This window comes from Cryptomeria japonica, chromosome 9, assembly GCF_030272615.1.
Source record: "Cryptomeria japonica chromosome 9, Sugi_1.0, whole genome shotgun sequence".
NCBI classification, from domain to species: Eukaryota; Viridiplantae; Streptophyta; class Pinopsida; order Cupressales; family Cupressaceae; genus Cryptomeria; species Cryptomeria japonica.
The window spans coordinates 235,633,077-235,777,255 of NC_081413.1; the positions used below are offsets into that span (position 1 = coordinate 235,633,077).

The 144,179-nt window shown below is 37.8% G+C and overlaps 1 protein-coding gene across 1 annotated transcript; it reads right to left on the reverse strand.

The window, feature by feature from the left end:
• Positions 1-126,867: 126,867 nt before the first annotated feature.
• On the reverse strand, positions 126,868-130,556 carry LOC131076963 (alpha,alpha-trehalose-phosphate synthase [UDP-forming] 6). The gene is made up of 3 exons (XM_058014317.2): positions 127,870-130,556; positions 127,433-127,706; positions 126,868-127,284 (listed from the first exon to the last, which is right to left on the reverse strand). Exons 1-3 carry the CDS (start codon positions 129,804-129,806, stop codon positions 126,961-126,963), a joined length of 2,535 nt encoding a protein of 844 aa, XP_057870300.1. The 5' UTR covers positions 129,807-130,556; the 3' UTR covers positions 126,868-126,960.
• Positions 130,557-144,179: the final 13,623 nt, after the last annotated feature.

Below are 144,179 nucleotides of genomic sequence, written 5' to 3' on the forward strand. Positions count from 1 at the left end.
CAATCATAGTCTCTTTAAACCAGCTGAAAGAACCTCTAGTGTTCCTATTGATTATTTTTGGCCTAAACAATTCCAGTCCCTTCCTCCGCGAAGTGATCATCTTTTCAAATCTTATCAAAAGTGGAAAACAGATATGATCCTATCTCTAAGTGAACCTAGAACACCTAAGCTTGACATTCCTATCATTCTTGAGAAGGAATTTCTTCCTTTGAAAGATAAAACTAATGTCTTTTCTCAAGAAGATTCCCAACCCATCCCCATGGATGTGACTATGTCTATGCCTAATGAACCTTCTAAGAGTATACCTATACCTCCTCGTCATGATGGACTTGGTTTTCTTCCTAAACCAAAAATTCCTCCTTTATATGGAGCAGTCCCTCCTGCTTCTTTTTATAGAGAGAAGAGACCTTCCTCTTCTCCTATTATTCAGCCTAAGAGACCACAACCTAAACACCCAAGTGCTAAGGATGAGAACATTCCTCCTCCTCAGTCTTCTCCACTTCCTACTAAGACTAGAGGAAATCGTTCTGCACGTGAACGCCGGCGAAAGCGTCGTCTTAGAGCTCAAACTTTGCAATCTCCAAAAACACCTTCAACAAGCATTATTCCATTTTCTCCTCAGCTGGATATTGAGCCTAAATCTCCTAAACACAAGATACATGATGGTCTTGATCCTGTGCGAGTTAAAGATCCTATTTTTATAAATCTTGATGATGATATAGATGAAAATGTTATTCATGATGAAAATGTTACTCCTCTTGCTTCTGATAGTGAATATGAACTTGTTGATATTGACAACCATTTATCTAATGAATTTTCAAAAGCACTTATCCTAGCTCCTAGACAAGAACAACGTGGCTTGGAACGTGAACATAGCCCTTGTTTGGATCTTGTGATAGCTCCATCTGCTGTGTTGGATGTTCCTCCTCTAGCGTGTTCCCTGCCTTCCCGAAACATTGATCAGCAAGATCGGGGGGTAGATGACGTGCTAGACTAGTTACATTAGCATAGCAGATTCTCTCCTCCTCTCTTGTGTTACTTCTTCTATATGTTATTCTCATTCTTCTATTTGTTGTCCTTAGTGTTGTCTACTTGAGGACGATGCAAAGCATTGAGATCTCTCGGTCTCTCTCATGTTGACTCAAAAGACACATGTGTTCCCTTCTTCTAGGTGACCTTCCTTGATTGGGGAATGAAGAACAATTATGCATACATACATATGATATATATACATGAATTATCATACAGCATACTGACCCCGAGGAAAGCGAAGTCACCTCGTGCTTTGTGTTTTGTGTCTATTATCCTTGGGTTTATCTCACACTTGGGGGCTAAATCCTTGCGATAACGTGCTCCTTTCCTTTCTCATTTCCTATGTGTATCACTACGTTAAAACAATCACCCCAGTTGAGGCGTGTGCGATTGCTTTAACGTAGGGGGGCATACACCCTGTCTATCCCTTCATGATACTTGAAAATTTCTTGGCGAACTTCGCTTTGTCTTGAAAATTTTTGGTATTTCTTTTGCATGACTCATAGTGAGGGAACCTTACTACTGACAGTCATGGTTCTCCCTCGTGATCTTCCCTTTTACTTTGTCAATCGAAGTCGTAAGATCCTTAGTCCACTGGGGGCTTGGTGTGTCTTGCCTCCTTGACATGGTGAAAGTCTTTCAATGTTGTTTCCTTGTACTTTACCGGAAGTATGAGCATACATACTCCCGCTAAAGTGGGGGCTAAATGTAGCGTCCTAAAATTGCGACACTTGCAATTTCGACTGCATTTTGGTCTTCACGATGGCGACGCAACACGCAACCTGAACGGAGACCCCAAAACTTGCTCACGACACTGAAAACTGTATTTTTCAAGCACCCTGGCCTGAACCTCCTTGCACCCTGCTGTCCTGGGAGGTGGGACCAGAGCGCCCAGCGCCCTGGTCCCCAGGACCAGGGCGCCTAGTGCCCTGGTCCCTGGGTCCTATTTTGGGCCCGGTCTCCTAAGTGGTATCGGGTCTTTTTGTTTGCAATTTGGAAATAAACTTCCCTGGTCGGCCTAAGGTCGGGAAAATCAGTCTATCAGCCCTAAATGACAAGTATATAAACTACATTTTCCTCTTTCATTCGATATGATGGAAAAGGCGTGGAAACTATACTCAAGCATTCAAGCATTCAAGCATTCCTTCAAGCAATTGATCATTTGAAGTCTCCATTCAAGGCTAAGTGTTGCATTCAAGTCAAGGATTCAACCATTGAAGAGGAGATCACTTACTACATGCTATTACAACATACAACATACAACATACAACATCTAAACCTTCGCACATAAGGATACAAACATCCTTAGAACAAGGTATTAGTACTTGTTTTACATTACAGTCATTTACATTTACAGCACTTGCTCATTTCTTGGTTAATTCCAAAACCGGGGTTTGACCTAAAGGCAAACCCCTAATCCCTAACCCCCCAATCATCTTCGCTTTTCTGTGTGTAGGTTGCAAGTACGCGGCTGAGATTGAAGATCTGGAATCCTTATGCAGAGACGAACCGATCCCCCTTCGTTTGACGGATTTTTCGGAGGACCGTGGCGCCGGGCGCCATCGTCCCGACAACTTTTGCTCAAATTTGCAGGACAGTGCCGTATTGACATTCTACTGCTATTTCCAGGTCCGCAGCTTCATCCTATAACCCAAACTCAGTTTATAAGCGAATCTTTGTCACTTTCTATGCATTCCTAGCTTAATTTCCTTAACAACATTCTTTACAAAAGAGGGTAGCCTTGCTTTCCTAACCCTTGAAATTCATTTAGCATCCAATCTTACATTGTGTGGGATTGGATCTTCTGAGTTTCAACCCCTCTTTTGAATGTAAAGTCTCTCCCCTAAGTGAAAACCATCGAATCCTAGCGAACCTCCCTTCTCTCTCCTCGGAGTCGGAAGAGGGGAGAACAACTAGGGTTCGATCGCGATTTTCCACTTTACACAACTACATAGAAATCCAGACTATAATCCGGAAGAATGAATGAACTGCAAAGATAACATCTCTTATGCCTGAGTACAGTTCCGGTTAAGCTCAATACCAGAGGACTAAATCCTCTTACATAAACCCAATTTGATCTCCAATGATCGACCAAATCCTCTGGTTGAATGATATTACATTATTTGCACATTACATATCCATATCTCATTCCTATATCCTGATGATCTACAATGAGATCTTACATCATATATATAAAAACCCTCAACCATAAACAATCAGGTCGGCCACCGAATAATAAACCAATTACATAATTACAAAACATGTTGGCCTTAGAACAAAAAAATAATATCCAACACATGAGACATCCCAGAAACACATCTAGAGGTCCAATCCACATGTTACATTAAGCTGGTCCATAACCTAGATCAACCGGGACCTAATATAGGTCCACATGCTAAAACAATGATCTCCATCCACCAAGTCTCGAACAAGATTACCATCAAAATCTTGAATCCATACGAGAAGTTGCACCAACACCACTTATGCATATCATCAAAGATATTAATCAAATCTCTACTGATGAAACCCTCGCCGGAACCACAGTCCAAGCTTCCAAGCAAACAAGATAGCATCTAATCACCAGAACAAAACGAGTTGACTGAATATGAACATGAGTATCATGAATAAGCCAATTCCATAACCAAACCATTACGGAGCATACTAGATCATTCCAGATCCAATCCAACCAAAACCCACACATCCTACCGGGACCAAAAGGGTGCCAGTAAAGCATCCAAAGCAACTAGTGTTGTCATCAATGACAAAACATCAATGCAACACATAATCAATTCCTCCAAATGACCAACAAGTATTTCCTCTGGTATATTCCGGTGTGATTAGATCTTGAGCTGAGATTTTGGGAGATTATTTGGTATGGTCTTGTGTATCTTCATTTCAAATGGTTCATGATTTGATGCTTCACAAGTTATCTTTCTTTGTGAAATTTGTTGTTGTGTGAGTGTTCTTGAGGTTCAGATGTTGATCGATGAAGATTTGATGTGGTGTTGGTGCAACTGTTATTGTTGATTCTAACGTGCTTGCTGGTGTTTCCTAATTGTGTCCTATTTGTTTTGATGATCCACATTGATTGTTGTGCAATTTTTTGGCGATTTATCAGTCTAATGATGTTCTTCATGTTATGCGGTTTTCTTGGTGGTGTAGCATGTTGCGGTTGATCTTGGCATGATTACCGGTGTGATGAGCGTTTAGAAATTTTATTTAGGTCCATGTTCTGTCATGTATATCATTATATTGGTCCAGTGGTTGATCTTTGTATCATGTGATGTAATTTTGTAATTGTGAGTTGAGGATTTAGTCGACATTGTTGTCAAGGTTTGATGAATTGTATGAATAGGTGATATAGTCATTTAATTTAGGTGTCAAGTTTGGGTCTGCATTATCAGAAAGTGGTGTATGTGTGAACAAAAGGATTCATCTTTTGGTGTGATGTATTGAGCAGAGATTGGTGTTGTAGAGAAGACAATTGTGCTTAAACAAAACTATCATTGGGCATTAGCATATGCTATTATTGCAGTTCACTCTTTCTGGATTGTAGTCTCATCATGTTGTAAGTCAGTGAGACTTCTCTGAAGGTTGTAGCCTTTCGAATTATTGTATCTTGAGTAGTGAGCTCTAAGTAATGTGCTTGAATGCTATTGCATTCCCTATTGTAATTGATGCTCTGCAAAAAGGACAAGGTTAGATTAAAACCTGTGGTATTATAACACACCAAAAACAACAAGAAACATGATTAATGTTAGTGTTATTTAACCAAAGATTAACCTAAGAAGGCATATCAAAAGAGATACTAAGGTCATGCTAACATATTTTAAAAATGACACAAATATAAGAAGGCATCTCCAAATGCCTCTTAACATGTTCTTAGCTCCTTCTCCTTTGTTCCTCTCCTCTCCAAGTTCCAAAATAGTGTAGCTCTCAGCAACTTTTTGCACTATGGATGCTTATGGAGGTTCAAGATTGTAAATGATCTCAAGCTTATGCTATGCAAGTGTAAAACAAACTAATTAAACATATTATGAAAAAGAACTAAGATTTATTTTAGTCCAAGATGACAATATATGTGATTTATGTTAAATGCTCTCTAAAATTCTCTATAACTTAGATGCATACAAGTTTTCAGGATTATGATTATGAATGCTAAATGCTTGAGGATTTGAAAATGAGGAATGTGAGCTCTATTTATAGGTAAAATGGAGCAATGGATGGTTGAGATTGAGTAATCTCAACAAGGGTCAAGATTGAATGATTTGAGATCCATGTGAGGGCTTTCAACCCAATCCCTGGTTGACAAGTGTTAATGTGAGATAGGTTGAGAGGAGAGGAAATAAGCATTAAATGTTTGACATGACCTGAGAGTTAACTTGGGAGTTAAGGTCAAGGTTGGGTTGAGTTGAGTGAATAAATTCTTTATTCAAAGAATAAAACCTTTATCCAATGGATAAACTCTTGTGCAAAGGCAAAAGGGATAACCATGGTCAAAGCAATAAATGCTTGAGGAGACACATGAGTGCAAGTTGAAATAACCATAAATGGTTATGTAAGAGCCATTAATGGTCATGTAAGAGCCGCTAGTGGTTTTGGAAGACTTTAGAGGTTAAATTGTTGAACACACAAAACATTAAATGCTTTTCAAAGACTTTGAAGTCTTTGAGAAGTGACTCCAAGTTGCTTATGAATGTGACAATAATTAGGGGATGGAATAGGCTAATTAGGAAGGGGTTAGAAGAATCTAGAAGGGGTTTTAGGAATGCAAGTGGATTTGGTGGGTGAGGGAAAATGGGATTTTTATTTAAAATAAAATTTATTTATTTCAATAAATGTGTGCAAGTTGCATTTGTAGGAAAATGCAAGTGGGGGGAGATAAATGATTTAAATAAATGTTTTATTTAATTTATTTAAAAGAGGAATAGAGGATTAAATGAAATAAATATGATTTATTCATTTAATTGATTGTGAATTTGGTATAATGAATTAATTAAAATAAATTGAATAATTTATTTAATTAATAGGAGAATATTTGAAGATGAATTAATTAAATATTTAATTTAATTAACTGATGGCTAGTGGATTTTTAATCAAATAAATAACAAATATTCATTTAATTAGAGTGGACAGATTTATGTGATTACATTTGCCCCTCTTTGAGATGGTGCGGTTTATCACATCATTTCAAAGAAAGAAAAATAGGTGTGAAGAAATATGCCCCATAAATGTTAATTTAATGGGTGGTATGCCCCCTCGAGAGATGGGCCGAAAAAAATCAAAAAATTGGGCGATCTCTCAAAAAAGAATGAAAATTGGCAGGGTGATAGAAGAGAAGAAGTTAGCAATACGAGTGAAAAATAGAAGAAATCGGAGGTAAAATGGAGAAATGGGAGGCTCGGGAAGTTTACAGGGACCACGACGGTGAGCGAAGGAAAGTTACAGTGACGGCAAAGGGTTTATATGGAGAGAAAGGGGTGAAAACAAGGTCATTTGTAACCGCAATCAGTGTGAATTCAGAGCTTTGAGATTGAAATTTTGGAGGAGCGAGCAATAGTCAAGATGCTGGTACCCATTGCAGAGCACCGTTTCGAGTGAGTCCGTCGATTCCAGTGGCCAAACGACTATGGACTAGTGGTATGCAAATTTGAAATTTTGAATTTTACGCATTTTTGTCATGTTTTTTGCTGAGTCCAAGTTGAGTCAGAACAATAGCACTAAAACTATGTTTTGGCGCTTTTGTCCAATTAACTAGCGCTTTTGTGCCACAATGGCGCTATTGGGTTGTTGTTTGAGCGCTATTATATGCATGTCTAAGCGCTATTGTTTGTTTAGCGCTATTGAGGGGTCAATTGAATGCTTTTGTCTTTAAGCAATGCTATTGCATAGGTCTTGTAGCATTTTTGTGATTTTAGCGCTTTTGTTAGGGGTTTAGCGCTATTGTGAGGGGTTTAGCACTATTGTTTGCAAGATAGCGCTTTTGTTTAGGAAAATAGATGCCCTAATTTGTGTGAACAAAAATCTCCCAATGTCAATGATGGATGAATAGGGATGTGAAGTGAGAGTTGTTTTGAACCATAGCATCCCTAATAAAACTTAGGTCATTAAGATAAATGTCTGTTGAAGTCTAGGTGTGCCATGATTGCTTACCTGTTGAGACCCGAAGATACTTATCAAAGTATCTATTGATAGTCTAGGTTCAAACTTAAGAAAGTTTGAAAACAAAACAACTGATGATGATTGATTGATGCCCGTGTGCAGGAGGATCTATGCATGTTACAGTTGCGCGAGAGACATCCAGCGACACAAGGGTTACGCAATCGACTGACAGAGGCCGAGATTGATTGCATTGCAGCGAATGACCTATATGATGTGATGCATATGTCTATGATTCAGATGAATCACGGTTTGATTACAACCTTGGCAGAGTGCTGGCATAGTAAGACCTGCATGTTTCACCTAGCATAGGGGGAGATGACGGTGACATTGGAGGATGTGTGGCGCATCCTTCATATTCCCATTCGGGGTGAACTAGTTACATATGACAGATCATGGGGGACTCTAGCGGTACAGAGATTCTTCGATGAGGAAGTGTTCATTAATGATGACTCCATAGCTTGGGAGGAGATCGCGGCGTTGTAGGAGCCATTACCAGTAGTTTTGTCGGGGATCGTGGGAGGGCTACTGTGTCCTGATAGGCGATCGCATGGTCTGGCCATTGGGTGGGGACAGGTTATAGAGCAGTTGATGATAGAGGGCACCCAATTTTCCTGGGGATCATGCGTGTTAGCGCACATGTATCAGGAGCTGCATGAGGTAGTGTACCGTGGGAGAGGCTCCTTGGTAGTGGGAGTGACACTGCTGCACATTTAGGCATGGGAGCACTTACTGGTGACGTGACCAGTGAGTCTGAGATTTCGGGCAGTTGATCAACCTTATATGTTCATGTACATCAACATGATGAGTCAGCCCCACTTGGGGAAGTTAGAGTGGTGGTGACGGGTGCTAGATGATCTTGATGCAATGATCTGGAGACCCTATCTAGAATGTGAGCCTTGGGAGGATAATGCAGAGGCCTTGCCATATGTATTTATGACCCGATTCCTCATTGGGAGGACATCCTACGATGTAGAGAGACAAGTGTCAGGCAGAGTTATGAGGCAGTTTGGACGGCAGCAGGGATTACCTAGGGGATCATGAGAGTAAGTCAGAGTGGTCCAAGAGAGATATGCATGGGGGCCAGTACTTCCATATGATCAGGCATTGGCAGAGTTCTAGATGCTGCAGGTGAGGGCATGGGATATACGACCGAGGGTGGTAGATTCAGGGGTATTGGAGGAGTATACGTAGTATATGGCAACTCATCTGATTCCTCGAATATCAGATCTAGCAGAGCTGATTCTTGATTTTGAGGAGAGGGGAAGGAGACGAAGGAGGGGAGGAGGTTGAGGACCGATGATAGGGGGATGAGGGAGGAGGAGATGGTGGAGGAGGAGATGGTGGAGGTGGTGGAGGAGGTGGATTAGGTGGCTTAGGTGGTCGGGTCTAGCGGAGAGGGAGGGGTGGATTGCCACTAGGGATATCACAGGGATCGTTGGTGCTAGGAGGAGTCAGATTAGGTGGCTGAGGTATGGAGAGGGAGATATTGATGGACAGAGGGGAGGGAGCCACTGGAGAGGCATCGATAGAGATAGGGGAGGGAGCGACAGGGGGTGGTGATCCTCGGGAGCATATGCTAGCACATTTGCATGTTCGATTGACAATAGCCAAGACACGGTTGGAGGATCTAGAGGCAGAGGTGCAGCGAGAGATGTGCAGCTATTTACACGAGAGGTGAAGCTGACTGTAGTGCTACAGGAGAGGGATAATGTAGTGGAGAGCTCAGCAGAGCTACAAGAGAGAGTCCGGGTTGGAGTAGGAGCACAGGGTCCTACTCGGGAGGTGATGAGATAGTTTGGATAGGCATAGGCTGAGATAGAGTATTGGTGGGGATTATATGAGCAGGTGGTGCCAGCTAGTCAGCGAACATTGAGCTATACACAGATGCGATAGACCAAGTCAGAGCGGTTTCATCAGATGCAGGGGAGTGGGGGAGTGATGGGTCCACGATGGAGAGAGGTGTCAGGTGGTGCAGGAGCTAGTGGGGATTCGATGGGGCCTCCACAGAGAGATAGATCAGATGGTGCAGGGACTAGTGGGGGAGCAGGTGGTGATGGTGGTGCAACATCTGGTCAGAGTGGCATCTGAGAGAGCATTTTGCATATATGTATTTATATTGTTATTTTGGACTATGTCTTGGATGGCTCTTGGTAGCCGATTTTGTAGAATTCATTGTACTTTGATACATGAGATGATATATATGAGGAGATCCCATATTTTGATGATATGCATTTTGATATGTATGGATGTTATGCAAGATGGTGATTTTATGAGTTTATGTTTAGATGGATACGTGTATATGTATGCATTTATGAGATGATTCCTATATGCATGTGTTATGATGATTTATGATGTTGGATACTAACATATGAATGCAGGTTTATACATGTGTGCATGTTTTGTTTGATGTATTGCTTTATGTATGCAATGCTATGATGCTTATGTGTGCATAACAAAATGATGATTTATGATGGATAGATAGGATTTTGTGCTTCATGTTGATGCAATGATGTTAATGTAATGAATGAATGATTCTATTTATGTAATGCATCTAGATGGTTTTTAGATGAATGTAATATGGATAAACAGATGTAAAGTACAAATGTTTATATGATGATTTCTAAATGAATGCATATGGTTATAATGTAAGAACCAATGTTGGAAACAAATGATTTTATGATTTCAAATGCCTAAATATGATTAAGTAAAATGATAATGTGATGATAATGCAACATATGGTTAAATAACTGCACCTTAATGCAATTAAAAAGGGATAATAAGTGCAATTTTAAATGAATCCTAAAATGAGCATAATAAGACACTTAATAATGGATGAATGAATGCACTTTTTAAGTAATGAATAGATAAATGAATGTATGCAATGATAAATGATAAAGGACACTAAAGGATGATAAAATGATAATTGATAACTGACACCAAATGAATGCATAGTAAAAGGCTAATATAATCAAGGACAATGGGTTTATATGAATCTAAACATTATGCAATGATGAAATGATATAAGAAGACTAATGTTAATAAATGATAATGAACTATATGCCTTTTAACCAACTAAAATGATATGAAATGTTCTTAATGCAAAATGCAACTAAATGTATGATGATGATATGATCATGATGAATGCAAGGTGTTTTAGACTTTGCATGATGCATTGATGATTTATTAGAGTACTCGGTCGCGATTGTATCCAAGACCAACTCAATTGGCACAAAACTGCTCATTTTAACCTTGTTCACATTTGCATACAAATCATACATATGAATGAGTGAATGGATGGGCGATATGCAACATATAAATAGATGAGATGAAATGACGATCCATTGTGCTTTATTTTCATCATCGAGCTTTAAAATGTTGTAAGAAAATACAAGCATCTTGACATAATGATTCAAGATGACCAGAGTATTTCTTACAGGGATTTGATAGAGCAAGTTTAATACAAACAACTTGATATAATGGGTCAAGTTGACTAGAGTATTGCTTGCGAAACATGCAAGGATCATCTCCATTTACGCATGACTTGGATCGTCCTCCTTGATCTTGGGTTGATCATATCCTGAGACAAATTCACACCTTAATAAGAGACAAAAACCTTTATCCAAATTGGACGAGGTAGGAGGAACCAAAGAAAGAGCATTCGTACCTGCAAACAAATAACATATACATAAAGAATAAAGAATATGGATCCTTGGTAATGGTTCATGCTCATATGGTCGAGGTATACGCTGTAGTTAGCAAGCCGTAGTGATCTATGACTGCATTTTGCATAAGATCACGTAGCTTAGTGAACTTCCCACGTAGACACCATTAGGACATGCCCCAGAACTTCATCGGAATAATGCGTTGAAGATACACAAACAATGCTGTAAGATCCTGATATAGATAACCCACAAATCAACCAAGTATTTGATAGCTTAACACATAATTTTCTTGTCAAAGAAAACATCATTTTGCCTTTGGTTTGGTAAGGAAGGATGCATCCTTGTTGAAGAGAGTTTGATTGTTGATGTTGATTGTTTGGTCAATTTGGAGGAGTGATCATCGTGCGAGTATTTTCAATGCTTGTTTGGTATCTGCTTTTGAAAACGTATGTACAGGGGGGGGCATGTTTTTTATTGATGTTTGATGTTTTTTGATTTTTTTTTGATTTTGTGAGATACTTTTGAATGTTTTTGGTATTTTGAGGATTGTTTTGAATGTTTTTGGTATTTTGTGAGATAGTTTTGAATGTTTTTGGTATTTTGATGATTGTTTTGAATGTTTTTGGTATTTTGTGAGATAGTTTTGAATGTTTTTGGTATTTTGTGAGATAGTTTTGAATGTTTTTGGTATTTTGATGATTGTTTTGAATGTTTTTAGTATTTTGTGAGATAGTTTTGAATGTTTTTGGTATTTTGATGATTGTTTTGAATGTTTTTGGTATTTTGTGAGATAGTTATGAATGAAGAGCCCAACGAATCATAAGAATAATGTATAATCTACTTCCATCAAACTAGATTTAAGGGCATTGCCCCCAGTTTAAACATGACTATGAAAAAGCGGGATGCTAGATGCACAAAGCATTGCTTTTGATTGCAGATTAATAACAAGCCATGGTTTGGACGGATGGATGTGTGTATGTAGTGGATGTGATCGCAACAAGTCTGAAAGACAATGGAGCCATAGCCTTTACGAGTGGCACCTGTTTGCTAGGTTTTCACCATCGCCCTTACCCAAGGTGCCATCGGAGTGGTTGTTCACCATTTGGATACATGATTTTTCTTTACAATTTTGATGTTTTTTGTATTTTCTTCAGGTCATCTATCTGGATGTTTTTGGTATTTTTGCTAGTATATATGGGAGCCTCATGCTCTATGCAACTTATATATAAAACCATTTGAGGTGCATGTTGTTGATCAGATTTGCTAGCGGTTCTCCTTCTGAAGTAGCCAACTGATATGCCCCAGACCCAAATATAGTAGTGACAACATATGGACCCAGCCAATTTGATTCAAACTTTCCTTGATGTTCTCGGTTGGGTTGGTTACGAGGATTTTATCGAAGAACAAGATCACCTACCTCAAATGTATGAGGTCTAACTCGATGATTATAGCTTCTGCTCATGCGCTGTTGGTAGGCCTTGAGGTGATTGTATGCAACTTGTCATTTCTTATCAAGTAGCTCTAAGTCTTGGAGATGGGATACTCTGTATGCTTCATCATCAATGAGATTGTGCAAGGAAACCTGTAGTGATAGTATCTCAACCTCAATAGGTAAAATAGCTTCTGCACCATAGACCAATGAGTAGGGAGTTGCGCCTGTAGGGGTTCGAATACTAGTTCGATATGCCCATAGTGCTGGATTCAATTGAATGTGCCAATCATGACCAACATCATTGACTGTCTTCTTTAGGATTCTTAATATGTTCTTGTTTGATGCTTCGGCTTGACCATTGCCTTGTGGGTAATAGGGAGTGGAAAAGCGGTGTTGGATGTGAAATTTCTCACAGAGTTCACAGACATCCTGATTTTTGAAAGGAAGACCTTTATCTGTGATGATGGACATGGGTACACCATACCGACAGATGATGTAATTGAGGATGAATGAGGCGATCTGTTTGCTGGTAACTTGGGTAAGTGGAACAACTTTGATCCACTTTGTGAAATATTCGGTGGCGGTAATAACAAATTTATGGCCATTGGATGAAGATGGATGGATTTTACCCACAAGGTCAAGACCCCATTTACAAAAGGGCAATGGTGTTGTGATTGGCTGTAATTCCTATGCTGGTGCATGTATCAGATCTACATGAACTTGGCATTTCTTGCACTTTTTGACAAAGTAGTAGGAGTCTTTTTCCATGGATGGCCAATAATATCCAGTGCGTAGGAGTTTCTTGGCTAGTGACAGACCACTTGCATGAGTTCCACAAATTCCTTCATGTACCTCTTCCAAGGCCTTTGTTATCTCATCCTGTTCTAGACATCAAAGGAGAGTACCATCAAGAATACGTCGGTATAGGGTTTCAACAATAATGGTATATCGAGCAGTTTCGTGAATGAAGGTTTTACGTTGGTTATTCGATTGGTTAGGAGGAAGGGTGTGATCGCGGAGATAGGTGTAGAACTCACTGTACCATGGGGATTCAGAACTGATTAAGCGACATATCATCTCGGATTCAGGGATATCATAAGCAGGAATCCAAAGTTGTTGTACCAAGAACTCATTGCGTATTGAATTTTGTGGAAGATCTAGGAGAGATGCAATAGTAGCCATAGGGTCAGCAGCTTGATTCTGATCTCTGGGTATCTGCTCAAAGGTGATAGTAGTAAATGATGCCTTTAATTTGTCCACCATTTTCTTGTATGGCATGATTTTATCATACTTGGTCTGATATTCATCTGTTGCTTGTCGAATGACCAGTTGGGAGTCGCCATATGCTTGTAGTTTTTGTAATTTCCATTGTATGGCTAGCCTGAGTCCTGTGATCAAGGCCTCATACTCTGCTATGTTGTTGGTGCATGGAAATGTGAGTCTGTAAGATTTTGGGATGCTGTCACCTTGAGGTGCGATAAACAGAATGTCTGCCCCCGAGCCATGCCTAGTGTACGAACCATCAAAGTATAGTTTCCATGGTTGTGTTGTTGTGATCATGAATATCTCTTCATCTGGAAAAATTTGGAAATGAGAGGATGATCGCCTATGACTAGTGCATCGGCCAACTTATCTAACTTATCTGCAATAACTTGACCTTTGATAGCTTTACGGTCCACATACTCGATGTCAAATTCACTAAGAATCATCACCCATTTGGCCAAGCGGCCTGTCAATGTTGCTTTACTGAGTAAGTATTTTAGTGGATCAATCTTTGCAATGAGCTGTACTTTGTGTGTTAACAGATAGTGCCTCAGTTTAGTGGCTACCAAGATTACTGCTAGGCAAGCTTGCTCAATAGGGGTGTAATTGAGTTCATAGCCAACCAGTGTGCGAGAGATGTAGTAAACAACACTCTTTTCCTTCTGCATTATGTTGAGCCAGTAGCACTCCCAATGGTATACTTGTTGCTGAGATATAGAGTAATAATGGTCTACTTGAATCTGGTGGGATCATCAATGGTGTATTCATGAGATAGTCTTTAAGCATCTGGAATGCTTGCTGGCATCTGGCATCCCATTGAAAGCGAATGTTTTTGTGTAGCAGATGTGTAAAGGGGTGACAATTATCTGCCAGTTGTGCAATGAATCTTCAGATGGATTGTAGCCATCCTTGTAATGTTCTTAACTAACTGATGTTCTTTGGTGGTGGCATGTCCATGATTGCTTTGACCTTTGCTGGATCGACCTCAATGCCTTTGCTTGAGATAATGTACCCTAGAAGCTTCCCTGAGGTTACTCCAAAGACACATTTCTTTGGGTTGAGTCGAACATGATATTGTTCTAGTCTATCAAAGATTTTATCTAATATGTCGAGATGACCTTCTTTGGTGAGTGATTTTGCTAGTAAGTCATCAACATAATCTTCCATCATAGTATGCATCATGTCATGGAAGATGGTGGTCATTGCTCGTTGATAGGTCGCTCCTGCATTTTTGAGACCGAAAGGCATTACATTCCAGCAGTATGTGCCCCATGGACATGTGAAGGTTGTCTTATGTTGATCTTTTGGTGCGATCTTTATCTGATTGTATTCTGAAAAGCCATCCATGAGTGAAAGCATGGCATGTCCTGTTGTTAGGTCCACTATGATGTCAATGTTTGGTAGGGGGAAGTCATCCTTAGGACATTCCTTATTCAGATCTCTAAAGTCAGTACAAATACGGATGCCCCCATTTGGTTTGCCGACAGGCACAATATTGGATATACAATCTGCATAATCAATGGGTCTAATGAAACCAATATCTAGGAGTTTCTTGAGTTCTGCTTTGACTAGTATTGCAATCTGAGGATGCATCTTGCGAAGCTTTTGCTTGACAGGCTTGGCTCCTTCTGCTATGGTGAGGTGATGCATGACTAAATTAGGATCAAGACCAGGCATGTCTGCATATGACCATGAGAAGTTGATCTGACACATTTTGAAGAATTCAACAAACTTGGGTTGTTCCTCCAAAGTCAAAAGAGATTCCAAATGTATGTGGTGAGGAGTTTCAGGAGTCCCCACATTGTATTCTTTTGTTTCCTCAATCAGAATCATTGATCATTCCTGCTATGTACTAGCAGGGAGAATGTCAAACCTTTCATCCTCCGACGCTTCAAAGAGGTTTTCACCATTGGATACACTCTTTCTTTTTACTTTTGTTGAATCAAACAGTGCCATGGTGTGGTTTTCACTAGAAGATCTATGTTTTATTGTTATATTTTTGTAGCTGAAAGGTTTGGCATCCACCCCGAAGTACGCTGCACTATTAAGTTTAATGGCGAATCTAGCTTTGTGATCCCCGCTTGGTATGTTTTCCCGCAGTTCTAAAAAGTCAATGATCACCTCATCGTGACATGGGGGATTAGGTTGGTTCCATTCGATGAGTTTAGGATGGATAATGGGCATTAATTCATCGATTAGATTAAGTTAGTTAGATGTGTCAGTGAGGGTTAAGACGTTGTGGTGAAGGTCATTGATGGTACTCTCGCTATCAGAATCAGGCGTAGGATGTGACGTAGGGTCTGTGGAAGAAGTTTCCAGCTTAGGAACCCAAGAGGTCTTTATCTGTTCTTCTCCGTAAATAGGGATGTCTTTGCAAGGTGGAGGTAGTGATGTGTCTTCCTCATTTGAAGTATTAAGCTGGATGGAATCAAATTCCCATTCATGTGAGTCAGTCTTTAAATCACTTTCCAATATCCAATTACTATACCATACTGGGATGTCCTTTGTGTTAAACACTACAGGTGTGATCGGTTGATGTACCTTTGTAGATAAAATGATCGGTGCTACGGGAAGGATGATAGGGATCAATGAATCTGATACAGGGAGTATTGGTAGTGTTGACTCTACTGCTTCTGCTGGAATCGCTAGTGTCGTAGATACTGCTATGGGTTCTGATATAGTTGCTGCTACTAATGGTGCTATTGATGTTATTGTTGCTGCTGATGGGATCACTGGTTTGATTGGTGGGATGATTGGCATTGTAGATGGTTGTGTTGGGATTTTTAGCCTCAGTGGGCGAGTTGCGATGGTGTTTGATGCTGCTTTTATAATAAAAGGTGTCCTCTTTGCAATAGGCTGTTATAGTGGTTTGTTGGGTTTTCCTTTGAATCTAAGCTTAGGAAAGATCTCCTTTTGAAAGCCTAGGCCTGCATTATCTTTGGGCTTTAATTTTGGCAGCAGTGGTTCATGTCTTCCTTGTTTGCAAGGTCCCAAAGCACTCTGACCATCATAACCCATTCTTTGCATAATGAGAAGGCCTTTGCCATACTGATCTGTGGGAAGTGTAGCTTGCAATATATCGGTGGTGATGGGATCTTTATAGATCCATTCCGCTAAGTCCTCATCTCTGGTTTCTTCTTCTTGACACTTCCCAAGGATGAAAGGCGTCAAAGTACATGTTGGTGTGATCAGTGGTGTTTGAAGTAACCACTGAGGTTTTCCATGTGTTCTAGGAGAAGTTGGCATTTGTCCCACACAAAAGAGTTGACTCAAATTGTATTCTCCTAGGCCTTCCTCTGCTACTTTCATCTTGAGCTTTTCTTGCTTAGGTATAGTGGTGTTTGAACTGGCAAGAGAGGCTGGACTTATGTATGATGTGGAGGAGATGGCTTCTCTATTGTTGGGAACAGTAATCTCTGGTTGATGACTAATATTATGACAATATGCAAAGGGGTTTGCATCGCCCAGGATTGTGATCTCTACACCATTATGTGGGAACTTGATAAATTGATGGTAGGTGGATGGAACAACTTGCATGGCGTGTATCCAAGGTCTTCCTAACAATAAATTGTATGGCAGAGGAAGGTCCAGGACTTGACAGATAATGTGTTTCACCACCGGGCCCACTCAGATTGGTATTACCACAGCTCCTTTGGATGAACACTCTACATCGTCATAGGCTTTGATTGTGATCTTCTTACGAGGATCCACTGATTCTATTGCATATCCCAAAGCTATGACCAACTGCAGTGTACAAATATCTAGGCCTACTCCATTATCGATCAAAACTCGCTTGATCCTATGCTGGTTGATAAATCCTTCAATGTGTAGTGAGGCGTTATGAGGTTGCTGGAAGGAAGAGTTGTCACTTTTGGAAAAAGTGAGACAAGGTGATGACTTTAGACTTCCAACCATGGCTTGGAATTGATCTGTATTTAGGTTTGCAGGGACTAACGCCTCTTGGAGAGCTTGATCCAAGATTGTTTTATGGGATGGAGATAGGTGCAATAGCTCTAAGATAGATATTAGTGCGGGCATTTTGTCTAACTGTTCCACAAGGTTATACTACTTTGGGATAGATGGGGTGCCTTGTGGAGCTGCCTTTATAGTAATCTTGTTGCGATGTATAACAACATTGCAAGTGGAGCTGGGATTTTTGATGGTTATTGTTGCAATTTGTTCACTGGCATCCTACAGGTGATTTACAGTGTAATTATATGCAGCTTGCGTATAATCAGTGGTATCAGTGCCTCTCCTAGAAGTGGAAGGACCCCTTTGATCTGGTGATGGAAGTGGATTTTTGAACATCAAATGATCATTGTTTGTTGTCTTTGGGTCATATCCTTCGATTTTGATTTCACCTCGGTCAATAAGATCCTAAATAAGATCTTTTAATCTGTGACAATTGCTTTTCTTATGTCCTCTCCCTTGATGGAAATCACAATGTTCAGTATCCCTCCACCATGCAAGTTTGACTTGAGGTTCATAGTTTGATGTTTTGGGTAGGGTTACCAGATTTTGAGAAACCAGTTGTCGTAATACTGTTTCGATGGGTTCCCCTAAGGGAGTGTATGTTCACTTTTGTTTTTGTTGACGAGGTCTGGGTTCATCGTCAGATGTAATGCGGCCTTGATTTGGAGGAGCAACTGTGTTAGTCTGAGGTGGGGGATTCTGTCTTGCAAATTGAACTACAGGTTGTGCACTTTTGATAGTTCTTGCATCCACAACCCTATCATTGACCTTTTTAAGTTGTTACTATTATTTGAAAGAGATCAATCAAATTGTTCCTGTGGCCTTTGTGATCTCTCTTTTCGATATGCTCTGATGGTTATTTTCTGTGATTTTATTAGGATTCCAATAACTTTGGGGATATATATCTAAGATTATGTCGATTAAACTATGTTTTGCACTTGTTATCTGGTAGATGCATGATGGATATTTCTTTATGTTGCAAGGAAATTTGATTGTATCTTAGTTGTGTTTCTGATTCGGACTTGTAGATTGTTGAATGGGCTCAAAGACCATATGTATTTGGGTTTTAGTATACTCATGTCTTCTTAGAAAATGCTCTGGTGTATTGCCTTAGTAGCTTAGTTTTATTGTTTTTGAGTATTTTCTTCTTCTCCCTTTTCTCAAAAACATAAGGAAGAGCTCGATTCTCAATCCTAGAGGTCATTCAGTGAACCCTGTGCAGTTGGTCCCCCATCACTGAATTTCCCATAAGGATGTTTGTTTTCGAAGGTAAAATTTAGAGTCAACTATTCTTTTTCTGGCATGCTTGGTGGGACAACTTACTTCTCAATAAATTCAAAACCAGTATATGAGCCACAAACCCATTACTAGGAGCCAGACAACTTTGAATCCCAGTTCTCTCCTTCCATCCTTGGTTAGTGTTTATCAATATGTTGTCTCCTCTTCCCAGAACCCTCCTAGTTCTCCTGTTGTCATTCCTAGTGTAGTAATGGCTCAGGTTCCACCTAGAAATTTTGTGACATGGGATAATGGAAGTCCTCTCATTCTTCCAGTCTTGCCCATCATATAGGCCCAAATCCCCTCTAACAAAGTGGATAGGTCATCTTTGATGCATCAGTTGATTATGATAAAGAGAGCACCACAAGAAGCATTAACAGAGTTCAATTTATGTTTTTAGAGGACTTGGGAGCGGATAACTCTATCTGCTCATCCTCCCACTGACATGGCATTTGTTTTCTATCTAAAGGCTTTCAACGTCGACATATCGGTGATGATTCAATCTTTAGGTGGTAATACTCTCCCTCAAGCTTTTGACTTAGCCATCTCCGCAGAAAATAACCTGATTGATGTAGGGAAGCTATTCTCGTGATTGCTTATGCTTGTCTTTCCAGATCTATCCAATCAACCAAATGGCTTAAGTTTCCCAGAATTGACTGTTGTCAGTTCATCTGCTCCCCAATCTATGTACACCTACCTTAGACCTCAGTAAGCACATCCACCTCCTCCCTCATCTTTAGCTATAGAGGTCAGTGATATGAAAAATTTGCTAAGATGCTTTTCAAATGAAATAGTCAATCTGAAAAGATCTCAAATTTCACTAGCTAGACCCCCTTTCCAACAAAATTACCAATCTAATAGACCTACTTATCAACAAAACCAATATGCGAACAATCGAGTGGCTCTGAATCAATCAACTGGTCAGATAGTTCTCGTGCCCAATCTGTTGCAAGCGGTCTACCCTAACACTGGTAAAGAGTTGGCAGTGGGACAAAATAATTTGGCAGACGATACCAACTCTTGGTGTTTTCCATGTAACATTGCACACACCCCAAGAAATTGTCTGAGAGGTAACCTACAACAAAAGCTTCCAGAGTAGCGCTGCCAAGGTATGGCGACTGATGACTTGGCCTATGTGGCCCCCGTCATGGATAATGCATCTTTCATTGCACATATACAAGGCATGTCCATGGAGAAGGAGGTGAAAATAGCCCCAGATCATGCGCTTTTATCTTGGATGGAAGAAGAGGATGTTGTGATGACTAATGTTGCGACCCCATCAAGATTCGGGGCTCCTCAAATGCAATTAGATTATAATCTTATATCAAAGAGGCACTTCATGGGAGAAAATGTAAACATGCAAGGGAATTTCCCCGCCGACAAATTTCCTGAGCAGCCCATAGCTAATGTTACTTATCCACGGAAATATTTTATTCCCTATAAGCCCAAAGAAACAAAGGCATTGGTATCATCAGTGTTGGACATGGTGGAGCAGTTGAGGAAAGCCCCGACTAATGTATCTTTATGGGATCTTCTCTCTATCCCAGAGCAAAGGAGTCATTTGAAGGAAGCCTTGTCTGAGGAGGTTAAACCCCCTAGTAGAAAAGCTGCTACTTCTATGTTGGTCAGCAAACAAACTTCTCAGACTCCTACAGATAGATCATACTCACAAGAGGCATTGAAAAATGAAGCCATTTTGCCGAAATCTAAATCAGAAGGTAGGCCTAAGCCCAAGCCTTTCTATTTGACCCTCATAGTAGGGGATAAGCTGCTGTATAATTCTATGATAGACTCTGGCACCAACATTACCGTCATACCTAAGCAAATTGCTAAGGTGTTAAATATTAAGTATGAGCCATTAAATTGTGGTGTTATGTAGTTAGATGGAAAAAAGGTACAGACCATGGGCCTCATTAAAAATCTTCTACTAACATTGTTCGCATGTCCTAGCATCACAATGTCTCAAAAAATAGTGATTATCGACATTCCTCCTATTTTTGGCCTCTGCCTCTCTAGAGACTTCACTGCCAAGATAGGAGGTTACCTGTCTTTAGATTGGTCCCACCTTATCCTCTGTACTTAGCGGGGCGCCAAGCTCAAAATCCACTCAGAACCCCTCCATGATGAACATGTGGTGGATCAAGTTATGCTCAATTTTGAGCCCACTCACACTTCAATCTTTGGCAAAGAAAGAAAGATGATGGAATTCATTGAGGATGAAGAAATAACAGGAGATACCTCTCTAGGACAGGATGTGTTTCTCAAAGAATTCATTGACTCTGACCCATATTCAAATTATCATGCCACTGGTCTTGGTACTCAAAAAGATGGTGCAAAGATCCCAAAACTAGTTAAAGATCCCTTTACTCAAAAAGATTTATCTTCTGTACTTTGGACCCTGCATTTTGATGGTGCAAGGTGCAATGTAGGCTCAGGCGCTGGGATTTGTTTTACTTCATATTCGGGTGAATAGATTCTAAAGTCTTTTCACTTACAGTTTGCGCATTCCAACAATGAAGCTGAATATGAAGGACTGAGTCAGGGCCTGATGTTAGTAGAAAAGATGGGTATAAAGAAATTAAGGATTTTGGGCGACTCCAAACTTGTTGTTAATCAAACTTAGGGAATCTCCAGTGCAAAACATGTCTGTATGAGATCTTACCACCACAGAGCGTGGGATTTGATCAAAAGATTTGATGCTTTCAACATCTAAAGGATTTCCCGCAAGACAAACGCATCCACTGACCTTATGGCCACTATAGGATTGCATTTTGACCCCAATGTGGATTTGCTAGTCAACCCCCAAGCGATTGGCGTCATCGTTTGACCAGCTATCCCTGATAATGATACCCATTGGCAAGTTTTTGAGAGTGACGAGAAAATCATCTTGTTCATCCAGAACTCAGGGGTATTTGCAGATCAACTACAACCTAAGGTTAAAGAAGCTTACGGGGATCAAATCATACAATTAAAGTCAAATAAACTCCCTAATGGGTTAATCACCTTATAAAATCTTTTCGACCATGATGACGCCAAAAATTATAAGAGAAAGATTATGACTGACAAAGGAGACTATACCAAAATGTCGGTAGGTAGCGGGAGGATCCTCAAAGTCAGAAAGGATATTTCCCTCCAAGACCGAAAGAGGTTGGCCCGATGCTATAATGAGTACGTGGGTGTACTAGCATGGTCTTATGAGGATTTGAAAGGATACAATCTTGATGTCATTCAGCATACTATCAAACTCACAGATGGAGCCAAACAGGTCCGACAGAAGCAAAGAACTTTTAATGCGAAAAATGAGTTACTCATGGCCCAAGATTTAAGGAAGCTGATAGAATCAAGAACCATCTATCCCATCAAGCATAGTACGTGGGTATCCAATCTGTTGTCCATGGGGAAGAAGAATGGAGATATCCGGCTATGCGTGGATTTTAGGGACCTAAACCAAGCATCCCTAAAAGATCACTACCCGTTGCCATCAATGGAACAGTTGTTAAGCACAGTGGCAGGATCAAAAATATTCTCAATGCTGGATGGTTTTTCAGGTTACAATCAGGTTCTGGTAAAAGGGGAAGATCAACATAAGATGACCTTTATGACCAAATGGGGAACGTTCTCCTATCAAAAAATGTCATTCGGGTTGTCGAACATCGACGCAACTTTTCAAAGGGCCATGGACCTAGCCTTCAAGGAGCTTATTAACAAAATCATCCTTATATATATTTGGATGACCTAACTATGTTTTCAAAAAACAAGGAAGACCATTTTGGTCATCTAGAGCTGGTTTTCCAAAAGTGTTTAGAGTTTGGAATCTCTTTGAACCCAAAGAAGTGTATTTTTGATGTCCTGCAAGGCAAATTACTAGGGCATGTTGTATCCAAGGAAGGAGTCTCCATCGATCCTGATCAGGTCAAGGTGATAAAGTAGCTTCCCCTTCCTATCAATAAGAAGTTCAGTCTTTCCTGAGCACGGTTAACTTTGTTAGCCATTTTATTTTGGATTTTGTAGGAATGGTGAGGCCTATAACCCTGATGCTTAAAAATGAAATACTTTTCAAATGGACTTCTGATGGGAAGGATGCTTTCAAGAAAATCAAAGAAGCTATTTGGTCAACTCCTGTGATGTCCAATCCTGATATGACTAAAGACTTCATTATGTATGTTTTCTCTAGCCCCTATAGCATTGTTGTGGTCCTAACCCAGAGAGAGGTAGAGTTAGGGGCGAGCACCCTATAGCTTTCCACTCCAAGACTCTAAAAGAATATGAGGTGAGGTATAACTTTGTCAAAAAACAAGCTCTAGCTGTGGTTAACGGCCTTAAAATTTTTAGGCATTTCATCACCTGTAACAAGACTACAATGTATGCCATTCATTCTTCAGTCAAAGAGTATATCATGGAGGGTGACATCACTAAGAAGAGGGAAAATTAGATCACCAAGATCTTGGAGTACGACGTTGACATCAATCGTACCAAGATAGTCCATGACAAAGGTTTGTGTGAGTACTTAGCACAAGATTTTGAACCCCGAGACTCCGAGATAGCCACAAACGAATTTGTTATGGCCACTTCAGAACCAACGGAAGCATGTTGGTTGGAAGAGCAGAAACATTTTATGAAGATAGGAATTTTTCCTAAGGGTCGACCTTAGGAAAAAAGGAGGTTCTATAGGTTGTAGAATAGTGGCTTTCGATTGATAGCTGACGTTATTTTTAAAAAGAATTTCAACGGAGTTCTACTCCGCAGTGTGAAGCAAAGCCAAGCTAAAAGGATTTTACATGAATTTCATTATGACTCATCAGGAGGTCACTTCTTGGCACTGACTACCATCATCAAAATCACATGTGCCGGATATTTTTGGCCATCTATGTTCAAGGAGGCACACGCCATGGTAAGAATATGCAAGGAATGTCAGTATTATACTAGAAGATGCAGAAAAGTGGAAATGCCACTTCAACCCATAAAGGTGGAGGAACGCATTTATCAATGGGGACTCAACTTTACAGGCATGATCAACCCCCCAAGCTTGGCTGGACACAAGTGGATCTTAACTGCCACATATTATTTCACTCAGTGGTACGAGGTCGTCCCTTTAAAAAAATTGTCTGAGTTTTAAATCCTAGTTTTCCTAAAGGATCTAGTTTGCCGTTATGGTCCCCCAAAGACCATAATTTCAGACATTGTGTGTGCATTTGTAGGCTGATGACTCACCCAGTTTGCCCTCGGCAAAAGTATTTATCTAAAACCCTCCTCAAACTATTATCCACAAGGAAACGAACTCATTGAGTTCACCAACAAGAATCTCGTCAGACTCATCAAATGGTAAGGCTCAGAACACAAAAGGGAATGGCATCACCATTTGAGGAGTGCATTATGGACAGACCGGGTAACACCAAAGTAGGTTTTAAAGACCTCCCCATATAAACTAGTCTATGGGAGGGACAATTTATTTCCCATATCTCTGGAAATCCCAGCCTTGCAACTACTTAAGTCTTTCAAAGCAGCAGAGAATGGCCCCATGGACGTGAGGTTAGCTGAAATCATGGAACTAGAGGAAGCAAGAGTAGTAGCGTTCGAAGCTCTCCAGACCCTTCAGCAAACCATCAAAAGGTGGTGTAGCGTCCTAAAATTGTGACACTTGCAATTTCGACTGCATTTCGGTCTTCACGATGGCGACGCAACACGCAACCTGAATGGAGACCCCAAAACTTGCTCACGACACCAAAAACTGCATTTTTCAAGCACCCTGGCCTGAACCTCCTTGCACCTCACTGTCCCGAGAGGTGGGACCAGAGCGCCCAGCGCCCTGGTCCTTCAGGACCAGAGCGCCCAGCGCCCTGGTCCTTCAGGACCAGGGCGCCCAACGCCCTGGTCTCCAGGACCATGGCGCCTAGCGCCCTGGTCCCTGGGTCCTATTTTGGGCCCGGTCTCCTAAGGGGCTCGGGTCTTTTTGTTTGCAATTTGGAAATAAACTTCCCTGGTTGGCCTAAGGTCGGGAAAATCAGTTTATCAGCCCTAAATGACAAGTATATAAACTACATTTTCCTCTTTCATTCGATATGATGGAAAAGGCGTGGAAACTATACTCAAGCATTCAAGCATTCAAGCATTCCTTCAAGCAATTGATCATTTCAAGTCTCCATTCAAGGCTAAGTGTTGCATTCAAGTCAAGGATTCAACCATTGAAGAGGAGATCACTTACTACATGCTACTACAACATACAATATACAACATCTAAACCTTCGCACATAAGGATACCAACATCCTTAGAACAAGGTATTAGTACTTGCTTTACATTACAGTCATTTATAGCACTTGCTCATTTCTTGGTTAATTCCAAAACTGGGGTTTGACCTAAAGGCAAACCCCTAATCCCTAACCCCCCAATCATCTTCGCTTTTCTGTGTGTAGGTTGCAGGTACACGGCTGAGATTGAAGATCTGGAATCCTTGTGCAGAGACGAACAGATCCCCCTTCGTTTCGCGTATTTTTCGGAGGACCGTGGCGCCGGGTGCCATCGTCCCGACAACTTTTACTCAAATTTGCAAGACAGTGCCGTATCGACATTCTATTGCTAATTCCAGGTCCGCAGCTTCATCCTCTAACCCAAACTCAGTTTATAAGCGAATCTTTATGACTTTCTATGTATTCTTGGCTTAATTTCCTTAACAACATTCTTTACAAAAGAGGGTAGCCTTGCTTTCTTAACCCTTGAAATTCATTTAGCATCCAATCTTGCATTGCGTGGGATTGGATCTTATGAGTTTCAACCCCTCTTTTGAATGTAAAGTCTCTCCCCTAAGTGAAAACCATCAAATCCTAGCGAACCTCCCTTCTCTCTCCTCGGAGTCGGAAGAGGGGAGAACAACTAGGGTTCGATCGTGATTTTCCGCTTTACATTTTGGTGAACCCGGCGTGAACATCCTTTCTGATTTTTCATGCTTGCTTCAGATCTGCTTTTCTATTATAAATTATCAATTCATATCTGTACTTTAATTTTGGAAATTAAGTGGTTAAATGTTAAAACCCTAATTTTTGAAACCCTCTTAATTCAACCTTTGTCCGACAATTTGACCAATCAAAACATCTCCAAATCAGCTGTAACTTTGGATTCTGCAATAAAATCACAATATCTTTCATCCCTGAAAATTTGGAAAAAAGTTGCGAGGACTGTGTTGCACTCCGAGCGCCATCGTCCCTGACATTTTTTCCAAAATTTCGGGAGTGAGATCTTGCTGTATTTTCCTGCTAAAATCCAGAATTTTGGCTGATTTTGTCAATTATAACACTTTCAAAATTATAGTCAAAGTTGATCCTGTGATTGCTTGGTCTAGGGCTCCTAATCATTCAAAAATTGTTGAAATTAAAATTTTGTGTCAAAATTGTGTTCTTACTGTCCTAAATCTGAAAAGTGTGTCTACATTCATTCAAAATTTCAGTGCTTTATTCAAATCCTTGCAATTTGTGACTTTTGAAATTAAGTGCTTAATTACAACAACTTTGATTTCCGCTTTCAAAATTGAATTTTGCGTGAAATTGAGTCAATTTTTAAATTTCAAAACTTGCATTGCTTTTGACATTCCCTCTAAAATCATAAAATTCAAAATTTCAGTTTCCCTCTCTTTTTCAAAATTCAAAATTTTGCATTTTTTGACAATCTTGATAGGGTTCAATTTTGAGATTGCAACTTTTATTTGGCCTATCTACAGATCGTAAAATCACTCAATTTTTTCAGATTAGCTCTAAAATCATCATACCTTTTATCCCTGCAAATTTCGAAAAAAGTTGCAAGGACTGTGTTGCACTCCGAGCGCCACGGTCCCGAACATTTTTTCCGAAATTTTGGGAGACTGTTGTGATTGCATTTAACAGCTTAAATCTGGAAGATTGGTTGTTTTTACTGAAAATTGCTACCTCTAAATTCAAAATTTTCTCTTTCTCTCTAGTGCATGAGTTTTATAACAGTAAGCCCTACTTACACTATTCCCGTTCGAATTAAGTCCTTCCGAGGTTTAACTACCGAGGAGATGGAACCTAATTTGAATAGCCTTTTTAACGAGGATGTGGGTAATTCCTCTAATCCTCCAAATGATGAAGAAGCTCTCCATGAAATTTCCATTGAACAACTTTCGAAATTGGATAACCAATTTGACGATTTTCACCAATGGATGTCTCATGAGTATCCCGATAGTCAAGCTCTTCCTTTAATTGAGGGTCTAAAACGCATGCTTCAAAGTGATAAGAATGGAATTGATGTGTTACGTGGTATCGCACATATTGTGGATTCGAATGTGATGCCTATGAAGAGTTGTGCTGAATCTTTAGGTTATACACAACCTCCTACACAAGTCAATCATTCTATTCCTTTGACCACTCCTATTGCTAGTATACCTACCTTTACATCAAACATCATGGCTACCTCTATACAAGACATTCCTCCTGTGATTACCAGTCATGGGGGCAATCCTCCTTCTTCAATTAATCCTCTTCCTTCATTCAATCCAACTTCTTCGTACATTCCTTCAATGAGTGTTCCTATTACATCCTCACAAATTAACATGACGCAAGGGGGCAATTCATTTAACCATTCCATTCCTCCTTGTAGTGTTCCTCTTGTCCAATCATCCCCTATGATTGATTATCATAGAGTCCCACCACCTTATTCTCTACCTTCTTTCAATAACATAACACCTCCATCTCAATCTAACACACCTAATATGAATTCTTCGACTGAAGCGACCATTAACAATCTTGCACAAACTGTCTCTTCTTTACAGCAACAAATTACCTCTATGAATCAATCTAAGTTTAGTGTGCCCACATTTGATGTTTCGAGCCCACTTTCTCTTGATATTGTTCGAGCTATTCCTCCTAAACATGTTGAAATCCCGCATTTGGAGCTCTATAATGGTAAAGGAGATCCTCTAACACATGTTAAGACTTTTCAAACAATATGTACTGATTTTGCTTATGACCAAAGGTTGCTTGCAAAACTGCTCACTAGAACATTAAGAGACAAAGCCCTACAATGGTATTGCTCGTTGCCTTCTTATTCTATTACTTCTTTCGAACAACTTGCAAATGCTTTCATTCAACAATTTCAAAACAATATAAGTCCTAAAGTTACTTTGATTGATTTAATGCATTGTAAACAAGGTGTTAAAGAAAAAGTGACTGATTTCATTGGTAGATATAAGCATTTGTATGCTCAAATTTCTTTTCCAGTGCCTGATAATGATATTCAAAGAATCTTTATTTCTAATTTGCAAAAAGATATTCGAGACAAACTTCTGTTTTCTGAGTTTACTTCTTTCCAATAGTTGTGTGCCACTCTTCACAATTATCAACTGACTGTGAGTCAAATGGAACAATCACATCCTATGGCTCCGAGTGATAAGAGTTATAGCAGTCAACAACCATTTGGGAAGTTTAAACTGAACAGAGATTCCATCAAATTCAATGAAAACATTATCAACAACAATGTGAATGCAGCATCAGGTGTGCCTCCTATTTCTAAATTTTTCAAGAAAGAAAGAAAGTATACTCCTTTGAATGAATCATTGCATGGTATTATGAATAAGTTATTGGAACAAAATGTGCTTACTCTTCCTCCTATAAGACAAATTGATCCTGCAAAGATTACTTCACCTTATTTTGATCACAAAGCTTTTTGTCATTTTCATCGTCAGCCTGGTCATGATACTGAAAAATGTTTTTCTTTAAAGGGTAAAATTCAAGATTTGATTGATAATAATACTATTTCTGTTTCTGGAGTGAATGATAAAGGCAACACATCTGTAGCTCTTCCTAATCAAAATCTTCAGATTTTCACTGATCCATTGCCTTCTCATACCTCTAATGTGATTGAGGCTAATGATTCCTCTCTCTCATCTGATGGTCTCGTGTCTATGACTCCGAATGTGATTAACTTTGTAGAGCAGCAAGAAATCCCTAAAGAACCTTCCATCACATTTGATTCTAGTGAAACCATTAGAGCACCTGATGGTCCTTTATACATAGTTGCAAAAGTCAAGAATACACCTTGCCGTGGAGTGCTTATTGATCCGTCGTGCATGATTAATGTTATTACTGAAGAATTTCTTTTTACTTTGCAATTGAATCAAGTAATCTATGACAAAATAGATGTGGTTGTGAAATTATTTGATGCCTTTTCTTCTCCTACAATTGGTTCTATTACATTGCCTATTGAGGTCCATAACAAATCCCTTGATGTGAACTTTGCTATTATTCCATCTTCCGAACAATTTCATGTGAAGCTTGGCTATCCTTGGCTATCTTCCATGAAAGCTATTGCTTCCCCTATTCATAAGTGTTTGAAATTTCCCCATAATGGTGAAGTTGTTACTGTCAATCATAGTCTCTTTAAACCAGCTGAAAGAACCTCTAGTGTTCCTATTGATTACTGTTGGCCTAAACAATTCCAATCTCTTCCTCAGCGAAGTGATCATCTTTTTAAATCTTATCAAAAGTGGAAAACAGATATGATCCTATCTTTAAGTGAACCTAGAACACCTAAACTTGACATTCCTATTATTCTTGAGAAGGAAATTCTTCCTTTGAAAGATAAAACTAATGTCTTTCCTCAAGAAGATCCCCAACCCATCCCTATGGATGTGACTATGTCTATGCCTAATGAACCTTCTAAGAGTAGACCTATACCTCCTCGTCATGATGGACTTGGTCTTCTTCCTAAACCAAAAATTCCTCCTTTATATGGAGCAGTTCCTCCTCCTGCCTTTTATAGAGAAAAGAGACCTTCTTCTTCTCCTATTATCCAGCCTAAGAGACCACAACCTAAACACCCAAGTGATAAGGATGAGAACATTCCTCCTCCTCTATCTTCTACACTTCCTACTAAGACTAGACGTAATCATTCTGCACGCGAACGTCAACGAAAGCGTCGTCTTAGGGCTCAAGCAACCACTTCTCAAAATTTACAATCTCCAAAAACACCTTCAACAAGCATTATTCCATTTTCTCCTCAGCCGGATATTGAGCCTAAATCTCCTAAACACAAGATACATGATGGTCTTGATCCTGTGCGAGTTAAAGATCCTATTTTTATAAATCTTGATGATGATATAGATGAAAATGTTATGCATAATGAAAATGTTACTCCTCTTGCTTCTGATAGTGAATATGAACTTGTTGATATTGACAACCATTTATCTAATGAATTTTCAAAAGCACTTATCCTAGCTCCTAGACAAGAACAACGTGACTTGGAACATGAACATAGCCCTTGTTTGGATCTTGTGATAGCTCCATCTGCTGTGTTGGATGTTCCTCCTCTAGCGTGTTCCCTGCCTTCCCGAAACATTGATCAGCAAGATCGGGGGGTAGATGACGTGCTAGACTAGTTACATTAGCATAGCAGATTCTCTCCTCCTCTCTTGTGTTACTTCTTCTATATGTTATTCTCATTCTTCTATTTGTTGTCCTTAGTGTTGTCTACTTGAGGACGATGCAAAGTATTGAGATCTCTCGGTCTCTCTCATGTTGACTCAAAAGACACATGTGTTCCCTTCTTCTAGGTGACCTTCCTTGATTGGGGAATGAAGAACAATTATGCATACATACATATGATATATACATGACTTATCATACAGCATACTGACCTCGAGGAAAGTGAAGTCACCTCATGCTTTGTGTTTTGTGTCTATTATCCTTGGATTTATCTCACACTTGGGGGCTAAATCCTTGTGGTAACGTGCTCCTTTCTCATTTCTTATGTGTATCACTACGTTAAAACAATCACCCCCAGTGAGGCGTGTGCGATCGCTTTAACGTAGGGGGGCATACACCCTGTCTATCCCTTCACGATACTTGAAAATTTCTTGGCGAAATTAGCTTTGTCTTGAAAATTTTTGGTATTTCTTTTGCATGACTCATAGTGAGGGAACCTTACTACTGACAGTCATGGTTCTCCCTCATGATCTTCCCTTTTACTTTGTCAATCGAAGTCGTAAGATCCTTAATCCACTGGGGGCTTGGTGTATCTTGCCTCCTTGACGTGGTGAAAGTCTTTCAATGTTGTTTCCTTGTACTTTACTGGAAGTATGAGCATACATACTCCCGCTAAAGTGGGGGCTAAATGTAGCATCCTAAAGTTGCGACACTTGCAATTTTGACTGCATTTCGGTCTTCACGATGGCGATGCAACACGCAACCTGAATGGAGACCCCAAAACTTGCTCACGACACCAAAAACTGCATTTTTCAAGCACCCTGGCCTGAACCTCCTTGCACCCCGCTGTCCCAGGAGGTGGGACCAGAGCGCCCAGTGCCCTGGTCCCCAGGACCATGGCGCCTAGCGCCCTGGTCCCTGGGTCCTATTTTGGGCCCGGTCTCCTAAGGGGCTCGGGTCTTTTTGTTTGCAATTTGGAAATAAACTTCCCTGGTCGGCCTAAGGTCGGGAAAATCAGTCTATCAGACCTAAATGACAAGTATATAAACTACATTTTCCTCTTTCATTCGATATGATGGAAAAGGCGTGGAAACTATACTCAAGCATTCAAGCATTCAAGCATTCCTTCAAGCAATTGATCATTTCAAGTCTCCATTCAAGGCTAAGTGTTGCATTCAAGTCAAGGATTCAACCATTGAAGAGGAGATCACTTACTACATGCTACTACAACATACAATATACAACATCTAAACCTTCACACATAAGGATACAAACATCCTTAGAACAAGGTATTAGTACTTGTTTTACATTACAGTCATTTACAGCACTTGCTCATTTCTTGGTTAATTCCAAAACCGGGGTTTGACCTAAAGGCAAACCCCTAATCCCTAATCCCCCAATCGTCTTCACTTTTCTGTGTGTAGGTTGCAGGTATGCGGCTGAGATTGAAGATCTGGAATCCTTGTGCAGAGACGAACAGATCCCCCTTCGTTTCGCGGATTTTTCGGAGGACCGTGGCGCCGGGCGCCACGTCCTGACAACTTTTGCTCAAATTTGCAGGACAGCACCGTATCGACATTCTACTGCTAATTCCAGGTCCGCAGCTTCATCCTATAACCCAAACTTAGTTTATAAGCGAATCTTTATGACTTTCTATGTATTCTTGGCTTAATTTCCTTAACAACATTCTTTACAAAAGAGGGTAGCCTTGCTTTCTTAACCCTTGAAATTCATTTAGCATCCAATCTTGCATTGCGTGGGATTGGATCTTATGAGTTTCAACCCCTCTTTTGAATGTAAAGTCTCTCCCCTAAGTGAAAACCATCGAATCCTAGCAAACCTCCCTTCTCTCTCCTCAGAGTCGGAAGAGGGGAGAACAACTAGGGTTCGATCGCGATTTTCCGCTTTACAGGTGGTTTGACAATAAAAAAAAGTTCTAGTCCGCAATTCCAGCAAGGCGACCTGGTTTAAAAGTTTAATGAAAGGGCCGCTAAACCCGGCCAACATGATAAATTTGATGGATTATGAGAGGGTCCTTTCCATATAGTAAGTTGCAAAGGTTACAATTCTTTCAATCTTGAGGATATGCAAGGAGATCTTCTTACGATCTCGGTCAATGGGTTCCACCTAAAGCCTTTTTATTAGCTTTGTGTCTCTAATGTACATAATGTAAATAGTGCTCTTGTGTGCTTTTATTTATTTATGCTTTCTCCCCCTGGTAAAGTTGCCAATTCAAATATGCCATTATTAAGAACAAGAGAGATAATTTCAAATTTGTCATTTCTTAAAGAAAAGAGAGCGATTATCATATTTCGGATAGGTTTACAAAGATTTACAAAATGTAACAGTGCCCTTGATTGTATTTGTCAAAATTAAACAAGAGAAGAGAAGTGGATCCTATCACTAACAAGAAACATCTTCATACTCTTGCTCCCCCAGGAGAAAATCAGAGTCTTTAGTATCATCCGCTGCATCTTCCCCTTCCTACCACTCACGATCCGAAGCAATTCTAGCCTCTTCAGCCATGATCATGAGGACTATGTTAGGAGGAATGTCTGGTGTCAAAACTCATGGGAATATGTAGTCCCTGAAGTCGGTGTACCATTCAGTACCATTTGGAACTGGGATGATCAGGTAGATTCGAAGGAGGAACTCCATAGTGAGCTTCGTCTGAAATCGATGAGAAGATAGTGACATAGTCTGCAGTCCGCCGATGAGTGGATGTCAGGTCACCTCTTCTCCAGACGTGATGAACCTCAGTAGGTTTGATGGCACACGTAAGCCCTGAAAGGGATGTATTATGTTACAACATCCTCCAAACCTCTGATATAATCTCCCGAGAAGAGAGCTCTCGTAAGCTCTCTGGCCTCATACCCACCAATTCCAGACTCCAGCAGGGAAGCTACAAAGCGTGAGCAAATGTCCGTATTTACTTGGTAGCGGTCCACATTGTTTCTAAAATCCTCACCAAGCACCCATTTAATGGCAAAAACGATCAAAGGATTCTTCCTCCTCATCATCCTCTGCAGCCTCTGGTCAGAAATATTACCAAGAAAAGCTACCTGTGCCTTGCTATTGACAAGCCTAATGGGGTTATCCATCTCTGAGAAGCCCCATCATTGAAGCAGATGATGTAAAAAAAGAATGTCTGAAAAGACATAATTATAAAAATTCTCAGCTCCAGATGACGATTGATAACAATGCAGTACTCTCAATTTCCAGTGCGCCCGCCATTCTACATCAATTTGCACAAGTGAAATGATTCCCACTGGGAGGTTTTTAAAGATGGCTAGCTCTACAGTGTACCTCGATATACGTGGTCATATCCATGAATGTCACACATTTTGTAAAGGTACATTCCCTTTAAACAGAAATTCCCACAGGAATACATCATCTTGTGCCAGCCCAGATTGGCACGATATTTTCTTCATTAAGGAAGAAATCCTTCGTACAAGCAAATTGTCTCAAGTGATTCTGACTTTCGGCGAACAGCGCAAGTGTTCTCTTAGGAATCGTAAATGGTGGCACTTATCCTCCTCAGAGTGAATTTCAACCCTAAAAAATGAGTTGGCATATGTGTGGCGGGTTTTTATCTTTAAGTGTCTTCTATCATGGCGATCTAGGCATGCCATGCATTAAAAGGAAGAGTGTCGGATTGTTTTTACTTTTATTGACCTTCCCCAGCCAGAGCCAGGTGAAGAATGGAGAGACAAATTTTCTTAGTAATAGATGGAAGCAGAAGCAACCTCTTTGGTCCCTGCTCAGGGAGGATTATGGGTTGATATCATTGGCGAACTTTCATACGCCTCTCACGCTTTTTCGCCTAAGGCATAATATCCAAGGACCAAGGTCAAACCTAATACTGTTATTCACAATACCGCAGTAGTGATAGATTTTTTCAAAGATATCATAGAACCAAAACTCTGGAAGCAGCCTAAGAACCTGAGGGAGGCTGCATGCAATAGAATGATTCACCATAGGGCAGAGCCATCTTCTACGAGAGGCCACTTTTGGCACAGTGGCGCTCCCCAATTCATAGTCCCAATGGTCCCGTGTTGTCTAGAGCTCGTGGCAGTGATCGCTAATGGTTTCAACCCCATTTCTTGTTCTATCAGTGACTCTTGCTTAAGAATGGTCATATCACCGAATGTCATAAGGGACATGATGTGTTGTCCTATTTTCGAAGATACAGAGGTCTTCTCTAATGCGATCATGGAAGATTACTAGAACTCGAGAAGAGATGTAGTCTCTTTCTATAACAGCACCTTGAATCGAAGCCAGTCAGTTAGTCTTCCCAAGATACCCTTGTCCTATAGAGACTTAAGGCATGAGGACCTTAAGGACATTTCATCTGTTCTCACCTGGTTGTGTGGTCATGAAAATGACTAGGAGATTATGGCTGCTATGATGGGTTTTCTGTTTAAATGCAAAAATTAGAAAGAGGCTTTCCATTTTGATTTATCTCTCCCAATAGCCAGAGAGATGATAAAGTAGTTGTCTGAGTTCCACCAGTTTCAGCGTTTTAGGTTCTCCTTAGTTTTGGTTCACCTGCTCCTACACCAAAATGAAGTCTTTTTCAGCGAGTTTATGAAATTGGCCAGCTGTGATGAGTCGGGAAATAGAACGTCGGTTTCAGCCTGGATGCCCATTCTATTTTCCTCCTATGATGCCTACTAGTTTTTTGATTGCTTCCTAACTCCTTCCTTGAAGGACTTCGAAGCCATTCCCAATGAACCTCTTTCCCGCTTTTCACATATCTAGATGAACTGGATGTCTAACGAGCGGCCCCCCTATGACTGGTTCATAAGTAGAGATTTCTCATTTGTTCGAGTGCATGGTTTCTCTAAGGAGCCTTTCCATTTGCCCACTTATGTTACAGAGAGGAATCTTTCTCTTGAGATTACTCAACAGCTAGTAAGGGTGGAGAGAGCTATAGGGTCTGGAAAGCACGACACCTCAATCATCAAAGACAACAAGGCTATCGGTCCCATCACTCTAGTTTGGAGAAATATTGCGGAGAACATTCTGACATCGAAGTTGATGCAGCTCAGGTTGTTGGTGATCGATGACTTCTGGAGTTATGACCCAGATGGGTGCTTGTCCCGCAGGAAAAATGCAGTAAAACACGAGCCGTGGAGCACAATGGAAGGGTGTGCTAATCCACATATGGATGACCCAATATTGTATGTGGATCTCAATAATTTTCCCATTCTCAACTACCCCCCCTAGTTAAGCTTTTACTCTGTTTTACAAAGGTATAACCCCGTGAAGCCCATTCCTCAGGCCATGCGTGAAACCATGGTGACAAATGCTTGGCCATGAAGAAAGTGGGAGGATTTCTGGATTTACTGGCAGGAAGTAAGTTAGCCTAGAGTGAATATTGGAAATGCTCCTTTAGATGAGCATTTTGATCTTGAATGGTGCCAGTACAACGAATCTAACGAGGAGACGAGCGATAGTTCGCCATGTGGGTATTCATCTCTTGAGGTCGCCTAGCAACAGGATATTGAGATTATAAGTATTGAAGAGACGGACAGTGAACCTCATACTTTCCTCCCTCTTGACGTTTCTGTTCACAAGCCTCGCTCCAGGCGGTTAAAAGACAAGCTGAGAAGAAAGTTGAGGAAGCCCCTCCTAGCAAAAGGCAGTTTTTGAGCTCTGAAATGAGGAGTTCATCCTCTCAAGTCCTAGATAATCCCTCAGATCCTTCATGACTGATGACTTGCATGGCTCAGGTACGCTCTTCCTTACCGTTTTCCTTTTCTCAAGCTCATATTTATTTTGCTACCTATTTCACAGAAATGCATACTCAGATTCCCACTGCCCTTACCCTAGCACCGGTCGAGTTGGCAGTTGGCCCACATGATACATTTCCACAAGTTTCAATCCTTCTCCCAGCCCCAGACTTTGTGCCCACAACCTTTTCCACCCATTTATCTGAAGTGGCCACCGTCTCACACAGGCTTGGTTTTGGAGAGTCCACTCCTCCCCCAAATGTTGGAGCAGCATCCACTGACCCATTTTTCTTAGGAGCCTCTCCCTTTATTCTATTATTTTCTCCCACCACGCTATCACGCCCTATACAGACCACTTTTGGTGGTCCCATTTCCCAATTTCCCTTTGCAATTCCCCTTGGCACCGCGTTTGTAGGTCAAGCTATTGCCAACCCAAATGAATACCAGCAACAAGTTACTTATTCCAAGACTGCCCGTATTGGCAAAACTGGTAAAAGAAAGGAAAAGAAAGGTGCTCAGCCAACCCATCCACACCTACAAACCCATTTCAATGAGGAGAAGGATAACCTTTTCTTTCTGACTATGTTCCCCAAGGTCAACAAGCCAGAGTCAGAAATGAGGCCCAATGAGTATGCTCTACATGCTATCGGTGTTAACCTATTGAATGCTACAACATCAGATAAGGTGGAAATGATGGAAGAAACTTCAAAAGTTGTCTCTTCAGATTTCATCAAAAAGAGTCATCGCCTGGAGAAAATGCAAGCAAAGAATGTTAAACTCTGATAATCTTTGACCCAATAGAGAAGAGAAGACAAAGCTCAAAGTTTCGAGATCAATCGTTTGCAGGGATTGCTGGCACTGGCCAACGCTGAAAGGGGGAAGTTGCAGTCTACCCTCAATAATGTGAGTTCACAATTGAAAGGTCAAGAGGCAACTAGAAATGTGGCCTTGAAAGAATTGCAGGAGAGAGATCAAGAAATTCAACAGCTAAAAGCAATTTCTAGGGATGCCACGCAAATGCTAGCACAATTGTGTGAGGAGATCCGCCTAAAGGAGGAATATGCTTGACAATTGAGTGACGCCTAAGTCACACTCTCAGAAGACAAATCAAAGTTTGAAGCATAATTGTGCAAAAAAGGGATTATCCTAGAGCTAGCCAAGAAGAGATTACAAGATATGGAGGTTTTGTTGCGTCAAGAGTAGGATTGTGTTGCACAACTCTGACATACGGCACAAGATGGGAAGGTAAGGATCCTCGTGCTAGAAAGCCAAGTGGTCACTGAACAAAATAACTGCAGAGAGTTGCAAGGTGAAGTGGAGACAAAGGACGAGGAGGTCTTGCGATTGCTAAATATTCCTCCCCCCATGGAGATTTCTCAAAACTTTTCCCCTATTTTAACAGAGTTATATGTTTCTCATTGGGAAAAGGTAAAATAGTACTGCCCTTCGTTGCAACATGTGCTAAGATTCCTTAGTGAGGCACAATCCCTTTGTGTTGATGTCAATGCCCTCATTAACAGTTCTATGCTTGTCATCGGTCCTAAACTCCTAGTAGCCCAGGATCTTATCCAGTTGCTGTGTTCTACTCAAGATGAAGAATTAAGGGAAAAAGAGATTGCGGACCGTCGGCAATTGATGGAAAAGACAAATGTTTTCATCAACCGGCACAGGATAATCATGCAGGTTTCAGTAGCTCTTGCACACCTATAGTTTTTAGTTCTGGACATCAAACTATTGGCATTATGTGAACTGGTATGAGGACATAATGACATTGTATGTTGTCATTAATGTCAATATGCTGAAGAAGTGAGAACTGACATATGAGAGAATCGGTAGAATACTGTGAACCAACATTTGTGCCAAAGTGAAGTGGTGTGTTTGTTCATGATGAACCGGCATATAGCTATGAGAACTGGCACATGGAAGTATTGTATGACAACCGGTTGGTAGTCTCAACTTCAGGGTTTCCGGTTTAAGTGCTTCAAGCCTGTGTGGCTCAACTGATGACTTTGTGTGATGAGTTAGCATGGTAACAAAGAACAGATCGTGTTGCCACGTAAGCCTTGTGTGCGTGAAGGAGACTGTTCCTATCTACCTCGGGAATGTGAGAAGTCTGTAAAATGATGATAACATGTGATGGGTTATCAACCGCCATAAAATCGGTGGAAATGGATGATGGAGAATGTCTTGAGATTGAATCAAGAACTGTTGCATCTAATGCAATGTGCTCAACGGTCAGGATTGAACTGTTTGAATTCCTTAACCTAACAGGTTTAGGGTTTAGGGTTTATGCTACCAACCTATCTATTTTCCTATAAGGTCGATGTTGTGTCTCTTTCTGAGGTTGTTGGCAAAAGTTGTGTGTGTGTATCCAAGAGAAGGGATACGTGATTCTTGCTAGACCAAAAGGAGAGAAGTAATACCTACAAAGTGTAAGTGCAAAAGGTGAAGAGGAGATTGAGCGGATCTACATTGGCATTGAGTGTTGTTACCAGATCATTGAAATTCCTGTTGATCTCTAACCACCTCAACAGTTGGAAAATCCCTTAACAGGATAGCCTTAACTGGCTTGCTGTAAATCCTTTAACAGGGTAATTCAAAGCTATTGAGTTCAAAATCCTTTAGCTATTGAGTTCTTGAAATCCTCTAATAAGGTAACCTTTAACAGGGTTTAACCATTAACCAGGTATTCTAGCCATCCCTTAACCGGGTGATCCCTAACAGGATCGGTTCCTAGCAAAACCTATTGTAATGTCTCTAACCAGACAAGGCTCCTAGCAGAGCAGACTTCTAAAGAGTTCAAAAATAGCTTGTGGGTATTCATCCCCACCATGGTTTTTCCTAGTTGGGTTTCCATGTGAAAAATATGTGTGTCATGTGTGATGATTTTATCTTGTGATGCTTTGCTATTGTCAAGCATATGATGGTTTTGTGTTTTATGCTTGTCAATAAAACATGTTGAACTAGTTGTTATTATGATCTGATGATAGATTACTTGTTTATGCATAAGGGTGGAATGGTAGTGTAGTCTTGAGTTAAGTGAAAAGCTAAGTGAGTAACTGGTTAATGCTTGTTTCAGTCATTCTTAGCTTTACAGGTTGCACTCTATTTCAAACCGGTGTCACTGTTTGCCAGTGATTTGAAGTGTTTGTTGTCAAACCAGTTTAGGACTGTATTTTTGTCTGTACTAATTCACCCCCCCCTCTTAGTACCGGGTTAGTACTATCCATTCATCATTGAGTTATCAATTGGTATCAGAGCATCCTCCAGGTCCTCTGTGCTATAAGCTTAACTGCTTGAGGTAAAAATCCCAGTCTAATGATGAAGAGGGAAGGTCCAAAGTTTAACAGAGAAAATTTTAGTATATGGAAAGACAGAATGAAGATATACATCAGAAGCATGGGTGCTCAACGCTAGAGCTATGTTGAGACTACCTATGTTGCTCCTACCAGTACTCTCACTGATGACCAAAAGAGGGAGATGTAGGAGAATGGGCAAGTTATGGAATCCCTAATTATTAGTTTATCCAACATTGAGTTTATTGATGTTCAGGATAAGGTAAATCCCAAAGAGGTATGGGATACTCTTGAAAATATCTATGGCGGTGATGAGCATGTAAAACAGGGTAAGGAAGAAATCCTTAGAGGGAAGTTTGAAGATATGCAGATGGTTGAAGGTGAGACCATTCAACAGTATGGAATAAGAATCAAAACCATTGTTGGAGATATCAAGAGTGCAGGTGGTAAAATAGAAGATTCCACTGTGGTAAGCAAAGTCCTGAGATCCCTATTGTCGGTCTATGCAATAAGGGTTGTTGTTGTTCAGGAGCTAAGATCAATAGACAAGACTAAGGTATCCCTAGACTCCATCATTGCAAATTTGACATCCTATGAGCTAAATAGTTTCGATGGCAGTGTTCAAAAGACTGAATCAACTTTTAAAGCTTCTACAGTACCATCTACAAAAGGAAAAGAAGCTAGCACTAGTGGTGAACCAAGACAGGGCAGAGAAATGGATGATAAGGAGATTCTGATGGCATTTGAAGCTCTCCTTTAAAGGAAACTTCCTAAAGGAACCAGCAAATACAGAGGTAAGCTACCTTTGAAATGCTTTTCTTGTAATTGGATAGGACATATTGCTGTAAACTATCCTAATGGCGACAACAAGGACAAGCCAGAAAGGTTCAAGAAATTCAAAGGAGGAAACCGGAGAAACTGTTTTGTGGCAGTTGATGAAGGTGTCACAAATGAGGAATCAAAGGATGAAGAAAATGAAGATATTGTGTTTGTTGCTGTCAAGGAAGATGTATCAGACAAGAAGGCTCTTGTCTCCCGGTTTGATAATTCCAATGAGTGGATCATTGATAGTGGCTGTTCTCACCATATGACTGGTGACCGGAGCAAGTTTCTATACTTGGAGGAGTATGATGGTGGTGTGGTTCTCTTTGGCAATGATGCACCATGCATGGTCAAAGGCAGAGGGTCTATCTCTCTGAATGGAAAGAGTAGTGCTGACAATGTGTATTGGGTTGATGGTCGTAGACACAACCTTCTGAGTGTTGCCTAGCTAAATGACAGTGGCCTCACTCTGGAATTTAAGAATGGAGTTTGAAGAATCAAAGGAAAGAATGGTGAATTGGTAGCCACCGGCATGCAGACCAAAGGCAACTCATTTCAGTTGAATACAAATATAAGTACATGTCTTATGGCTAAATTTGATGATAGCTGGATATGGCATAGGAGACTCTGCCATGTAAACTTTGATAACATTGTGAAGGCTAGTAAGATCAAGGAAGTTAGAGGGTTGTTAGTTCTAAGCAAACCGGATAATACCTTGTGCATGTGTCAATTGGGGAAAATATCTTCCTTAACCTTTAAAGGTAAATCTTTCACTGTTGACAATTTCTTGACCTTGTGCATATTGATTTGTGTGGTCCTATGAAAACTAGAAGTGTGCAGGGTGATAGGTACTTCATGATTCTCACTGATGACTACTCAAGAATGATGTGGGTCAAATTCTTAAAACACAAGTCTGAAGCCTTTGTAAAGTTTAAAGCTTTCAGAGCATTAGTGGAGAAGCAAAGCGGTAAAAGGATCAAGTGCCTGAGAACTGATCAAGGAGGGGAATTCACTTCCGGTGAATTCAACAAGTATTGTGAAGAACATGGCATCAAGAGGCAATTGTCTACCCCTCAGACTCCATAGCAGAATGGCCTAGTAGAGAGGAATAACCGGACTATGGTTGAAGCAGCTAGAACCATGTTGATTCAAGGAAAGGTAGCTCACACCTTTTGGAGAGCACTGCAGTCTACACAATGAATCAGGTACTCATCAAGAAAGGTAAGGATAAAACTCCTTATGAGTATTGGATTGGTAAGACACTTGTGGTTAGCTACTTTAGAGTGTTTGGTAGAAAATGTTACATCAAGATGAGTGAACACCAGAGAAAATTCGATGTGAAATGTGATGAGGGAATATTCCTAGGATATTCCACCAAGAGAAAAGCTCTCAAGTGTTTCAACAATAGGACTCAGAGAATTATGGAAAGCATCAATGTAAGAGTTGATGACACCTCTGAGAAAATTGAGGAAACCAGCAGTGAGCAAGCGATAAACGAACTAGTTGCAACCTTCTGGGAACCGGTTGATAGCCAACTGAGTACCAATAACAATGTTCCTACAACGGAAAATGTAGATGCTGATACTAATGGAGATGAGGATGAAGAAGAAAAGCAAGAGGAATCTATCAAGACCATTCCTCAATATGTCAAGCTGAATCATGATCCTAAGCAGATCATAGGAGATAAGGATACATGAATCCTTACAAGAAGCAAGGTAAGAGAAAACTCATGTATGATCTCTGAATTTGAGCCTAAATCATTCAAAGAGGCACATAAGGATGAAGACTGGATCAAGGCAATGGAAGAGGAACTTGACCAGATAGAGAAAAATGGTACATGGTCTTTGGTACCCAGACCAGAGCACAAAAATGTCATTGGTACTAAATGGGTTTTCAGAAATAAGCTGAATGAGGATGGCATAGTGATTAGGAACAAAGCCAGATTAGTGTGCAAAGGATATGCTCAAGAAGAAGGACAAGACTATGGAGAAACCTTTGCTCCCGTAGCTAGATTGGAAGGAGTCTGTATGCTTCTTGCATATGCAGCTTTTAAAGGTTTCAAAGTATATCAAATGGATGTAAAATCTGCATTCCTAAATGGTGTACTTGAAGAGGAGGTGTATATTGAGCAACCAAATGGGTTTGCCCTATCTGAAGATAGTGACATGGTATGTAAGCTACATAAAGCCTTATATGGACTAAAGCAGGCACCTAGAGCATGGTATGAACATCTGCATTCCCATCTTGTGAAGATTGAAGATAGTAATATCTACTTGAAGTTTGAAGGAGATCAGATCCTGATCTGTGAGGTATTTGTTGATGACATTATCTTTGGTGGAGATGACAAGATGAGTCATGAGTTTGCAGATGAGATGAAGAAAGAGTTTGAAATGTCACTCATAGGGGAGATTAAATTATTCATTGGACTGCAGATCCAGCAGATGAAGGATGGAATCTTTATCACTTAGTCCAAGTATGTCAAAGAGGTGTTGAAGACCTTTGGCATGGAAGATAGCAAACTGGTTGGTACTCCGATGGTGACCGGTTGTAAACTATCTAAAGAAGATAACTCAAAATTGGTTGATGAGAAGGAATATCGATCATTGATTGGTAAGTTGCATTATGTAGTGCATAGCAGACCAGATATTGCACATGCAATTGGTATTACGACAAGATTCCAGAAAAGCCCAAGAGAATCTCACTTGGTTGCAGTCAAGAAGATTCTTAGGTATCTAAAGGGAACTATTGACTATGGATTGTGGTATCCTTATGGCAAGGATTTCAACTTGAAAGTATACATAGATGCTGATTGGGTAGGCAATATAGATGACCGGAAAAGCACAACCAGTGGTGCATTCTTTCTCGGTGGTAGACTGGTCTCATGGATGAGTAAGAAGTAGAGTTGTATCTCTCAGTCTACAGCGGAAGTAGAGTATGTTGCAGCTTTCATGAACTGTACTCAGACAATCTGGATGAAGCATGTACTAAATAGATTCAAAGTTCCTGTATCTGAATTGGTAAGTATATTTTGTGATAACACAAGTTCTATCAATATCTTAAAGAATCCGGTTTTACACTCTAGAACCAAGCATTTTGAACTTAAGTATCATTTCCTGAGGGAAAAGCTTCAGAACAAAGAGATTGCACTGGAACATGTTTCCAGTCAGGAGCAATTAGCAGATATATTCACCAAGCCTCTCCCAAAGGCTACATTTATGTACTTAAGAGGTGAATTAGGGGTGTTGCCCCTTTAGGAGGTAAACTAAAGATATATGCTCCACATCAATCAGGTATTGCATAGTCAAATTCTTCTTCAAGATTGATGTGTTGAAGGATGCTACTCTTCAGGGGGAGCAGCATAATGGAACAGGGAAGCTTGTGCCTCCACTTTGGCATTGTTGTCAAAGGGGGAGAAGATGTGAAGTGGAGAAGATATCTATAAAAAATGGGGAGAAGATGTGAAGCGGAGAAGATATCTTTGTTTATTTCCATCAATGCCAAAGGGGGAGATTGTTGGCATTATGTGAACTGGTATGAGGACATAATGACATTGTATGTTGTCATTGATATCAATATGCTGAAGGAGTGAGAACCAGCATATGAGAGAACCGGTAGAACACTGTGAACCGACATTTGTGCCAAAGTGAAGTGGCGTGTTTGTTCATGATGAACCAGCATATAGTTATTAGAACCAACACACAGAAGTATTGTATGACTACCGGTTGGTAGTCTCAACTTCAGGGTTTCCGGTTTAAGTGCTTCAAGCCTGTGTGGCTCAACCGGTGACTTTGTGTGATGAGTTAGCATGGTAACAAAGAACAAATCATGTTGCCACATAATCCTTGTGCGCATGAAGGATCTTGCATGAAGGAGATTGTTCCTATCTACCTCAGGAATGTGAGAAGTCTGTAAAATGGTGATAATGTGTAATGGGTTATTAGCCACCATAAAATCGGTGGAAATGGACGATGGAGAATGTCTTGAGATTGAATCAAGAACTGCTGCATCTAATGCAGTGTGCTCAACGGTCAGGATTGAACCATTTGAATTCCTTAACCTAATAGGTTTAGGGTTTAGGGTTTATGCTACCGACCTATCTATTTTTCTATAAGGTCGATGTTGTGTCTCTTTCTGAGGTTGTTGGCAAAAGTTGTGTGTGTGTATCCAAGAGAAGGGACACGTGATTCTTGCCAAACCAAAAGGAGAGAAGTAATACCTGCAGAGTGTAAGTGCAGAAGGTGAAGAGGAGCTTGAGCAGATCTGCATTGGCATTGAGTGTTGTTACCAGATCATTGAAATTCCTGTTGATCTCTAACCACCTCAACAGTTGGAAAATCCCTTAACAGGGTAGCCTTAACCGGCTTGCTGTAAATCCTTTAACAGGGTAATTCAAAGCTATTGAATTCAAAATCTTTTAGCTATTGAGTTCTTGAAATCCTCTAACAAGGTAACCTTTAACAAGGTTTAACCCTTAACTGGGTATTCTAGCCATCCCTTAATCGGGTGATCCCTAACAAGATTGGTTCCTAGCAGAACCTATTTTAATGTCTCTAACTGGACAAGGCTCCTAATAGAGCAGACTTCTAAAGAGTTCAAAAATAGCTTGTGGGTATTCATCCCCACTGTGGTTTTCATGATTGAGTTATCACAAACAACATATAGAGAGGTTTGTTTCATTGGGCCTGCCTTTTCCTTTTCTCACGGATGGTATTGTGTTAGCAATTGAGCAAATATTAAGCCAGGTTGAGCATTTGCAACAAGATAGAACTTTCCTACAACACCTAAGCAATCCTATTTCGGTGGATGAGGTCGAATGTCTTTTACACCCTCTGGCCCAACTCTTTACTCTCCTAAAGCTAGTTCAGGATGAACCTGCACCCTTACCATTTGACGTAGTGATTTGTCTGGATCATCATTCCAGAATTTAGAGGCACAGGTTTTGCCCCCCGAGGATGAATGGTTGCCATTACAAAAGGCCTTCAATTTTCTCCGTCCTATTTTGAAATAAGGCCTGGTCTTCAAACCAGAGATTTTGGGTCCTAGCTACTGCAGGCAAAATTCCCCTTTTAGTCGCCAAGAAAAGTTAACATTATTTCGGGTTTATCCGCGGGTGGCATTTTCTCTATTTTAGTGGTCCCACATTTTTGTTTTGCCAGCTCTCCCTCTCTCATACATCAAACCAAGATAGATGTTGCCTCAGTAGGGGTTCTGATCGCTCGTCTTTCCTATTTCAGTTTTGCATTAGCATCGAGCTGCCATGTGGTGTGGGTTTTTCATGACGTGGCATTTCTCTCAGTCTGCCTGCCATTTTTTTATCGCGACTGTCTTGTTGTGTGGTTGCAGTTGGTTAGCAGATTATCATGGGACTAACAACTTTAGGGGGTAGAATCTGCAAGTTTGTTAGCAAGCCTGAGGCTCTATTTATGTTAGTTTTTTCCTTATTGTAAGGGTTCAGAACTTTTAAGAAAAACAATTAAGTTTTTTTAGTGGGAATTTCAACCTTTTTAAGTTGTTATTGTTATCTGAAAGAGATCAATCAAACTGTGCCTATGGACTTTGTGATCTCTCTTTTCAATATGCTCTGATGGTTCTTTTATGTGCTTTTATTAGGATTCCAATAACTTTGGGGATATATATCTAAGGTTCTATCGATTAAACTATGTTTTGCACTTGTTATCTGGTAGATGCATGATGGATATTTCTTTATGTTGCAAGGAAATTTGATTGTATCTTAGTTGTGTTTCTGATTCAGACTTGTAGATTGTTGAATGGGCTCAAAGACCATATGCATTTGGGTTTTTGTATACTCATTTCTGCTTAAAAAATGCTCTGGCGTATCGCATCAGTAGCTTAGTTTTATGGTTTTTGAGTATTTTCTTCTTCTCCCTTTTCTCAAAAACATAAGGAAGAGTTGGCTTCTCAATCCCGGAGGTCATTCAGTGAACCCTACACAGTTGGTCCCCCATCACTGAATTTCCCATAAGGCTGTTTGTTTTCCAAGGTAAAATTTAGAGTCAACAGGTACATTCACTAATTCATCTTGGATATCGTATTCTTGGGTGTCATGCAATGGTTACTCCCTTATGTGTAGCTAATAATAGTCACTTCATTATGTATTGTTTCTATCATGTTCATTATGAACCTCTGATAGTGTGTACAAAAGAGGACACCGCGAAGGATGTACTATATGAGATTGCTTAATAGATACAATTGTGGATTAAATAGGAGAATTAAAAGGTGTTTTTCATGATAGAATGCAAATGTAAGTTCTTAGATTATATGAAATGAATAAGAGATGTGTGAGTGATCATATGAAGATTGCATAATGTACACATAGTTAAATGATAATGAATTGCAAATTCCTTACCTTCAATGGATGTTTATGTGTGCCTTGAATAATATTTTTAAGTATGGTTGAGGAATGAATTGGGTGTTGTAATTTTATTGTGATGCTTACCCTTTCATGTATGATTGATATTGTGTTGTGCCAAGTACTTGGTTCTCATGATATGGTTGTAGAGGTACTTTATGCATAATTGATCATGTTATTGTATTGATTGTGGGTACTCATCATGGCACTTTTCATGCAAATTCCTTAACTACATGCATGGTTGGCATGGTGTGAGGATGAGAAGTATCCTTAGTTAGTGCTTTGGCACCCATTGATTGTATATATACTATAGACACATAAATTTGTCTATTAATTAAATAAATATTTAATATTTATTTTAATGTACTAATATTCCTCTATTAATTAAATTCACAATTAATTCATTCATTCAACCCCCATTCTACTATTTTAATTAAATAAATGGCATAAACTTATTTAAATTAGAAATCCCTATCTATAACCCAATTATTAAATAAATCTAATTTATTTAATTTCCCTCATTCCTCTCATTTAAATAAATTTAACATTTATTTAAAAACACAAATCAAATTCCCCTTTTTAAATAAATCAATATTTATTTAAAATCCCACCCCACTGACATTTTCCTACAAATGCAAGTTGCACAAATAAATAGATTTTATTTTTAAATAAAATCCTATTTTCTCTCACCCACCAAATCCACTTATATATCTAACCCTTCTTCTAGACTCTTCTAACCCCTTCTAATTAGCATAATCCCCCTCTCTAATCATTTACACATCCCTTAAGAAAGGTCACTTCTCAAAACAACTCAAAAGTATTTAATAACCATTAAAGGCTAGGTGTCTCCAACAAGCTAACATCTAAAGTCTTCTAAAACCATTAAAGGCTCTTACATTACTATAAATGGTTAACTCAAACTCAACCTTTGGTTAGAGACTTTATCTCTAACTCAACCATACTTTAACTCATGGGTCTCTTCAAGCATTCATTGCTTTGACCATGGTTATCTATTTTACTCTTGCACAAGAGTTTATCCCTTGGATAATACATTTATCAAATAACCCAACCCACATGAGGTTACCCTCATGTCTCCTCAGGCATTAAATGCTCCTTCCCTCTCCTCTAAATCCATCTCATGTTGACACTTGTCATCATGGGATTGGGTTGAAATCCATCACATGGATCTGAAACCCATCAATCTTGGCCCTTCACAAGCTCACTCAATCTTAGCCATTCAATCAACATTTTTTTTTATAAAAGGACCTCATTTGACAAGCAAAAAAAAGGGCATTAGAGATCATTAGAGCATTGTTATTATAGTGGAATTTACATAGACATTAGGAGCTTTCCCATAGAAATCCTTTTACACTTGCATAGCATTTTTTTATCATCTACAACCATCTTGAATCTTCATGTGGCTTCCATGGATAGTGCTAAAAGCTGAGAGCTACACTCATTTGGGACTTGGAGAGGGGAGAAACAAGGAAGAAGCGTCAAAAGGCATCATGGAAGCATCTTAGGGAGATTTCTCTTCCTTCTCTTTTATCTAGCTTTATTTATATGCTTTTTAATCTTTCTTGATATGTTTGGAATGGTTTTAGTTCTTTGTCTTGGTTTTATGGCTGGAAACTAACATTTGGACTTTGTTTTTGCCTTGTTCCCACTTCCTCAACATCATTTGGTGAACTCGATGTGAATCGAAGACTAAGAAGTTAAAAATTTTTAACTAACCATTCTGAATTTGCAGATTTTCACACACATGTCATGCTTTAGCATTTTCGTCTCATGGAGTGGCACTTTTGTCTCTAATTTTGCACCTGGTTTTTACCTCCATAATAGTGCTATTGTTCAGTTTAGCGCCTTAGTTGTCTATTATAGTGCTTTTGATTTAATTTAACACTTATGTTGTTTGTTGTAGCGCTATTGCACTATTATTGTGCTTTCGTTGAAAGTTATAGCGCATTTGTATAATATTAGCGATTTTGTTTTCCCTCGAATTAGTGATTTTGTTTTCCCTCGAATTAGCGCTTTTGTATCGAGTAGAGAGATAATTTTTTTAAGAAAAATGAAGTTTTAGGCTTGTCAAGCCCACCATTTTGCCTAACTTTTTGAGTGGATTTTGCAGGTCTAACAGTTTGTTGCAGGTTTTGGAAGGAGTTAGTTTAAAAGCATTTTAATTTCTTTGGTTTGAAACAAATATTTATTGTTTTTCAAACAAAGGGATAAAATGAACTTCATTGTCTTTTGGTGCACTTAAAACACAACTCAACTTTTATTTGGTGCATAAAATGAATCAAATCTTTCTTGTTTTTCAACAAAAGGATAAAATGAACTTCATTGTCTTTTGGTGCACTTAAAACACAACTCAACTTTTATTTGGTGCATAAAATGAATCAAATCTTTCTTGTTTTTTAACAAAGGGATAAAATGAACTTCATTGTCTTTTGGTATACTTAAAACACAACTCAAATTTTATTTGGTGCATAAAACGAGTCAAATATTTCTTGTTTTTCAAACAACGAGATAAAATGAGCGTCATTGTCTTTTGGTGCACTTAAAACACAACTCAACTTTTCATTTGGTGCATAAAAAGAACCTCACTTTTACCCTTTTTCTACAAAGGCTACACAACTTTTTTTTTACCAGGTTTGCTTTCCAAAATTTTGTCAAGTGTCAAAATCATTTGCTATCTTGGTTAAAAAGAACACCATGGTTGTTGGAGCAACATCTCCGAGTAGCAAATAGATCATATTGCAATGAAAGGTTAAAAAGAACAAGTGTCTTTTGTGTTTGGCACTCTTGGGCAAAATTTGTAGAGTGGTCCCAATTCTAACACACACTATCCTCTCCCTTTGCTCTCGTGGTCCTAGGTGCAAGAGAAAAGTGTTAGTAACACTCTAAATTTTCTATTTTTAAGAGAGGCTCATCAAGAGACGCATCACTCCTGGGATGACCTTGAGCGGTAAATCCTTCGAGCCGCTATACAAATCAGGTGAGAGCAAAAGTTGTAGCCTTGGGTTTAGTTGTTCCTATAGTGTAACTTGTCAAAAGCAAATATGGGCCTCATCATGAGTTGCAAGGCTCTTAAGTGAGTCATTACAGAATGAACTTACATCTAATGACATCGAACATTATTAGACACATCATATTTTAGAAGCCCATTCGTTCTATTGATTGAGGATATTTGTGAAAAGTTCAGTGCAAAAGCATAGATGGTTTTGCTCCCAAGATACTCACCATACATATTTCCTTGAGTAGAAACAAGGCTTTTTGAAAGGCTACTTGTAGCTTGATGAAAGTGGTGACTCCCCCATCATAGGGACCACCTATCTATTATGCTCGTGCAAGACTTAGTATATCGCATCCTTCCCTGCTATGACGGGATACATAAGGTATGTAGTACCAAATTCAAAGAAATATCTAGTTGTGGGATGAAAATATCGCAACTGGCCATTACCTTAGGGATAAAAAGTGTTTGAGTTGTCTTCATCTTATTCCATACCAGTGAAAATTTGGGCCAACTTTAGGCCTGTGAACATACACGCATTATCAGTGTCAAACAGTTCATGAATGGGTTGATTTAGACCCACACCTTGTTAGACACAATGCACCACTGAGAGGGGGGTGAATCAGTGGCTCTCAAAAATTTTCCCTTCAACTAACTTGTGTGTATACCAATTATGGGATCTAACTTAATGCAGACTTATTGGTTAGTGGGGAGACCAACACAAATGCATTCACACACAAAAGGACATCTCATAACACCAACATATATGAGGAAAACCCAAGATTGAAAAAACCTTGGTGAGAAATGTTGTTGGAGTCTACTGCTCCAATCCAGCCTCACAATGAATCTTTTTTACAATGTTTAGGGATACAACCCCTAATTTAGGGCACCAACTTGTTGACGTGTGTTTTGACACACCCACCAACAGTCAGGTAGTTTATGCAAACACTCACCACCTCTCCTGAAAAGTAACGAGTTTGGAAGAACTCACTACCCCAAGGTCCCTGTAGTCGGGTCTTGACGGTGATGGATAGCCCAATGATTGATGTGGTTATACCTGTAAAGGGGCCTGTTGGTTAGAACTAAATCTCGCTGGTTACGGATAATTGCACTTCCTCTTTTTTTTTGTATTTTATGATTTAAAATTCTCTGGGGAAATAAAATGTGAAGCTTAAGGGAAACAAGAGAATAACAATAAAGATCAATATAATGACAACTTAATGAACTATTCAATTATTTCCCTACAATCCAAGCAATTATCAAATATTATGCAAGTTAGCATTCAACAACGGACCTCCAGAAAACTTGCAAAATCATCAATTTCACAAATTTGTGGAAATAAAATCATCAACAATATGGCCTATCACAAAAATTCTCATACACCATTGACGTGCACAATATAATTCATAAAATGATAGACAAAAAGATTAAACCATGTTGCTAACTCAAAACAATAGATGTTACTAGATTACACAGAACAATTTGGTAGAATATAAAATTAGATTAGGCAATCTAGAAGTTGCTTTTCATAGTAATCTCCATGAATGTATAACAAAAATAACTCAAACTTCTTAATAATCTGCAAAATACTCTAAAATCTCTAAGTAGGCCACAAATCATCAATTTGGGACCCCTACAAATGAATTCAACTTCTCAATTTATAGAAGTTTTCCGCCCTACTATCTAGGAAATAACCCTATTCTAAATTAAGAACTGATCCTAGGAGTCGCAGTTAACTTGCAAGTTTCTGCCTTGATAATCCACTTAACTACAAAATGGGGATTGCATGAGCACTAAGAAGACCCTACTTGGTGATTCATGTTTTCATAATCATGCAGAATTTCTCTCAAAATTGGAACTTGAGTAGGAGCAGCAATTTTAAAAATACAAGAAAAAACTTTGCTATCTTTAGCGATTATGTGCTTATCTTTTTATTTCTTGGAAAAAGCCTTATGATTTTCAATTATACATGCAACTTCTTGGACTGGAGGATTGGCTACATGCTTAATTCTAAATTTATATTTCTTGAAAACCTCATCCGCATGTGCTCCTTGCTCCTCTAACTCCTTCACCGTATTTGCCACCTCTTGACTCTGAGTAATCAGCTATGTGTATCTATCCATAAGGGCAACATCGAACTTGGTAGCAGGTCCTAGGTTTTGTGCCTCATACACATCCCACTGATTTAAAACTTCCTACTAATCCATTATTCCGGTAGCATCTATTCTGAGATGAAAAGGTCCCAGTATATTTGTCACAAAATTCTCATATGACAAAATTTCCCTGAGGATAGGGTCCCGAATGTTAGTCATATCCTTGATATACTGTTGATACATCTCTATCTTCAGCTCCAAAATGTATGCATAAGACTATAACTTTTCATAGATATCCCCTCCTAAGAGATCCTCTTCTACTACCACCTCTTCTCTCAGCCATAGTATCCTTTTCAAAACTCGGAGTTGTTTATTAAAGGTGTTCTCCTTCTGCTCCCATTGTGTGGAGTAGGTTGCCAAAGCTTCACCTGCCTATACTGCCTTACAGTATATTTCCATTGTATTCTGCAAAAACAATCTAATCTTGGCTGCATTTACCTGGGTCCAAGATTTGGCGGCAGCAACCATTCATCTCACCTCTAGTAGTGCCTTTACCTCTCCCTCAGGCAGTGATGAGGTTGAAGGTAGGTCATTCGTTCTACAAGAGTCTATAGGTTTACATATTCTTATCAGGAGTTGTTTATATTCCCCAAGTTGCACCTTAAGCTCCATATTTGAGGTGTGCTCCTTTTCCATGCGCCCTCTAACAACACTTGTGGCTAGCTCCAAGGTATCCAGCTCTCCCCAATTGGTTTGCTTACCCAAATTTACTTAGGATATTTGCTATTTGGGAGAAACCTATCCTTCGACTTCATGTGGTACTGCCACATCTGCAATCACCTCACTGGAATCTGTCTTTGATAAATGATGGATGGTTTTCAGCCTTTTAACCTTTGGAGGTTCCTCAGTGATTACTTTTTGTAGAGTGACTTCTGTGAGTTCTACTTTTCTCTTTTTCTTCCTGAAGGTGAACTATAGCCATTGTGGTATATCTTCATCTTTATCACCTTGATGTGATACAATATCTGCAGTTATGACATGAACATCTGCCTGCTCCTCTACTTCATCTCCTACTTCGGCTCCCGTTTGCCCAGGATCTTGGAGTGAGGAAATCTAGCGAGCTAGGTTCTCTTGGAGAGCTTGTTGTTTGTGTAATTCTCCTAGCTTTCCACTGACCTCTTCATTGAATGTCATTTCTTCATCACCTGGCTCCGTCTCTCCTTGCCTAGCTGCTATATCCTTAAGAAGGTCTTCTTGATCTTGGGGAGTTAGGATCAACCTTTCATTCAATATGTCTTTTACCTCACCCCCTTCACCTTCTAGCGGTCGTTGTTTCTCAAGATCCTCTTCTTCTTGATCGGAGTCAAACTCGACATTTCTAACTTTCACCCCTTTAGTGGTGGAAGTAAAGCCTTGCACTCTGGGCTGCTCTGTAGATATATTGACTACTGGTGGTGTAGGAGCAGTGGTGTCTGGAGCACTTGTTGTACCTATTGAAGGTGGCTAAGCGGGTATCTTCTCAGTGGCTTCTACATTCTCTTCTTGTTCTTGGGTACCCTCTCCTTTGGTGTGGCCTATAGCCATCCTTGGTGGGAGAACTTTGGTGAGTGGTACTGCGCCCAGCCCATCTGTCACCCTTAGGTTTGTAGCCTTTTTCAATAGTTCAGACTCCCTCATCTTTTCCTAGAGTTTCTTCAATAAGTCCTCAGTTCTCTCTTGAGGTTTGTCTTCCTCACCTGGGTCGGTGGAGGTATTCTACCTTGAGGATGACGTTGTCTTTCGAGTGTATTCCTTATGGTCTCTTGACTAAGGTATCCCTGAGGTCAATTCCTTCTATTTTGTTTTTGATACGTTGGGCCTTACCCTCTGGCTTAACCATTGTTCAGTTCTATTGATGACCACCTGGGAGACCTTCTCCATATTTGTATCTTCATTTTCAGACCATTTTACTGGGGAGAGGGGCCTCTTATCTATCCCTGATTCTCTATAGGTTGGATCAAGTAACTCTCCATCATCCCTCAAGTCCTTAGGGAGGTTAGTCTCAATACCAAAATCTCTTACCTGTGGGATAGATAACCTATTATATTTCTTTTCCCTGACCTCGAAGCTATCTTGTAAGTTGGCCCAAAAGTCTTCCAAGCTGGGCATGTGCCCCTCATATGCCTTAGGCATAGCTTGTTTGAGTTTCCCGTAGGGATCATAAAACTCCCTAGCATGATCGTATTCCTTCAAGTTTAAATCTTGAAGCTCTTGTTCTGCCAACTTTGGCTCTTGTTCTGCCAACTTTTTCACTTGTATCTTGGAATAATAAAAGTATCCAATAGACAACAAGAAATCAATTCATGTTTTATGCTTTGATGACAATAGTGACTGGAGGCCTACAAGTTGCCTTACATATTCTAGCAGAATCACCCTATCGTTGCAATAATGAGGCAGCAGCACTGGGTTCCCTATGAATCCACTAACCCTGATGTAAGTGGAGCGTGGGTTTTGGATGAACCAACATGCCCACTCTCGGATGATAGCCATAGCCTCTGAGCTAATCTGATATCCTGCATCCCCTGTCAATTTGATGATTGTTGGGAAAACAATGGCATCATTAACCCTCTTGAAATGCACCTTAGCATTGGCTAGAGTGAGTTGGGAATAATACTCCCATATCTTCTTATGTCCTTCCTTCTCTCCCAATTGTCCTTCCACCTGTAGGCCTGGGAATTTTTCAGCTTTGGCAGCTACCCAGATGACATATGATGTGAAGAATAATTTTTGTGTGTGTTGCACCTCTTTCATCTGCTTACAGATATTATCAGAGAGGATATGTGGCTAGTCAAAGTATTGTTTCCCTATTAAGATAGTGCTCATGCACTGGAACATCTAGGGATGGAAGTGCTTGCAGTCCAGCTTGCCAAAGGCCCTGCTGAGCATAATGATCAGGTCCTTTTGGGGTTCTTTGAAATCTGCCCTTAGGATCTCTGTTGCCTTAAGCCATGTCTTTCTTTCTTCTTCTAGCCAATTGTCATTCATGTGCCTCTTGTTGGCTGATATTTTATCATTCCATGCCTTTAAGGCCTCTTCCTCGGTTAGCAAAAACACTTCTTCCTTGGTGGGGATACAAAAGATGAATCCAAGCATATCTGGGGATAAGTCTACAACTATTTTCCCCTATGCATTTGTGCACTTTCTAGTCTCTAGATTGAAAAATGGGGCAATGGCCATTATTAATTCTGGTGCTTGCAATGATTGTGGGAATACAGTGGCCTCTATTAGGATGGATCTCTTGATTCTTCAGTGGAGGGCCTCTAGGCTAGGTTTATTCAATTGAGTTATGATATCTTCTATTTCTATATGACCGATTTCAGTGTCTGTAACCCATCTGATTTGATCCTCAAGCTTTGAGACATGAACCTCTCCCTGGTAATGGTACTTCATGGTAGCTGGGAGTCTATCAATTTCTTTGCCTCTTTTGCTGGCGGATGAGTCCATCTAACCACTCGAACCTACAAGCCAAACACAAATCTTCAGTCTCCAAAATTAAGCATAAACTTTAATTTGCTTCAGGACTTTGGGGTCCCAGGTTAGGAACAAGAGGAGAAGACTCAGAACTTTGGAGATCCAGGGTTCTGAGGTTAGGTCTATATGAAAACCTCTCGGAACTCTGGGGTTCTGGGGTACCGGGGTGGTGGGAATGAAACCGCTCGGAACTCCGGGGTTCTGAGGTGTGGAAATGAAACCACCTAGAACTCCAAGGATCTGGGGTTCCGAGGTCAAAACTAGGGCACGCAAACGAACATGAAAAAAAATGAAATAAAAGAAAAGAAAAGGAAAGAAAAGGAAAACAAACTAAGAAAACACAACAAAAGAGAGAAAATTCACCAACTTAGTGAATCGAAGTGCCCTAAAACGCCAAAGGAAGCTCAGAGGTCTGGAAGTTCGCAACTTGGAGCTCAAGAGGAGGAACTGTGGATGCACAAATGAACTTTCAAAGTCCATTATCTCTATTTATAACCCCCCTAACTCGCCAGTATGAAGGCGTTAAACACAACCTCAGGACTTCAAGGTCCTGAGGTTCTGAGCTCAACAAAAGGAAAAGAACACCGCACCCCGAAACTCCGAGGGTCCGGGGTTCCAAAGCAGGCAGCAAAGATGACCTAGGGACTCCGAGCCTCCGAGGTTTTGAGGTCAACAACAAATAGGACCTCTGGACTCCGGGATTACGGAGTTCCAAGGTCAACAACAAAAGGGACCTTGGGACTCCGGGAATCCGGAGTTTCGAGGTAAAATGACAAAAAGACCTCGAGACTTCAGGGTTTCAGAGTTCCGAGGTCAAAACCAAAAAAAGACCTCAGGACTCTGGGACTCCAGAGTTATGAGGTAAAAGAAGAAGAAAAGAAGAAAAAAAAGGGGGCCCACATTTTGAATCAAGGAGACTAATGGGGAAATAGATATGCTAGGCATAACACAACCCAAGGAGCACCAACCCCTAACTGATTTATGGGCTACAACCTAAAGGAGCTACAACCCTTGCATTGAGCTACAACTTAGTGTTTACAAAGATAACTTCAAATACAAAATTAATACTACTGTTACAAGTGAATCTTGTAACCATCTCATATACCTCTCTCTGTCGGTGAGACACCTTCTGAGCTATACCGACTCATTCTTTTGTTTCTCTCATTTGCTGCTTCCTTGCTGGTAAACTCTATCGATTCACCTCTCCTCTATTCAGCTCTACTAGATCTCTTCCTCTCTGCTCTACTCTTCACCAATGCTATGCTTTGTTGGTTCTATGTATGTCTTCTCTGTAGCTTCCTTCACTTCTGCTCTACCGGTATGGACACTACCAATTCCTACTGGTTGAACACTTCAACCTAGTTCTCTCTCACCTTCAGTCTCTTCTCAGATACTCATTGAGTACTTGACTTGTTTTCTCTTTCATGCAGAAGTAACACACAATCTCTTCATAACAACACTATCTTCTTCTATTCAGCAACAACCTTCAATGAGTTCGACTTCCTTATTTATAACCTTGTTTTCCCACCAAAAGGCAATTCAAATCTCAAGTGGTTAGAGTTTCCTCATCAACCTCAAGGAAAACCAAATCTAATTAGATCTTGTCCTATATTATCTCCAAGACAACCAACTGTACATCTTCGCCATTAACACGCCTTCCAATACACGTCTTCTAATCTTAGCAACCACGACCTCATCTCTTGACCTACCTTTTTCAAAATGCCATTAATGTTTATGTTGTTTCCTTCTCAAGGTCTTCTTACAATCTGATCTTCTTGCTTAGATCCAAATGCCAACAACTCCCTGATTTGTCTCTGTCGCTCATTCTTCCTTGAGCCACACTCTTCTGATCTGATCCATAAATCACGGGATCCATATTAAATACACACCTATAGAAAGACATATCTCTACATGGAACTCCACTGACCTCTGCATGCTTGCCACCTTATCTCTTTGTGGCATCCATGTCGGCATCCATCTTTGCTTGAGCCACTATATCGGTATGGATTTAATCACCGACCAACTCCATTATCAGGTTCATCTATCGATATACTAACCCTGTCAGTTAAACCCTTAAACTGGTTTGTTATCAACCTTTCACTCTGCTTCTTTTCCGATGGACTATGAAATCTATCAGTACTCTTTTTAACCTACCCTATGCACAACTTCATCAGATGGGGAGTCTTCTTCATCTACACCTTATCCATATTACCAGTGAACATTCATACCGGTAAAACCTCTTGATGACACCATGTCATCAACCCTTAATAGACTCTATCTTCAATCTGGCCATTTTTCTCTATTTGCATCTGCTCAACCTTGCATTCTTCTTGATCATCTCAAACCATATCTCAACCGGTTTGTCAAAATGACAAACTCATCATTCTTCATCTGTACTAGCATCTCAACATGCCTTCTCAGCCAATCCAGTGCATATCCCTGATTCCATGCACTTGAGGCATTCCTTTGATTCACTGGTAGATCTAGTGTGAGCCTTCAAAACACCTACCTTTCCCTTATCTTCCTTATCTCACATGACTATTATGCACACTATGCATAATAGGAGATAAGTTCCACTTATTGGCGAGAGTGAGTCCGTGTAATCTACATCCTACAATGCACTCATGTGGCTTCTATTGGCATTATGGATGAATTGATTATGTGTTGCATTGATGTTTTGTCATTGATGTCAACACTAGTTGTTATGGTTGGTTACCGGCAGACAATTTTTGGTTAATGGTAGAAGATCTAGTGTTACCAGCAGAAGAGACTATGTTTTGGACACTTCTGACATGTTTGGACTAGTGAAGTATGTTTGATTTCATGTGTTATATGCTCCATGAGCATGTTTTGGTCAGTTGGCATTGGCTTGGTAATCAGATGCTATCATGCACTCTAGTAAACCCTTACCGACAATAGTTTAAGGCTTTACTAGTAGAGCTTTCATTGAGGAATAGTGACAAGATGCATAGTTGGTTTGGTGCAACTTCTTTATGGATTTTAGGACGCTGAAGATGTTCTTTGATCGTGCTTCAACTGTTTGAAGACATTGCTTTGGCATGGTGGACCCAGAATAGGTTTGGTACCTATCTAGGTTATGGACCGGTATCATGCTAACATATACTCTACACGTGCCTCGAGATGATTTATGGATTTGTTATTATTGTTTTGGTCTTAAGCCGACATGGTATATCATTGTAATATGAAATCATGTAATGATCTTATTGTAATATCTTTATGTGGCCGACCTAATTGGTTTAGGACTTAGGGTTTGTATAAATAAGAGGTAGAAACTCTTTGTACACAAACAAAAGGTAATATATTTCATTTGAACTTCGGTGAGAAGACATGTTTGATTACACAGATTAATGAGAGTTGGCTATGGCATAAAAGGTTGTGTCATGTGAATTTTGATTGCATTGTGAAGATCAGTTCAACTAAGGCAGTTAGGGATATACCTAAGATTATGAAGTCCTATAATCCGGTATGTAAAGAATGTCAAATGGGTAAATAGGTCAGAACCTCTTTTACGAGTATACAAGATAAATCTAATGATGTTCTTGATCTTATTCAAACTGATTTGTGTGGCCCTGCTAGAGTTAAAAGTTTTCAAGGTGATAGATATTTCATGCTAATCATTGATGATTATTCTAGAATGATGTGGGTTAATTTTCTAAAAGAAAAATCTGAGGCATTTGAAAAGTTTAAAATCTTTAAGGCTAAAGTGGAAACTGAGACAGGATTGAAGATTAAATGTTTGAGGTCAGATCATGGTGGATAATTCACATCTGGTGAGTTTAATAATTTTTGTGAAAAGCATGGTATAAGAAGATAATTTTTTGCTTCTCGGACACCTCAACAGAATGAAGTTGTGGAAGGAAGAACATAACTATCATGGATGTTTCTTTAACAATGATGATGGAATCTAGTCTACCTCATATCTACTGAAGCGAAGCAGTGGGCACAATGGTTTATACATTCAACAAAGTACATATCAAAGGAGAAATTGGTAAGACACCTTATGAATTATGGTTTGGCAATACACCTACAGTTAAGTATTTCAGAATATTTGGTAGTAAATGTTATATCAGGAGAGATGATATCAATTCTAAGAGATTTCCACAATCCATCATATAATTAAGAGAGTATTTCTGGATTCGATTGTGTGAAAGATTTTTGCATCAACATTTCGGATCACACTCCATGATCCATCATCAATGATGGATCATGGAGTGTGATCCGAAATGTTGATGCAAAAATCTTTCACACAATCGAATCCAGAAATACTCTCTTAATTAAGATATGATATCATTGGCAAATTTGATCCTAGATATGAATCCTTTTCCTACTTCAAAAATTTTTGCACAAAATTGAGAAAGATATGAACATTTTATTCATGTCCTCCACCCAGATTCAATGATGGATCATGGAGTGTGATCTGAAACGTTGATGCAAAAATCTTTTACACAATCGAATCCAGAAATACTCTCTTAATTAAGAGATGATATCATTGGCAAATTTGATCCTAGATATGAATCCTTTTCCTACTTCAAAAATTTTTGCACAAAATTGAGAAAGATATGAACATTTTATTCATGTCCTCCACCCAGATTGAGGGGAGAATATACGAGCATCAATTTTTCTACCTAATTGAAGGAAAATTGAATTAGGAGTCAATTACGTACAACTTACATACTTGAATGAAATGGAGTTACTGAATGATATAATTATATCATCATGGAGATGGTATGTAGAGTGTTGAAGGATTCTCACTTGGGACGTACATATTGGGCTAAATTTGTACATACAACAATTTATCTTTTGAATCATACACCAACTAAAGAACTTGATGGCATCACACCAAAAGAAGCCTATGATGAACTTATAAGGCACTGAGAGGGGGGGTGAAGCAGTAAAGCAAAAATAATATAAATATAATCACCAACTTTAACAACTTAAAACTTATCAAGCATATAAGAAATATCACCACATAAGCTAATGCCCAATAAAAAACATTCCACATAACACAAGAAATTGTACGTGGAAAACCCAAAACGGAAAAACCACGATAGGAGTTTTTACCCACAAGATTCACTATCTACAAAATAGAATCTTGACCAGTTAAGGTCTTACAACTATGCCATGTTAGGAGCAGACTCGGTTAAGAGTCACCCGGTCAAGAGTCACTCGGTTAAGGGATTTGAATGATAAACTTTTTTAGGAGCAATGACCTGTTAGGATCAACCTCACAAGAGGATTTGAGACTCAGATTCATATCTACCCTATTAGGGGATTTACAGATTAAGGCCTGTTAGGACCTACCCAGTTAGGAGATTTTGCTGCTGCAAACTGTTAGGAAAACAATAGTGAAAACATCTTCAAGTAACACCTTATGTGTCTGATAAGATCCACTTCCAATCCTTAAAATTTCAACACCGCTTCATTACAGAACTTCCCTAAATACCACACAATTTCATTCATAATATTTGCTCATAAAAAATCTCTCTTTACACACATACCTACTTTATACCTCATCACACTTTTTATAAACATTTACATTTAGTTAGCTACAACCTCAGAAACATTTCCTAGGTTCAATGAATCTAGACAAACTTACATCGCACGCTTTACATATGTCAACCATCGACATAACAAATTAAAACTTGTGTCATTTTACCAATTTAAGTGACTATATCACTATCGGTTAAGTGTTCTACCAGTTTGTCTACTTTGTACATTAAATCTCACTCATCCAGTTGAATCTACCAATGCGGTTGAGCACATAGCTCCAAATACCTGTCACCAACATTGTTGTAAAACCACATCGTCCAACTCTTCATGAATCACTCGTGCTGGTTGTCAGAATGCAACTCTATCTCAGTTTACCAGTTGAGATCCTAATTATCGGTTCTCTGTAGAACTGCCATCTGTATCGGTTGGCTTCCAGGACTTAGATGACTACAAAAACATTGTTTCCATCAATGGCAACACAAAACTTAGTCATCAAACATGAATCTCAATCTCTTCATCACATTTACCAATCAATCATATACCAGTTCAATCAAATGTCAATAATCTTCCCCTTTGGCATTGATGGCAACACTTAGGAAAAATTTCGTCAACTAAGTGTGCAAAACAAAAAATTGACTACATGATATATACTCCCCCTTAGCAATTACATGCTATAAAAAATAAATACAATACTCATACTTATTACATACAAAATTTTGACTCAACTCTTACTACCCCTTTGACAACAATGCCAAATGAAAAATTAAAATACATGTGGTATCAAAAAACATATATATAGATATAAGAGTCATAAAGTTTTTACATAGGAAATCTAGAAAAAAAAATCACTAAAATGAGACTTCAAATTTTTTAAGTCATTATGCCATGTCTCTAAAATTATGTCTGCGATCTCCACATGAGTCTTGATTTGTCCAGCTAGGTCCTCCATTGCATCAACAATGCTCATTTCAAGTGTAGCAAGAATGGCTTTAGATTCTCTGTGTGCTCTCTATAAGACTTTGACCTTCGGTATAAGCTATGTTTGAAGTTCCTGTAGGGATTTGACTCTCTTCACCTATTCCTGCTCATATACTTTCAACTTGTGCTGAAGTTCTACAATTGATCTTCCAAAATGAATAGAAGAGTCATTAAGGGGTTTAAATGACTCACTTAGAACCTCAAGTTCAAGCTCAGATTCTTCCCTTTTCTTCTTTAAATCAGCACAAAATAAGGAAAATGTTGAAACAATAGAGAGGATTTTAACTCCAAATTCTAGTGCTTCCTTCAAATAATCCTTATTAATAGTAAGAGCCACTTTAACATTATCAATTTCAAACATTAAGTTCTCTTTTCTCTTCTTCTTGTAGTTATTCTCCACATTAAAATAAGCTACATCCTCTAATGACTTCATCTACTCTCTGGCATCATAAATAAGTTGTCCAAGATTGTCAATAGGAGTGGCAAAATTTCCTGTATCAATCTCTGGTAGGAGACTAGACAAAATTGTTGGCATTTTGGTGCATTTTGTATGACCGGTGAATGATATGTTGTCATTGTTGGCAACATCATCTTACAAGTCTTCACAATCTATCGACACTAAGTAGACCGGTATACAGAGATTAACCAACTAAGCAATGTGTAGATAGCGTAAGCAGTGAGTAGACTGACACACTAGAGGTCAACTGCCAAGAAATGAGTAGACCAACACACAGGAGGTCAACCGCCAAGCAGTGAGTAGACCGACATAGAACAGGTCAACCGGCTAAGAAGTGAACAAATCAGTATATAGGAGGTAATCGGTTAGGTAGATTTTGATCAGTACATTGGCAGAGTCTATAACCGATAGACTTAGTAACATTCAGTTAACATCCAGTTAAACTCGCAGTCTTCTCCAGTCAGCCAGTGAACTTATTGGCATGAATGACTGTTTTGACAAAGATTCCTGGAAAGATTTGTGGAGAGTGATTTATGGCATGGTAATAGAGTTTTTAATCTAATATTTTGGAGGGAAATTTGGCGACAGAATCAAAGGTTAATAAATTCACTTAATTCATTTTGATGAGGTTGTTGTTTTTGTGAAAATAGATCTGAAAAAGGGTGAACACAGGGGGAGCAGAGCAGAATGCAGAGCCGAGGATCAGAGAACCAGCAGAGTGTAGAGTTGAAGGTATAAGCAGAAAACTGGTGTTGTGCAGAGAAGATACAACCGATGCAGATAGAGTATGATTTTCAGTGTGATCTGATCAAGCTATCAGTAGCCACTCCAGCAGGTCATCTTTTTGTTGCTTTCTAACCATTACAACTAAAATCCCTTAATAGGGTGGACTTTAACAGGTCCCATTGTAAAAATCCCTTAACCAGGTGTCATCTTAATTGATGATCCTAAGACCTTTAACAAGGCTACCTTTAAGAGGGTAAAGGCACTAATAGGCCTTAATCAAAATCCCTTAACTGGGTGGCACCTAATAGTGTCTTTGTAATCTCCTAATAGAGATGGCTCCTCACCGGACGTACTCCAGAAGAGTAAAAATTTTGTGAGTTCCTACTCACACCGTGGTTTTCTCCCATTTGGGTTTCCACGAGATAAATCTTGGTATCACTGTGTATCTTTTCATGCATGCATATTCTTCTGCAGTATGGTAAAGTGTTGATTCACCCCTCCCCTCTCAGCACCAATTGGGACTAACAATTTCTATTAGAGATCTAGTCTTTTCAAGTGAAGCTTGATAGCTTGAGGAAAAAGATCATGGAAGAATACCAATATCAGAAGCAGATTGATGAAGCAAATGAAATTATTCCTCAGCAAAAAGAAAGACTGAGAAATCTCTTGCAAAAACAAAGGAACTAGATCAACAACTAAATGAGAGTCAGGACATCATAGATCAATTCTCTGAACATAGTGGATCTGAAGAAGCTAAAGAAGCAGTCTCAGAACTCATGGAAAAGAACAACAAGCTGACTAAAGAAATCACATATCTCAAAGAGAACATGAAAGTAAGGCCCTAAGGATGATTGGGTTACTAGAAGCCACCAGAAGTGTTGATGAAGGAAAAAGAGATGCAGAAGAAGCTTTGTCAAAAGCCAAAAGAGCCAAAAGGCTTGCTAAAGATGCCCTAAGAGAAAATGATGCAATCATGATTGAAAAAGATGAAGAACTCTGAAGAATAAATACATACATAAGCATTTGCGTGACAACACAGAGGAAAAGGAGAAGATGATGAAAGAGATTGAACAACTCAAGAATAAGTTGAAAGCTGAAAATGAGAGAAATTAGAAGCTAAGGAAATATAATGAAAGCTCTGAGAAGATAGATAAATAGTTGAAGGCTCAGAGAAGAACAAAGGAAACAACTGTTCTTGGTTACTCTAGTACAAGTCTTATGGAAACTGGAGAATCATCTAAATCTAAAAGGATAAAATATGATAGAAGGAATAATTCAGAAGTGAAAGGTATGAAGTTACCCAAATCTTCTTGTAATCATTGTGGTAAACCGGGTCATAAGTATAATGTTTGTAGAAACAAACCGATTAGTCAAATGAAGATTTTCACCTTTGATGGTTATTGCCATAATTGTCATAAGTATGGCCACACTGCTTATGAGTGTAGATCTCAATCTAGCAGTATGTCACATAGAAGAAGATTCAATGGAAATTGATTTACATGCAATAAGTTTGGACACAAATCTAAAGAATGCAGGCTCAATTCAAATGTATCAAGATCATCATTCAAACCAGTTAGTCCTAATAAAAGGAATAATCAGTTCAATGTCACATGTTCCACTTGTGGTAATTTTGGTCATGTCGGAGCAAAATGCAGAGTGAGATTGGGGCAGAGAAATAATGCAGGACAGTGGAGGACAACTGGTATGGGATGTTTCAATTTCCATAAGATTGGTCACTTAGCCAGAGAGTGTAGGAACCAATCCTATAACTGGTCTAGAGACAAGAATCGGTCTGCAAAGAAGAAAAGATAAAATGAATTGAAAGGAAAGAAGACAATTGAAGAGGTGAAGAATGAAATTAAAAAGACCATGGATTAAGAGAGAAGAAAGCAAAGAAGGAGAAATTCCTCCAGAAACTAAGTCATCATCCACAGGTGACGACAGTTCCTCTTCAAACTAGGCATACCGATGCTTGGGGGGAGCACATATGGTAAGATTACTTTTGAATCCCCTTAACAAATATAAGGTTATGTCTATTTGCATAGTTGAGATGCATAAAGTTAGACTAAAAGTTCTTGGTTGAAGAATATCTTGTGAGTTAGTTGTTTGTGTATCAGAATCGGTAACAAACAACCGGTAAAGGGTAAATCGATGTACCTTAAGTTTTAAGTTTCAAAACTAACCATTGTATCATAACACCGATAAATCTCAATGGATAAATAAGGAAATGTCAATACATTTCACTTACCCTGATTTCTTGTAAAATTTCTCGAGCTCTTGTGCGACCAAAGGCAATTGAAAACTTGCTAGTAATATTTGCATGAAGAGTTCAAGCAGAGTGATAATGGTGTTGAATATTTCTTAGGAGAAGATATTTAAACCTCGCTTGAGAAATTTGTTTGAAGGTCATCATGGCAGCACTGATATCGACTCCTATTTTGGTTGAAGCTATCAAATAAATCCAACCCGAGTTCAAGATGCATCCGATGAAATCCAATGAGATCAACATGATTGGTGCCTTATCATTTGTTCCCTCCAGTGTATTATTGGTTGAAGACATTTGCTCCTACATCCACTGCAAGCTCTAAGAACTTGGATACAAATTCATTCAAAATGAATTTAAAGGGTTATGTGTTAATGATCAGTTGAAGGTAGAATATCTATCTCTAAAGACCAAGGGTTTATCTAATGTTGTCGATTTTTCCAATCAGTTTCATGTCGACTGGGTTAGGTATGTACTGAGCAGAGTTCATGATCAATTCTTGTGGCTGGAAACTCAAGCACTAATCAAGATCAAAAAGGATGTGATTCAAAGAGGTACAAGGTTTAGTGCATTTGGTGAAGCATTAACCCTAAGAACAATTTCATCAACTGCAGTCACCCGATTAACCAAATCCTATTGTGACAATAGAACAATGACAATCACTCATATTGAGGATATTGAAGTAAAATTTGCCTCTATAGTGCTAGGTTATAGGGTATATCAATCAAGCCAGATGAGTAGTGTGTCGACCAATGCCATACATGTTGCCTATCGAATTATCAAGGAGGATACAACCTATTATATTTGTGAGATGATCATAAGCCAATTTATGGTGAACATGGAGAGAATCAAGAAGGACCAAAAGCAATCTTTCAAATATGGCTCACTACTAGTATGTATATTTTTCTATGTGCAAAACTTTTTTCCCAGTAAGGGTAATGTAGTATGGTCTGAAGAAAAACCTATCATGCTTCGGATAGCTAAAATGATTAGGGATCTAGGAGATAGGTTTGGTGAAACAATGTGGGGATACTTTAAGGAATTTCAAATTAGGATTCACAAAAAGGGAAAGAATTCCAACCGGTATAGTGCAGAAATACAAAGAGAACATTTGCTTTCTTGTAGACATAAATTGGTGTAGCATTCAAGAGGTTCAACCCAGAACCTTTTGGGTTCCACCTATGGGCTATGAGGTTGCAGCAGACATTGTTAAAGTACATGTCAATATGATATTATCTAAATTGGTAGACTCGAAGGTAAAGAGGTTTGGAACCTATTAGGAGGCAAGCTTCAAAATAAAAGAGGAACTTCAGGTGTCAATCATGAAAAGAAAAGTAAGAAGAATGATTGATACTCTTGACAAAAATATGGAGGTGAAGCATCTGGTGCCACTACCTCCACTGGTGCTAGTGTACAATTAGGGGTCAACCCTAATAAAGATGAAGAATTAATAGGTGAAAATAAGAAAGTGTCAAAGACAAAACCAAAGGGGACTGCAACAACCAAGCCTACAACATATACAAAAGAAAAGGATTTAGTATTAGGGTTTCAAGCAGATCCGAAGAAAATATGAACTAACAATTATATGTATATTTAAATACAAAAGATAAAGAAATAAAATAGGACACAGATAACACAGAGATTTAACGTGGTTCACCCAAAATGGGTTATGTCCACCATACACAGTCGTCCAATCTTTCTTATTATCCAGCAAAAATAGTACATCAACCTTACAATGCCTTAAGCATCCCAGTCGCTTATAACGTGCGTTTTTAGGGCAACAAACAAAGTCGGCCTTTTTAGGGTTTTATTGCAATGTTGGTTTTTATCAACGAAAAACGACAAAAAAAAAAAAATTCTCGGGGGCTCCCGCACCCAAACCCCCGCTTTTCTCAGAGGTTGCCGCTCTCGAACCCCTGCCTGAGGCTTGGCCCAGCCCCGGACCCCAGCGAGGATGCATGCTGAGTGTATAGTACTTTGTTGATCAGTCACCACATTTCAACAATCTCCTGCTTGGAGACTGATCAGGCTCCATACCGAACAATCTCCCACTTGGAGACTGATACTACATGACACCACTGTACATGCAACATTCGCTGGATAAAACACTAGGACTCAACTGGTATAAATTCCACAATTATCAATTAAGAAGACCAATAGAAACTGATGAAGAAATCAGCTTCTCCTATGGAACTGCCTTCGTGAACATATCGGCAGGATTCTCACTTGTGTGAATCTTCTCAAGCCATAACTGGCCCTCCTCCAAAATAGTCTGGATGAAGTGGTACCTGAGCTGAATGTGCTTTGTCCTTGAATGAAAAGCAGAGTTCTTCGCAAGATGAATGGCACTTTGGTTATCAGTATACAATGGGATATCCTCTTGTGTCTAACCGAATTCCTCTAGAAAACATTGCAACCAAATCATCTCCTTGCTGGCTTCTGTAGCAGCAACATACTCAGCTTCAGTGGTTGAAAGTGCAACCACCTTTTGTAGCCTAGAAATCCAACCGACTGCAGTTCCCCCTATAGTAAAAATATACCCTGTAGTACTCCTCCGTGAATCAATATCACCCGCCAAATCAAATTCAACAAATCCACTTAGAGCAGCATTAGATCCTTTGAAACATAATTCCTTCATAGTAGTTCCTTTCAAATACTGAAGAATCCATTTCGTAGCATTCCAATGTTCCATACCCGGATTACTCATAAACCTACTCACAACTCCCACTGTATGTGCAATATCTGGCCTTGTGCATACCATTGCATACATCAGACTGCCAACAACTAATGAATATGGGATGTTAGACATTTTATTAACCTCTTCCTATGCCTTTGGGCACATCTCCTTAGTCAATTTCAAATGACTAGCCAAAGGTGTACTAACTACTTTTTCATCCTACATGTTAAATCTTTTCAACACCTTCTTTATATACTCACTTTGGGACAAATTCAAGGTTCTATTTTTCATGTCCCGTGTAATCCTTATACCGAGAATTTGCTTAGCTGCACCCAAATCCTTCATAGCAAATGACCTAGCTAATTTATGTTTAAGATCATTTATATGTTGCATGTTAGACCCAACAACAAGCATGTCATCAACATAAAGCAATAGGATAATATAACTGCCATTATCAAATCTCTTAAAATATACACAATGATGAGAATGACATCTGTGATAACCGTGTTTAGAGATGAAACTATCAAATCTTAAATACCATTGTCGGGGTGCTTGCTTTAGGCCATACAAACTTTTCTTCAACCTGCACACCAAGTTCTCCTTACCTTTGACCTCATATCCCTGTGGTTGCAACATGTAAATTTCCTCCTCCAAATCTCCATGGAGAAAAGTTGTTTTGATATCTAATTGTTCAAGATGTAAATCATCTGCAGCCACAAGACTAAGTACAGTTCTAATTGAAGTCATTTTTACAACTGGAGAAAATGTTTCATCATAATCTATACCCTTTTTTTGTGCAAAACCTTTTACCACAAGTCTGGCCTTATATCTTTTCTGACCTCTTTCCTCCTCCTTCAACCGATAAACCCATTTGTTAGGCAAGGCTCTTTTTTCTACAGGTAAAGGGACTAAGTCCCAAGTCTTATTTTTCATCAAGGAGTCCATCTCCTCTTTCATGCCTAGCTCCCACTGTTGTTTGGCATCTACCTGCATTACTTCTTCATATTCTTCTGGTTCACTAGAATCCGTTAATAAAATAGAATACAAAGAAGGAGAAAATCTTTCAGGGGGTCTACTTGTACTCGTAGAACATATAACACTTGTAGGAGTTTGTGGGACAATCTGTTGTTGCTGAGCATCAGGTACCTGTGGCATTTCATTTTTCAAGAATCTCACCTAACACCACATATTCTTATTTGTCCTGTTCATGCTTCTTTTCTTGCATTTGTTCTTTATACATAACCTTCTCATTGAATATAACATCTCTAATTCTAATTATTTTCTTATTTTCAAAATCCCATAACCGATAGCCATATTCATCTATCCCATATCCAATGAAGGTACATTTCTGAGATTTAGCATCAAGCTTGGTTTTGTTTTCTTTATCAACATGGACAAAAGCTTCGCAACCAAAAGTTTTTAGAAAAGAATAATTTACCTTTTTACCAGTCCATGCCTCCTCTGGAATACCACCATCCAAAGGGGTTGAAGGTCCTCTATTTATCAAATAGACAGCAGTATGTATAACATCTGCCAAAAAATGTAAGGGCAATCCAGCATGCAATCTCATGCTCCTCGCGCGTTCCATGATAGTCCTATTCATTCTCTCTAACACACCATTTTCCTGTGGAGTTCCTAAAACTGTCTTCTGCTTTTGAATCCCATTTAAGGAGCAGTAATCTTCAAATGCTTTGCTGCAATACTCACCTCCATTATCCGATCTGAGACACTTCAACTTTTTTCCTGCCTCATTCTCTACCAAAGCTTTCCATTTCTTAAAAGTTTCAAAAACATCTGATTTTTGTTTTAGGAAATATACCCATGTTTTTCTGGTTGAGTCATCAATACAAATAACATAATAACAAGAGCCACCAAGAGATGATACCTGAGCCGGTCCCCATACATCTGAATGTACAAGCTCTAACTTCTCACTCTTCTTCTCTTTCCCAACCCTGAGAAATCTGACTCTTTTTTGTTTACCATAAACATAGTTTTCACAGAACTCTAAATCAATCTTCTTTAGTCCTGGCAATAGATTTTTGGAGTGAAGGGTTTTCATCCCTTTCTCACTCATGTGCCCAAGCCTATGGTGCCACATTATCAAATCTGTTCTTGCAACATTTATTGTTGTTGTCCCTACAGTAACTTTATCTGTAGCAGCTAGGGTAGAGTAAGTGTTACCTGTACATAGATATAATGTGCCTACCTTCACACCTTTAGCTATTACTAATGATCCTTTAGCAACCTTCCACATACTGTCTGAGAGGGTAACTATGCAACCTTCACCACCTAGTTGCCCTATAGAAATTAAATCTCTTCTTAAATTAGGAACATGTCTTACCTTCTGCAAAAACCAATCATTTCCATTCTGCAACTTGATCTTTATCTTTCCTTTTCCAACAATTTGGCAGGGCTCATCATCACCCAAATATACCTATCCAAAATCACCTTGAACATAATCTAGAAAATAGTTTCTATGGGGTGTAGCATGAAATGAAGCCCCAGAATCTATTACCCAGGAATCATTAACATTATCCAAACATAAGATTAAAGCATCTTGTAAAGTATTACTTGCAATATTAGCTTTCCTTACTGTCATTTTCATTTTTGTCTCCTTCTTTGTTTTTCCGAGACCAACAGTCTTTCTTTAGATGACCAGGCTTTCCACAGTATGAGCAATCTTTCTTTCCTCTAGATTGAGAGCGTCCTTTCTTTGACTTCCCTTGTGACTTCTCATTCCCAGGGCCTTTTCCTCTTTCCTTTGATCTTCCTTTGTTCTCCACATTCAAAACACTACCCGATGATGTTGGAGTCTCACCTGTGCTTTTCCTTCACATTTCCTTGCTTAGGATAACACCAACAATATCATCAAATACCAAAGTATTTTTTTTAGAGACAGAGTTACTTACAGCCATAACCAAGTTATTCCAGCTTTCTGGCAAAGAACATAAAATCAAGAGAGCCCTAACCTCTTCCGCAAAAGTAATTTTTACCGAAGACAATTGACTGGTAATTGTATTAAATTCATTTAAGTGCTTTGCTACATATCCTCCCTCACTCATTTTCAAATTAAACAAACGCTTCATAAGAAATACCTTATTTGAAGCCGAGGGTTTCTCATACAACCTAGCCAATGTTGCCATCAAATCTATAGCCATTTTTGCTTCTGTTATATTGAATGCTATAGACGGTGCAAGGCACAATCGAATGGATCCCAGTGCCTTTCTATCTAAAATGTCCCACTCTTCATCTAACATTGTGGTCGCTTTCTTTGCCTTTCCTTCCAATGGTCGCCACAAATCCTTTTGATACAGGTAATCCTCCATCTGCATTTTCCATAACTGATAATTCTGGTCGTTAAACTTTTCGACCTTGAATTTGGAATCCTCCATTACTCCCACTCAAATCTAAGAGTCCTACCAATTTACAGAATACCTCGCTCTGATACCAATTATTAGGGTTTCAAGCAGATCTGAAGCAAATATGAACTAACAAATATATGCAGATTTAAATACAAAAGATAAAGAAATAAAATAGGACACAGATAACACAGAGATTTAACGTGGTTCACCCATAATGGGTTACGTCCACCATACATAGTCGTCCAATCTTTCTTATTATCTAGCAAAAATAGTATATCAACCTTACAATGCCTTAAGCAACCCAGCCGCTTATAACATGCGTTTTTAGGGCAACAAACAAAGTCGGCCTTTTTAGGGTTTTATTACAATATCAGTTTTCATCAATGAAAAATGGCAAGGATACGTGCTGAGTGTACAGTACTTTGCTGATCAGTCACCACATTTCAACATTTAGGTACTCCTGTATCTTCCCCAAATAAAGATAGACTGGTAGGAGTGACTTATACCAAAAAGAAGAAAAGTGAAGGAAGAGTTGATAAAAAGCTCAAAAAGGATGAAAAAGAGGGTGATATCACTAACACCCAATCAGATGTAGAAATTAAAAAGGTTAGAAGAAGTGGAAGAAACAAAGCCCCAATGGTTGATGAATTGGTCCATGGGATCAAACAATTTGGAGGCATGTCTGGTGTTGGGAAAACATATTCCCTCTGTAATGAAGAAGACAAAAGGAAAATTGAAGAAGCCCTAATCTGGAACTTGCACAAGTTTTGTAGGACTCCCAGCAAATTATATGGAATAATCCTATCAGATTTGCAAGATCAAATTGAAGGGAGATGGAAAACAACTCTAGCTATTGAGAAAGAACATAGAATAAAAGCACTCATGGAAGTGCAACATGATTTAGACCTTGATCAAGCTTCACTAGTGGCTGAAGCATGCATTCAACATTTCAAGATAAGAAATAGAACTAGGAGAGTGGCAGTAGGTGAAGTTGAAGCAGTGCACGAAGAAGGTGTTTCCTTGTGGAAGAAAATTTTGAATCAACAAAAGGAAGCTGAAGAAGAAATAGCAAAGGAAACAAAACAAGACCAAGGTGCAGCTGCCCTTGACAAAGAAAAAGGTAAGGAAAAAGACTCTACTGAATATTTTGATGTTTTCTCAGTTAAGGACATCATAGGAAATGTTGTGTCAGACATTCCCAATCTGTAAAAGGATGTTGAGGAACTGGTTCATACTACACCGGTGAAGAAAGATAAACATACTAAGCATCCCGGTAAAGATGAGGTGATAGTTGAAGACATTACTTATGAAGATACACCTCACAGGAATTTAATGGCACCAAATATTATTTTGTCTGACAAGGGAAAAGAGGAAGAGAAGAAAGTAGAAAATAAGAGTGTAGTGATGAATACTCCTCCACCAAAGAGGAAGTTAGACTTAGAAAGGGAAAGTGAAAAGAAGAAAGTAAAACTCACCACTGCAGCCAGTTCAGATGTTGAGACTACAGAAAAGGAAGATGAAACATAGGAAGAAGAAGAGGGAGAATCAATCATTGATATAAAGAAAATGACTCCCAAGCAATTGATGAAAGTCTCAAAAAACTGAGAATTTTAAATTAAGAGCAAAGAAAAAGAAGGCAAGAATTCTCACTTCTTCCAAGACAATTCTCTCTAACCTAATTCCTAAAATTGTTATTGATGATACTGCACCTATCATTGATCAATTGAGTACTCTTGTTACAACAATAGGTTCATAGGCAATCAATCTGAAGAAGGTTGCAGTAAGGCAATATGAATCAAAGACAGGAGAAAATTTAATGGAACAAATATCAGTTGGAAAAGTTACCCTCTCCACCTGAACAAAAGAAGTCAAAAATATTCTACAGGAAGTTGGTCAATTACTAGTCAAATCTTCAAGTTTTACCAATTTAATCAAAGATCTAGAAGACAAAAGAAATCAGAATCAAAAAGAAATTCAAGATTTGATAAGTTCTTTTGATCCTCTTACTAGTTCAACGTCAACTTTTACTAGCAAGGTCAAACAACTTAATCATGAAATCAAAAGGTTGAAAGAAGAAGAGGACAAACGAGGTCTTATTTTGTTAGAGCTACAGTGCTATCTGGCACCAATTATTAATTTCATGTAAATGAATATTAAAGAAGCAAAACGCCTCATAAGTCAACCTAACTACAAGATAGTCAATGATATGGAGCTTTTTATTGTAGTTTTGCATGGACACTTCACCACCATGAAATAGGTAAAATCTTCATGGGAAACCTCTTTGAAAGTAGCTCAAGAAATGTTCAAGGAGATTTTTTGCTTTACTTTGACAAATTATTTTGTATAGTCTTTGTCATTGATGGCAAAAGGGGGAGTTTTGGAGATCTGTACATTGTGAGTTACAGGGGTCAAAAATAGGGGCCAAAATTGACCCATTTTTTTAGTATTTGTCACTAATGCCAAAGGGGGAGTTTGTTGGCATTTTGGTGCATTTGTATGACCGGTGAATGATATGGTTGTCATTGTTGGCAACATCATCTTCCAAGTCTTCACAGTCTATAGGCAGTAAGTAGACCGGTATATAGAGGTTAACCGGCTAAGCAATGTGTAGACAAGGTAAGTAGTGAGTAGACCGGCACACAGGAGGTCAATCGAAAAGCAGTGAGTAGACCGACACATAGGAGGTCAACCGAGCAGTGAGTAGACCGGCACACAGGAGGTCAATCGAAAAGTAGTGAGTAGACCGACATAGAAGAGGTCAACCAATTAAGTAGTGAATAGATCGGTATACACGAGGTAATCGGCTAGGTAGATTTTTGATTGGTACACCGGCAGAGTCTATAACCAACAGACTTGGTAATGTTCAGTTAACATCCAGTTAAACCGGCAGTCTTCTCCAGTCAACTGGCAAACTTATCGACATGAACGACTGTTTTGATAGAGATTCATGGAACGATTTCTAGAGAGTGATTTATGGCACGGTAACATAATTTTGAATCTGATGTTTTGGAGGGAAATTTGGTGACAGAATCAAAGGTTAATAAATTCACTTAATTCATTTTAATGAGATTGTTGTTCCTGTGAAAATAGATCTGAAAAAGGGTGAACACAGGGGGAGAAGAGTAGAATGTAGAGATAAGGATCAGAGAACCGACAGAGTGTAGAGCTGAAGGTATAAGCACAAAACTGATGCTGTGCAGAGAATATACAACCAGTGTAGATAGAGTATGATTTTCAATGTGATATAACCAAGTTATTAGTAGCCACTCTAGTGGATCATCTTTTTGTTTCTTTCTAACCATTGCAACTAAAATCCCTTAATAGGGTGGACTTTAACAAGTCCCATTGTAAAAATCCCTTACCCGGGTGTCATCTTAATTGATGATCCTAGGACCTTTAACAAGGCTACCTTTAACAAGGTAAAGGCACTAATAGGCCTTAATCAAAATCGCTTAATCGGGTGGCCCCTAATAGTATCTTTGTAATCTCCTAATAGGGATGGCTCCTCACCCGGCGTACTCCAGAAGAGTACAAATTTTGTGAGTTCCTACTCACATCGTGGTTTTCTCCCATTTGGGTTTCCACGAGACAAATCTTGGTGTCACTGTGTATCTTTTCATGCTTGCATATTCTTCTGTAGTAATTATTTATATTGATGAATGTTAAGTTAGTGCAAACTTGAGTTAAAAGTTTTAATTGTGTAAAACTGGTAAAGTGTTTATTCACCCCTCCCCTCTCAGCACCGATTAGGACTAACAATTAGTATTAGAGCTCTAGTCCTCTAAAGTGAATCTTGATGGCTTGAGGAAAAAGATCATGGAATAATACCAATATCAAAGTAGATTCATGAAGCAAATGAAATTATTGCTCAGCTGAAAGAGAGACTGAGAAAATCTCTTGCAAAAACAAAGGAACTAGCTCAATAGCTAAATGAGAGTCAGGACGTGATAGATCAACTCTCTGAACAGAGTGGATCTGAAGAAGCTGAAGAAGTAGTCTCAGAACTCATGGAAAAGAACAAGAAGATGACTAAAGAAATCACAAATCTCAAAATAAAACATGAAATTCAGGCCCAGAGGATGACTGAGTTACTAGAAGCCAGCAGAAGTGTTGATGAAGGAAAAAGATATGCAGAAGAAGATTTGTCAAAATATGAAAGAGCCAAAATGCTTATTGAAAATGCCCTAAGAGAAAATGATGCAATCATGATTGAAAAAGATGAAGAAATCTGAATTCTCACTCAATAGAATGAATACATACATAAGCATCTGCATGACAACACAGAGGAAAAGGAGAAGATGATGAAAGAGATTGAACAACTCAAGAATAAGTTGAAAGCTGAAAATGAGAGAGATGAGAAGCTAAGTAAATTCATTGAAAGCTCTAAAAAGATAGATAAACAGTTGAAGGCTCAAAGAAGAACAAAGGAAACAATCGGTCTTGGTTACTCCAGTACAGGTCCTATGGAAACTGGAGAATCATCTAAATCCAAAAGGATAAAAGATGATAGAAGGAATAATTCCGAAGTGAAAGGTATGCAGTATCCAAAATCTTCTTGTAATCATTGTGGTAAACCAGGTCATAAGTTTGATGTCTGTAGAAACAAACCGGTTAGTCAAAAGAAGATTTTCCCCTTTGATGGTTATTGCCATAATTGTCATAAGTATGGCCACATTGCTTATGAGTGTAGATCTCAATTTAGCAGTATGTTAAATAGAAGAAGATTCAATGGATATTGATTTACATGCAATAAGTTTGGACACAAATCTAAAGAATGCAGGCTCAAGTAAAATGTATCAAGATCACCATTCAAACCAGTTACTCCTAATAAAAGGAATAATCGGTTCAATGTCACCTATTCCACTTGTGGTCATTTTGGTCATTTTGCAGCAAAATGCAGAGTGAGATTGGGGTAGAGAAATAATGCAGGACCCTAGAGGACAACTGGTATGGCATATTTCAATTGTCATAAGATCGGTCACTTAGCCAGAGAGTGTGGGAACAAATCCTATAACCGGTCTGGAGACAAGAACCGTTTTGGCAAGTTGAAAAGACAAAATGAATTGAAAGGAAAGAAGACAATTGAAGAGGTGAAGAATGAAATGAAAAAGACATGGATTAAGAGAGAAGAAAGAAAAGAAGGAGAAATTCCTCCAGAAACTAAGTCATCATCCACCAATGATGACAGTTCCTCTTCAAACTAGGCATACTGATGCTCAGGGGGAGCACATGAGGTAAGATTACTTTTGAATCCCCTTAACAAATATAAGGTTATGTCTATCTGCATAGTTGAGATGCATAAAAGTTAGTCTAAAAGTTTTTGGTTGAAGAATGTCTTGTGAGTTAGTTGTTTGTGTATCGGTATTGGTAACAAACAATCGGTAAGGGTAAATTGGTGCACCTTAAGTTGTAAGTTTCAAAACTAACTGTTGTATCGTAACACCAATAAATCTTAATGGATAAATAAGGAAATGTCAATACATTTCACTTACCCTAATTTCTTGTAAACTTTCTCGAGCTCTTGTGTGACCAAAGGCGATTGAAAAATTGCTAGTAATATTTACGCGAAGAGTTCAAGCAGAGTGATAGTGGTGTTGGACATTTATTAGGAGAAGATATTTAAACCTTGCTTGAGAAATTTGTTTGAAGGTCATCATGGCAATGCCGATATCGACTCCTGTGTTGGTTGAAGCTATCAAAGAACCCTAACCTGAGTTCAAGCTGCATCCGATGAAAGCTGGTGAGATTGACATGACCGGTGCCTTATCATTTGTGCCCTCCAGTGTATTATTGGTTGAAGATATTTGTTCCTACATCTATTGCAAGCTCGAAGAACTTGGAGACAAATTCATTCGAAATGAATTTAAAGGGTTATGTGTTAATGGTCAGTTGAAGGAAGACTATCTACCTCCAAAGACCAAGGGTTTATCTAATGCTGTCAATTTTCTCGATCAATTTCATGCCGACAGGGTTAGCTATGTACTGAGTAGAGTTCATGATCAATTCTTATGGCTGGAAACTTAAGAACCAATCAAGATCAAAAAGGATGTGATTCGAAGAGTTATAGGGTTTAGTGCAATCGGTGAAGCATTAACCCTAAGAATAATTTCTTCAACTGAAGTCACCCGGTTAACCAAATCCCAATATGACAGTAGTGTAATTACAATCACTCATATTGAGGATGCCGAAGTAAAATTTTCCTCTGCAATGTTGGGTTATAGGGTATATCAATCGAGCCAAATGAATAGTGTGTCGAGCGGTGCCATACATGTTGCCTATCGAATTATCAAGGAGGATACAACCTATGATATTTGTGAGATGATCAGAAGCCAATTTATGGTGAACATCTAGAGAATCAAGAAGGTCAAGAAGCAATCTTTCAAATATGGCTCACTACTGATATGTATATTTTTCTATGTGCAAAACGTTTTCCCCGGTAAGGGTAATGTAGTATGGTCTGAAGAAAAACCTATCATGGTTCAGACAGGTGAAATGATTAGGGATCTAGGAGATAAGTTTGGTGAAACAATATGGGGATACTTTAAGTAATTTCAAATTAGGATGCACAAAAGGGAAAGAATTCCAAAACCTATGCCTAAGTGGTGCGCTAGTACCATTCACAATGCAAAGCTAGATGGAGTCCCAGACACTTCAAATTTAAGATTAGTGAATCACAAAGTGGCTCAAAATGAGTTAAATATAGCATTAAGGAGTTTAATTGATCATTTTGAGTCATCTAATATTCAAGAAGCACAATAATTAAAGCCATGGAAAGAGGCTATGGATGTAGAGTATTAGTCTCTAATAAAAAACAATACTTGGGAGCTTGTTGATTTACCATTGGTTTAGAAATCAATTGGATGTAAATGGATATTTAAGACTAAGTATGAGGCAAATGGTAGCATAAATAAACATAATTTAAAACTTGTGGTTAAGGTTTATACCCAAAAAGAGGGAATTGACTATGAGGAAATATTTGCTCCCACAACAAAAATTAAAACTATCAGAATCATTTTTGCTTTAGCTACACAGTTTGGATGGAAAATGTATCAAATAGATGTAAAAAAACCATTTCTCAATGGGGATCTTAAGAGGATTTCTAACCAAAGGGATGCATTCCATCTAATAAAGAAGAATATAGGTTTGCAAACTTGTTGTCCCTATATAGTCTCAAACAGGCTCCTAGAGCTTGGTATATTAAAATTCATGAACATTTGCTACAATAGAGTTTTAATAGGCATCCATATGACTCAAATATCCACCTCAAGGAACAAGGGGGTGCGGGGGAGATTGTGATTATGACTTAGTTTGTATCATCCAAAGTAGTTGTGTACAATAAGAACAAGCAACTATATATTATTCTTTTGTTATTGACAAGGATACTTATTCTTGGTTTTTACTCTGCCAACACACAAGTCTATTACCCAAAAAGAATGTTGCACCTGAAGTAGTTTTTATGTTATCAAGATAGCCTACCCAGTCAGAATCAGTATATGCAGTATGAGTGGAATCATTATGCCTAAGATACCACAAGCCATAGTCCAATGTCCCTTTGATGTACCTAAAAATCCTTTTAACTGCATTAACATGAGACTCTTTAGGAGAGGATTGATATCTCACAATTAAACCAATAGATTGCATAATGTCAGGCCTAGATGTTGTAAGGTAAAGTGGACTACCACTCATTGATCTATATTCAATTTTATCCACACTTGGTGAATCATCAAACTTCCTTAACTTACAGCTTGTCACCATTAGTGTGCCAACTATTTTACACTTCCATGTGAAACTTTTTGAGTATTTCTTTTGCATACTTGGTCTAAGATAGAAAGACACATTTATCTAACTATGAGACCTGCAATCCAAGGAAATAGGATAATTCCCCTAGCTTAGACATTTAAAATTCAGACTGCATAAGTTTGGAAAACAATTTGCTCATGTCATCATTGTTACAACCAAACACAATGTCATCTACATCTTGACATACAAATTTTTGTCCACTCCTTTTGTGAATTCATTCTCCACAAGGTACTTGTCCAACCTAGAGTACCATGCTCTAGGGGCTTGTTTTAAGCCATAAAGGGCCTTTTTCAACCTGCAAACAAAGCTAGGATTCTCTTTTCATTGGAAACCTTCAGGTTGTTCCATATGTACTTATTCATCAAGATACCCATTTAGGAATGTTGTTTTAACATCCATTTGATACATTTTAAAAAATTTATAAACTCAAAAGGCTAAGAAAATCCTAATTGCTTCAAGTCTAGCCACTGGTGCAAAGGTTTCATTGAAATCAATACCTTCAATTTGAGAGCGTCCTTTACAAACAAGCCTAGATTTTTTCCTCACAATCTTTCCATTCTCATCCATCTTGTTTCTAAAGACCCATTTTTCTCCTATTACATTTTTATCTTCAGGCCTAGGGACTATTTCCCAAGTTTTATTCTTTTCAATTTGCCTTAGCTCCTCTTCCATAGCTTTAACCCAAAACTCATCATTACTAGCCTCAATATAGTTTTTAGGTTCTATTTCTAATAATAGACACAAATCAGCCTACTCACCTGATTTTGCAGGCTTTCTCCTTGTTTGTATACCCTTCTCTTTGTCTCCAATAATTTGTTCTTGTGGATGGTATTTTGTCAATGTCTTTAATGGAGTTTTTTACCCTAACTTTTATGCTACAGGAGTTGGTTTTTTTGTTGGCTCCAATGATTCATTTGTTGTTTCTTTTTCTTCTTTAGATGCTTTTATTTATGTTTCAGATTCTGATTCAAAACCTTCCTTTTTAACTTCTTCAAATTTACCTTTATCAACCTACACCTTCTCATCAACTTTAACATGAGTACTCTCAATAATTCTTTTTAATCTTTTTTTAAAGCACCTATATGTCTTACTATGTGAGGACTATCCTAAAAATATACCCTCATCATATTGTGATTCAAAACTTGCCAAGTTTTCGTCATGTCTCTTAATAAAGCATTTGCTAACAAAAATTCTTAAGTTCTTAACAAATGAAGACTTGCCAAACCACAACTCATATAGAGTATACTCAGTTTTGACTCTCAATTGGGTTCTATTCAATGTATACATTGTTGTATGAATAGCTTCCTTACAATACATATTAGGTAAATTGGCCTCATCCAACATTGCTCTTTCCATCTCCTTTACTATCATGTTCTTCCTCTCTACCACCCCATTTTGTTGAGGTATTTTTGCAGCAATATTGTCTCTTGATCCCATGTTGTTCACAATAATCCTCAAATTATTTCGAGGTATACTCTCCACCCTTATCTAACCTCAGACACTTTATCTTCAAATCTGATTATGTTTCTATCATTTTTCTAAACACCTCAAACCTATCAAAAGCTTCATATTTATGTCTCAAAAATATTACCCAAGTCATCTTGATATAATCATCTACAAAAAGCATAAATTACTTTTCTCCATTGATTGACCTTGTTCTAGTAGGACCACATAAATCACTATGAACAATTTGTAAAGGTCTAGTAGATGAATGTTCTTTTGAAGCAAAACTTATCTTTGTTTGTGATGCTCTGCAAAAAGGATTAGAAAATCTGTTTGATGGCAACACACACAAGAGCACAAGAAACAAACGTTAGTGTTAGCAACAAAAGATTATCCTAAACAGGCATATCAAGAGAGATATTAAGCATGAAATAGAAAGCATATAAACATATAATAAAATAGCTAATCAAGATGCTCATAGTTGCTCCTCCATTGTTCCTCTCCTCTCCAAGTCCCAAATGAGTGTAGCTCTCAGCTTTTAGCACTAGCCATGGATGCCATATGGAGATTCAAGATGGTTGAATATGATAAGCAAATGCTATGCAAGTGTAGATAGTGATGCTATGAGAAAGCTCTATGCTAATGCTAGTATAACAACAATACTCTAATGCTTCCTCTTTTGCTTGAGGAGAAGGGTTCTATTTATAGAAGAAATGGGGAAATGAAGGGTTAAGATTGAGTAATCTTAACAAGGGTTAGGATTGAAAGATATTCAATCCATGTGAGACTTTCAACCCAATCCCATGTTGACAAGTGTCACCATGAGGAGGCTTGAGAGGATAGATAAGGAGCATTAAATGCTTGAGGTGACATGATGGTTACCCTAGTCAAAGAAATAAATGCTTTGAAGAGACACATGGGTTACATGAGGGTTAAGTTAGGGGTCAAAGTCCTTAACCATGGGTGCAAGTGGAATTAACCATTAATGGTCATGTAAGAGCCATAAGTGGTTTGGAAGACTTTAGAGGTTAATTTGTTGAACACACAAAGCATTAATTGTTTTTCAAAGACTTTGGAGTCTTTGAGAAGTGACTCCAATTTGCTTAGGAATGTGACAATATTTAGGGAATGGGTTAGGTTAATTAGGAAGGGTTTAGAAGAATCTAGAAAGGGTTTAGGCATGCAAGTGGATTTTGTAGCAAAATGCAAGTGGGAGGAATTTTGGTATTTTCAATTAAAATAAAATCATTTATTTCAATTAAATGGTGTAATTTGCATTTGGATAAATATTCAAATAAATATTAATTTATTTAAATGAGAAAAAGGAAGATAAAGCATTAAAATGCTTGAAGACTTTGAGGGAAACCATTAAAGGCTTGAAGACTTTAAGGGAAGCAATTAAAGTCTTAAGAAGACTTTAAGGGAAGCCATTAAAGGCTTAAGAAGACTATAGAAGGAAGCCATCAAGTTTGAAAACTTTAAAGCCATCAAGTTTTGAAGACTTTAAGGGAAACCATTAAAGGTTTCAAGTGGGTGAGGATAAATAGGATTTTAAATAAATAATTTATTTAAAATAGTTGTGCAACTTGCATTTGTAGGAAAATGCAAGTGGGTGGAGGATAAAGGTGATTTAAATAAATGATTTATTTAAAATAGTTGTGCAACTTGCATTTGTAGGAAAATGCAAGTGGGTAGAGGATAAAGGTGATTTAAATAAATGTTAATTTATTTAAATGTGAGATGTGGGATTTTGGGGGATTTAAATAAATATTAATTTATTTAAATGTGAGAGAATATTTAATTAAATAAATATGATTTATTTATTTAATTAATGGTCTGAATTTGGTTAAGTGAATTAAATCAAATAAATTGAATAATTTATTTAATTAATAGGAGAAGAGGGTTAAGATGAATTAATTAAATATTAATTTAATTAATTATTAATTGATGGTTAAATAATCAAATAAATACTAAGTATTCATTTAATTAAGTGGACATATTTATGTGACTACAGTTTGTTTTCCATGTTGACATCCCTCACAAATATTAATTGCAGGTTTATGAATGTGTGGCATACCTCTCACATTGTGATGCTTGCTCACCTTGACTAGATTGTCAAAGTTCAAGTGCCGAAGTCTTTTATGCCATAACCATACTTCCTCAACCTATCCCAAAAGAAAAATATTTCCATGATCATTAGTACTTGTGATATCTTTAAATTGTAAATATTTCCCTTGGTTCTTTTACCTATTGCAACCACCTTTCCTGATTTTTCTTTTATTTCATAGCCTTGATCATTAAACAACACATTGTAACCATTATCACAATTTTGGCTAACAATTAGGATATTATGCTTTAGTCCTTCAAAAAAGTATACATCATGGATAGGAATATTTTCATTCAACAGCAGAGATCCCACACCTTTAATTTGTCTAGAGGAATCATCACCAAAAATCATAGAAACACCTTCATAATTATCCAATTTAGTAAATTTCTTCCTATCACCAGTCATGTGGTTTGAACAACCACTATCTATTACCCATAAGTCTTCCTTTTCTATATGAAAGGAAGCTTGAACAAATAAATACTCGCCAATATTTCTTATCACCTTTGGTTTCCAAATCTTGTTTCTCTTTATGTCTGATTTCATACTTTTCTTAGAATCAACAACATGCTTCTGATTTTGCTTTCCAGCTACATGCCTGCAATCTTTCCTCACATGACCCTGGTGTTATTGCAGTTGAAAAATCTTAGATTGTTCATTCTATAAAAATAATTTTCAAAACCAAATCTTGAATACCTTCTCAAAGCAATTTTGCAGTCATTCATTATATGCCCAAATTGATTACAATACAAGAAGTGACCAACAAAATATGAGTTAAATCTGAAAGGAAACCTTTTACTAGCATATGGTGAACTTTTAAACATGTTCATTTGACCTCTTACATGCATATTTGGATCTATCCTTTTGAAAGAAGATTTATGATTAGACTTTGAAGGATTTCAAGAAGTTTTGTTGTCCTTTGCTTGAATGTTCAAATATGCACCTTTGCTTTCAGGTTTGAATATGTCATGTAGTGATTTATTATCGCAAGCATTAGAACACAATCCAACTTCAAAACCTAGACCAGTACCATTATTAGATTTCCTTTGTTTTCTCAACATGTCTTCTAATCTGGTGTTTTCATATTTTTCATGTTTCTTTCTAAGCTTTACAATTTCAGCCTCCAATTTTTTACATTCTTCATCCTTGGATGTCAAATTATACTTTGTTAATTGTGCCATTTTCTTTTGCTTTTCTAGTTGTAGCTTCAAATCAGAAATCAACTATACCATAGTTTCGGTTTTGTTAATCAATATTTCCTTCTCTTTCAAGGCTAGGTCCTTTTGAATGATTGCCTCCTTTAATCTCTTAATCTCTTAATCTCTTTGAGTGCACAGAACAATTCACCTTCAAGATCAGTATCCACCATCTCTGATTCAATATCATTCCATATACAACATCTTGATCCATATTAGTACTTTCAATTGCCATAAACAAAACCTCACCTTCTTCGCTTGTTGAATTTTCAGAATCACTGTCAAAAACATCTACAAATAAACTCTTCTTCTTTTTGAAAAAAATCTTTCTTCTATTGTTAAAGAACTTATTTTTACCTTATTTATCATTAGAGTCTTTATCATCATTGGAATCACCATAAGGGCATTTGGTTGCAAATTGATCAATCCTCCCACAATTGAAGCATTTGAAAGGAAGTTTACCCTTATACTTTCCGGGGCCCTTCTTTATAAGTTTTCTTGCAAGATGAGATTCTATAACTTCAAAATTGTTTGAATCTAAAGATGCCTTACTCTTTTTATCAGCCTTTTATTCTACCTCCCTACTAGAAGACTCTTCTTTACATGTCTTCATTTCATATGTTGTAAGTGCTCCATGCAAATCATCCATGGAATACTTATCTATATCTCTTGCTTCTTCTATGGTAGATATTTTAGAATCAAAACTAGTTGGCAAAGATCTTAAAACCTTCTTTACTACAACCTTGTCTTCCATTTCTTCTCCAAGCCCATGAATGGCATTCATTGTTTCATCAATTTTGAGAAGATAAACTGCAAATTTTTCTTCTTCACTCATCTTTAATTCCTCAAACTTTCCTCTAAGAGTTTGGATCTTGGCTTTCTCTACCCTATCATTTCCATGATAAATACATTTAGTTTGTCCCATACTTCTTTGGAGGATTTGCAATGCATAACTTTAACAAAAATAAATTTTGATAGACCACAGAGTATGGCATGCTTTTCTCTTGCATCAGTTTCATAATGTCTTTTTCCATCAACACCAGTAGGAATAGTGTCAGGAACACTATAACCATTTACAACTGAACACCAGACATCTACTCCTAGGGAGACCAGATAGATTTGCATTCTCACTTTCCAAAAAGCATAATCATTTCCATCAAACAAGGGGGCTTTAGAAACTGAGGACCCTTCTTGTTCCATGACAACAAGTATTCCACTATTAGGACCAACCTTGGGCTGTTAAACCTCTACAAGGCACCTATTCTCTGATACGACTTCTTGGAATACTAGGATCACTGAGAGGGGGGGGTGAATTAGTGATCAATAAAATAAATAGACTTTTAATAATTAAAACTTTAATACAATGATATTAACCTTTGCAACAAAGCATAGGACAGTATTAACAACATTTAATAAAATAATCAAGAGATTCAAATCAAAGATTCAACACTATGACACCAATATTTGAGTGGAAAACCCCTAAGGATTAAAAACCACTATGAACAAATTTTATATTAGACTTCTTTGGAAAAAATTTAGAGCACCAACTCCTTACAAGATTTAGGAGCACCCACTCCAAGGAAAACCAATCCCTTACAAAAATAAAAACTCAGAACAATACAAATTCAAAGGGTTACTCTGTTTCAATACAAAGCAAATTGATATACCAAATCAAGTCTTTGTTATGCAGTTCTTCACATTAAAATACTTCCCTTCAAGAAAGCTTTCACAGTCACTATTTTATCATAAATCTCCTCTTATGAATAACCCTAAAATAAATTGAATAACAATTGAATATATAATGCCTAACTGTTATAGAAAATCTTTGACACATTGTTACTATCAAAACCCTCACTATCTCAAAAAAATACTTCATCATGAAACTAGTCGCACCAAACATAATCAACATTGTTTCTTTTTTAATCAACTTCTACAACAGCCATCAAAATGTTGTTTTGTTCTTTTATAAAATGATTGTTGCTCATCTGATTTTATCATTCAACCAATTTTATTTTTAATCAACCCTCTTTTCAACAGTAACAGACAACTTAGATTTTTTATTGTTATTGTGAAAAGAATAGATATCAAACTGTCGATCAACAAACTAGCCATTAAAAAAAATAAAAAAATTGTCGTTCTCAAAACTATGCATTAACATTAACTAAGCATTCGACTTTAATAATGGTCTTCATGTATTTCTGAAAACAAATGACTATTATTTGTTAAGACAATAAACGTCTACAATAATATAAACATTATTTTGTTATTATATTGTTGTCATGTATCTTTATTTTTCTTGTCGTTGGTCTCAATTTATCATGTTGCCCACGCTACAGGAGATCAAAACTTTGTTATGTCAGCACAAAAAATATTTGTCATAAAGGTATGATGTGCATGATAACTGTCTATTTACATTCCTTAACACATTAATTTGTAACAAGATCAGAAATGATTGTATATTAAAGCTATTATCACCATGAAGACAGATCACAACGTTATTATTGCAAATTTTTGCCAACATTCATAAACTAGTTTGCATTATTATGTTCTTTACCAATGATTGAGCATCAATAAATTTTCAAGATGATAACCACAACATACACCAAGAGATATTATGAATACAATCAAAACTGAACCAAAATGAAGTGCTATCAGCATGTATCCATGCCTTTGCTTTACCACCTTGTAATAACAACAACAAACCCATATTGCCATGTCTTTAAACTCATCTTGTCACCTACATACCTTGGTGTGCAAGCACACTTATTGACATCAATGACAAACATGCGAAAGCTAACAAAACCCTCCACAAACCTATGGTAATATCTAGCTAACTCCATAAATCTCCTAACCTATATAACATTAGTGAGTGTTGGCCACTCTATAATCAGCCTAATCTTCAATGGATCAACTAAGATACCATCACTAGATATAATATGACCCAAATAGTAAACCTTTATCTAAAAGAATAGACACTTAGTTAAATTATCATATAACTGATTTCTCCTCAAACATTGAAGTACCTGTCATATGTGCTCCTCATGATCCTCCCCTCTCTATGAATAAATTAATACATCATCTAGAAAAATAAAAATAAATTAGTCCAATAATGTATGGAATACCCCATTTTTCAAACTCATAAACACAGCAAGGGTATTCATCAACCTAAATGGTACTACTAGGAACTCATAATGATTGTATTTGTTTATGTTGGAATTGAATTGCTAAAATATTGTAAAACCTAAGAGATTCAACCACTAAAACCCTAGTCCTACAATAGAATCCAACATAAAACCAATGAAAAAACAAGTAACATGAAAAACATCAAATAAAGAAATGCTATACCATTCACATGCTCCAAGGGCCTGTCTTCATTGTCCTCCTATCTCCATTAATCTTGCTTGATATGGTTGCTCTCATATTTTATGTGTGCACGAGAACTCAATAAAGAATGGATAGTGGTTGTGTATGCAATTCGACGGAGTGTACATACTTGCACTTGATTGAGATCATGGAAGGATAGGAGAAGGATACTCTTTTATAGAGAGTGCCCTAGAAATGGAGGGTTAGGATTAAGAGGTGGAGGGATAAATGGTCGGCTCGGATTAGAGGGTAGGTATAGGAAATGGGAAAATATTAGAGAGGTGGCTAAAGGTGAATTAAGAGATGAATGGCACTTGTCATGGAGGGAAAAGGATAATGAATTAATTAAATAAATAAAGATTTATTTAATTAATAGAAGAGGTGAGCCTAATTAAATAAATAAATGTGTATTTAAATTAGGGAAAGGAGACTTTAAATAAATAAAAATATTTATTTAAATGGGGAAAAGCTAGAAGAGGATTAGTGAATTAATTAAATAAATAAAAATCTATTTAATTAATAGAAGGCTTAACTAAATATTAAAATTATTTATTTAATTAGGCTACAACAATTTTAGGTGTCTACGGTATTATTTCCTGAAGACTATCTTATGAATATTCTGACATCAATAATCTATGATTAATGGTACTCATAGTTCAAGTCTATCTTAGAGAAAAATTTGGCTCCCCTCATCTGATCAAAAAAATTTCAGCTATCTTAGGAAAAGGGTAATAATTTTTAATTGTCAATTTATTCAATTTATCATAGTCTATGCATAAAACAAAGGAACCCATCCTTCTTCTTGAAAAAGATGATAGGTGTAGACACCAAAAATTGTCCTATCTAATTAAATAAATATTTTTATTTATTTAATAATTATAGCCTAATTCATTTATTTAATTAATTCATTTATCCTTTTCTAGCCTTATTTGTCATTTAAATAAATACTTTTATTTATTTAAATCGTCCTTTTCCTAAATTAAATAAATATTTTATTTATTTAATTGATCCCACTTTTTCTATTAGTTAAATAATTTTTTATTTATTTAATTAATTCATTAGCCTTTTCTACCCATGACACATGTCATTCATCTCTTAATTACTACACTACCTACCCTCTCATTATTTTCTTATTTCCTCTACCTACCCTCTAATCCTAGCCGACCATTTATCTTTTATACCTCTCAATCTTATCCCTACATTTCTTATGGTGTCTTCTATATAAGAGTATACTCTCCTAATAATTCTAAGCTCCCAAGCATCCTAGCATTCGAACTTTCATATGTGATCAAGCCTACTTGCAACCACATTTCTGTTCTTTGTTGAGCTCTTGTGCACACATAAAATCTGAGAGCAAATATATCAAGCAAGATCAATGGATATTCAAACCCTATTAGACATGTGATGGTATCATCTCTGTGATTTTGTTGATTTGCATTGTCTTAGGTAATCTTCATATGTTATGGTGGATCTTTGTTGTTGTTAGGCTAGGGTTGTGTGGTTGAATCTATTTTAGTCTTTCAATATTGTTGTTTTCATTTTTACCATAAACATTTTTGCACGCTCGATGGGACATGGATTTTTGTTAGATCTATGTTTTTTTTTGGCAGGTTTTTCTAACCCTATATTGTTGTTTTGTAAAACAATTTGGAGAATAACCTTGTCTAGCTAGGGTTTTGGACACAAGATCAAGATCTTGGAGAGGTTTTATTCTTTATCACAAACGGTTTGGAATTTTTGCACCATATTTTGTTGGTAGGTTGAAGACAATATCAAGAGCTTTCAATTCAAAATTCAAAATTTTTGGATCACATTTGCATCTTCTATGAATTTTCATAAAAAAAGTAATTTTGAGAGTAAATGAGAGATTTTTTCGGATTTTCTTATATTTTTGGAACTCTCTAAATTATACACAAGATCGGTTCTTTGTTATTTTAATTTTGATGCAAAATATTTCCTAAAAAATCGGATCTTTAAAAATTAAGGTTTTTTCATTATTTTGATTAGATCTCACAAACCGCTTTAAATTTTGGCATCAAATTTTTTTTTACGTCAAGAACAATATCATACATGCTCAGTACAAAAATCAGATTTTTTGGAGCATATTTGAATTTTCTATGAATTTTTTATGCATTTTCATAAAAAATCTACTTTTGAGAGCAAATGAGCGAATGCTTCAGATTTGTTTACAGTTTTGGAAAGTTCTCATAATCATACACAGGATCTATTCTTTTTTATTTTAATTTTGATGCAAAATAATTCCTATAAAATCGGATCTTTAAAAATTAGGGTTTTGCATTATTTTGCTCATATCTCACAAACTGCTTAGAATTTTGCAAGATGTTTTTATGTAGGTGTGGAATTCTATCAGGAGTTTCCACTAAAAAATTCAGATTTTTTGGATCAATGTTGCATTTTCTAGGAATTTTTTATGATTTTTCATTAAAAAAAATAATTTTTGGAGCAAATTAGAAACTTTTTTGGATTTTCTTACATGTCTAGAAATGTCTTGAAATTTTGTAGGTGGTATGTTTTTTATGATGCAAAATAACTCAGGGAAAATTAGATCTTTGAATCTATCAAAAAATGTCTTGTCGAAGGCCCCTATTTCACAAAGTCTTTTGGATCTAAAATTTACCTAACTTGGGTGCTTGCAGGAGGGGTATTATTGCAAAACTACTAACAAATCTTTGTTGCAGAATTTTGGCAAGGGTTTTCTTTTGATCTTTATTGTGTGCCTTATTTCCATATATTAGCAAACACTTCAATTGGTGCACTAAAATTAAATCTGTGTCTTTTGTGTCTTGGGCAATAGGCTCTTTTGTGTTTATCTTTAGAGGGTCTGCCTCCCTGTGTGGTCATTAGGACTACTAGTGAGGAGGGAACAACCCAAGTGGTAGCGAGGCAATACCCCTTCTTCCAAACCACTATAAATAATTGTATCCATGGTGAAAGTCATGGATAACGTGTGCTGATTAGTTCATACCGACACTATGCCTCCTCATAAACCCATTTGATCAAATTTATTTGATCAGTAGTAGGGCGTAACCCCTACCGACCGGGAGCCTTCTATATTTATAGAGCTACAAGTGTCGCATGTATGGCCACACGAGCAGATGCCCTTACTAGCACCCTTTTGTTTTAGAAATCCAAAATCCTTCTAGTTGTTGGGGCAGGAGGTCGGACCTCTGGAGCGGCCCACACACATACGATTCTTAGTAGAGATACAAAGTTTGCCACAGGAAGTTTTCATGGGGACTAGTGCTTGGCTGCCCCGAAGAAGTGAGTATCGAGGGTGGAGTCAGTGGGGTCAAGCATCTTAAGTATCTGCTTTGAATAGTGTAGCCTTGGGGGAAACCCCAAGTGGGATCAACAACTATTGTCCTGGCCAACCATAAGAATTGTGCTTGTCTTATTTTAAACATTCAAAGATCAAACATCAAAACATTGTGTCTTTTGTGTCTTCAAAGTGTATGCAAAAATATTTTTACATCAAACAACACACATTATTTTGATTCATTTTGAGTCCAGACACTTGCAAACATTGAGTCCTCATCAACATTGTGTCCTCTTGTCATGAAAAATGGTCACAAATTAAGATTTGGTCACAACAAACAACTTCACAAATTGAGAAAATTGTACTAAGATTCTAGAAACGCGTCTATGTCTGACAGAAACATGTCTATGTCTTGTAACCGCATCTGTGTAGGACAGAAACATGTTTGTGTTATCATAAGTAAAATTGTATTCATAAATTCTTAGAAATGCGTTTGTGTAGTGCCTAATCACGTATGTGTTGGTTAACCGCGTCTGTGAAGTATACAGGCACGTATGTGTTCAGTATTGAGAAAATTTATAGTCCAACAAACAAGAGCAATCAATTTCAAAATTCTTGAGTTTCCTAAGTTATTTCTCTAGGCTTTCATCTAGCATTCAGCCTATTTTTGGCTCTCACAAAGCTCATCATTTCCTTACACCTTGCATTACATTCACATTTATCTAAACTTGAGTCAAAAGGTCACTTGCTTGTCCTCACCTTGCTTTGTCCATACAATACATACAACAACATTTTGCTAAGTGGTCCCTCATCAAGGTCTATCACCTTTGGGTCTCATTTGGTCTTACTTAGAGTCAAGGTCAACTTACCTCGTCAAGAGATCTATCATCTCTTTGGAAGTCGCACCTACTCTACTACATACATATGCGGTCTTACACTTTGGACATTGCAAGTACACCTCAGATTCATTTACATTCCATCCAACTCTTGGTCTTCCATACTCTTTCCATTTTTATCTTGTCTCACGCATCTTGGTCAAAGACCGAGTTCCTGGTTGAAACTCATTCCCAAAAATCTAGGAGGGAAGCTAAAGAGGCTCAAGAGTCTGCAAACATGAGTGGCTATTAGTACGACAATGATATCTTTTTCAATTATGATCATACCACATTACCTGGCATGGACATCTATAGAAACACTCAAAATGTTGAGAACCTGGATAATACAAACAACAATGATACACACAATGACAATGTGGACAACATTTCAGTACATTCAGCAGAAGTGGATGACTCTATCATAGATCCCCATTTTAATAGATTGGTTGAGGAGATCATGAGAAAAGATAGACAATATTTCCTGCAAGTGATGGCACAAAGTGGAGCTAAAATACCTCATGATTTTGACATGTCCCAAATAGTGGAGAATCAACCTACTCAAGAAAGTCAACTCAACATGGATCAAAGGAGACCTAATAGTAGAGGTAATAGAGGACCACGTTTTGTGCCTGAGCCACCATCATCCTTGTTTCAAAAACCTAAGATCCCAAATGCACATGGTCAAGCTTCTGATACTCAAGAAAGAATACCTCATGAACAATTTCATCTATGCAAACCCTCATGGAGATCCTATGCAGATAAATACACCCAACTACATACTAATACTAAGGACCAAACTCAACAACAATTGGATACATAGATGCATGCTCAAAATTTGGACACAAGAAAACCCCGTGTCAAATTTGGGGGCACTACACAAGAACAAACTCATAACATGCATGTAGAATATGATATGCATGGACAAATAAAATATTCCATTCCTCATTATGACTCTATACTAGGTGGTTCCTACATGCATTATCCTTATAGATCTCCTCCATATGAACATGTTTACGATCAATACCATCCATATATGCAGTATCCTCCTCCTCCACCCAATGGCTCAGGTATGAGATATGGTCCAAGAAGTCGATCTCCACCCAAGAACAATTTGGAACAATAGATAAAGGACTTACAAAAGAAGATGGAGGACATCAATACACCAAATCCATCTTAGACAATGAGAGACATATGTCCCTATCCATTTGATAAAATAATTCCAATGCCTCTGTTTCCTACACATTTCGTAACACCAAAGTTTGATAAGTACAGATGGAAAGGAGACCCTAAGGCACATATAAGACAGTTTTTCATCGCTTGCATTGAGGTAGCAGCAGAATAAATGTACTTCATGAGATTGTTTCCACAAAGTTTAGGTGATCAAGCTATGGAATGGTTCTCCCAACTTCCACCTGGAATTAAGTCATGGGGTGATCTAGCAGAAGCTTTTATCCAACATTTCTCATATAACATAGAGACAGATATATCAGTCACCACTTTGTGCAACACCCAGTAAAAGGATGGGGAGTCATTTTCATCATTCCTACAAAGATGGAGGAATTTAGCCAATAGATGCTCTTGTGAAATTCCATAAAAATAAATGGTAGAGATTTTCACACAGAATGTCCACAGAGAAATTGGTTATGACTTGAGGAAAGCTTGTTTGTCCACTTTCAAGGACATCATTGAGAAAGGCTTAGCAACAAAGAAGGTCTTAATTGAGGAAGGAGTCATTAAGATATTCAAAGAAAACAAAGAGGACTTTACAGGAAAAGATAAGCCATAATTTTGGAACAAGAACAAGAACACAGTAAATGATGGTGTTGTTAATGCTAACATAGTGAGACCCAAAATCATTCTCTCTGGATCAAGTTCTACAAGCAATCGAGTGAATACTCAAAAAACTTCAAAACCACGAAGGAAATACACCTCATTGGAGAACCACTTGAATCGGTTTTTAAGAAGCAAGTGGCGAACAAGATAATAGCAATTCCAGATAATCCTCCATATGAGCCAAAAGTCAAACCAAATTGGTAGAAGAGGACGTGTACTATGAATATCACAAGAGAAAGGGACATAAAACAAGAAATTACCATTGATTGAAGAACATTATACAAGATCTTATTGATAGAGGTGACATTGAGATCGAAGGACATACATCCAATCAAGAACATGAGATGTTTGAGGAACCATCCCCTAAACATGACAAGGGAAAATCCAAAGCCACAAATGAGTAAGCCAACTATACCAAAGCATCCTATAACTATGAATCAACTGTTAACCACATTTCGATGGACAACTATGTTTCTACTATTATCATAAAGGACAAAAATCCTGAAAATTCTACCCAAAGACCCAAAGTTGTCCTAAAAGGCATTGGACCTTCTTTTGAATCTACCTCCGAATGTAATATCACAACTCATCGAGGTAAAGTCACCCTGCAAGGTTCTCTAGCTAAAACCACCTCTTCCTCATCAACCAAACCTGAGTACGACCAGGGAGGATGCCCACACTTATCTCCATTCTTGAGCTTTTACGCATATTCCCCGCACATAAAGCCATCCTTAATAAAACTTTGAGAGAAACTTATGTCCCCACTGATCTGAACGTGGACCAGTTTCAAACCATGGTGGGATACCTTTCTGTTCCACATTCTCTTACATTCACTGAAGCTGATGACGCCTCTGTAAGCCAACCATATAATGCACCTTTACACATTGAGGCCTTTCTACACAAAAACTGCATCAAACGAGTCTTGATAGATGGGGGAGTAGGTCTGAACATTTGTACATTGAATACTCTTAAGAAATTGGGATATTCTGAAAGGGTTGTGAATTCTACACACGCAATCACCATCAAGGCATATGATGACGAGGAACACTCATCCAAAGGCACAGTCACTTTACCTCTTAGAGTTGGACCAGTAACGAAAGATGTGGTTTCTCAAGTCCTTGATCTAGATCTCACATACAATATACTCTTGGGACACCCATGGATTCATGAAATGAGAGTTGTTCCCTTAACATATTATCGATGTATCAAGTTCCCAATAATGGAGTTAAAGTGACCATCAAATTTGATCCAAACCCATTCATATATTGCAACAATCTGCGACCTAGATCAAAAATAACAATCCTAGTCAATCGAGAGGTTGTTCCTTCATTAGCATATGTTGATCCTGAATCCTTGAAACCTTCTACATCAAAACAAGCAAAGATCAAAGAAAAGTTCAAGATTAAAGACATGGGATGTGGTGAGTATATCTTTCATGTTGATAAACTCCCACTATCTCTTAAGACATTTAGTCAACAACAACAATCTACAAACAATTTGCAATGCCAAGGAATTGGGTGTGAACCACCTAGTGTTGTGGCTACTAAGTCTGAATGTAAATCTCCTATAGTGGTGCAAGCAACTCTTGATATCAATAGTCCTAAGAGTGGTTCCAATGAAGAATATATTGAACGTATCGCCAACCCTCTTGATAACTTACATAGCTTTACCATTTCATCCACTCATTCCATTTCTATTCCTCTCCCAAACTTGGACCAACAAGAATCACAAAAGCCCTTACTAATTAGGGATCAAAAATCAAGCTTTGAAAAGAAAAATCTAAAAGTAAAAAATAAAGAAAAGGCCTTTAGTCCAAATCAAAAGCAAAACCTATTGGACTCTACAAAAATCAAAGTTGGGGATAAAAATCCTATGAAGGAAAAAGAACAAGAGTTGGTCTCCCCTAATATCAAAATAATTGGGGGCAAAAGTTCTACAATTTGAAGTAAAAAAGCATACTTGTTGATCCTAATTCTCCATCATGTTATCCTACTTTCACTTCTTTTCACAATCACAAGCCTTCATAACTCATCCACTTGTTCCACACATCCATTCCCTTTTGGCAATACATCACATCAATGGACCTTTAATGGAACCTCCTTGAAGGAATTTTTTATCAAGGATGCCCAAACTTCTTTAGGTGACATGCATATGGGCCTACGTAGTTCACACATTAGTAATTCTATCTTAGTTTTATCATCAAGGAAGACAATCACTCGAGCTACACATCATTCATTCAAGGAACAATGCAACTACAATCATAAGATAAATCCTCACAAATTTGAGGTGGATGACTTAGTTCTTAGAGAAAATACTAAGAATCAGTAAGACGGACAGAAGAAGGACAAGTTCGAACCAAATTGGCTTTGTCCCTACATAATCACAATAGTCTATGGATCAGGTGCATATCAACTTTCAACACCAGATGGAGAACCTTTGGAAGATCCGATCAACAACATGCACCTTTGCAGGTTTTACACATAGCTCTTCAGAATATCCTAATTCAAAAATACAAAAAAATATGAAATATAAAAAAAAATATAAAACAAATCAAAAAAATATCAAAAATACAAAAAAAATCATAAAAATAAAAAATTCGTTACTTGGTGAAAACCTGGCAAACAAGCGCCTTGTGACACAAAATAATTAAAAAATCAAAAAAAGTAAAGAGAAATAAATTCGTCCAACGGCGAAAACCACTTCGGTGGCTCCCTGGGCAAGTACCATGGTGAAAATTGGGTTACTGACGCCATGCGTAGAAACATTGCTCCTCCCTCCTAGATTCAATCTCATCCTTTCACTTTGCACACACTCACAACCTATCCATCCATAATAAACTTATCCATTCCCATAATGGCTTGTTATTGATCTACCTAAGATTGGTTATCCATTCATAATAATCCCTCCTTTTCACCCCTTTCCATCCATAATAAATTAGCTCCTATCTGTGGCTATGGAAAATCCTAAGTCTAGTGATGGGTGTGGAATTACGAGAATCACATGTTCCAAGGACTACAGTTTCTTCTTGTTTTCTCCAGTCTATCTGCATACAATCCATAATAAAGCAACACTTGCATCGCCAATCCACAATAAAGTTTCATATTCTTCGCAATAAAGTATCAGTTTCATGGATTCAGTCAATTTCAGATGAGACACAGCAGCAATGGGCTTCAACAAATCAAATATTTCAACAGACTCAGACAACCTTATGTTTTAGTGCTATCTATCCTTTTGTGAAAGTAAACATTGTGACCACAATCAAATCAACTTATACAAGTGACAAGAGACACTAAACTTGAGGACTACAATGGATGTTGGTGTTGAGTCTTGGTTTTCTTTTGATTTTATCTTTTTGGTGACATGTCTTTTAGCTTTTCTGGGATGTCTCTGACTAGAGATTTTATCTCCAAGATGTCTTTGACTAGAAAGGCGAGGATGGGGTATCATCACCTATTTTTCTTTGTTGTATGTGGATTGTCTCTTAGTAATGCTATGACTTGTCCAAGGGTATGAGGACATTGTGAGTCTAGTGTGAACTAGGGCATTCCTTGTTTGCGACTATCTGATCTCCATGCAAACGAGTACAATTACTTTTTGGGTCGAACATATATTTGGATTGTCATGACCTATTTGCCATAATAAAGCTCAATGATGATAAAGCACAAGAAGCTCTTTTCACTTCCATATCTTCTATCTTCCATCCCCCTATCTTGATTGACCTCCATCATCCTTCTTGAGTTCGTGTAGCCTGCTATCACATGGTTGAGTATAATGACACGCCAAAAATATTTGCATTTCATGTAGTTTGCACCTACATTACCACATTTTAGCATTTCATACATACATATAGATATCAGAATTACATCACATCCTGCACACAACACATGTTAGTACATTTTACATTCTCATCATGTAATTAGTTATTTGCATTATCATATTCATCTACATTTCATACATTCACATTTGCATCATGCATAACATATTAAAAACATAAAAGAACAAAAATTAAAAAAATATTGCATTTCATCATGTACATATTTGTATCTATATCACATGCATCACATAGGTACACATACATATAGTTGTCGCAACGATGAATCATCTCATATATATATCAAAATCACAAGTGTCATAATACAATGATGTCAAAATACATATGGCTACACAATCACCTGAAGGTGTCTACATCATCATACAAAAAATGCTACAAAACTGATACATAAGGAGCCCTCTAAGGCTATGATAAACTCCCTCCCTTGGAGCCAGCTAGCCTCAATGGAGTCTGAGCTCTAGAAGGACTGGCCCCAATATCATCTCTCCTTCCCCCTTTATTTGGTGGTGGTGGAGGACCCATGACCCCACTGCTAGACGTATGTCTCTTGTCTCTCCCTCCAGAGGTCGTTGTCATCTGCAATGGTCTCCAGAAGCTCCTAGCCCGCTGATCTGGTGGTACCACTCCATAGTACAGGTCTCATCAGTAATCTATATCCTCCCCTACCTGCAGAACATAGGCGTATCTAGCCCATGTGTCCTCTGTTGCCTACCTCCTTGCCCTCAGTGTTATCTAAGCCTCTATATAGCACTGAATAGCTTGATCCCTCTCTCGCTCAGTGTCCCTCAGTTGTCTCCTGAGCCTAGTCGTATTCCTCTCCAGATCCTGGATCTCATCTACCTATCCCTGACAAATATCCCTCAAGGATAGTAGCTCATCCTCCTCCTCCCCTCTCCCCTCGCTCTGTCCCTATGGCTGCTCTTGTCCCTCTCCCTGTCCATGTACCTGTCTAGGAACCTATGTTGTTGGCACCTGTAATGGCAATCCACCTCTACCCCTCACTACATGCACTTGTCTCTCCTCTCCACCCTCTCTCTTCTGAGCCACTCTCCTCTCTACCACTGCGCCCCACCTCCGTCGTTGGCCTCTACCTCCACTATCTCCACTAGCTTCTCCACCGTCTCCCTCTATCCACTCCCTTGGATCCGTCAGCCATGGAAATAGATGCTCTACCCAATATGCAGTGTACTCAGCATCCATCCCTGCAGCCTCCACATCTGCCCATATGTCCCAAGGCATGGGAACCATCTCTAGCATCTGTGTCACAACCTAATCATACGACAATAATGGCCCTAAATGCACTTGATCCCTCACCATCTGTGCATACATCCCCAACCCCCGTGGCATCCATTGTATCCTATCGAACTGCCTACATACCCTGTCAATCAACTGCCTCTCAATAATATAGGGTGTTCGATCGATCAGATACCCACTCCAGAATACATATGGCAGCTCCACTGCATCATCCTCCCACTTCTCACACTCTCGGTAAGGCCTCCATATCACACTATCTATCTCATCAATAACTCGGTGCCAATACTCTAGCCTCCCAATCTATGGTTGGGAAGTAATCATATCATACAGATGCACATAACTGTGCCCATGTCCCCTGCCTCTAAAGTGTATCGATCATATCACCGACATATGCTCATATGCCCATACCTGCAACAAGGTCACTCTGCATCCTAATCCTACTGATCAATTATATACAAACTGATGCAGCTCATAGTACATGTGTGCCAGCAGACAGGGGCCCCATGCAAACCTGGTGTGCTCAGTCACCAATGTCTCCAAAGTCCTCTCCCATCCCATAACCAACCCTCATGTCACCCTTTCTGGACATAGGAATCCACTGATCACTACTGCCAACACCATTGGTAGTGCCAATCCTGTAGTTTTCATAGTATCCCAAGCCACATGTCCTTCCCTCATCTCCAGTCCTGGATCCTGAAACACTCGTCTCAGTGCATCCCGATCTCCTTCTTGGTCGTAAGGAACTAATTCCCCAACGATTGGTATCCTCAGTATCCTATATGCATCCTCTAAGGTGACAATCATATCACCCATCAACAAATCAAAATTGCATGTCTCTGAGTGCCATCTCTCAGCTAATCCAATCACCAATCCCATGTTCGCCCGAAACACAGGCACATACATAATGTATCGCAATCCCATAGCCTCCACTATTTCTCTATCCTCAAATGTCATCTCTACTCGCAAACTTTGAGTCGAAGGGAATCTCTCTCGTGACTCCAGCATAGGTAGGTCCTCCTACAATCAAGCAAATCAACTATGTCAATCCTAGAAGTACTCCTTGTTCATCACAGCTTCTTTTTATCCTAGTGCTTATATCTATCATATGGTAATCTAGCCTAGTAGTATTCCCTGCTCATCACAAAGTGTTGCTTTTATCTTATCTTTTAGGGCACCTACTTGAATGAATCCTCTTGAGTAGCTTATCCAATTGGCAATGTATGTTCTATCACAGAATTGTCAATTTCAGCCTAATCCAATTAGCAATGTATATTCTATCACAGAATTGCCAATTTATTTGGTACTCCCTCTTCCTCACAAAGTGCCTCGCTCTATCCTATCCTAGGGCCTCTTCTTGAGTGTATCCTCTTGAGTAGTTTCCTAATTGGCAACGTATTTTCTATCACAGAATTGTCAATCCTAGCCCTATATGTTATCCTAGTCTTCCCTAGAGGACCTGTTTGAGTGTATCCTCTCAGCAGCTTATCCAATCAACGGTATATGTTTATCACAGAACTGTCGATTCGACCTTGAAGGTATAAATGTGCATTCATGACACAAATGCGCTTACATACTTCACAGACATTTATGCATTTCATAGATGCACCTTAACATTTTTCCCTTGCTTGACATTTGTTTAGACATACCTAATGTGCATTTATTGACCTACCTAGCATGCATTTATGACAACAATTAATGCACCAAGGTACAAGGAGGTTTTGTGGTACTCACCGGCTCTCCTACATCTATTAGCCTCTGATATCAACAAACGCGATTGAATCTGTGTACCAATGCCATCGTTGTTGACTGCTCTCTATTCTCTCTACACTCTGATATCTTAGGTGGGTGGATGGAAATGAGGATGTTTTCACTCGTATTCTATCTTATAGACTACCCTAGCCCTAGTCTCTCGTGTCAGTCTTCTTTCTCCCATGACTTTGTCACTCTATCCTATCCAGTCAGTCCATTCTAGCCTTTTGGTGCAAGGCACCTAACACTCCAAGCATGCAATTTATTTTTTCTTCTAAGTTTTGTGTGTTGTCTTTTATGATGTAATAATGGACCAGCCATTTGGAACCCAGTAGAGCCATGGTTGATATGTCCAAACTTTGGGTTGTGTCATTTGTGGTCAGGATGTTGACAGCCTAAGAAGTTGAAATGCTAAGGTAGATCACAGGAGTAGTACTCCATTTCATTGTTATCATGTAATAGGGGTTTAGTATATCATGTTTAGGTCTTCTAGGGTGTTTGAGGGCCTTCAGGAGCCTTGGAATGCACTAGAATGAAAATTTGGATCTCAAGTGTCAAAAGATGTAAATGTTGTTGAGCAACATTTTGTAGCTTTTTGCAAAAGTTGCATTTTTTATGTTTTTGCGTTGCAAAGTTGGTTGAACCAAATAAACCATCAGCATATAAGACAAAATCTACTTCATTGTACATGTTGGAGAATCTGGAAGGCAAGAACAATTTTGGTGTTTTCAAGAAATCTTGTTTTGTTCACCATTTTGACAGTTTTCCTCATTTTTGTTGCTTTGGTACGGTTCAGTATGAACTTGTCAGAGAAACCTCATTGTAGGGCATGAGTGTTCATTGAATTTACTTTCCAATAAGTTTGATTAGCAGGACTGATTGTCTTTAGTTGCAGAGATATCATCCATTCTTTGTAACTAGGTGTAAAACCCTTACAAGTGTGGTTTAAGAGCAAAATGGCTCTAATCTGAGCATCCATTGATGGCACCAGTTGAAATCAAGTGGAATGCCAGGTTAGGGTATGTACATAGGTTTAGAATAGGTTGTTTTGTTTTGCAGGCCTTTGTGGAGGAGATACAATGAAGCCCTAGTCTCACCGCTAGGAGTTGGTGAGTTAGGACAACAGAAGAAGTGTGTTTTAAGAGCACATATGGATTGGTGGAGTCACAAATAAGGTATGGTTGGAAAGCCCTGTGAATTCCCTTCAATAATCCTCAATTGATTTGAGTAGGTGATTTAACTGTTGAATCTTTCCAAAGACATCTTTCCCAATCACCTGAGTAGGCCTAAACCCTTGAAATTAGTGCAGAATTGGAAACCCTATGTGTACGGATAACCCAGATGCAATTTTCCAATATTTTATGTAACTCTGAAAAAGGGTATTCGAATATACAATTTTTTTGTGGCCTTGTGTGGAAAGGTTTTAAACCAAGTCCTAAAAACCGCCAAGGGAGGGCTAATTGAATTAGGCCTATTTGGTAGCCGGTAGAGTCAAAGTGAGGTTGGAAAAGCTTGGCGATGGGACCAAAGGTGCTAAAACCCCTAAAATACTTCAAAGGCACTATCTAAATGCATATTGAACCCATTGTAGGAGTTGGTTTTTTGTGATCCTTGTAGGAGTTGTTGGAGCCGTAGGAGTTGTGTGTAGAGATTGAGGTGGCAACCTCAGTACGAGGAGTAGATTGTCTAAGATCAGTGGCTATACCTTGGAGTCAAGCCATAGTAGTTCAGACCTTGGAGGTATCAATAGAAAAACCCCTACTAAGTTCCATTGGATGGGCTTGAGTAGTTGAAGGGTTGAGTAAGACTAGTCAATCAAGAAGGTGAATTGGATCAAGCTCCAAGACTCTCTGCATCACCTTTATTTCTTATCAAGAGATTGTCTGTGATATTTTCAGACATTTTCATCCAATCTCTCAAAGGGGCATATCATTCCCATCTTGGGGCAACTTTGTATCAGTTCATCTTATCTTCTTTGAAACAATGCGACAAGCTGCATTGTCTCAAAGAGGGGCAAAATGTAGACACCTAAAATTGTCCTATCTAATTAAATAAATATTTTTATTTATTTAATTATTTTAGCCTAATTCTTCTATTAATTAAATAAATGTTTATTTATTTAATTAATTCATTTATCCTTTTCTAGCCTTATTTCTCATTTAAATAAATATTTTTATTTATTTAAATTGTCCTTTTCCTAAATTAAATAAATATTTTATTTATTTAACTGATCCCACTTCTTCTATTATTAAAATAAATCTTTATTATAATTGTGGTAAATTTTAAGCAGATATCCTTTTTTGATTCATCGGCAACGAAATAATATAAATTTTAAGACTAGTAGGAGGCAATAGCATATAGGAATAGGCGTAGGTATATAAACATGCATGCATATTCCGCTACTCAGAAATATGTATTCATGGATATATAGGTATTACTATTCAAATAGATATTGCATTCTATTAGGACTAAAATTTACCTAGACATCTTCTCTGCCATTTTTTCTATAGGTCATCTAAATTTAGCAAACCTCAGCTGCCAGATGAATTGTGTCGTGTCGTACATCTTATGTTAGCATCTCCTCCTCGATCAACACCACATTGATGGCTCCCTAGTAAAGCCGAGGTGACACTCCCTCAGTGATGTGAAAGGTGAACTACCCTCAGCTTGAAGGCTTAAGGTGGTGGTAATTATGGCCTTGATCCTCAGAGATCGCATTCCTTGCATCGTGACCCTACAATTTGCGACTAGCCTAGTTACTCATCATGAAGCATTAACTTGCCAGCTCTATTTAGGCTGCCAAGTTGGTTTCCCTCTTCATTTCTCATTTTAGCTACGATGGATACCCCTCTCAGGCTTCTAGGGTTGAAACGTCAGATGGCTTTTGTTGGTGAGATTAAGGAGGAAAGAATGAAAGGCATTCTTGCCCAATAGAATCTGCTGATCACTGGGGCTATGATGAAAACTCTAGGGAAAGACTTTATCATGAATGAAGACCGAACTAGAGTGAACCCTAACATTGCAGCAATGTTTCTAGCTATCGCCATGCATTTAGAGAAAGACAGAGATATAGTGGTGAAGTTATGCAAGAAGGTCTTCAAAAATGATGTCTTGGGCGAATTAGAAAGGGTAGTGGTCAACATAGATGAGGAACTTACGGTTCCCAAACCCCAGGACTATGATATTCTTATCAGAAAGAACAACCCAGTCCCCGGATTCCCCATCTTGGTGATCGAGGATCCCGCGACCTTTGAAGCATATCGCCCTGTCAGAAGCAGAAACTTCCTCTTCCTCTCAAGGATTCTTCAAGTCAAAAAAACCCCTTGGGAGAAATGGCTGATTAACTACCTTGAAGCGGAGAATATCATGGTTATCCCGGATAATGTGCCAATTCCTCCCCCCCCCTACAGACCCTCCAGCAGCAAAGCCAGAGAATTCCAGCTCCAGGCATCCTCACAAGTGAGGAAAGAAAGGCTGAGGCTCCTCTTGGATGTCAAGCCTCCTGGTTTTTGCTCGTGGGTTTTTTTTATGTTTAGGTTGACCATTATTGGGGGTCTTCTTTTTTGTCTTCGATGGACTCTTTTTAACTCTGCCTCCTTTTCAGACGATACAGGCTAAAAAGACCTCTGGTTGTTTATACTTACTGACGAAGATTAATGTTCTGTTGTTCATAAATATGTTTATGTTTTGCTATAACTATTTCTCTGTGAATGATTGGGTTTAGTTAACTCCAGGCATTATAGGCCCAATATGGTCATTATATATATATATATATATATATTCATTCAAATTCAACTTCATCTTATCTATTCTCAGAATAAGCTCATTTATGGATATTATATGCTCGTTAGTTCAATTGGATTTGGGTCTTTCTGGTAGTTTTCATTTTCCCTTGATCTTTTTCATATTAGTAGTTCTTCTTTTTAAGCAATTATGACAAGGAAGGCTCTGTGATTTGGATTTAAATCTATGATGGATGGCAACTCACCTTGTTTCTATGCAGAAATAATTATGGAAGGTTTCTTCAAGGTTGAATATTGAGTTATATCCAAATAACCCCCTTCGGTGGTTTTGAGCACTTGCCATGCATTATGATTCTGGAATTTCTTTATGGCTAACATCTTTAGATTTTATGATAAACAGGGTGGTAATCTTGGCAGGTATGGTCCGTTGTGAAGAATTCTATTTGTTTTTCTAACATTGTGTTGAAAGATGTTATAAGTATCTTGTGCAGCTTAGGGGTTGTGGCCTACTCCATTCATTCATTTCAGGTAAAGACGGGTTTGTCGCTCACGGTAGAGGGGGTCACTCATAGAGAAGGGTATTATGCTGCTCATATAATTTGCGATGTTTTTCACAAGCTCTCTCTTCTCGACCACCCTGGACGTAGGGCCCAGTGATTCCTGCTTCATCTTCATTATTGTAACCCATATCTTGTATATTTTCTGATCCATTAATGGATCTAGGCTAGACCGGAGGTTTTCTTTCCTCCATTCTTTCCTACCGGTGCCCACACTGAATGGAGGTGTAACTGTAATTATTTCTTAATTAATAAAAATTCTTTGGCTTCGGCCTTTTATTGATCAAAAAAAAATCTTTATTTTATTAATTAATTCATTAGCCTTTTCTACCCATGACACATGTCATTCATCTTTTAATTACTACACTACCTACCCTCTCATTATTTTCTTATTTCCTCTACCTACCCTCTAATCCTAGCCGACCATTTATCTTTTACACCTCTCAATCTTATCCCTCCATTTCTTATAGTGTCTTCTATAGAAGAGGATACTCTCCTAAGAATTCTAAGCTCCCAAGCATCCTAGCATTCGAACTTTCATATTCGATCAAGCCTACTTGCAACCACATTTATGTTCTTTGTTGAGCTCTTGTGCACACATAAAATTTGAGAGAAAATATATCAAGCAAGATAAATGGAGATTCAAACCCTATTAGACTTGTGATGTTATCATCTTTGTGATTTTGTTGATTTACATTGTCTTGGGTAATCTTCATATGTTATGGTGGATCTTTGTTGTTGTTAGGATAAGGTTTTGTGGTTGAATCTATTTTAGTCTTTCAATATTGTTGTTTCCATTTTTACCATAAACAATAGGTTCACCCCATGGTGAGATGATAGGATAGATGTGACACTTCTCTAGAAGCTCGACTAACTGAATATTGAACTTATTGAGCTTCTATATGGTCTCTTAGATATTGGTTGTGCACTTGACATATATCAATATGAAAATCCACCTCATGATGGGGTAGCATTCCTAGAAACTGTAAAGAAAAAATGTTTGCAAACTCTTTGAGTATAGTATGGTTATCCAAACATGTATTTGTCAATCCCTTTTACCTTTAACTAATGGTGATGGGAAACATATAGCATCCCTTATGCATGCTCTTCTTAAACTACATAGAAAAAATAAAGAGATATGGGTCTATGCACCCCTGAAATCACAATCATCATGCCATGATCATCAAAACACTTAGGCACCTTATAGATACAATCAACCATAGTCTAATGTGCATCAAGCCAATCCATGCCAAATACTATGTTGTAAGATCCCAAGGGTGTAATTCAAAGATCCACTAATGCATTGTGATGTCCCTGAAAGCCAACTGGTAACCCCTAACTACTAAATCTACAACCACCTTGTCCCTTGAGAATAACTCAACCTTCCACCTATTATCCTATCTAGATGCCACTAGCTTGAAACACTCCATTATAGATGGGAAAATAAAAGAATAAGATGTCCTAAAATCAAATGATACACTAACTCATTCACTATTAATCATACCTACAACCTCGATGATCATGGACTAATAGTCAATTTGGTAGTTCTCAATCATTGCAAAAATTCTATCAGTTTTACCCACATATCAACTATCTACTTTGACATCCTAGGACGGTGTCCACCTACTCTGAAAGCGTATGGGCAATCTGTGTCTGATACCAGTATATACATAACATATCCCTCTCATATAACGCTATATTGGATAGGCCACACCATAATGAGAATATCTGAACTACTAAAAACACTAAATCCTCCCCTAAAAGGTTGTTGAGTCATAGAAGGCCTAACTTGCTAGCCCTATAGTCTCTCATACCTAAAATATCCTTCTGTCGATGATTATCACATGTGACTACCCTATGGCCCCTACTATGGTCTAGACCTTTGTCCCTAATGTTGATATTATTAGGTTTTCCTTTGAAATCCTATAGGAAGTCTAAATTCTCCTTTGAAGGATGGGGAGGCCTATGGACACTTTAGACCCCTGATTAAGGTTACAAACTTCTCTCATACCTCTTGTATCCTCCCATGTACCTCCTTTTCCGTGAGAGCCTTTTCCTTAGCAACCCTATAGTCATTTGGAATGGCCATGTGTAGGAAAACTGAAATTTTGGGCTATCCACCCCTAATAAAATAATTGACTAGTAGCTTGTCTTGAATGTAATCCAGAAACTACAAGAACTCCAAAAAGTAACTCTCAAGTTGAGCCACTATGAAACCTCGGTATGTAAATTATGAAACTCATCTATGCATCTCTGTCAAAAAAAATTTGCAATATAACACACTTTGAAGCACTCCAAAATGGTATCCCATGAGAGGGTTTCCAATGTGAGCTGGTGCATTTTATCCTCCCAGTACCACAAGGTGGAAGCAAGTCCTCTCAAAAATTGCATTGCAAATTATGCCTTTAGGTTGCTCACATATAGATGCAACCCAAAGCATAAGTCCAATCTAAGTAACCAAGACTTGGCCTCAACCCTATTTGTGGATCTTAAAAATGTAGAGGATTGGAGATGAAACAACTCTCAAATATGATCCTTTGTCTCAATAGTCTATACCTCTTGTATTTATGCATGATGAGACAAGGTAATGTGTATTGATCGATCTTCTATCTCCCCTATGTGTATTTACCAAAGTCAAAGCAAACTCCTAATAAGCTCCCAAGATGCAAGTATATGCTCCTCTACTACAAGTAGATCCTCATGAGGTGCCTTTGTTGTGGGTGAAAACATATCCTGTAACACACCTATCAAATTCTATAAGGCTTGTAAGATTTGAGGTCCACACTCGGGCTACTCATCTTGGTGAAAACTCTCAAAGTGATATGACTCTTCATGTCCCTCATGTGAATTTGCTCCTCTTGAAGCACTAGGGGATGGATGATCCATCCTCATTGTGTATGGCATCATATAATACCTAATTAATTGCATGTTAAATTCAACCCAAATTTTCTAGTGTACGAAACCAATCTTTGATACCAATATCATGCTCTCATTTGGACACAACACAAACCTTAAAAAAAATTTGAAAAGCATGCACTAAATGTCTCTAATGTCTACTCACATATGAACAACATCAAACCTACCATGTGCACCTAAGAGTGGCACATAGGCACCACCATATTAGGCATGTTGCCTAGAAGGAGGCGAGAGGAGACAAATGAAGTGAATGTGGAGATTCTAGTATGCTTACTTTAAGATAATGACTAACCTATTTGGGCATGGTATTTGACAAACACAAACACCTTAAGGGAATGACTCTCTAGATCAGTTCCCCCTTAGGATCAATATATGAGTGGCATATGCTAAGTTTGGATGGTGTGCTAGAATTAAGAACAACCAATGTATTCAACTTGAAAATTTGTATTAGAGTGTAAAAAATATCTCCTCTAGAAGGTTCAAGGGTTTTATTTTTCTTAATGATTTGGTGGAATATTTATGAGGAACATTGTCTTTACGAACTATTCTTTGCAATGGTTTATACTAACACAAGGATATTTAATAAACCCTTAAATACTCAAGATTATCTTATGAGAAAAATATTTTAATTTTAATGTAATAACATACACTTATTAGCTTACATACAATATTAGACCTTTACTATACAATTTTTTTTAATGATTTCTAACAAATTGATTCATTCTATTTTTCTTAAAGATATTGGACTGTAGTAATAGTTAGTATATTTAATTTTTCTTTTAAAATTTTTAATCTATTTAAGAAACATATGTTACCAAGAAAAGGTGGGAAGGTAATGGATATAAGGATTCATATTTTGCAAATTTCTAACAATGAGTAAATTGTCATAACTCCAAAACTCATTTGTATTGATATAATTAATCACCCACACCCCATTTTACATGTCGTGCCCAAATTATTTATTTACTTCAAGAAGGGTTTATGTTATTGTCATTAGTAATAATATCTACATAGCAAAATAAATTATTTTTATTGAGCATTAAAATAATAGCTACATTCATAAATGGACATTTACATTCTTATCTAAAAAATATTATCATTATATCTTACATTGATGAAATTATAAAATAACTTGTAAATTTCCTTATTCGAGGTGAGCAATTCTTACACAAGATTTTATATGAATAATAATAAACAATTTGATAAAACTGTAATACTATAATGATTAAGATGATAATCTTAAATTTCCTATCTTCTAACCCATATTATTTCATCAACTTTTTAGTTTGAAATAACAATTTATTGTGAGAAGCTTTCCTATTAAGTAAACAGAATTATGAACCCTAATATTTGATGGTAAATAAAAAATATGACTAAACTCTAAAGAAATTTATCTGTTGTTTCATAAAATGTCTTAATGCCTACCCTAGTCCACTTATATGACCACGACCACTCACCTCCCTATCTTCATCACCTTGAATAATCATAGTAAGAGGTGAATAATAGTAAATAATAAAAAGAAAATATATCATAAAAAATTTAACACCTTTTGTTATATACAAATCTATTTTTCTTTGTGGGGGCAATCTCCATGCTACATGAGAAGGCATGATTTCCTAGGATTAGGTAGTTTGGATCAGGTAGTTTGGAGAGAAGATAGTTACTTTACACCCATACCTCTAGGTGTTGTTCCTTACTTGACAAACTAGCAAATATATAAATGTGTACATACATTTCTTACCTAAAATGTTTTAAAAAATAGGAGAGGTTCATTTGCCCTACCACCATGGGCAATTGCTTGCATAAGAGGGATGACTGCCATAAGCCACATATTCTTGTGGATACTATATGTTGGCCAACCACACTTACATTTGAATTGTCGGTACTTTGATTTATCATTTAATTTTAAAAGTATATTTGTTGGTACTTTTATTTATCATTTAATTCTAAAAGCATATATTTTTTTTTTATGGTTATTTTTTTCTGTTAGGGAAGTGTATTAGTAGTTGTAGTCAATTTCGTGCACCTACAAAATCTAAACTGTGCGTCGAATTTTGATGATTTTTTTTTTTTGTTAATTCATATGTGACTTAGCTGCTTACAGTTATTGCTCTAGCTTTTGGGTAGTAATGACACACGTTGTGGGATCCGTTATGTGGGCAAGGGTCAAAAAGTAGTCATTTCAAAGTGTTGATTGATACCTACTTAAAGATGCCCCAATAACCGTGCACTGCAACTACCTCAAAAATGGCTAATACTTGTGCACAAATGCCTTAGTAGTCGTACCAATAAAGTTGCACAACTCCTCTAATTAAAATCCAAAAATTATAATTACTAAAGTAAAATGGGCAGGTATTGGTACATATAAAATGTATTGATAGACTTTTAGTTATCATGTTTTTTGTTTCTTTAAAGTTAGTAATTGATGGGTCACGGCTATTCTAGCTCCAAAACAGACTTTTCGTACAGCGTGTTAGTGACAGGTTAGTCAATCGCAAAAGTTAACTGCGAAATCGACGGCGTAACACGCGTGTGACTAACACGCGTGTTAGTCAATCCGTACTGTCTTTTTAGAACCAAAATAGATGCGTCCATTGAAATGTTGGGTGAACAAGGAGTGAACGGCACTAACTCATGCTCTTCCTTAATGATTGAATTCTATATAAAAAAAAGTTATCTCCATATATACATATATATTCTATGTTTTTCAGGAAGGGTTGCAACCTTCAGGATGTGATATATGACTAGAGGGTATAAGACATTATATTGTTTTGGTTTATGCAGTGGGTATTTTAAATAAATTTTCATTCAATATTTGAATAGCATCATATGAATGATGTAAGAGAAGGAAATAAAAAATAATATTATTCTAAATGATTTGAGGACAAAATAGTACAGTTACAGACATAATAAGCACAGTACGTCTCCAATAAATTATTCCCCTGTCTTCACCCAGTACACTAGAGTCGTATGGTGCATGCAACCATATCATACAAGTATATAATGCGAATATTGTAGATTCTATCATATGCTCACCCAAGTATCTATGCTTTGTTAGTTGATTTATTACAGGGACAATTATTTCCAACTTTACATAGCACTACCCAGAATTTTTACATTTAAGTTACAGATTTCTATTGTACAAGAACAGAGGTGAATTAATTTCTTTACATTGAATAACTATTCTATTTTTTTTCCAATGGAGTAATTATTAAAACAAGGAGATCATACATAGGTATAATGTTTCTTGCACATAAACAAGAACTCTATAAAACCTGTTTTGGTTCAGGTAGACATATATGTATTTCTTGAAAACATAGCGTCACGGTTTAGGCATATTCAATTAACAAGTCAAGCCTTTTATCTGACAATAGTATTCAACTAATAGATTACATTGCAGTGTCATTTGTCATGGGACTTCCTCAAAATAACATAGTAGCATTCAACAACGTAATTGCATAAATTCTTGCCCATTTCCTTATCCGGGCAAACACCTTTAAAATTATTTTGAAATGTATTTTAAATTATGATGCCAAAACTTTGTTTTGAGGACATTTATATCATGCTTTATTATGTTAAGGCAAAATAATTATAGAAGTTCGATATTGTTTTAAATGATGTAGCTGTGAATTATGGTGCTGACTCTTAACATAGTCAAAAACTATCAACAGAAAACATGCAACATCAAGAGAAATGATGTTGGCAACAAGAACAACAGCCCAAAGGCAGTTAGAAACAAACACAATCAGACAAGGAATCCTATCCAACCGGAGAACAAAGAAGACCCCAATCAAGGGGAGGGAGAGACACCCAAACCCCAACGAGGGGGTGTTTGGGGCAGGGGAGAAGACTTCCCCTTCCGCCTGCGAGCAACCATAGTCCAAGCGATGTTGTCATTTGATCCATCAAAATAGAGATCAATCGAAAGGGGCCCCGCAGGGTTACAATCAGCGGTGTCAACAAAGTGTTGCAATAGAAAAGCAGGAGGTTGTTGTAGAGTAGCAACAGGTTGTGACGAAACAGCAACAGAAGCAGATCCAGCAGTAGAAGAGCGTGGTTGTAGAACAAGAGAAGTAGGGGTGTGGACCTCAGGAAATGAGGCAACAAAAGGAGCAATAGGAACATCAGTAGCCATGAGGGGCACGACATCGACATCATCCTCATGAGAGGAGCCAACAAACGCAAAGTCAGGAGCATTGACTGTTAAGTGATCAGTAGTAGCATTCTTCCACCCGGTAGAGGCACCTTTGTGGCGTGAAATAGAGCAGTTCGAAGCAAGATGACCCGTAGAGAAGCATCTCCTGCAGTGGAAGGGGAGGCCTTCAAAATCCAGCAGTTGTGACCAAAGCCTATCCCCCACCATAAGAACCACATCTCCCGGGAGAGGAGAGGAAATGTCAATGTCCACAAGAATGTGGGCAAAAGTAGTGTGGTCCATTGAGGACGTAGCTTCATCGACCTTCAAGAAACGGCCAATAGATTTACTGATAGCCTCATAACAAGAGTGCTCCCAAAAATGAAGAAGGAGATTCATGAGGCGGGCCCAAACTGGATGCACATTAAGTGGTTCAATGAGAGGATTAAAAGTTGTCCAAGGCTTAACAGAGGGAATGCACTCCCCAAGCCCACAACATGCCCAAAACCAAATCCCGATCAGCGGAAGAAGTAAAGGAAGCGACAAAAAAGCCTTTAGCACAGAGGAAAAGTTCAATATTGTGAGCCACCAAAGGCCACCAAGAGTCACTTATCCACCGATGAAGGTCCGGTATAGAAGGCCAAAGCCCAGAGAATCTAGCCACAAGAGAGCAACGTTGGTAGAACCTAATGTTGCCCACAACATCCTGTCCACAAACCACCACAAGAGAGGATTTGGCACAAGGAAGAGGACGAATGCCCTTCGAGGGTTGGGCAGAAGATCTAGCCACACGAACAAAGCTACGTTTGCCAACAGGTTTGGGCAAAGAACCAACAACATCAGCAGCAGTCGGCTAAGAAGCATCAGCAAAAGCCAAAGAGCCGATAGGAGCAAGACCCTCAACTAGAGAACCAGGGGGCGTGGGTGTTGCACCAGGCAAATCCCCATGGGGAACATGGGGAGCCCCAACAACAACTACCCGAGGAGCATCAGACCAAACAGCAGCAGCGATATCGAACATACCATGGATCACAGGAATAGAAGCCCCCCCACGAGGAGGAAGGGGGGGAAGTCAGAGGACGAGGGAACGCCACATACATCCGCAGCAGATAACACCGTAGAAGCAGAAACCACTGTTGAACCAGAGGCACCAACAGCAACATTCAAATGGAGAGAGGCGGGAGAGCCGTTGGAGAGAAGCGGGAGAGCCATAGAGCCGTTAATATGCTATTTATATATTATGTTATGATATAATGACTAACATACTATCTTATTTGTTGGATGAAGTGGATGTCGGAAATTAATTTCTCACTTTTAAGCAAGGGAGAGCATCACCAGAGAAAGGAAGCAAATCAGGTTGAATGCCATGACCACCATGAATCAAAAAATTCTTATCCCTCCCTTACCTATTTTCTCCATCTTTTGTCCATTCCTCTCCCTTTTTCTTTTAGTGTTCCTCATTTTTTCTTCTCTATCAAATTTTCACTTCCATTTCATCATTTTGATAGCTATTTTGAATACCTTTCTACTAAGTGACCTCTTGAAGGGACATCATCCCATCGTCTTTTCTTCTAACCATGGCATATTTTTTATTTGTGTGTGATACAATGACACTTTTAGTCATGATATCATGTCAAAAAGGACAAGATGTAGACACCCAAAATTCACCTCTAAAACCTATTTTCATAATTTATTGTCATCCCACATTTCCATAATTGATCTCCATTTTCTTAATGCCTCCAACTCGATTAATTAAATTGGTTGCACCTACTGCTTCTCTTTCACCTAAATCAAAAACTATAGTAATGTTGCTCCTCTTCTCGTTGAAGATGAAGGTTGCAAGGACCCCATATTTGAAGTTATGCACTTTGAACTGATTGTCTCCAGCACATAACATCGCTTAAGTTATTCTTCAATGTTGCAGTGCCCCTTTCTATCCAGTCCCTTATCACAGCCTCTCTATCCCTCCGTCTCTCGCTTTCTCCTCTCTTCTTATAGATAAATATCATTATTTCACTATTTATTTTTATTTATTTATTTTTAATTCCCCTTCTAGGATAAACTTTGGCATAGCATGACTAGTTCTGACAACTTAAGCTCATCCCACTCAACATCTATTGCTTATTTTCATAAGAATATATCTTTAATCATTAAAAGACAATGGTATATAACTAAACCATATACTCCATACATTCTAATACCCATTCTATTGTTATTTCTACTAATTAAGTTCTAATATCATAGATAGATGGCTTCTTACTAAGGAACAGAATCATTTCTGTTATTTAATTTTATGTACGTTTAAGTTTTTGAGGCGAGCTATTACAGCTCCTGATTCATATCTCATAGTTATCATTCTCAAACCAGCACAAACCAAAATTCTTCATTCTTGTTTTTCATGAGAATCAGCTATGCTTAAATTTGTTGAATTGTTAGCATGTGCATTCTTGAATTCTTGCATGACCAATTTGAGGGTTTGTCTATCATCTTAACAAATTCTCCATTCTTGTTTTCATGAGGATTTAACTATGACGAAATTTGTTGGGTTGTCCATTGGTCTGCTCTTGAATTCTCGCATGCCCAATTTGAGGGTTTAAGTATCATCTTTATTAAAATTTCAACCGACTTCCCTGGAGTTTGGATCTGTAAAATGTATGGGGTTTAAATTTAAGTCTTGAAGTCTCTTTCAAAGCTAACAACAAATAACCTGTACTTTCATCGACTTTTCTTTGCTGAAAAACTAAATCATTAAATATGCAGAACAATGACAATGAAATACTCGATATACCATAATGGCATCGAGCACAACAATTGAATATTCCTGTCAGACCAAATTTTTAAATTTGTGGAATTTAACGTATACAATAAAAACACCTATTAACTAATAAGATAAAAGCCTGGGAAACTATCTATATTTAGATGATGCGAATAAGAATGTTCTATCAATGTCAATTATAAGCTTTATCCCTTCGATAGTATTTAAGGTTAATATTATTAACAAAGCGTGATACAAAACCTAAGAAAGATAACAAGAAACATTTGAAGTTGATTAGAGACCTATAAAATAAGCCCCTAGTGTGAAGTACTAAGAGAATCACCCTCCGAGGGGTTGGAATGGATTATATTTTGACATTTTAGCTAGGGAAAACCTTGGCAAAGAAGTTGCAGTTGTGATTAAACAGATAAGAAGAACTTCATCAGCAGTTTCTTTGTTAAAGTAGCAACATAATGAATAAGCATATGCATAAAGGCAGCATTTTCAAAGCTACTGCAAAATCAAACTTGCATCCTCTCTTCCGGCATTTCTATTGTGTTTGAATGTGCAAAAACTTTAACATGTTGTATAAAATTCAAAAGCCAAACATGTGGGTGACTGTCACTTTCGGATGCCAAATCCTCAAAATTCACCAAATTTGTGCTTGTCCTCGAAATACAGCAGAAATGCATAGGTAATAAACATAATGTTGAATCCTTAGAGGACAACTACTGATGAAGAGGGTGATGGGTAGAGATGCACAGCCCATGCTGAAATATTGCTTAATGGAGACCAAGAAGAATAAGACGGTTTCAATTAGAGCCAGAGGCAGAGCAAAGGGTACAGAATTGCAGGAACCTACAGAAGGGATTTCAAACCTGCAAAAAAACACTTTTGCAAGGTTCTATGCCTGTGTAGTAAAGTAGAAGATTAAGTCAAAAGGCTTCGTTAGTTACATCATAAGAGAAGAATACTTTCCGATGCTTTCTGTATTGCACCTTCTCTAACAACCACGGGTCAACCATTGCTCAAACAGCAGAGGCAAACTTACGAGGGCAAAGACAATGTTTTGGAAATAACGAGCAACAGTAATGATAGATAGGAATCTCATTGCATCAAAACACAATTGGGGAAAGAATTGGCAAACCAAAAGTATAAGATTTTTTTGAAAAAAAAGGGATTTAAACAGAAAAAATCAGATTTTCAAAAAAGCATTAAAAAATGTTGAAAATGAAACAAAAACTACTTGTTTTTGAAATTTGAATTCATTTCCATGGATAGAGATATAGAGAGAAAATAAAATAGAAAGTCTAGCCCGTGAATTGTTCAAATGAAAAGTTTGTCTGAAATAGCAGAGTGCAGTGTATCATACAAGGTTTGCTAGTAAATGATTTTTTGGTATTTTTTGTCTTAAGTTGATGAAGTTATCGCTATTAACAATAAAGCATTTCACCGAATTATATGTAAGTAAACCTCTGGTCTTCTTGTATGATGTGAGTGGATGGTAAAATGCTACTAACAACACTGCATTCCAAATTATTATTATAATCAAAAGAATGTTTAAATTAGATGTTATGAAGACAAGGATGACCCAGACATAACATTACCTCTTTACTTCTAGTAATGCGACTGTAAAAAAATTAAACTACAACATTGTCATATTCATCAAGAAAAGCAATTGTACGACAGAGAACCTAAGTTAGCATTAAATTTAAGTCATTTAGCCAGGAATGTGAATTATTTCTTTCAAGGAACTCTTTTACGAGGCTACCACTGTTAAAAAAAAAAACATAGACCAAAATGTTGCTTGACCAAAGAACCAACCAAACTTCACAATAACTATTTAGTCGTGTAGGAAATGAAGATTAGAAGTAAACATAAAATATGAAGAAGCCACAACAATCTAAAATATAACCTTAGAATATAGACACCATTCACCTATCATGACAATAAAATATTCTCTTTCGACAGGAGCCCCACGAAATAAAATAAATTTAACTTTTTTTATCATTTTAATTTAAATTGAAAGATCCTTGTGATGTGCACATTAAAAAATTCATTTAACATTCAACGTAGATAAGTAGACACGAAATTAAACCATGTGTGACAACGTATTGATGGTACTGACAAAAATTGTAGCATCTGAATATAAAATAAAATTAAACCATGATAAAGTAGAAACAAAACATGAACAATGAGCTAAAATATATCCTCAGTACATAGACTATTTATTTGTCATAAAAATAAAGACCATCCCTTTGGATGCAAGCCCCACTAAAATAAAATAAATTCAAAGTTTTTAATCTTGTTAATTTAAATTGAAAGATTCTTGTGATGAGCACATTGAAAATTATATTTAACAATTTATTCATCTATTTGTATGTGCTGGTTGAATTTTGTGTAAATACTATTTATATGGTGTGAAGTTACAGAATGTATTTGCAGTAGTGTTACAGCAAAAAAATTGCCTACATTTGACTCAAATGGATCACTTCCCGATTCCTTGAAAGTTTGCAACTAGTTGCATCTTCTATGCGAGTCCTGGCGAGATCCCATTTGTAGTCGTTTCCTAAAATATCGTGCGACTGCATTATTCATAAAATGTTTTTCCATTTCACAAGTTTCAAGGGTTTTATAGGTTAGTGGAAGATTGATCAAGGTTTCAGACATGATTTAAATGTGATTTTATATGATTTAAAAAAAATATTTCAAAATCACATTCGAGTTTTTTAAAAGATTGGATTTGGGTGAGGCAGGGGGTAATCGTCCACAGGGACCGATTCACAAAAAAGGGTACAATCAGGATTTTTTGAGATTTATGCTTCTATGGATAGGATGCATAGCTTAATCTATGAGCAAAAGTTGGAGAACTGATGCAAGATAAATATAAATGCAGCATTAGCACCTTAAGGTTAAAACTGCTGACCAGCTAGAATCTAAAAACAGGGACCTTTGACCAAGTTAATAAATTTGATGTTTTTATTGTGATATGCTTGGATAGGATGCATAGCTTTATTTATGAGCAATAGTTGGGAACTGATGCAAGATAAATATAAATGCAGCACTAGCACCTTAGGTTAAAACTGCTGACCAGCTAGACTCTAAAAACAGGGACCTTTGACCAAGCTAATATATTTGATGTTTTTTATTGTGATATGCTAGACTCAACAGACTGCCTGGTTATGATATGTTAAGACTTGCCTCGTAGCTAAAAACTCTAATTTGATCGTGGACTAGAGGCATAACCCCGTGTTTAGGGACTGTTGTAAAGCATCACATGTTCCTGTGCAGGAGGAATGTTTCAAAACAATTATGATTGTAGCCAATAATATAATCTATGGCTACCTCAAATTCCAAGGCTAGACTGGTGAATTTTGGGTAGAAGCCTAATGCCAACCCCTATTTGCCTCTTTTAAAATACCAATAAGATGAGACTCACAGGTAAATAATAAATATATAGTGCATGATAATGGATTTGTTAACATGTAAGCAAATACAAAATTGATAGATGGCTATAATAATTTCAGTCACTAATGTAGCTCGCAAAATTGATTCAGACTAAGTATATGAAATCTCTTTAATAAAGAAAAATGACCTAGCTAAACCATTAACCTATTTAAACGTAAGATAGCTGGACATCTAGATTCCATGTATCAAATGCAAAGCACAAGATAAACAGTGTCACTGGAAAAAAAATTATCATAGATATGGCAAGACAATTTAGATAATAGAGGAAGCTTTCATTGTATAGACTTGAGATTATTTCCAAAATATTTGAAAATAAAGGAGGGGTTAAAATTTATTCAAAGCAGAACAAGTACAAAGCAAGGGCATCAAACAGCCCTGTCAAGATCTACTAAGTGATCTAACTGATGAGACAAATCTAGGGGTAATTGACCCATATCCACGATATACCAATTATGCATGTGCTCAGAAGCCCATTTGGCGAGACAATCGGCAACACCATTCCACTCCCTAGGGATATGCGTGAAGGAAACAGAAACCAAAGAATCACACAAATGAAGAATCTGGTTAACAACCAAACTCAACTGCCAGCTAACATCCGTAGAATGTTGTCGAGTCAACAAATTCACCACCACCTGAGAATCAGATTCACAAATGAGCCTACTCCAGCCAAGAGCACAAGCACGCTCCACAGCAAATAAAATGGCGAGAGCCTCCATCAAATTATTAGTGTGACAACCTTTATAAATAGAAAAGAGAAACTGAACGGTCCCCAAGCTATCTCTACCAATGCCGCCAATACCAGCAGGACCAGGGTTTCCCCGAGAAGACCCGTCCGTATTAATTTTTAGAATGCCCTGTTGAGGAGGATACCACCTCCCAACCCGATTTATCTTCCGAAGAGGGTGTCTACATCTATTTCTCATGAGTTGGTGTTGTGGAGGAGGAAGATGGAGTTGGTTGTGGTAACTAACATCACCTGGATCGATAGCCTCAGACAAATCACATTTTGCAGAAATAGTTTCTCCCAAAGAGTGGAGAATTTTCCACCACAAGGGGTGGGTTCCTAGCAACACATCTTGAAAAATCCGACAATTGCTCTCCAACCATATATGCCAAATAATAAAAGAAGGGCCAAGAGACCAAGCAACTTGAAGAAAAGAGGTTTTGGCTAGGGCCTTGCTCCAACATGCAAAAAACTCAGCCAAAGAAGAGACATGCCAACAAGATTGGTTCCACAGCTCCCACCAAAAGTGCCAAATATGTCTAGCATAGGAACATTGAAAGAAGAGATGAGAGACTCTCTCTTCACTATTACAACATAGCACACACATCGAGGGGCCCTGAAAACCACGCTTACATAAATTATCCCAGGTGAGGCACCGGTTGTGGACCACCAACCACATGAAAAAATTACACTTTGGCCAAGAGAACTTATACCAAACTTGCTTCCACCAAGGGACCTGAATGTCCCCAAAAATCTGCCGCACCAACTCAACATATTCAGTAGAAACATAAAACTTTCCAAACAAATCATTACTTGCCCAAGCCAAAACATCATTCCCCGCAAGGGTGGTACACTCACGAGACTCAAGAATTTGAGACAGCTCTTTTCTATCTTCCGCAGAACCTCCAAGCAGTCATTCAAAAGGATTTTTCCAACGAAAGCGAGCCACCAGCCCTCCATTATGAGCAATCTTATAATGATCAACAATAGCCCACCCAACAACAGTAAACATATCAGAAAGGGACTGAAGATGAGGATGAGTAGAAAGGATAGGAAGATGACCATCCCAGGAATCCAGCCAAAAAAGAGCTTGAGACCCTATATGACAGATCCAAAAGAGTCCATTCTTAACTAACTGAGGCCCCAGCTTCAAAGTATTCCAGATCATAGAACCACGACCCTCCACAGGAAAGCGGGGAACATCAAACACATTAACATTTGGAAGATACTTATGGGTGAGAATACGAGCCCAAAGCTGATTCTGATTAGTGCACCAACGCCAATATAACTTAGCAGCAAGAGCTTGCCCATTTAAAATAGCAAAACGTAAACCAAGTCCACCCTCATTCTTAGGCCTACACACCATGTCCCACTTAACAAGACTCCATTTAACAGTTGACAAAGTACCACTCCAAAGAAATTGCCGAGAGAGGGTATCAAATTCCTTAAGGAAATACATGGGAGTAGCTTGAACAAAACATCTGTAAATAGGCAAAGCTTGAATAACAGATTTTAAAAGAGTCAATCTGGCAGCAGTAGATAGCCACCAGTGAGTCCAATGATTACCCTTCTCACACAACTTGCCAAGTAGAATCTGCCAAGAAGACCTGGGGTGTCTTCCAACAGTAAGAGGAATACCCAAATAAACAAGGGGAAGAGACCCAACCTGAAACCGTAGAATATCAGCAATCATCCTTTGAATGGCCTGAGGAGTATTAAAGAAGAAGATGGAAGATTTATGCTCATTAACTTTCTGACCAGAAGCAACAAGGTAAATATCCAAGGTGTGCCGAAAAGATTTAGCTTCCCTAATACGAGCCAAACCCATAAGAGTAGTATCATCTACAAATTGGAAATGTGAGATCTATGGCAAACCATTGCCCCATTGCCAACCATGAATAAGGCCCTGAGAAGCAAGAAACTTAAGAAAACGGCCCAGACCCTCAGCCATAATGATGAACAAGTAAGGCGAAAGAGGATCCCCTTGGCGAAGACCACGGGAAACCCCAAAAGGCTCTGAAGGTTCGCCATTCACAATAACCGAGAAAGACGAAGAAGCAACACAGCGCATAGTCCAATTCACCCACTCTATGCTAAAACCAAAGGCTAAAAGAATTTTCTGAAGAAAACTCCACTTGACTCTGTCATAAGCTTTGGCCATATCCAATTTGATGAACATAGATCACTCCTTTGAGGTCACCATAGAGTGAATAACCTCAGAAGCCACCACCACCCCATCCAGAATTTGTTTTACCAGCCACAAAACCCTCTTGTTCCTCAGAAATCACAAGAGGAAGACAAGTTTTGAGCCTCTCTGCAATCAGCTTAGTGATAATCTTATATACCACATTACAGAGAGCAATCGGGTGAAAAAACTCAGGTTTATCAGCACCATCCTTTTTGGGGATGAGAATCAAGAAAGTAGAATTCAAAGCTTGGAGCATCTGCTTACAACGAAGAGATTCCCGAACCACCTCCAACAAATCCAAATCTATAATATCCCAAAACTCCTAAAAAAATTCAACAAGAAAACCATCCGCGCCTGGAGCTTTACCTTTGTTCATTCCGAACACAACATCCTCTAACTCGAGCAATGAAATCGGACAAATGAGAGAAGCATTCATAGCATTGGTCACCAGAAAGGGAATATAGGAAAGAATCAAATTCTCCTCATCCACAGTAGGAGGGGAATCTTCAGTAAAAAGATCAGAGTAGTATTGACAAGCCTCACGAGACATAGCTGACAGAGACGAAATCTGAAGCCCTTCCGAGGTGATCAGAGAGGAAATATACCCCCTCTTACAAGGAGCCTGAACACAGTGGTGAAAAAAAGCAGAATTCCTATCCCACTAAATTTTTCTCATATGGAAACAAATCTGTAGAACTAGTAAAGAAAATTGCAAACAGACATCTCAAAACGATCAAGTCTAAGACAAGAAAGTTAGACCTCATTTAGAGTACTCCCAAACAAGAAATGGGGAGGATATTTCATGGATGTTGATTCTACTCGTATACAAATGGTTGATTCTGGGTTCTGGGTTCTGTACAAATCTTAAGCAGCCTAAATGTGGCTTTAAAACATATTATAGTTGCAGTTTTCTCTAACAATTTGGAAGATCAGGGCCTCTTCACAACGACCCAAATGTGAAGGAAATATATTTCCATCTATTTCACCAAAAACGGTGAAAGCATTAAGCTTTTCAAGTTTTCCTGAGAAAAATCAGCTCCTAGCAAAATCTGTGGGCCGCTAAGGATGAAATGTCAATTTAATTCTACTCTTTTCCAATGATCAAAGTTATGAAGAGCCAAACAGCTGATTCACCTTTAAATTGCTCTTCTAGAGACCACCATGAATTGAGTGCCTCCTCCCAGTCTGCACTGGTTAGTAACCGCAACAGTATACATAGGTACAGATTATGTGTCTCACTTGGGTGTTTTTTGAAATTTGGACCAATCAATTCCAAAAAAGTCTTTTCTACAGTCACCTACTTCACACGCCAGATGAACTCAACTCCAAACCAAGAAATATAAGAAGAAAAAGCAAGGCTGAGTCAATTCATCACTCAGAAATGCACTCAACTCATCACCAAGAAATACAAGAAGACAAAATCAAGGCTCAGTCATACGCTTCTCATAAAAAGGAAAACCAAGGCCTATATAGCACCCAGATCTACCATCACAAAACACATCACCACAGGAGACAATGACATGTTGATTTGAATTCAATATTGGACTGCTCACATAATAGAGGTCTGCAATGTTAAAAAAAACACAATTTACACTAATCATATGGCTGATGCTCAAGCCCCTACATAGCCCTCAAGGTACTCCCTCATATGGATATAAGACCACCTAAAAGTAAGATACCATTAAAATATCAAGTTTTTCACTGCCAATAGCTACCATCTAAGTGTCATTCAAGAATTACAAGCAACTTCCCAATGCCACTGGTTTGGTTCACTCACAAAGAATTAGCATTAAAGGAAGTTGAAATATAATCATCAATGAAAGAGTTGTTTATGGGAGAAATAACCATTCAGCAGATTGCTTCAATGCAAGGCATAGCCATAGAGGATCAGAGATGTAAGCAAATCAACTACAAAGGTACTATTACAATGTTTTCTGCTTCTGCCTGCACACCAGTTCAACCTGTGAAGATGAATTGCAAAATTTACTGTCCAACAATGCCCCCTCCAGCTCCTCAACCGAGCCACTCCCCTCCAGCTCACTCCCCTCCAGCTCAGCCATGTGAGGAGTTAATGTCAGAAATCAAGCAAGAGAGTGAAGTAGAATTTAATACATTCCTGAAATCCATATTGGGACAGCACAGCATCTCACAAATTTTACTATGAAGAATCTATAGTAGAAATAAGTGGATTTTTCACATTGATATCCTCTCATTAGGCACCCAGACAGCTACCAGAAGGATGAAAAGAAGAAGCTTTAGATTAATCACAAATTCCAAAAAAGGTGATTGACAATACTGTAATGTAAGTGAATGTGTGAGCAACAATCTAGCGAGACATATATAAGGTGCAGAAACAGAACAGACGGCTATTTCTGTCATGGAAAGGACTCTCCCTCAACTTCAGCAAGCAACAATAAAACATAAGTAATATTGAATTTGAAAGTCCAAGAATGTATTTCTCTATTGTCACCTACATCCAGGAACAAAAGAATAACCAGTTCATATTGCAAGATTATCTCCTCAAACTGTCTTGACCTGCTAATGAAAACTGTAATTTGCCATACAAGAAATCCTAACCACTGAGTGAAATGGCATCAGCTTGCAGCCATTGTGCAGAAAAATTGGCAGTAAATCACAGCATGTGTTGATGACAATGCCATGGGAGTTTCTCAGAAATCAGGTTGTGCTGGCCACCCAATGCACCACCACTCTCTAAATCAATGAAGTGTGGGAAAGAGAGGAACTCTGATTAACCTAACTACTATGATAGGAACACAAATGAATTTGGGTGTCTACATAACAAGAGGCATTGAGTACCCCACAATGGATTGGCCTGAAGATACCTTGCTCTCTTTATGCATAATACAAACAAACCAATCCTTTCCTCGGTTTTAGATGGTTGTTTCTCTTCTGGCTAGTTGATGGATAATGGAATCTTCTGTCTTCCTTAAAAGTTAAAGAGTGGATAAGACAATCATTTTAAAATCACTTTTTTTTAACAGAAAATAGCAGCCAGTTTTCTTTGTTAACAGATGATGTCTCTCAAAGATAATTTCAAATAACTGAAAATAGCAAGCCGGCTTGCTATGTCAGCTACTGACGACTTCTTTCAAAGCAAAAGTAAGCAGTTGACCTTTAAGGCTATTTACATAGATATGACAGTTCCATTGTTCTTATAAATGCTGCATATGTTGACCATTATCTTTTTCTACATGGAAAATCTCTTCGGATGTAAATTTCTCTTCTATCTAGCTTTAATTAGCGTTAATCTCCACTCGGCAGTTTTTCTCTTCTATCACATTCAGTACTTTGTTATCCTTTTTAATCATTTATACTTTTATCTTTTTTATCAAAAAGATACTTGCCAATTTCATCAATAACGCAGTACGAAGCTTGTCAATTATAGCTCATCCTAGATTCAAAAGTGCCAGCTGTGAACTCGGATCCAAAGAAATGAGAAAAACTGTATAAATAGAAATTAATCATTCAGACAAACAAGCAAGCATTTTATATGGAGTCGTTTTACTTTATAATGTGACAACTTAATATCTAACATTAATATATTGGACTAAGAGTTCACTTGTATAGGAGCATTACTAACAAATGTGCAGGAATTTTGCCAATAGGTAATATTAAATGGTCTTTTGGCACAACCTATGGATACAAAAACCTAAATAAATCATAACTATAGACAATAGATCAGTAAAATCAACCCATTGACCTAATCATTGCACTAAAAGATACTGTTGCTAATCATAACATCAGAAAGACCAATAAAACTTTTTCACACCTATCATAAGGAATTTTTCTGTTAGACAGAAAAAAATGATCGTGTCATGCAACCTATTGCATAAAACATTTAAATGGCACTTGGAATATAACAACTCAGGTCCCATGTCCCACCATCAAGAATAAACTATTATTTTTAGATCTGTTATTTATGACCATTCTCCAAAGTTAAGCAAGTGCACTCATCCTTCATGAATTGAAAGATAACCCGTAGTGTTAATTTCAAAATGTGCAGCATCCATAAACCTAGATGTTAGGAAACATATAATGATTAAATGTATATTCACCAGGCCTCCTCAAATGACTCTAGTCTTGTATCTGTGGACATGGATAGATTAGATGTAATCAGCATGCTCAGATCATACACCTGCATGTATTATGTCAGCTACAATAAACTGCAAAATAAATTACTAACTGTACAAGGCCAAAGCAAGCACAAAACCAATCAATAGTGGGAATAAAAAACCTCAAAAACGTTTTTGAATCTCATCCATGTGGGCAGATTGCTCCTCATCATTGTCAACAGTAACATAGCACCGGTAAGCAATGGAATATTCTAAGAATAAAAAATATTAAAGATTTTCTGATATAAACAGAAGACATCACACTACCGGCATTGTGCTTGGATGAAAACTTTGCTGCTATCCAAAAAATGGTTATCACAAACGAGTTTGAATAAATAAAATAGAGATTGATATGAAAGCGTAAATGTACTTAATCACCCAACATAAACTACATTCTTGTTGAAAATGTAAATATAAATGTACTATGTATTTCAACTTCAAGAGGGGAATTAAAGCAGTAGCAAAGTTAATAGAACGTGTTTCAGATTCAATAGGCATGAAATAATTTCTAATTCAAGAGATTTAGATGAGTTGCCTATTATTCCATAGCTTAAGCATTTATTTTGACAAATTTTCATTTCACATTCTGATGGTACTCTAAACATATTCGAACATTTTTTCATCTGGATAGGTAGTGAACAATTGAAAATGGATGTGAAACATATATATTCATTTTCAACCACACTCATCTCTATCCTGCTCCTTACATAAAAGAAAGATTAAAGAAATCTCTTGCCATGAAATTTTTGACTCTTGCAGTTCTATTTTTTCATGGATACAAATCATACAACCCATTGTGCATGGCTTAAGATGTTCTTAGGTTTTCAATCCTGATTCCTTTAATGATTAATATGATATACTAAATTAGTAAGAAAATCTAATGATGAATTATGCTTTGTGCAGAGTTACTGCCATCAGTTATGTAGGATTCCCCTTCCCAATCATTGACCTGCCTTTCCATGATGATGAAGGCCATCAGCATCATCACTGTGGAAAGCCACGTCACAAAACTGAGAAGAAGAATTCTAGAAAATTGATGTTAGTAGCTCCGCACAAAGTAGAATTAATCATTGGGTTTTTATATTCATAATATACTAGTAATTATAAGTTCTACATTTGGTCTCAGATAATCAAATTCTTCAAGGAGCAAGAATAAAACAAGGACATTCTCCTTGGTTATTTTGAATTTAAACTTTTTACACATTAGAATTTCTCAGTCAAGTTACTGTGATAAATTGTTGTTAATGAACTTTTCTACTTTAAGGCAGAAAATATGCTTCCCAAATTAGAAGAAAAATCAAGCAACTGCAGAAACTTCAACTAGATGAAGCAACCTTCATCCATCATCAAACATTAAGTATAGTAGATGATTCCCATAACTCTATTGGGTATTTCTTACACAATAATGTCTTGCAACATAGGTTAAACAAAATGGAATCTGTTTCCCTGTTTTCAGTAGCTTAAGAAAAATGATCATGCAACAACCTTCCCAAAAGTTATTGGTATTGTTCCATCTACCAAGGTTGAGTCCTAGTACAAAATTTGGCAAGAAAATAGCCCTGCCTGCAATTGACTAGAAAAATAGCTTAAAGTTTCAGCAATATTATAAAGATATAAGATGCAACCCAGGTTATACAAAAACTAGCTATGTTTTAGTCTTTTTGGTGTTTAAAAAACTCAGTATACATTCAAATCAGTATTACTAGAATGAAACAGATACACTTTTAGAAATATGTCAACCCATTTATACCAGCATTTAGGCTAACAAAGTGAGATGAACTACTACACAAGAAAAAATCCACAAATACCCCAATATCGTATAGAACTTAAAAGTGCATAGAACATTATTTCTCCCATTCTCTTTGTGTATTCTTCTGATTATTAATAGTAGGAGAATTTGCAATCATATAATACAGTGCTGCTTTTGATTTTGATTATTTTCTACACTTGTCAAGCTTGACAGTTCTCAATATAAGCAGTCATTATAAGTATAACTGTCCTTGCATGGTGTCACACTTGATATCTTCAGCCCCAGTTATATCAATCTGTAGCACTTAATTGCCACCCTCATTGTTAATACCAATCCAACACCACATTTAATAAATAAAACAACTTAAAGGTAAGGTAAACTTGGGCAGGATTATAAGATATCAGCAACATATTAAATGAACCTTGGGCCTCAGAAAGGGTCAAATCATTCAAAAAAGGCAGTATGTTTTGCATATCACAAACTAGATATTCCCAAGCAACAGGAATGGATAAGCCCTCTTATTCCCACTGGTATCAAACTCCATTGAAGCACAAACTGAATAAAATCAAACATTGTACAAATTACATAATCATTTTTAAGCAAAAACGCAACACTGAATCATAGTACTAATCAGGTTAGTCTCACAGCTGTGCTCTAAAGTGAACTAAGCCACTAATAAGCCCACAAAAACCAATGCGCATTTCCAGGTATAGTGCAATGAACCAGAGAGTGGGTGGTCCAAAAAATTATGCATTATCAAATGGCAAAATTTATTTAGATATATACACTTGTTTTGTACATGAACCACATGAAAGAATGCATAAACACTAGCCTTCCAAAATAACTCTGGAAGCCATTACTCTCGGTGAACTCACACTCAACGAATCACTTGCTGTTGCCAACCCCTGTAGCAAGTTAAGTACTTCAACTGTATCATCGAGATAATATCTAGCCTTGCTTGGTTTTTGGCCAACAGTGCAAGCAAAGACCTCCCTCTTTGATGTTTTAGGCAAAGATGCCATTGTACTGTCAATAATCTCAAACATCTCTTCATCTGAACGATCATCTCCAATACACAATATAAAATCAGGACTCTCCTGGCTAGCCATTGATGTCAAAAGCTTCTCAACTGCAACACCTTTGCTCACTCCCTGCAGATTTTGAAGTCTTAACAACTTTACAGACTGCCTATCTAAGAAATTTACAAGAAAGACTTAACTTATATTCAGCATATTGATACCAAGAAAAGTAAGCTTCTTGCTTTACGATGCATTAACTAATAGGATTATGGTACAATACCTGTGGCTTAACTTCCACAATTTGCTGCCCACTCTTAACAACAACTGGTTCATTTGCAAGAACACTCTCCAGATGATCAAGCAATTCCTTTGCTTGCCAAGAACCAAAATCTGGATCTGCATCCTGGAAATGCCATACAACTGCACTCTCTTTCTCCTCTACAAAGGAACCATCTGTACTTTCTGTATATAACTTGAAAATGGGTCCCACAACTGCTTTCCATCCAAAATCCGTGACTTGCACACAAGTTTCCCATTCTTCTTCCATCTGCCACCTACCCCAAAACAGGCATGGTTAAATCAAAGCAGACATGGTTAAAATAGAAATTGAGAATGCTAAATAACCTCAATTTAAATTGCTTGCAGAAAGCTGTTCAAAGGCAAAGAAAGTCCGTTATGCTATAGTTCATGAAGAGCATGAATTTTCAGTTCTCTTACCTGAAGAAATACCCATGCTCTGCAGCAATACCAAGCTTTTTACAAGGTGAGAACCATTCATTCAGAGTTTGTCGTCCCCTGCCACTTACAATAAAGACCACATTTTTAGGATCATTACAAAGAGTATTTAAGACTGTTAGGACTTCAGGGCTTGGGGTCTTGATAATTGATGTTTGAGGCATCATGGTACCATCATAATCCAAAAGAATTGCTCGTCTATTACTCTTTTTATAAGCCCAGACAATATGCTCAGTGGCAAGCTTACGAAAATTATGATCAAGACTGACAATTCTGAATCTCAATCCAAACCCTAGCCCATAGCATCTTTTCCTTGAGTTCTCTTTGCAGGTCCTTTGCAAGTCTCCTATACAACTCTGAGCCCAAAAAGCTACATCATGAGTGCTAACATATCTAAAATGTTTTTCATGTCTCATTTGCTTCTCGGCATCTGGCATTGTAATGGCAGTATTCATAGCTTCTGCTAAAGCCTCAATATTCCATGGATTTACACGAATAGCTCCACTTAAAGAGGGTGAACAACCAATGAATTCAGACACTACCAGCATACTTCTTTTGGGAGTATCAGATGGCAGTCCAAAGCTGGCATCCAGTTCTGATGTGCCTTGCCGACAAACAATGTATTCATATGGAATAAGATTCATACCATCTCGAACTGCTGCTACAACACAACATTCAGCAATAGTGTAAAATGCAATCCTTTCATATAAAGGAACGTATCTTCCCACCAATTCAACAGGCTGATACCCATCTTTCCCAAAGATCTCATTTATCCTTTGAGCAGTGAGCAATGTCTCCGTCTGTACCTCAGTAACATCCTTACCTCGTCCACGTGCAGGATTTAGAATTTGCACCAAAACTACTTTACCAACTAAATCTTCATGCTCCTTCAGAAGCTGTTCCATAGCCAGAAGCTTCAAGCTAATGCCCTTAAAAATATCCACATCATCAACCCCAAGCAGCACAATTTTGCCATTATATTTTGCTTTCAGCTCACCTATACGCCACTCTGTATCAGCAAGCCTCAAAACAGCTTCAAGCTGACTCATGTGTATCCCCACAGGCATAATTTTAATCCCCACAGTGCGCCCGTAATACTCTAAACCTATATACCCTCTTTTAGACTCATACTCCAATCCCAGCATTCTGCTACAGCAAGATAGAAAGTGCCTCGCATAATCAAATGTGTGAAATCCAATTAGATCAGCATTGAGCAGACCCCTAAGAATTTCCTCCCTGACGGGTAGAGTGCGGTAAATTTCAGATGATGGAAAAGGACTGTGAAGGAAGAATCCTATCTTCATCTTACTAAACCTGTTTCTGAGAAATGTTGGAAGAAGCATCAAATGGTAATCATGAATCCAGACAGAATCCTCATCAGGACTAATGACCTCCATAACCTTGTCAGCAAAGATCTTATTCACTGACACATACGCCTGCCACAGGGAACGGTCAAACCGGCCACCATGATCAGGCGTCATTGGCAGCATGTAATGAAACAGTGGCCAGAGTTGCTGCTTGCAGAAACCATGATAGAACCTCCTCTTGAGATCAACGCCAAAAAAGGCAGGGACGCAATTGAAGCTCCCAAGCAAAGTAGCAGCCACCACATCCTGCTCTTTGGGATCAATTTCCACATTGAGACAACCCACATAAACAACCTCCACATCCTCTCCCAATCCATCCTTGAGCTGAAGCAACAAAGAATCCTTGTCCCACCCAAATGACCACCCAAGATTGTCAGGCTTCCTTAACGCAGACAAAGGCAATATATTTGCCACAATGATAATCCTCTCCACACCACCACCACCACTAGACGGTGATGGTGCATCAGCTACCGTATTAAGGCCTTTCTTAGTCCCAAATGGCAGAGGATCATTGCTTAAATCCAACAAATCAACAAAGGATTTTGACACCATTTTGAATCTCAGACCTCACCCAATTAATTCACCCGCTCATTCCATTCTCTACAACAATTTCATAACACCGCCGTCAAAATCCAAAACAAATTCATCTCATAAGTTAAACAAAAACATATGATTTCGACACCATATTCATTCTCTTCACTTCAATCTGTTCAAATGATTTCAATATGACAAGCAATAAGATCTGGATATGCCATGGCCCCGTCAATAACCTCACACACCCATTCCATGATTAACAACAATACTACCAGTACCCAATACAAAATCTCATCTTTTCAGTCCATCCTCAAACATAATCATCTACAAAGCATGGAACCCAATTGAAATTTTGACCAAAATGTTTACGGAAAATCGAGAGACTGTACTTACCTCATAAATCCAAATTAATTTTGTCTTTCTGGTTTGCCTCATTCAATCCATGCATGTACCCAATTATGGTTTGAATGTCTCCTGCCCTCCTCCTGCCCCTAAAAATAGTTTGTTGAATCCACAAATTTCGCTGCCCTGCTTGGCCCTTCGTGTGCATTCTTCATTCAATACCAGATCAAAAATAGGTATATTGAACTTTTAATTTCTTTATCGGTCTCCCTTCAAATCTTCTGGGTCTTGGTCTGTTTGATTATTTTTGGGGGTATTTTTTTTTCTCGCGATTACTGTTCCACTACCTATCCTCATCCTCATCCTCAACTGTTCCTACTTCCAAATTAAATTCCATGAGGATAATAATATTATATGGTCTACCCTCCCACCACAAAAAGATCAATTAACAAATGCTTCATTTTATATTTTAAAAGGTAATTTTATATATAATTTTCACAATTTGTTTGGTTGGCCTCCTTATTTAAGAAGACTTTTTCTTGCCAGACTTATGCGTTTATATTTTCTCTATCCCTTTATTACAAAAGGGTGTGTAAGCCTGAGTTTAATAGGTTTGATAGTTAAAAGCTTTACCCCCATTAATTGTTGAAAAACGGTTTAAATTTGAATATTAAATATTTTTTTATTTTTTATTTTTTTTGACTCTTCGTATGGTGAAAGGTCATAGATGTTCTTTTAAAATCTTTTAATTAAAAGCTTATTATGTAAGAGAGAATTAGTTTTGTGTGATTTTATGTAAATATTTTTGAGAATTTAATTTAAAGTGTGATTTTGATTTTTTTAATATAAATAATAATTAAATTTATTTTTAGCTATTTTTTCAATCTTTAAATTATTTATTTCATGTCTATATTTAGTTTGAATTTAATTGTGGGTACAAGTTAATTTAGTTTTAATTAATAAAAAAATTTAATTGTGTATCTAGTCAAAGTATAAAAAACATCACCCCTTACTGCATTTGCATATATGTAGTATTCATCATGTTCCATGTAGCGTCTATCAACTTTCTAAATCTTGCATTCTAGCATCTCAACTATAACAAGAAGTTTACAAAGAGATGTGTACCCAGATTTAGGAGCTTTCCAAAATATTCATACTTTCATCATCTCTGCACACTTTGAAACCTTAGTTGCATGGCAAGCATGTTGAATTACCATTTGCAGTAGATTCTAAACTCCAAGTATCACATTCCAATTTTTCAAATTTTAGATTACTTCTCATTTAGGGTAGTCATTACATCCATTACATGATATCTAATGTTATTTCTATCAGGTTGTTGACTTGGTATCCTAGGGGCTCATCACAAGGAGAAGCTCCTCACTTAGCACTCATCAAAAGTGTTTATAACATCACCATTTTATTTTGAATCCAAGCATTCAAATACATCTCTATTTATAGGCATAATTGAATCTCAATTAACAAGTTCAATTCTGAGAATTGAAGTTCATTTTACACTCATGGGTCCAATCCAGGTTATTTTGTAATTTGCATATTTGACCTAGCAAAATTATGAGAATAATCTAATTCAAATTGTCTTTATGTTTTCAATGTTAGAATTGCCAATGGACTCAAGCTCCCAAGATCACTTGCAAAACCAAAAGTGTATTTCTTAAGAGAGGAAAAAGAGCAAAATATTGCTTGATTGTGGTGCATTCAATATGAAAAATGGCATGTGGTATCTTTCTTATATAGGCAAGGTTGAGAGAGAGGACTAGACAATATTGTGACAAGTGTCTTAATCTTATGTAATGAGACAACCAATGATAAGATAGGATAAGATAGCATGGCAACTTGATGCTTCTAGAAAGATTCATAGCTCCTTAAGTAAACTTAACATGTGAAAATGTCTGAAAAGATCCTAATTAATAACTAGTTAGATATGTGCATGTTAATACTACAAAGGGAGAAATCGTATAGGAAAAGCTCCCATTCACACCAACCATCCCTTAAGTGCAACTTAAAGAGGATGTAAACAAATGCAAATGATGTAGAAATGATTATGATGATTATAATTATGTGTCCCAACAACTAAGTCATGTTAGGCACCCATTTACGAATGATATCTCACAAATGAAGAAAGGGAGAAAACCTAGTGGGAAAAAAATCCTCTCCAAAAGAGAGAAAAGATGTAGACAAACATGTACAAGTGATAGATAGAGCACTCAATACACCCCAAGGATGAGATCAATCACAAGTATACAATTAATTACCCCATACGAGGGAAAAAGAGAGATGATGTATCCCCCCCTCATGTAATATGTAATCTTGAAGATAAACATGATCCAAAGCCTACAAACAAAAAAATTCCCTTTGGGAAGAAGCAATACCAAGTACAAATGCAGGATGCTTCCTATTTTGGATAGGAATTAGTAGGAAGAAGAATTCAAAATGTATGAAGTTTGTGTCTCTAAAATCTTCTCATGCATCCCATGTTTATGGTAGATGATGGTGCCACAATTAAATCAATTACATGCTTAGTCAATAGTGAAGGTGGAAAATTAGGATACAAGTGATAATTGACGTTGAACAATAGCTAAAGACAGTGATGGTTTGACAACAATAGTATAATGACGATTATCAAAGAGGAGAGATAACCCCTCAAATTTATCCTCTAAATTTGAAATGCAAGACTCCATGTAAACAAGTTTGAAATACCTATTAGGTAATCATCCCATAAGATTGTATCTAGAAGACTATAATTTACTTGTTTTAAATAATCATTGAAAGCTATCAAATAAGCATATTTGAACTTTGATGAAGCAATAGAAGATGGATTTATGATCTTAATTGGGGAGTGGGAGCAACAAGAGAGGTCTCTTGATTATCAAGATGTTCAAGCACTACTTCATATTCAATCTCATCTAATGTATCATCATCAAAGGGCATCATCAAGTGGAATGATTCAATCTAATATAGGATCATGGAGGAATGGAATATAATTTTGATCTCCACAATCTCCCAAATATTTGTCCAAAGTGTGCGTGGGAATTTGATTCTTGAGATCTGATAGTAAGTGTCTTACAAGATGCTAGCACTAATGTTTATAGTAATCAGTCCTACAATGTGATCATTTATATCACCCCAAAATAATTTATTCTTAGGTATATATAGCTCAGGGATGAGTCCACAAAGATGAGGGAAAATACTGAACCATTTGCAATGTTTTGGGATGCCTTTTTTCCAAGATTCATAATTTTCCTTAATTAGAATTATTGTACAGAAGGATGATTTGCACAACCCATAATTATTACAATGATACACCTCTAAAATGTGATAAAACGAGATATCAATATATATTACATGGTTGAAATGAAGTGATTTGGTCAAAGCAATACTTTTCCAAGCACCAACATGTATAAGTAATCCTCCAAAATGCATATATTGACCAAAAAAAAACTATATTGCTAATCATTTACAAATATTTTTCTCATATGAGCATCAACATGAGACCAATACAAGCTCTTGCAAGCACAACGATGAGACTAATAATAGCTCATTTTGAGCAACTACACTAGAAATAACTTATGCAAGACTAAGAGTCACAACTTAGAAATCCACTTATTTAGAAACCAACTCCACATTATAAGCCAGTTATGGAAGATCAAGAGTCAAAACTTTGAATTCCATATTAGATGTCCTGTTGGGATTTGAACGTAGGTCTCCACATTGAGAAGTCAATGCTTGAACCAATTAAGCTCAACCCCGGGACTTATATTGACAAATTTGAATAAAATATACCCCACAATATACCTAAGAGTGAATATGAAAAAAATGCATAGATAGCTTGACAAAGCTCCTTAATATGTTTTCAACATCGTAAGAATCATGAAAATTGGAGATTTTGGGAAAATGTTGTGAGCTTGGAGGAGAAAAATGAACATCTAGCTCTAATCAACAAGTAAGTGTACCTATCAAAAAACATTGAAAAATGATCTACACCATTGGGAAGTGCTTGAAAATAGCTTTTTGTCAATATCTCAATTGCAAAGATTTGACACCCTAGCAAAAAGTTATGTCACTTGAAAGAAAAGGACCCTATTTAGGGCATTATGGGGGAGAAAAATTAAACCCCTTGGAGGTTGATGGAAGGTTCCCAATATGACCATGACACACTCAAAGATTTTTAAAAAAGATATCACCTGTGAATGATGAAAATGTGAATCTCAATAAGATAGAATCAATGCAATGCAAGATCCAAAACCGCATTCACACTCACTCAATAAAGCATCTATGTAGTGCCTCTCCCTAAGTCATCTAGCTTTTTTTTGTACAACAATAGATCTCTTTGTTGTAACTTAGTCTACTTAATGTTGATTTGATGGCATTTTATGATGTACTAACCCTAATTCATGATGTGAGATCGATTATGATATTGCTTGACCATTTGCGAGTGTCTTCTACTGTCTTCGTGATAGGGATGATGTCACATCACTCATTGCGAGCGGGATGTGTCATTGTGATTCTCTATCACTTCTTTGTATTATATATTGTATATGTTGTATCGTAGCTTTGTGGATGTAGGATTTGCAGGTACCAAACATCAACTCCACCTGGCTTCACAGGTCTGAGCGTGTCTTATCCCAATGGCAAGTTGATCAGAGATGACATGAAAACCCATTCTACACTCTAGGTTTAAGTTGGTCACCCTTGTCAGTTGGCTTCTTGGTATGAGTTGTTGTTTAGTGACAATGATCTCTTGAGTTTCCCTTTGTTATCTTGTGTGGTGTATTATGTTTATTGTTTGATTTAATTATTATTAATTAATTAAGTTATATGGTTTTATAATGTTAAATTAAATTAATAGATCTATATAGTTTATAATAAATTAAATATCTATAGTTGGTAATAAAAAGATAAATAATTGAGAAAGAGTAATTTTAGATAAATGATTTTATATCATTAGATAATTATTATCCATTATTTAATTAATTGCTTTGGAATAAAATGTAAAGCGGAAAATCGAACCCTAGGTGTTCCCCCACTCTATGGAGAGAGAAAAGAGGTCACTAGGATTGACGGTTTTCACTTAGGAGAGACTTTACATTCAAAAGAGGGGTTGAAACCCACAAGATCCAATCCCACACAATGCAAGACTAGATTCTAAATGAGTTTCAAGGGTTGAGACAACAAGGATACCCTCTTTTGTAAAGAATGTAGATAGAAGGATTGAACTAGGAATGCATGTAAAAGTAAGAAAGATTCGCTTGTAGACGGAGATTGGGACACGGGATGAAGCTACGGACCTGAAATTAGCAGTAAAATGTCGAGACGATGTTGTCCTGCAAGTTTGAGTGAAAGTTGATGGGACGATGGCGCCTGGAGTGCACACGGTCCTCCAAAAAATCCACGAAACGAAGGGGGATCTGTTCGTCTCTGCACAAGGATTCCAGATCTCCAATTACAGCCGCGTACCTGCAACCTACACACAGAAAAGAGAGGACGATTGGGGGGTTAGGGATTAGGGGTTTGCCTTCAGGTCAAACCCCGGTTTTGGAATTAACCAAGAAATGAGATTGTTGTAAATGTAAGTGTTTGTAATGTAATCAAGTACTTATACCTTGTTGTAAGAACGTTTGTATTCTTACATGTGAAGGTGTAATGATGTTGTATGTTGTATGTTGTAAGTGATCTCCTCTTCAATGGTTGAATCCTTGTCTTGAATGCAACACCTAGCCTTGAATGGAGACCTAGAATGCTCAATTGCTTGAAGGGATGCTTGAATGCTTGAATGTTTGCCTATCGCTTCCGCCTCTTACACATATCTGTTTTTCCTCCTCTTTTTTCCGGGAGGGGAAATGTAGTTTATATACTTGTCAATTAGGGTTAGGAGACTGGTTTTTCCGACCTTAGGCCGAGCTAGGAGCATTATTTTCCAAATTGCAAACTTGAAGACCCGATGCCCAACAAGAGACCAGGCCCAAAATAGGGCCAGGGACTAGGGCGCTGGGCGCCATGGTCCCACCTCCCGGGACAGCAGGGTGCAAGGAGGATCAGGCCAAGGTGCAGAAAGATGCAGTTTTTGATGTCGTAAACAGGTTTCAGGGTCTCCATTCAGGTTCAACGTTGTGCCGCCATCGTGAAGACCCAAATGCAGTTGAAATTGCAAGTGTCACAATTTTACGACGCTACATTTAGCCCCCACTTTAGCGGGAGTATAAGCGTACGCCCATACTTCCGGTAAAGTACAAGGAAACAACATTGAAAGACTTTCACCACGTCAAGGAGGCAAGATACACCAAGCCCCCAGTGGACTAAGGATCTTACGACTTTGATTGACAAAGTAAAAGGGAAGATCACGAGGGAGAACCATGACTGTCAGTAGTAAGGTTCCCTCACTATGAGTCATGCAAGAAACATACCAAAAATTTTCAAGGCAAAGCTAAGTTCGCCAAGAAATTTTTAAGTATCTTGAAGAGATATGAACGGAGTGTATGCCCCCTACGTTAAAGCGATCGCACACGCCTCATTGGGGGTGATTGCTTTAAGGTAGTAATACACATAAGAAATGAGAAGGGAAAGGAGCATGTTATCACAAAGATTTAGCCCCCAAGTGTGAGATAAACCCAAGGATAATAGACACAAAACACAAAGAACAAGGTGACTTCACTTTCCTCAGGGTCACTATGATGTATGATAATTCATGTATATCATATGTATGTATGCACAATTGTTCTTCATTCCCCAATCAACGAAGGTCACCTAGAAGAAGGGAACACATGTGTCTTTTGAGTCAACATGAGAGAGACCAAAAGAGATCTCAATGCTTTGCATCGTCCTCAAGTAGACAACACTAAGGACAACAAATAGAAGAATGAGAATAACACATAGAAGAAGTAACAAAAGAGATCAAGAGAGGAGGAGAGAGTCTGCTATGCTAATGAACTAGTCTAGCACGTCATCCACCCCCCGATCTTGCTGATCAATATTTTGGGAAGGCAGGAAACACACTAGAGGAGGAACATCCAACACAGCAGATGGAGCTATCACAAGATCCAAACAAGGGCTATGTTCATGTTCCAAGCCACGTTGTTCTTGTCTAGGAGCGAGGATAAGTGCTTTAGAAAATTCGTTAGATAAATGGTTATTAACATCAACATATTCTTATTCACTATCAGAAGTAAGAGGACTAACATTTTCATCATGAATAGCATTTTCATCTATATCATCATCAAGATTTATAAAAATAGGATCTTTAACTCGCACAGGATCAAAACCATCATGCATCTTATGTTTAGGAGATGTTGGCTCAATTTTCGGCTGAGGAGAAAATGGAATAATACTAGCTGAAGGTGTTTTTGGGGATTGCAAAGTTTGGGAAACAGCTGCACGAGCTCTAAGATGACGCTTTCGTCTAGTCTTAGTAGAAAGTTGAGAAGATTGAGGAGGAGGAATGTTCTCATCCTTATCACTTGGGTGTTTAGGTTGTGGTCTCTTAGGTTGAATAATAGGAGAAGAGGAAGGTCTCTTCTCTCTATAAGAGGAAGGAGGAGGAACTGCTCCATATAAAGGAGGGATATCTGGTTTAGGAAGGAGATCAAGTCCATCATGACGAGGAGCTATAGGTCTATCTTTAGAAAGTTTATTAGTCATAGACATAGTCACATCCATAGGGATGGGTTGGGAATCTTCTTGAGGAAAGACATTAGTTTTATCTTTCAAAGGAAGAACTTCCTTCTCAAGAATAATAGGAATATCAAGTTTGGGTGTTCTAGGTTCACTTAGAGATAGGATCATATCTTTTTTCCACTTTTGATAAGATTTGAAAAGATGATCACTTCGCAGTGGAAGATATTGAAATTGTTTAGGCCAAAAATAATCAATAGGAACGCTAGAAGTTCTTTCAGCTGGTTTAAAGAGACTATGATTGATAGTAACAACTTCACCATTATGGGGAAATTTCAAACACTTGTGAATAGGAGAAGCAATAGCTTTCATGGAAGATAGCCAAGGATAGCCTAGCTTCACACGAAATTGTTCGGATGATGGAATAATAGCAAATCTCACATCAGGGGATTTGTTATGGACCTCAATAGGTAATTAATAGAACCAATTGTAGGAGAAGAGAATGCATCAAATAATTTCACAACCACATTTGTTTTGTCATAGATCACTTGATTCAATTGCAAAGTAAAAAGAAATTCTTCAGTAATGACATTAACCATACAAGAAGGATCAATAAGCACTCCACGACAAGGTGTATTCTTGACTTTTGCAACTATATATAAAGGACCATCAGGTGCCCTGATAGTTTCACTGGAATCAAATGTGATGGAAGGTTCTTTAGGGATTTTCTACTGCTCTACAAAGTTAATCACATTCAGAGTCATAGACACAAGACCATCAGGTGAGAAAGAGGAATCATTAGTCTCAATCACATTAGAGGTATGAGAAGGTAATGGATTAGTAAAAATCTTAAGATTTTGGTTAGGAAGAGCTACAGATGTGTTGCCTTTATCATTCACACCTGAAACAGAGAGAGTATTATTATCAATCAAATCTTGAATTTTACCCTTTAAAGCAAAACATTTTTCAGTATCATGCCCAGGTTGACGATGAAATTGACAAAAAGATTTGTTATCAAAATAGGGTGAATTAATCTTTTCAGGATCTATTTGCTTTATAGGAGGGAGAATAAGCACATCTTGTTCCAATAACTTATTCATAATACTATGCAATGATTCATTCAAAGGAGTAAACTTTCTTTCTTTCTTGAAAAACTTAGAAATAGGAGGCACACCTGATGCTGCATTCACATTGTTGTTGATGATGTTTTCATTGAACTTAATGAACCCTCTATTCGGTTTACACTTCCCAAATGGTTGTTGGCTACTATCACCCTTATCACTCAGAGCCATAGGATTTGCTTGTTCCATTTGACTCACAGTCAGTTGATAATTGTGAAGAGTTGCAAACAACTGTTGGAAAGAAGTAAAGTCAGAAAACAGAAGTTTTTCTCTAATATCTTTTTGTAAATTAGAAATAAAGATTCTTTGAATATCATTATCAGGTACTGGAAAAGAAATTTGAGCACATAAATGCTTATATCTACCAATGAAATCAGTCACTTTTTCTTTAACACCTTGTTTACAATGCATTAAATCAATCAAAGTAACTTTAGGACTTATATTGTTTTGAAATTGTTGAATAAAAGCATTTGCAAGTTGTTGGAAAGAAGTAATAGAATAGGAAGGTAACGAGAAATACCATTGTAGAGCCTTATCTCTTAATGTTCTAGTAAACAGTTTTGCAAGCAACCTTTGGTCATGAGCAAAATTTGTACATATTGTTTGAAATGTCTTAACATGTGGTAGAGAATCACCTTTACCATTATAAAGCTCCAACTGCGGGATTTCAACATGCTTAGGGGGGATAGCTCGAACAATGTCAAGAGAAAGTGGGCTCGCAACATCAAATGTGGGCACACTAAACTTAGATTGATTCATAGAGGCAATTTGTTGCTGTAAAGAAGAGACAGTTTGTGCAAGATTGTTAATGGTCGCTTCAGTCGAAGATTGTGATGGAGGTATTATGTTATTGAAAGAAGGTATTGATTGAGAGTAAGGTGGCGGGACACTATGATAGTTAGTCATAGGAGATGATTGGAAAGAAGGAACACTACAAGGAGGAATGGAATGGTTAAATGAATTGCCCCCTTGCGTCATGTTCATTTGTGGAGATGTAATAGGGACACTCATTGAAGGAATGAATGAGGAAGTCGGATTGAATGAAGGAAGAGGGTTGATTGAAGAAGAAGGATTGCCCCCATGACTGGTGATCATAAGTGGAATGTTTTGTATTGAAGTAGTCATTATGTTTGATGTAAAAGTAGGTATACTAGCAATAGAAGTTGTCAAAGGAATAGAATGATTGACTTGAGTAGGAGGTTGTGTATAACCTAAAGTTTCGGCACAACTCTTCATAGGCATCACATTCGAATCCACAATGTGTGCAATACTACGCAAAATATCAATTCCATTTTTATCACTTTGAACCATACGTTTTAGACCCTCAATTAATGAAAGAGCTTGACTATCAGGTTATTCTTGAGACATCCATTGCTGAAAATCATCAAATTGGTTATCCAATTTCGAAAGTTGTTCTACAGGAACCTCATGGAGAGCTTCTTCATCATTAAGAGGATTAGAGGAATTACCCATGTCCTCGTTAAAAAGGCCATTCAAATTAGGTTCCATCTCCTGGGTAATTAAACCTTGGAAAGACTTAATTCTAAGGCTTCGTCTAACGGGAATAGTGTAAGTAGGGCTTATTGTTGTAAAACTCATGCACAACTTCCAAGAAAGGTAGGCACAATTGAAAATTAGGGCCAAGGGGGTAGCACTTAATTTTAATTGTTATCTTGAAATTTGAAATCTTGAATTTTGAATTTATTTTCGAATTTAGAGGTAGCAAATTTCAATAAAATCAGCCAATCTCCTGGATTTAAGCTGTTAAATGCAATCATGACAATCTCCCAAAATTTTGGAAAAAATGTCGGGGGACCGTGGCGAACGGAGTGCACACGGTCCTCGCAACTTTTTTCGAAATTTTCAGGGATGCAAGTTATGATGATTTTAAAGCTAATCTGAAAAAATTGAGTGATTTTACGATCTGTAGATAGGCCAAATTAAAGTTGCAATCTCAAAATTGAACCCTACCAAGATTGTTAAAAAAAATGCAAAATTTGACTTTTGAAAAAGAGAGGGAAACTAAAATTTTGAATTTTATGATTTTAGAGGGAATACCAAAAGCAATGCAAGCTTTGAAATTTAAAAGTTGACTCAATTTCATGCAAAATTCAATTTTGGAAGCGGAAATCAAAGTTGTTGCAATTAAACACTTAATTTCAAAAGTCACAAACTGCAAGAATTTGAATAAAGCACTGAAATTTCGAATGAATGCCAACACACTTTTCAGATTTAGGACAGTAAGAAACACAATTTTAACACAAAATTTCAATTTCAACAATTTTTGAATGATTATAAGCCTTTATCCAAGCAATCACTAGACCAACTTTGACTTTAATTTTGAAAGTGTTAGAATTGATGAAATCAACCAAGATTTTGGATTCTAGCAGAAAAATACAGTAAGATCTAGCTCCCAAAATTTTAGAAAAAATGTCGGGGACGATGGCGCTCGGAGTGCACACGGTCCTCGCAACTTTTTTCAAAATTTTCAGGGATGAGAGATATTATGATTTTGTTGCGGAATCCAAAGTTACAGCCGATTTGGAGGTGTTTTGATCAGTGAAATCATCGGTCAAAGGTTGAATCAAGAGGGTTTTAAAAATTAGGGTTTTGACACTTAACCCCTTAATTTTCAGAATTAAAGCACAAATATGAATTGACAATTTGCAATAGAAGGGTAGATCTGAAACAAGCATTAACAATTAAACATTTCACAAGCTCAATTACTAAAAAAGAGAATTTAGGGTTTCTATGCAATTAACCTTTAAAATTTGCAAAAGATCAAACATGGAAATGTAATTAAGGAAACAATTTTTTTTTTTCAGATCTAACCATGAATAATTAGAATTAGGATGTTTCACGTCGGGTTCACCAAAATGTAAAGCGGAAAATCGAACCCTAGGTGTTCCCCCACTCCATGGAGAGAGAAAGGAGGTCACTAGGATTGACAGTTTTCACTTAGGAGAGACTTTACATTCAAAAGAGGGGTTGAAACCCACAAGATCCAATCCCACACAATGCAAGATTGGATTCTAAATGAGTTTCAAGGGTTGAGACAGCAAGGATACCCTCTTTTGTAAAGAATGTAGATAGAAGGATTGAACTAGGAATGTATGTAAAAGTAAGAAAGATTCACTTGTAGACGGAGATTGGGACACGGGATGAAGCTACAGACCTGAAATTAGTAGTAAAATGTCGAGACGATGTTGTCCTGCAAGTTTGAACGAAAGTTGACGGGACGATGGTGCCCGGAGTGCACACGGTCCTCCGAAAAATCCGCGAAACGAAGGGGGATCTGTTCGTCTCTGCACAAGGATTCCAGATCTTCAATTATAGCTGCGTACTTGCAACCTACACACAGAAAAGAGAGGACGATTGGGGGGTTAGGGATTAGGGGTTTGCCTTCAGGTCAAACCCCGGTTTTGGAATTAACCAAGAAATGAGAATGCTGTAAATGTAAGTGTTTGTAATGTAATCAAGTACTGATACCTTGTTGTAAGAATGTTTGTATTCTTACATGCGAAGGTGTAATGATGTTGTATGTTGTATGTTGTAAGTGATCTCCTCTTCAATGGTTGAATCCTTATCTTGAATGCAACACCTAGCCTTGAATGGAGACCTAGAATGCTCAATTGCTTGAAGGGATGCTTGAATGCTTGAATGTTTGAATGTTTGCCTATCGCTTCCACCTCTTACACATATCTGTTTTTCCTCCTCTTTTTTTCGGGAGGGGAAATGTAGTTTATATGCTTGTCAATTAGGGTTAGGAGACTGGTTTTTCTGACCTTAAGCTGACCTAGGAGCATTATTTTCCAAATTGCAAACTTGAAGACCCGATGCCCAACAAGAGACCAGGCCCAAAATAGGGCTAGGGACCAGGGCGCTGGGCGCCATGGTCCCACCTCCTGGGACAACAGGGTGCAAGGAGGATTAGGCCAAGGTGTAGAAAGATGCAGTTTTTGATGTCGTAAACAGGTTTCGAGGTCTCCATTCAGGTTCAACGTTGTGCCGCCATCGTGAAGACCCAAATGCAGTCGAAATTGCAAGTGTCACAATTTTACGATGCTACATATATATATATATATATATATATATATATATATATATATATATATATATATATATATATATATATATATATATATATATATATATATATATATATATATATATAAGTAAATAGTTGCATAGGGGCAATACCCTTGTATTAATTAAATTAGGAGAATACAAGGCTTGATTCAGTGAGAGCGGTAGGGGGAAAGAACCAGGAAAAAGGTGTTAGTTATTGATTGGACCGACCCAGAAGATGTCCCATAGCCCGTCTAAGGTCCTATAGTGTATCCTATGGTACCATCAAAACAAAGTCTCACAAAAAGCGCATGCTCTAAGGTAACACGTATGAGTTGCTATTCCAGTTCCAGACCCACCAGCATTGGTAGATCCAGCAATAAAGCAAGTAGCACCGATAGTTGGTTATGCCCTTGGTTATGCCCTTTATTATGATCTTGATCCACCCAGTCGGTGAAAGAAAACCCCCTACCCTAGCTCTATTCCTTATACACAAAAAAAAAAAGCAATGGAGGTTGGATAAGTACAAAACATCGGTCGAAAACCGCTAAAAGTAGATAATAGAGACCTTTAAACAAAAAAGACAATAACCAAAATAGAGAAACCAAAGAGAGAGGTGACAATCGGATTCAATGGGAGTCTTCAGAGTCATCATCCACAGCAACACGAGCTGCATCCAGGATTATAGGGCATTCAGTACCATAGGTCGAGTGAGTAGTTTTTATCTTTAGCTGGAATGGAGGTGTGTGTGGTGTGTCAGGCAAGTCTGAGGTATCAATTATCCCATGCTCTACTTGTACACAACATACCTCCTTTAAAGGCTTGTATCGCAATGTCGTCTAAGAGATACTTTGGAATTAATATTATCATTTAGTAAGAAAATGCTTTCTAATTAATTAGAATTTTATTTATATAAATAGCCTTTGATTTATTCTTGTGGCTTTAAATTATTATAGCCTTGGTTTGTCTATTTATTTATTGAGGTTTATATTTTAATAGGTGATTTTATATTATTGATTAAGTATTTATTGATTTATAGTCATTGGATAAATATTATCTATTAGTTTGAGTATTTGTTTGTACACCTTTGGCTATTCTGTTGATGGGCATTTATAGTTAATTGTGCCCATGAATATTATTATTATTTCTCTTTTTACACTTTGGGATAATTAATATATTTTCTACTTACCCTCTCATTCTATTGGTTGAATTATTGGGTAAGTTAATTAAATAATAT

Coding starts and splice junctions, on each gene's coding strand:
- LOC131076963 (XM_058014317.2), bottom strand. CDS start 129,806: ATGGTGTCAAAATCCTTTGTTGATTTGTTGGATTTAAGCAATGATCCT. Junction 127,707..127,869: donor GAGCATGGGTATTTCTTCAG/GTAAGAGAACTG, acceptor GTTTTGGGGTAG/GTGGCAGATGGAAGAAGAAT. Junction 127,285..127,432: donor TTGTGGAAGTTAAGCCACAG/GTATTGTACCAT, acceptor CAAAATCTGCAG/GGAGTGAGCAAAGGTGTTGC.